Below are 143,572 nucleotides of genomic sequence, written 5' to 3'. Positions count from 1 at the left end.
CAATCCACCCACATTAGAAAACCTTTACCAATGCTCCCCCCTCCCTCTGTCTGGCAGGTACCACTCACTGCCGAGGGGGTTATCCTATCCATCCACCGCAAATCTAGCCCTCGTTGTGGCAGAATTGCAGTGCATTGGACTGTACAGAGCAGGGTACCATCCAAGCTGTTGTCTGTGAGGGGTGGGGTCCGGCTACACTCATACCACCAACCATAAGCTGACAGAGGGACACCAGAGAGGCAGAAAAAGACAGGGGAAAAAAGAGAGAGAAGAGGGGGGAAGACTGCACCTGAAGAGGAATATAATACGGGTAAGGAGAAAAGGGGGGTGGATGGAGGGAGAAGGAAAAAGACAATGAGGAAAGGTCCAGAATGGTTCAAATAGATTCGCTCCTTTGATGCTATGCTTTTTCCCCATTTCCTTCCTGCTGACAGTCCATTTAATTTCAGTCCTTTTTCCATCTGTGACACGTTTTTTTAACCATTAGTTATATTTGGGCATCATTTCGTGAATGGCTGCAGTGGTTATTTCATTCCACATTTGATATTTCTGTGCCTGTTCCCGTTCATAGTGGGAGAATCTGTGGGCTATAGTGAATGATGCTTACCATTTGGCCCAGTTTGTGTGTTGCCTTTGCATTTTTGAAAATATATGGGAATTTGATCCCATATCAGATATCAGATGACATAATGTGGCAGCTGTGCCGATTCGGTGACACAGTATTGACTGATATTTATAATATCTGGCTTCATGCTTGCGTTAAAGTCCAGCTTGCCTAAATACATAAATAATATAATGCAATTTTTGAGCACAGTTTTTTTTTGTCATATGCTACTTAAGAGCTCTATATAATGTATTTGTCTAAAAACTGGTTCTCATGTGTATTCCATTTGATTAAGCAGCTGTTATTTTAAATAATAATAATAATAATAATAATCCTCTTAATAAACCTGTAAAATGGCAATGAATAGTGCCACCATAGCTCACTGCAACATTTTTAATATTTTTCATGGCTCTAAAAATCCATTCAAAGTGAAGGATGCATGCAACACAAAAACAGTAAGATGATAAATTATTTTCTTTCATTTCAGTCAAACAAATGCACAAATCTACTGAATGCTTTTCCTGTCTCTTCTATACGTCGCCGTGTTTGCGGCTAGGATGAAAGGAGACACCCCAGTGAACAGCACCATGAGTGTCGGCCAAGCCAGGAAGCTGGTGGAGCAACTGAAGATCGAGGCTAGTTTCTGCAGGATAAAGGTGAGGCGCACGTATTTATCGTGAAGTTTGGTCCAAAACAGCACAAACAAAAGCTTTCTGCTTTAAAAAAAAATCAAGGAATTCTTTGATATGTTGTGATAAGTCAGTTCTGTCAGTCAGATGCTAATAATTGTGCCACACAAACTAAATGCAAGTTTGGTTTGAAGATTTTGTTGTAAGCGATGATGGGTAGGCAGTGAGGACCTTCTCAGATATACTTTAAGTGAAGGGTTCCCACTGGATGGTGTTTGGCTTGCATGATGTACCTAATTGCATCAAAGCCACCTTGCAGAGACACATTGCCTCTTTGTAAGAAATAATCCACGAGCGTTAAAATGAGCAGGAGGCAAACTTGTCTCATGCTACCATGAAAGTTTTAGAGATAAGCTTTATCTGCTGGCACCTCTGGCCAATAATTAGAACCTGAAGCAGAATGTTTGTCTTCGCAGAGGTCCAGCACTCTTTCAAAACCTTTGAAACATCTGGCTGTTCAATGTAAAGGTTGAAATTGTTGTTAGAGAGAGATCCACATAAGGAGCACAAGAGCTAAATAGTAATTCAGTTAACGTTCAGTTACTTTTATGTTTGCACATTTCATGCTCATATTTAGATTTTATTAAGAAAACTATCCATTCATACATACAAACATCAATCCACGGTCAATCAAAGCAATTTTGAGTCAAGTAAGTACATATTGAATTTTAATTGTTGTTGATGTGTTTGTGGTGTTACTATGTTTTATCCTCTTTACATAATCTACAGTAGTATGTCCATACAGACATATTCAAAATTTTATCCAGCTAATTTTGACCCAGTTCAGTTTTAGGTTCTGGCTACTGTGTGTGTGTGTGTGTGTGTGTGTGTGTGTGTGTGTGTGTGTGTGTGTGTGTGTGTGTGTGTGTGTGTGTGTGTGTGTTTTGGGTAAATGGGGGTAAATATTACAAGTTGTCTCAAGGTGCTTTATCTCGTGAGACAAAGGACCTACAGTACAGAATTAGAGAGAGAAACCAAACATCAGATGATTCCCTAAGAGTAAAAACTTAGTGACAGTTGAGAGAAGGAACTCAGTTTAAGCAGGAAGAGACAGAAACTGTCTCAGAAATGCACAGCCATCTGCTGAGGCTACTTGGAGCATGGGGGATAAAGAGATATCCAAAAAAACAACAACAACAACACACATTTCCACAGTGACATGGATGGACCTGGATGGAATGAGGAACACCGATAAACAGATTCTTTAAACTGGGAAAAGGATAAAGAACAGATCTTAGAAAAGAAAAGAAAAGGAAAAAAAGAGTGAGACAAGTGGGAAATACCAGCCATTGTTAAAACTATAAGCCAGTACAGTAGCGGGGTTTGTGAGGGTCCTACAAAGATTTCATGTTCTGATTGTTCCACAGTGTACCTGTGAAAATGCAAATGAGAAAGAGCAGAGGCCAAAATAATGCTCATACATATAAACGATCACAGCAAAGATAACCCAGACATACCTCAAAACAACAAGGATGAGGGTCTGAAACATCCATTGATCCTCCCATCCGTTTACTTATGTTTATCCACTTCAGGCTCATGGTGAGGCTGGAGTCTGTCCCAGCTACCATGGAGCAAAAGGTGAAGTGGACCCCGCACAGGTCACCAGTCTGTCGCATCTCTAACACAGACAACCATTCCCAGCCACTCCTATGGCCATTTTAGAATAACCAATCTAACACACACATCATGCAAACTCCACGCAGAAGGGCTGGCTGATGGATTCAAATCGAGGATTTTCTGTCTGCAATGCCACTATACCACCCGGGTTAAAAGCAGCATGCAAAAAAATCAATAACTGTCGCTATTAAAGCACCTTGAGATGACTCCTATAACAACAAGAGGCATCTCAAGGTGCTTTAAATTCATTTAATATTAATCACACAGTATTATAAGCAAGGATTTGGCGACTGTGGGGAGGAAGTCACTAAGTTCCTGATTTTACAGGGAAATTACCTGCAAATCACCAGGATCAGGGAGGGGCAGCCAGCTCCCTACTGTGACCACTCGGAGGCGGGATGAGGGGAAAGTGTAAAGGGGAAAAATGTAATTAAATGCTCTAAACCCCATCGTCTCCACCTCCAGGTATCAAAGGCAGCAGCCGACCTGATGGCGTACTGCGACGCACACGCCTGCGACGACCCCCTCATCACCCCCGTGCCCACCTCAGAGAACCCCTTCAGGGAGAAGAAGTTCTTCTGCGCTTTGCTTTGAGATAAATCAGGGATTGTTGTGATGAAAAAGTACAACTGTACAGTATGTACATCTATGTACAGTGTGTACATGTACTTCCAATCTGAATAAGACATTAATGTACTATAGTAACGTTGCATAAAAGCTGCCGATGTACAGTACATAACCAACTACAAAATGTCTTGAACTAAATTCTTATACTGCGAACATCTGTCTCAATGTTAGAGGAGGGCAAACAAGAATAATTTAACATTTAATCAATAAAGAGTTAGAAAAGTTGCTAAAAGTCTCAAGGGAAGGGGAAAAACAAAGAGCGTTCATCTGAAAGGAAACACATGCATCTCATGCTCAAATAGGTTACAAGTAACTGCCAGAAGGGACAACATGATCACCAAGTATCTTAATTCTCCACCAGTCACAGGCAACAGATTCATATTGAAACTGGGAACCTAAATTACATTAGGTCTCGGTATTATGGAGGACATGTCTCAGCTCTCCCCATTTAAATTCCCCATAAATGAGAAGACTAATGCCGCGTAATCAAACACCTTTTCATTCTTAGTCTACTCGTAGGCAGAGGTCATAACACGTATGCTCCTCTCACAAGTAGCAGCATTTTTCTTCTAATCTAATCTATTGTTGACCTTCGTCATTCACTGTTTAGCCCTGTGTTGGCAGTTACTTGTTTACAACTGGACACATGCAATTGATTTGGGGGGTTTTGGGGGTGGGGCAGGGTATTGAGATTTTAGCCTCTTCTTTTTTTTGCTCATTTCTATACTATTGCCGTAGTGTGGATGTGGACATGTGTGTATGCATAGGTGCTACTGTGAAACTTGAGCAACAATTCTGTGCATCGGATCACTGTCAAATTGAGATTTTGTAGTTAAATAGCACACACACACACACACACACACACACACACACACACAAACAAACCCAAACACATTCCAGGAGTTAAGGACTTTCAACATCTAATCTAAGCCACTAAAGTAAGACCATCTAATCGGTTATTCTGAGCCTGTCATAATAATAATTTTCTAATTCTTTAAGACATGAAAATAAAAACAAGTAAATGAAGCAGTCTTAATGTACTTTTAAGGACAAGTGTGCATCATTGTTATTTTAAATGACCAGAGGATCTCCAGAGCAGGGGTTCTTAGTGGTTTCCAGAAAAGTCATGGATCAACCAGTGTCACTTTCTCCATCTAAAGTACTGTCAGCTGTTAAGTTTCAACACCACTTTCATAAAAGGAAACGAAAAACTGCTCTTCTTCTCGTGTCCGTGACCTGGAACTTTTGGAAACGCCTCCCCCCTGCTTTGGAGCATTCAAAAAGAAAAAAAAATGAGTGACATATTTTCATCATGTTGCAAATATCAAATCTGGAGCTTTGGCAGAAAAAAGGGTAACCATGGAAACGAAGCACTGAAATAAAGCCTCCTGTCATCAAACATTTTCTGTCTCTTGGGGTGTTCTCTGATAAAATGCACAGGAAAAAAAAAACATGTTCAAATGTCATACTTGCTTTTTATTGTTTTATAATAAAAGCAATAGAAAAGCTGAAACCTTTTCACAGTCAAATGCAAACACGTGGTCCTGCGTTATAACAAAGAGCTGCTACACACTGGTTACATCTTCATACAGCTTGATAACTGGTGGTGGGTTTCAGCATTTGAACGGAAGATTAGGGAATACAGTGTGAACATGCAGTGTTGTGGACATTATACTTCTTTAGACCAAGTTAAATGTTTAAAGTAACATGCATTAAGGCATCTCATGTCTAGAAATTCAAAGACAATACATCTAGCTCTGCTATGAAGACCTGACCTAAATATCAGGCTCACTGTTGTAACAAAATGCACACAGTGTAGGATTTTCATTTAAAGCCACTCAAACCAATAAAGGATATTTTATTTGTAAGTCACATGACAGTGGATTAAGAGGGTTTCTCCGCTCTTACTCAGCTTGTAAGTTGCAGAAAGAAAAGAAAGCCTACTACTTTTAACCTACTTTAATTAGCTGCTAACATGGTTTTGCTAGATCTATCACTGTGGGTTTGGATCAGGATGATGCTGTCTGACGCTCACCAACTCGTAACTTTGCTTTCACGACCTCCACAGAAGGTTTGCATTTTTTTTTACTAGCAGCACAACTAGCTGTGATATCGAGCTTTCTAACAAACACAATATCTAAGTTACCAGCAATAGAGACACTTTTATTATTGAAAGTATTGTTTTGTTACATTGGCATCTTTATTTATATACATTTCAATCTTCAAGTCCAAACAAGCTTAGAATAGACTAGATGTAGGACTGTGGTGTGTCTTCATTTGCAAGACACAAAGTTAAAACACTTCACATACATATATATATATATATATAAAAATCTCTAAATACCAGTGTCAGTTGAATCTTCTTTTTTAGGTTTAGTTTTCAGGTTTCACATTAAATTAGCCAAATCTTCTGCCAAACAGACAATCCTTATCAAGAAATCATTGAAGCATTGTTGATGGAATTGCAGTACATGAAACTGTGATATGATGTGCTACTTAAAAAAAATGGACAACTCATATGAAACCTTCCAGTGGCATTTAAAAACAAGCAAATGGTGCAAGCAGCCCAAGAGCATCGGGTGACTACAGGTGTTAGTGTAGATTGTACAGGTAAACCATCACATTAAATAGAAAGAAATGTGCTGAAAAAGATGAAAACAAATCTTGAAGGTAAAAAGAGTTTCCCTTTAAAACTGCCATAATGAGCTTAAAGTGATAACTTCTTAACGCACTGCCAACAATGAACACACTAGAAATTTACATTTTTTAAATTTTGAACAGAAAGTACACATAGTATTCCAATAGTTGGGCCACATGGATATTATAAGCAGGGGCTGAATTAAAAGAAAATCAGAAGAGGTAATGTACAGCTTGGACTTCAGAAGTACAAAAACAAATGACTGAATGTTTATAGGAAGGCATCGCACCATTCCTTAAGACAGCCATAGCAGTCACCTTGTTGTTTGACATTTGCTCCGCAAGTGTCCTTCAGCCAATCTCGGAAAAGCTCCTCGTCTTTCTTTAGCACTAGAAACTGTCCGAGGACGACATATGCCTGTGGAAGTGGATGTGAAGACACAACACAAGAATGTAATTAAGACCGATGTGCGAGTATCTAAGAATGAGCCACATCATCTGTTCTGATAACGAGCAGATGCGGTTTTTAACTGAACCTGAAAAACTGCATAGATGAGTATTTGTTTGGGTGTGTTTGATCCAATTCATAGCTGATTTGACAAGAGAACAACTCTTCTGCGACAGCAAACGTTTACAGATGCCCAGAAGAAAAACTGCAGCTTGTTTTTCTTTACATCACAACTTCAGTTGTGCTAGTTTTCCAAAAATAAGAACTAATCTGTTAAGTTTGTGTCAGCTGTGATATACTGCTGCTGGAAGTTAAGATTATTTCATTATTATTCAAAGTAATCAATACCTACTAGGTAAAATAACTTAAAATTACTGTGTGAATAAACACACTTCAGAAGCTAATCAAAAACCAAGTCACCTTGTCAAAACCCTTATCCTCCAGTCTTTTGCCAAGGACTTCTCCGATGCCTGCCAGAGCCATCACTGGCTTCTCTCCCATGGGCTCGGCCACAAAATCTTTATGTTTTTGGGAGGTCGATGACATGGTCTCTTTGGAGTCTGTCAAATAATAGCAGGTGCTAAACTGTAATATAAACTGTAATATAAACAGATTTGACAAGTGAAAACAACACTTACCTAATTTCGTGAAAAGAGAATATTTCGTAAAATTGCAAATCTAATTTTACTTATTTTTATCAGTGACTGATAGACTGCACAGAAACTTCTTTAGACAGTAGTTGAACATGGTATGGTTTAATGTTTGGCTACTCATGTCAACTCTAGTTATGAACCAAGCCTACAGTGCGAACATATCAACAAGTGCCGTATCTTTCTCTACAGCAATGATTTAGTTTATGGAGCTCTGAGTGCTAATGATAATATATTTAACATCTGGGATTACCAACTGATCTTCATTACCGAGTAGCATCTAGTCAGACTTACCAAACACAACTACACCCGTGAAATATTTCGGCTGATGGCTTAACGTAAGTGCGGTACAAGCAGAGTTGAATTGCGCGCGCAACACATTTCAATGCTAAGCGTTTTAGCACACCGAGCTAAAGTTCACTAGCTCCAGTTTATAATACTGCCTATTTTCCTACATATCCGCAGCTTCTTGGCGGGAGATATGTCTATCTTAAAACCAGGGCTTGCTCCTAAAATAATCACAGACTATCAAGTTAATGCTGTAAAGCTAGAAATCAGGGGCTCATATTTTAGGCGCCTACAAATTAGCCTTACTTGAGCTAATGAAGCTTTAACGCTACTAATCTAATTTTTATTTTTCCTATGAAGCTCATTTACAAATAACCTCTTCCTTTGGTGCACGGTTGCGTTTATCACAACAAAAACCCACAGCTGCGTATCAACTTACCCGTTAGTGTCCCGTCCAAGCTTGATATTAACGTAGTTAGCTGAAAAGCTACGTGCTTTCGATTCGTATAAGCACCGGCGACCACAATGCAATGCGCAGGCTCTCTGCGGCTTCACGTCAAAAACCGCGTGACGTCACACGTCATTTCCTCCTGATTTTGATCTCGCAGGATAAACAGACAAACCTCTAGGGCATAACCAACTTTTAATGAGGTATTTCGATAATCTTAAATTATTATTTATCTTATTTATCTTAAATTATAATAAGCACGTCTTCATTTTTGCTTGTCACACGTTGCTGAGGTGGCAGACACTTTGTAATAAACAAGCAAAGAAAACAGTGTATATTGCTTTCAGTGTGCATTTTATTAGCTAGGGAGTAACAGTATACACAGACTGATGCACCGTCCTTAGGATTGGCTTTCATGTCGTGGTTGTGCGCATTAATCATCTTCTAAGTCAGTTTCTGACACCAACATGGCATTTGCATCAGTCTTTGGGTTGAGGAGGCGAAAGCTTAAGTGGGTTTATAACTGCAACTTTCACAGTAGCTCGGGGTGTGCGGCTTCTTTTATTCAGCTGACAAAATGCTGGAAGCCAGGCTGCAGGTCAGCCCGGTGCCATCTGGCTCCACATTGAGCTTCTTTACAACTCCGTCTTCCACCAACATAGAATATCTGAAACAACATGAAATACACACTCCAATCTACTTTAGTTAAGACAAACAAAACAAATAACAGTTATGTGGTGTGCAGTTTGTCTTTAATCAGTATGGACAGAACTAAGTTTGAAAAATCAGTAGAAACTTCAAACACTGCAGTTATCTGAAACATTTGCACAATGAATCAATTGCAGTGGTAGAGGTGCAAAAGCAGGTAATGTGCAAAAGGCTGTATGTAAAAGCATTCATTTCCACTCACTCGCTCGCTGCTCCACTCTTAAGTGAGCAGTAAAGTGATTCTGGACAGCTATAAAGTCAAAATACTGTGTCATCATAAGTGTACTGTTGTGTAGTGACAGTGTTAGCACACAGAACTGCACAGAAAGTACTTATTATGTTCAAGGCAGGAATGATTGTGGGAACGATTGTGGGGCTATAGTGCATAAACTTTCTTACTGTGCAAACTTGTTATTAATAAAATTCAGGCATTTAAGACAAACAAAAAAGGTTACCTCTTGGATCGCTTATTCCCAAGTACCTGCACGATTTGATCAATGTCAAGTAACAGGTCAACTGCCTAAGGCAAAGAAAGATGAATTAATAGTCAGTCACTAAAGCTTCAAGTAGAGCTGGAATATAAAGCAGATATTGTTTTTTACCTTTGTGAATGCTCCAGTGGGATCAGCCAGCATCCGCACCTGCAGAGGAAAAGTGGCCATAAGCTCAGCATTACTGCATCCTTAAAGTTCATTTTGGCCATTTCCCAGGTCTTTGTCCAAGACTAACATGTCACAGAGCTCTCTAATTGTTCAGAAAAGCCATCTAAATGCAGGTTGTTCAGTTGTACTCTACCTTTCCATCAGCTCCATGCTCTTTTCCCCATGCAGCCATGACAAACGCATCGTTGACAGAGATACATGCTATTTCCTGTATACCTTTATTCTTCAGTTCTGCAGCCTGCTCCACAAAACCTGGGAGGTGAGTCTGAAAACAAAAAAATAAATAAATAATAAGGTCAGCTGATTATCAATGTGCAAAGGCACTGTTAACAGTGTGGACTCACTTTGGAACAGCCAGGTGTAAATGCTCCAGGTACAGCGAAGAGGACTCCTTTCTTCCCCTTAAACAGTTGATCCATAGCCACCTTATTCCCTGGCTCCCCCTCCTGGACCTCCACTGCAGGAAGATGTTCACCCACCTGATGAGAGGCAAGATGACAATACAGAACAATGGTGACCTACATTTCACATTACTGAAGTGAGTGATACTAATGTGCATGTCCCTGGAGGACATTGCATGCACTGCTATTTGTGTTACGTTTAGCCTGCACTTACACAGAGGTGCTGCAGGATGACACAGTGGAGGTAGAGGGTTTTTTCTCTATGTACGTACGAATGATAGATACAAAAACACACCCATCTAATATTCAGCTTCTTATTTTTTAATAAACAAGGCTTGTAGGATCTTGCACGACCACTGGGAGGCGACAAATCATACAATTAGAACCCATCTGTTCTCTGATTGGATTGTTAAATTTGTGATTGACATGACATTGACCAAATAGGTTCAAAATTCGTACTTGTAACTTGAAACTTGAGTGCAGAGTTTCACACGTATTTTTTGGTTAAGTCCACAAACAAATCTTTTTTACGCACACACAAATTCTTGTTACACATACAAATCCTGATTTTCGAGTACAAAACTGATTTACAAGTACAAAATATTTATGACCACAATTTGAGCCCATAAAAAAACCAAACATAAAAGCCATAACAAGAGACAATAATCTGAACTGCAATGCACTTGAGTAACGTTATCCTACAAAAGATGGGTTAAATAACCCAATGTTGCAACGATTTGCATGGCCGTGAAGTGAATTCAGAAAAGCTGCAAGTGACCCAAATACAACATATATACTTATACTTAGGTGCACATATACTGGCCGTGATTTTGGCTGTATTTAAAACAAACAAACAAACGAAAATAGCGGAATACTGCCTTGACGGGCCTTAAAAAGTACCATGAGTGTGCATCTATAAAATAAACAAGCCCAGTCGACTAAAGAGAAGGTGAGATTGATTTACACGCAAGCTACGCACAAAACGAGTTTAACAGGTGGGGGAGGAAGGTGCGGAGACAAGCACCGACAGGACGGCTGTTATTAACAACCGATAATGATGAAGATAATGGCTGTCACGGGGACGGAATTCAAACGGATAGTTAGCATCGTGAGCTACAAATAAACAACGTCACCGCTTTATTTAACAAGTTACAGTAAAACGCACTGACACAGTCGCATTTGGCTCGTGCATGTAGAGCATACCAGCGAAACGCTCGCAAGCCTTACCTGAATCGGCATTTTGGATGTCGGAGTAATGTGCAGTAGTCTAGCGCGCTGGAGCACACGGGAACTTCTGAGTACAGCGGATGTCACGGGGAGCATTGTAGCTGTTTAGCAAGCTAGTTAGCAAGGTATTAGGAAAGCGGTTTGTGGGTTGGAGGGGTTTTATCATGCAGTGCCCGCTGCCTTAATTTCCGCTTGGACACGCCCAAAGCTCACTTGTCACTCTTACCTCGGGTTCAGTTACCTACACTGCTGTCCCACATTAGGTCTGGCTGTAGGTACGTAGTTGCCAGATTTGGGCCCGCTAAGCCTTTATTTACTGCGCCATCTGCTAGCAAACCCACATGTCTACAGTTTGGGCTAGAGACGGAAAGTAGCCCGTGGAGCTATAGCAGTTCCGATAAAGAAAAATAACTTTGCACAATGCAAGGGAAGACTTCACCAAAGTCTGGACAATGTTATATATGTGTGTCCTATAATTAAATATATCAATATTCATTAAAGGTGGGCAGATGGTCCACATATTGATTGTATCAATACCAGTGACGGTATGGGTATCGGATGGATGTTTTGTTTCTATCCTCCTAAATTCCCACTGAATTGTGTTAGTAATTTTTTGGAGGGGGTAAATGACAAAAATATACCTTATATGCTGGCTTTATGGGTTGAAAGTGTCAGCATTGGTATTGGCAATACTGGCCCTGCATTTACTTGGCATTGAGTCAGATTCCAAATTTGCAGTATCACACAGAGCGAATATTCATACTTTTATACTATTGGGCCTTTTTCACAGAAAAAAAGGATGGTTTGGTTCCATGAAGCCTGTTAGTGAGCCACAGCAGCGAAGTAGGCACACATTGTATGAAGCCAACCCTCCCAAATTGATCACAGCCCTTGGTTATACACCTGTGTTTCCATTGCTGTGACAAATTAAAAGCAGGCTCTAAAAGGGCTCTTCAGGGACACAAACGCCTTCATTACTCACATCACATTTTCCCTGCGTGTATAAAATATGCTACAGCACATTTAGCCCATCATTAAGCTGCTCCTGCTATTTTGGCATCTGTTAAAACATCCTCTATGTGTTTTTTTAAACTTTAAAGGCAGCCTTGTGTGTGCGAATGGAATTAACCAGGGCTAAATGTAGTTAACCATACTAAATGATTAAAGACTGAATTATTATTTCATTGTTTGGGTCAACCACAAACATGTATTCAAAAATGTGAGCGAGCTTCTGTTGTAACACTGGGCCAAACTATTGATTCACTGTTTGAAAATTAAATTGTGTGGCTGTGATCAATGACTGTAAAAAAAAACATGCACCTGACAGAATATCTCTATTGGTCCCTGGGGTCTGGCTGCAGTATAAGTCATAAACCCTGCCCTGTCCATGTTAGCAGATGATACTGGGATCAAACTAAAACAAAACAGCTCTCCTCTTAAAACTTTTTTCAAAGAGATTCTTTCTACCATCATTATTATTAATTTTCATCGTGTTGATTTGGGTACTGGGGGCCTCTGTTAAAATAAGTTTGATTTTAATTACTAAATGCTGTAATACTGGGGAGAAATCTCTATTTGGGAATTACAGACAGAGTAGTGATGTTGATAGGAGATCCAGCATTTCCACAACAACTTTTATATAGTGACTTTTATATTGTGAGTCAGCAGCATGTGTCCTGGGGCCAAATCTGGCCCTTTCCAAATTTTAATCTGGTCGCTAGCCTGTTCAGGTTCTTGGTAAATTTTTTGCTTTGTAGTAATTAAATGTAAAGGCACACCTACGTTGCAACTACAAGATTAGCTTACAATTTGCCAGTTAGGCTATATGACACATGTAAACAACATGATAAAAGGTAGTTGATCATATGATGACTGGCTATGGGAGACTTTTATAAAGATGTGCAGACAATATTAACAATTATTCTTTTACTTATTTTACATTTCTGTTTCGTTATGCTCCATATTACCAGGAGCTGGTATATATTTTATAAAGGAAGGGGGCAAATATACGACCTAGAGGCCAAAAAACCTTCCAATCCAAGCCACTAGGTGGCGTTGGAGAATGGAAAAATTACAGAGGAGAGGGGCAAGAATTTTGCACTTCATATTACCATAAATACCATAAACCATTAAATATGTCCCTGTTGCTCACTATTTACTTTAAAAAAAGTGGCTACAATGAAATATATATTTATACACACACATTTTTTTATATATATATAGTTGATCTTGCAAAGTTCTAGGCATTGAACCTGCGGCATTGAGTCATAGGCTTTCTTATGGGGGGGGGGGGGGATCACATTAATATTAGCTTGATGAAATTTATAGTGTTCATATATCTTAACTTCATTTTTAACTTTACTTGTATCAGTTTTGTACATGTAGAACATGTTACCTCACTTCTCTATTTTAGCATTTAAGTATGTCAATAAACTTCATTTAGGCCGCCCCAATCCTGAAAACTGACTGCAAAACCTCAGCAAATCTACTCCTTTTCTATTAGTACCAATCTAAATAACTACACTGCTAAATAAAGCTTGTTAAAAATTACTGTATCCAGTCCAGTGAATCAATATTAGGGCATGTAGGTCAGTCAAAGGGGGTGTAGAGACACTGGTGCTAAAGAGAAAAACCTGGGGGCAAAGCAAGGTCCAACTGATCAACAGTTAAGAGCATGTCCAAAGGTGATATAGTCAAAAATCAAACGACACTTACAGCTTCAACAGTGGTCTTCATCACAGTACCCTCATAACCCCCCCACAGGAATACACATGCATACACATCCACAGGGAGAGATGAGACCAATGGTATGCGGTGGTGGTGTGTCCATTTATTACACAACACAAAGCACCTACAATAATCCACTCCCTTTTTGCGTCAGACAGTGGAAGATCTCACTTTTTTTCACAGTGATTTTTATGTGGACATGTTTAGACACGGACATCACACTTTGATCTAAATGGGGGAAAAAAAATAGCCTACACACAGAAATTCACAGCCAGTATCACACAAAAAAAAGAAAGCAGTGTCAACAAACAACAGTAAATTGAGTAAAAAATAGAATTTAATCATTTAAATAGTCTTTCAAAATACAAACATTGATTTGAATTTCTAAATAATATACCGTTTAGTAGCTATTCTTAATTATAACTGGCAATGCTTATATGTACACCGTGGCTATACAGGGAAAGGTGTGAGGTTTGGTAAATTTATTGTATTGCTTATTTATATTAATGCGCACGTATGCAAGCAGACTCACAAATGACTGTATGACGTCAACAGTGACACTGCAAATGGCCCTCCACCCTAACCCCCGCCGTACCCAAAATGCTAGTGAAAAAAGAAAAAAAAAATCTACCTTTGCATATATGACCCGTTAATATGGAGAAACTTAGCGGCATCTATGTTTTTGCTATCTTTAAAAAGGTTTGAGAAACATGGCTAGAACACAAGTTTTTCTTTTTAAAAAGACAGACGTATATAAGCTCAAACTTATGAAAACAAGACCAAACAGATCCATCAGTGTCACATTTTGCCAGATTTCCCATTCCACAGTGCCAGCTGTTGCTTATGTAGCACCCATGGATTAGCAGTTGCACTGTTTTAGCTTTACCACCACATCAACTGTGCCACACACACACACTTTCTCTCACGAGGCATTTATGAGCCATACACTCCGTAAAGAAAACAGAAACAAATGAACTGCGGGACATTCACTATGCCCACTACCCACTTTTTAAAACTGACAACAGATCACGAGTTACATTTGTCTCCACAGTTTGTTTGTTTTTTGGCCATCTGGCTTACTCTGCCTCCTGAGGTAGCCTTCTGTAGCCTCACCATGCCACCGGACCTATAGAGCCAAGTAAATTGATCCCTAAAATCACAATCAGCCTCAGACGACACACACCTGTTTACATTAAAAACACAATCAGCATTCACTTTATCCAACCCCACAACAGTGTGTTTACAATGTAAATAAAATACCCTTAAATCCTAAAAAGGAAATTGTATGAACAAAGAAGAAGAAGCAAGTTTCAAGTCTTTACAAATTTCAGTACACTGTGAGCTGCACAAATAAAATTATAATTGGGGGTGGGTGGTTTTCTCACATTTGCTGGCTTTTTTTTTGTATTTTTTGATAGTTTTTTTTTTGTTAAATTGTCCGCTATAAATTGCATGTTTCTGTTTATTTCAATGGAATTGTACATGGCTAAAAGATTAATGGCCCTTTTGGCCACTAAATATTATTTTTAGGGATCTGATTTTATTATCAGATACTGTAGCTTTGCATCGCATGGAAAGCTTACTACAGTGATCATTTATGCTGTAAATATACAAACCTGCTGAACAGTAAGCAGGACTTCCAAACATCCAAAAGGGAAGATGTTGCATTTCTTGTTGCCCTAAGCCCATAATCGGGCACTTGCAAAAGTTCAACAGATCAGCTGATCTCATATAAAAGCATCTGAGATCTATGCAACATTCTTCACCACTGCAGAAAAATGCAGCAATGTCTCAACGTACACGTATCAATCATACAAATTAGTGTTACACATCACAGCCCACAAATCAAACAGGACAGACCTTTTTTCTTTTTTTTCTTCAAAAACACACCTGCTGAAGTCAAAAACTGTGATTCTAGTGGAGTAGAGAGGGCAGTATACATATATATATATTTTAAAAAAAGCAGATGAGGCATTTCTTTTCTAATCGCTCGTTGCCACACTAGCTTTAATGTCCAAGAGCCGTGTTCGTCCCTGATCTCAGTGTAGCTCATTGGTTTCGACTGCATATGAACAAACACACATGCTTGCTTGGATGGAAGCCATTTTTTTTGTGTGCCAGTAGGATTTACATACAACACTTTACATATAAATTAACTTCCAAGCTGAGCATTTTATGTGCATACAGTCTTCATATACACTTCTCCTGGACTGTGAATCCATTGCACAAACTTGTAAAAAGACAGCTGCACTCACACCAGCGGCTTCCACTTCACAATTTAATCCCCAAAGTGCTGCAGTTTTTTCTCAAATGTTTTTTTTTTTTAAAATGTACTCATTTGGCTTCCCTGACCAAACCGGTTTCTACTAGAAGCTCGATTTTTTTGTTGTTTTTTTCTAAAAAGCAGCGCTTGGGGTCCCAAGAGTGAAGTACTACTAATCGAGGCATACAAATAGATGTCTCACCATTTGATCCACATTTTGAATGTGACAGACAATATTCGAGTCGTTATATTGCTTTTAACATATTGCAAGAAATTCCTATGACTTGCCTACAACGGCACACTAAACTATAGTAAATACAAGCACTTAGTGTGCACTTTATTCTGACCCCTTGTTGGATTCTCAAGCATTTTGCCGGGTATGTTATTATGGCTTTTCATGAGCAGATGTAGTACTATTTTTAAGTTCAAAAGCCACATGGTTGCAGTCTGTTATTCGGTACCTACATGTTGTTCTTCAGTGGTTAAGTAACTGCAGGTCGATGCTGTGAAGAAACATGCCGTGAAACGGTTAGAACTAAGAAATATTCTGGCATTTGTGTTAAATGTTCTCACGTGAAGAGCTTTTTACTGAACTCTGGCAGTTACATCATTCTGTAAATGGCCAATTTCCACTTCACATTATTTTCCTTTCTTCCTGTGGCCTAAAGGAGATAATGATCGTTTCCTCATTATTAATTCTGAAATGAAAGCAGTCCTTTTCCATAAAACACACATCCACTCTTGAAGAGTAGCTCTCTGTTTGGGGCTTTCTCTGAATTCGCTCTACTCCTGCTCCTGCGTTTCTCTCTAGGGGGAGTCCATCATGGCTTCCAGCATCTCCAGGAATAGTTTGTGCATGGGCACCCCACCCCGGGTCTTGATGCTGTAGAAAGTGGTCAGAGCACGGCCAGCAGTCTGTCGGAGGAGAGGCAACGTTAAAAGAAGACGTCCTGCCCGCTGGGGGTCGTCTGGGCGCCGCTGACATTCCATCTCCAGCAGGGCCTGGTGGAGGAGGTCCCGCAGCTTCTGCACGGCCTCCATGTCCTCGATGTAAACAGAGTCTGACAGAACAACAGGGAGGACATGGTGAGGGAGTGTGGAGGGTGTTGAAATGTTCTCAGCTATTGTCACAGAAAGAGAGGCTGCCTTGCCCGGTAATTGACTACAAACAAACTAATGTCAGCTGTTATTTATTCAACACACAGGGCCTATAGTTAGCACTCATCATAGGTGGACCTCTGAGGGACAACTACATAAAGGTAAACAAATCGCATCATATTTACACTACAGAGAGATCATTTGTGAGTTATTCAGCTACAGTGAGGATACCTGCAAGAAAGCAGAAGACTAGCCTTTAAAACTGGGAATATACAGTGTTACAGTGCACGTACCACTACAAGCTACAACAAAACGCTTCATAAGATGCGAGAAGTAAAGGATGTGTCAAAATACTGAATTCTGATTTATATGTTCCCATAGCTGCTCGGCTGCAGCTGCAGTAAAAGTACCTGAGTTGGTGAGTGCGATGGCTTTTAGCATGACAAATTCCTCCCGGTCCACGTTAAGCGCACGGAATCGGCGAGCGAGCTGACTAATAGCTGCATTAAGCTCTGTCAGTCCGGCCGCACGTGACATCTCCTCGTCAAGGACAAAGTCCTCTGCGAACACCACCTCGTCCTCACAGCCGAGCGAGCGGTACGCTACGCCCAGCACGAGCACCTCGAGCCACACTGACTGCAGCACTGACATCTGGTCTGCCAGAGACAGAGACAAGAAGCCTGCAGGAGAAAGCACAAAGAAAGGGACACATTTAAATGGAGGATGATGGGTTTACTGGTACCAAGTTCCAAATAATGGTTTAGATATTTTAACCAGCTTCATATGGGAATAAATTATTTCATCTGAGCTCTTAGAATAAGGTCATCCTCTTCTGACATTAAATGCACACTGATTTGTTTTGACTGTACATTTTCCTTAAATTTATTCAGCCTTCAGAGCCACGCTCATGCAGGCCATTCATAACAACAACAATCAATATTCTAGTCGTGGTGTGACTGATGCTCTTCAGCGAGCCTGGAAGTCTCTTCCGCTGTTGCCATGCTATTGCTGCCTCTCCTCCCCTCCTTTATTCTCTCTGCATCTCTTACCAGGAATGTGTTTGGCCCAGCCGATGATCACAACCAGCTCACGGTCAGCCAGGTCACAAAGGGTGGTGAGCGTACGCTGGGCCGTGTCCGGCTGCAGAGGGTCGGGCATGGCAAATAACTTTTCTGGCTCTGCTACTAGAAGGTGGGACACGATGATGTTGGAGGAATCTATGTCACAAAAACAAACAAAAAATGATGCATTAATTACTGTATACGTTCAGACATGTTGATACCCACAACATCAGCACTGTCATTATCTAAACAAACGCATTCAGCTATATTTTGAACATGATGATCTCCATTACTCTTCACTGTATTATACACAGCGCTTTATGTACAGTATATAAATATGGATTTTAAAAATAGGCTTAGGATCTGCCAGCTTTGCCTGCTGCTTATGATCATTATTCTATGTTTATACCACAGCCAGATTCATGTAGCTTGAACAATCCAGGTCAAATTACATTCAATTAAAATCACTACAGAGCCAAAACTACAGCATTTCCTGAACTGCTGATTTAAAGAGTGAAGACTAACAATGAACCACATCAGGCACTAGGGGGAGCTGTTTTCTAGCTAATTCCAGTTTATTTGAAATGTTTTGTGTGTTGCTTTTATTTTCTGAGGAGCTTTTCTTTAAAACTTTACATTTTTAAGGAGAAAAATGTTCATTTCCAAGGACATAAATCCACATTTTAACGTTAACTCAGTGCAAAGGGAAAAAAATCTCCCAAATTAACCGTTAACAAGGCTTATGCTACTGTTAAAAAACAAAAGAATGTGGATAATGGATGAAGAGGTGTTTTTGAAGACCTTTTAGGATCTCACAGTGGATACCCTTTGATCTGTTGGTTAAATACAGTCATTGCTTCACCATTTAACCCAGTAGACCACCCAGCAGACCACAGCCCTTTCTTGATGCAAAGGTTTGATCACACAGCATACAACTGAGCATATATGCATGACTGCTGAATATACTCATCTGTATTTCTCCCTTTTTTCTACATCACTATCTTTCATCTTCTTTCAACTTCTTGTCATGAGTAACTTACTCCTGGCCCGGGCTGCACTCTGCCGTGATATGCAGTAGACATTTCTGTGAAATTTAGTCACCATCAGTGTAAGAATTCACGAGTTATAGCCAAAAAAGTGTTTCATGTTGCCACGGTGACCTATGACCGACTTCTAATCAGTGCATCCTTGACTCGAAGGGAACGCTTGTGCCACATTTGCAGAAACTCCTTGAAGGCTATTTCATGACACACAAAAAAAGCATAATACAATTTATCAAAGCTCACTTTTTTCGCTCTCCTTTGTCAGCGGTAGAGGAGCACTCTGGTATGTTGCATTTTCCACTTCTGGACGTCTTTTGTACTTCTGCCTTCCACCCCTGACCCTGTCCAGACGAACTCCTACATAGTGCAAGAAACAGCAGTTCTCGTTTAGGTCAGCAATAAACTAAGCAACTGCACAATAATGAACATATTGGAATAATAATCAAAGTCTGGTCACACATGGCTTTTAACACTCACCCTCTTTAAGCATGCCTACTTTCAGGCACTTGGTGAAGCGGCATGCCTGGCAAGCCTTTCTGCGCCTTTTAGTGATTTCACACTCATTTGATGCTGGACAGCTGTATTCAATGTTACCTGTATGAAGAAGCAGAAAATGTTAATCTCAACGAATGTACAAATAAATTTGTGAAGAAGCAAGTGCCTATACTCTTTCAACCACACACACATTCTGCTATTTCTCTTTTTTTATGTCCTACACTCCGACTATACCAATCCTCATACAGAGGTGTGACAGTGATTCTGTTACACTCTCTGGAAAGTTACAGAAATAATGTCAGGAGTTCATGAAGGTCACAGAAACAAGCAACAATATGAAAGATTTTAAAAACTGCATACATTTCTTGTTTTTTGGAACAAAATAGCTTCTTTTTTTGGAAAATCAATGAGAAGTTTTAGCGGTATTCTAGAAAACAAATACGTGTTTTATACTCTGTGTTTTGTTGTGAAAACATTTAAACACATTTAAAGTGCTTTACCTGTCACTAAAACAAACTTCACCACAACACACCTTGAATGGTTCTCTTGAAGAATGCTTTGCAGGCCTCACACGATGCAACACCATAATGGTAACCTGAAGCCACATCCCCGCAAACTAGACACAGCCTCTTGGGAAGCGTGCTCAGGCCGTACTTGCATCGACCTGCCCCATTTCCAGCGGAGCCCTCCTCTGCCCCATCGCCACCCTCGTCCTTGAAATGGCAGCGCAGAGCTGGTGTGTACAGTGGCGGGGAGTAACGTTTAACATTGTCTCCTCGGGTCACTCCGCCTCCACTATGAGAAGAATCTGAGGAGGCCCCGCCAGGGCTGGTCCGACCTCCCCCGCCTCCCTCTGGACTACTTGGTTCTGCCTTTATGTAGACATCTGACCGACGCTCACGGGAAGACATGATGTCTGCAGGGCAAAAGGAAAAAAGAAATGTCAAAGTAAATAATAGCACAGAGACTTAACTCACATCTATATCTCTGAGAAAATCATCAGTCACAGATTTTCATGATAACAAACAAAAGGAATAAAATGATAAAGCAAAGAAAAAAAGGATGTAAATAAACATCTCAGTAGTGTACTGCCCCTTCATGGGCTACAACACTTCCCATCAGCAATACCATATTCCCACCGCAGTCTTTAGTCCTTCTTAAAGCTTTTTAAACCATCAAACTGTTTGCACTACTGTGTGGGATTTGTGATGGTTTGAGCATAAACACTGTAATCAGAAGGAAACAGGCAGCAGAGAGAAAAATATTCAAGTTGCAGTGATGCAAATGCTGCTTTAATCTACTATAAAATTAACCTCAACTAACCTTCCCTAAACTAAATGGTAAATGGACTGACTCATATATAGCACTTTTCTACTCTGAGCACTCAAAGCACTTTTCACAAATTGCCTAATTCACACATTCTCACAAGCAGTTTTTTCTATGCTCTTTCTATCCAACATTTACACTCTGATGGATGCATCTTGCCCAAAGATGTTTGACCTACACCACCAACCTTCTGATTAGTAGGAGACCTGCTCTACCACCTGAGCTATATATGTATATGTGCTTAAAAGTACAGTGTGTAAAATCTTACAGCAGATTGTAGATCACAGTCTACAATCTGCTGTGATCAGACTTTTGCATAATCCTAGCCACTGTAGGACAAACACATTAAAACACATTAAGTTTAGACTGTACCCCATAACAGCAGCCATTATGGGGAAACGCAGAGCATCTGGGAACATGTTTCTTCTACTGTTGGTGCATAAAAACATTTTTGTACAGACTAAATTTGAATATATTTAAATAATATTGACACATGGAAAGAACTCAGGAATGAAAAACTGATAAGTGTCAATGAAATATTTTCCAGAATTTTACATTTTTAACCTCCAGTCATCTCAAACACTCTTGTCGCCGTTTATCTGTAGGGAGTACAGGGTGTCACTTTGTTGTTTAACCAGATGTCAATATGTGCCCATGTCTATTTATTCTGAATGATTAAAACTTTGTGAAAGGAATCTATAAGTCATTGAAATGTACTTCTGCCCAATAAAAGCAACACCGAGTAACGCCGTTAAGAATGTCCTGAACTTTTCTGTCAGTACGCGCTGCTGTTTTTATTTGTCTGTTAGCTGGCATAAGTGAATGTTTCTTTGAAGTGGATCAAATATTTCTGAACTCATACATGACATGAGAATGTACTCAAACCATTTATCAGAGAGAAAGTGCAATCTTTAGGACACTCAAGCCTAACATTAGCTGACACAGCGTTAGCTTTTAACCAGTTGTTGTTGTTGTTGTTGTTGTTGTTTAGCGAGCTCGTCGTCAGCTATCCGGAGATGAGAGGGTCATGTGTCTAATCTGCTGACAGATTAGACCCCTGACTTCAGCTCAGGAGATGAGGCTTGAATAAGAAGCAAGGGGATATTTTACCCAGATGCCAGTGGTGTTGTCTCTTTCATTTGTGTTTTCACTTCTTTGGTCAAGGGGACCCCCTCTCAGATGATGAAACATAAGTATGAACCTTCCTATTTGGAGTCTGAGGGTGCAAACATAAAATAAACTGTCCCTCCAAATGCTTATGAGTTCTCCTCCACCTTTGACATACTACATTCAATTCAATTCAATTCAATTTTATTTATATAGCGCCAAATCACAACAAATGTCGCCTCAAGGCGCTTCATCCACATATGTGGCTGGTCCTCTACATACATACAAGAAAATGCCATTTGGCTTCTCACACGATTTAAAATACATCCTCCACCAATTAAAACAATTAATTAATTCAAGCACTCCGCAAATCAATGCCTGAACATGTGGCTGCATGAGCCAACTGCAGCTGCACCTGGCAGCTCGAAGTTTCCTGGACCAGTCTGGATGTGTAACACTTCATTAAATGGCTGATGCACAACAAATATTTAAATGTCTGGCACAGCAGAAAGCAGATAATCATCTAGTGACTAGAATTACTTCCTACTTTAGAGAGGTTAATCAAAAACAAATCATATTCAGCAACACAACTTATTCAACCACAAACTGCAGTATGCACAGACATGAAGGCCAAAAATAAATGAATAAATAGTGCAATGGTTGCTGCAGTGAACTGTCCAACATCAACTCAGCCATCCTTAAAAGCGAGCCTGTACCGAGCCTCAGCAAATCCATCCGCACACTGAAATCATCAAAGCAATCACGTTCCATTTGGCTAAAGGCGTGTGTCCACCAAAAACTGTGAGTAAGCAAGACTTCAGGAAAACGGTCACCATAATGGACAAAAGAGCGATTCTTGAAGTAGTAATACCTGACGAGTATGTGAAACGTTGCAGGGGGAAAAGAGAGGGTGTATCTAGTTATTTGAGTTTTATTCGCATCCATCATGCAGGTGCAATGAATTAAGTAAAAAACTTCATACTATTTGTCATCAAAGACTGATTTGTGAACATTAATAAACAGGAATGTGGTGCAACACAAAAGTCAAATCAGTGGCCTGTTCATTTAGTACAGTTTTTTAATGTTTCTTCTAAAAAACACTGAATTTAGATAAATAAGTAGGTCCAATTTTATTTTGACGCAAAGATTTGTACAAATGTGAAATGAAATGCATGAAAGTGCAACAAAAATATTGTCAACGATCTTAATGAATAATTATGACAAATAATCATGACCTTAATGCTGAACAAAATAATCATGATCATCATATTGGCCATAATCTTACCTTCTAAAGCTATCAATGAAAGCTATCAAAAACACGTGGCAGCTAATAGAACTACACCTCTGTCATATTTCAAGTCATTAAGATGTCTAAGGTGAGTGAATGAAGGCCACTGTGCTATAAAGAAGTCACTCAATCGCATAACTTGTATTCAAATAACTAAGCAAAAGTAGTAGTCTGTAGTTCTAACTTAAATTATGCTAGCAAAAATAGTAAATACATTATACTTGGGATGTTTATGAATCCCAATTCAAGCGTATAAAAAAGTTAATGAGTCTCAGTACACAGTCGAGATGGCATACTGTGCACTGCACCTTGAAATGCACTCCAGCGAAGGAGAGAAGTACGCAGAAGATGTTGTTTGACATAAAAAAATGAAAGAGAAGATTCAATTACCCAAGTGAACACGCACTTCTAATACCAAAATCTGCATCTCTGTGAGTAATTCTGTGTAATGCTTTTAAGCTCAACTTAGTTTTAAAGCCAAATGTCACGGTTCTTAATGTCAACCATCCATATAAAATAAGACAATCAGCTTAAGAGCAGTCTGATCTCTGACACATAATGTAATAATATCAATGGGGCATCTGAGGTTTCTCGTGTTTACGTAACTTAACAAACTGGTGGGCGAGTGTTTGCATGCACAAACTGACCACCGCTTTGCCCAACCCAAGCGAGGGTCATCAATTCAGAAGAGAGCGGATCACGCCTGTATTTAATCACTATAAAGACAGACAGTTGATAAATAGCCACCAAAACGCTCTTGACATATTTTATTATTCTACCTGAAACTAACTTTGTTTTCTTGATTTGAATTGTGAAATTGAGAAAGTAACCGTAACGTGAGCATGAACTGTCTCTTAGCTTCACCTTTTAAGCATTAATGCAGACCCTTACTTGAATGACTGTGCTAATAGATCACTGCGTGAGGACAATGAGGAGGATTTCTGCAGTCTAAATAGCCTCAATCCAGTTAAGTCCTCAGTTTCTCTTGCACACGTAGTAGCAATCTACTGCAATTATCCAACATTTTCTATTTGTTTATCAGGTGGGCTGATAATCCACTCAAGTCTCGTATAATTAAAAAACACTGCAATACTTGAGAGGAATGTATTCTCTTCATTTAAGCCTCTCTGACTGTGACAACAAAAACAGTGACGATTCTGAGGCTTTTTGTGATATAATCAATAAACATCAGTCCTGGGCTGGTCAGCTTTGGGTGGTTTATATCTGTCAGTTTAAAAAATTACTACTAATTACTACTATGTCAATAATAAACAGCCTCTTGTTCAGACATATTTAACATCAAACTGCACTTCTAAGACATGACCATCAGAAAAGAGCTTTCTGTCTTTGCTGATGGGAACCACTGAGAACGTTCTGTTCTGTCTGAGAGAGCCTCAGACTGAAAGCACACTATGAGAAAAACTCAGTCAGTCAGTCAGTCCTACTAACAGTGTCAGTAGGTACTTCCCAAGCAAGTAAGCCTTTATCATACTTATTGCTGCAGCAGATAACCCAATCCTATGGTTGCTGGCATACAATTTTCTTTGGAGTTTGCCCTCTCTGTATATGAGAGCTGTTTGGCAAGCCTCGGACACGTCAAAGAAACTTATCCTGTTTAAAGTTTAGCCTACCTGGACTCACTCTGAAAGCTCAGTAAATCGCTCAACCAGACAGTACCTGTAGTAGCACATAAACACAGATTCTGAACAGTGTCATTTGGCTTTGCTCGGACTTGAGTCAGATCATCAGGTCACCATGTGCACCGCTGGCCAATTCGACTAATGCTTTGGGAAATGTCGGTTTCTTCATAGAAAATGTTAACAAGCATGCGATGATAGCTCTCTGGTTACTCATTGATTCGACTAAAGCAGCGCGTAAAACCTAAAGAGGTCTGCTAAATAGCTCTGTTATCTACTTTATCAGCCATAGAAACGCGTGGTGTTTGCTGTAAACTAATTCCAGCGTGTTTGGTGTAACGTTAGCATGAGCTAGCTTCAAGAGTAGCGAATACATAAATGATAACTGTATGTTAGCTAACTAGGCTAGCTAGCCTACGCTAATCCTGACTATCCAGCTCTCTCCCCCTAGGGCCGAGGTTTATTTTGGTCACTCTAACACGGACTTGGCTGCATCTTACCTGAGCGGTGACTAGAGCAGCACTGAACGTTAAGTCTCCCCACGGTGTGCTATCATGGCACAGATCCAGCAGAAAAATCAGTATCCAGACCACCAAATCCTGCTAGCTCGTGCTGGCTGTGTGCGGAGATGGGCCGGCCTACAATCGGCTTTTCCTAACAGCTGGGAGGCGATGCAGGCTAAGCACATAGTAACACTTTCACACTGTCATCTGACTAAAGCGTGTTTTTAAATGTCTCGTTTTAAAAGTTAAGCGTCATATATTTACTATATTTTTTGAATGGAGTAAAGGAAGATCCCAAATTATACTGATCAATTATAATTATAAGATGCTTCATTACCAGCTGGAAATCTGATTGGCATTGTCAGAATTATAAGTTAGCATTGTTAATGAAGAATGCAATTAAACTTCTAAACTGTAATATATATTATTTTTGATCAAATGTTTCAGCTTGCTTAAACTGACAGCATAGAATAATCTAGGGGAAGACAGCTAAACTTTTAGCTCCTGGTGTTACACACAAATGTATACTGCTGAAGATGTGTTTCCCCTCACACAGTATCAAAAAAGAAATTTAAAGTGTCACTGAAGAGCCACAGGCTGTTCTTTCTTTCTGTCATCTATCCGCCTCTTGCCCCTCCCTAACCCATATTTTCTGTTTGCAGAGCAATCACGGCCTGTCGTTTCAAGTTTGTGCCCTCATGATATAATTTTGACAACAGACCAAGAGAAGTATCTGTGTTTAGCTGATGAGCCTGCTTTTCTCAAACAGGAACATGTCCTGGAAAGTGTATGACTGCAACAAAACCATCATAATATACGGGTAACATATATAAGTAATGAAACATAAGGTTGTGGCACTGTAACATTATTCTCTGTTGTTTTTGCTCAGCCTGAATCCTTCTACAAACTTGCTCATATCTGTGTATGTCCTAAAGGCGTCAGCTGAAAGTCTACCACAAAGTCTACCTTTATAATGACTGAATTGTGAGGAAAAAGAGGCACTTGTTAACACATAATCCCAATTGAAGCACGGCGTAACGGTGTAACATTTCATCAACATAAAAGGTGACGTGGAAACAGCTTACCTGTTTGGTGACCTGGAGCTTGAAGCCTGTGTATGTCTCACTCCAGAAGACAGCTCAGTAAAATGATATTGCTGTGGGTTGAAGTCTGCAGTTACCGGGACACCTGCGAAGCAAGCAAAGGCTTCTGAGAGTATTCCCAAAACTTGCAGCCAAGACAAAGAGTTTGCTTTTCATGTTTGCCCTTTGTGCTTTGAATGGTCAAATCCCCACAAGGACACCGCGTCCGGCCTCATAATGACCATAATGTATGCAAACTCGCAGCAAATGATTGGCAGGCTCCTAACAATAACTGCGGAGCTAATCTTCACATGATCCAGAGGAAGCATGTGCTCTGCCAACAGTTTTTGTTTCTTCTCTAATGAGGCGTGTGGATACACCTAAAACCAACTGTCTTTCCGAAAATACATAACCCAGCCTATCTATCCAGATTTTTACACACACTGCTCATACCCTCCCCCTTTACACTGCGTGACACACTCCAAAGGTCACAGTCACAGGAATGCTTGAAGGGCAGACAGAGAAAAGCCAACACCTTGTCTTTCAGTCATACAAAGTTATAAGCTTAAGTTTGGTGATAAAGCTATGTAAATAATTAAATTACTTAGGCTTAAAAACAAACACAAAACCCCCAAATGGAATAGTATTCCAGCTAGTTGTTAAAGTAAAAAAAAAAGGCATATCCCAAAAAAGGACACCTATTTTAAGCAACTTTAAAAGTGTGCAAGGCTCTTATATATGAAAACAAACTAAGATGCTTTTCCCATTTTGTTTGGAGGTTAAAACAGCTGACAATTTCATTTTTATAAGTCGTTTTAGTTTCAGACTCTAATCCCAGTAGACTGTTGCACCCAAACAGCTCAGTATAGAAAGTACACTTTCTATTACATAAGCAAAAAGTCAAATATCACACCTCGACAAGCTCCTTATGTCTTCAACGGTTTAAAGCTTTCTTATCGTGGTTTTGTCAGGGGCAAGGTCTCCGTCAGTGACAAGGCATCACATTCACAAACGCGACACTAAACTCAGTTTAAGGGTTTTAAATGCGGCGCACTGTGGAGACAGGGAGAACAACACCCAGGGGTGACCTTGCCTTACTGATCTCGGACCGGTGAAAGGTTAATTGCCGAAGTGGATTATGCCTTAAGATCAGTGATCTCAATCCTGGCCCAGGAGGATCGACAACTTACATAGTTCGGTGTGTTAAAACCGAGAGAAGGATAACTCGGGAGATTAAAATACACAGAAGAGAAGTTAAAGTGTGAACAACTGAAGAAGAAGTGCCGGATGGGGCATTCTGCACATGAGAACTTGCTGTTTAAGTAACAACATGCAAGAAAGAAAAACAGAAGAAAACACTTATCATCTGCATGTTGCTCTTTATTTGCTACATTAACGAGTGTGGCTTACTGGTGACTAGAGCACTAACCACCAACGACTCCTCTAGCATTTATTGAAGCATGAATTAGTCCCAAGGTATACATGTGTTATAAGCTTGAAATATGGCGTGCACTGCAAATTATCCCACAGTGTAGGCTATTAACTATTTTCCGGCTCGTGCCCCATATCCCCATTAACGTGGTCAGGCGAACTTAGAGCTCTTTCGGACAAATCGTGCATGCACATCAGGCTGTCGTCAAGACAGCTGCCACGTCCAAAAAACACTAATAATGGGCAAAACACCCCATGTGTGCTCAACCTTGGAAGTGTAGGCTAAGACAAGATACTTACTAGGAAATGTAAAAACATCACGGGGTCGTTTTTGTTCTTAAATTTTCGAGGTCAGTCATGTCTTTGCGGAATGCAAGTCCACTGGCAGTTGAACTGGATTAATGGCGCCGTAAGAGCCTCGCGACGTTTCTCACATCGCATCACGATGTTAGCATGTAAAAAAGGAGATAACAACAACCGGCGACACAATGTCTTCGCCCGGCTGTTCGGCTCCGTCCACTGCTGTTAAAAAAATTCCCGTCTTCGCCTTCCACAACTGAGGTTGTAGCTGAACCTTAGCGTCAAGTCTCCAACAAAAAAGCATCCACATCCGGTAAGAGTATTTCACAGCAAAATTCCGTCGACATATTAAACCTTTCAAACATTTACCAAGCGGGAAGATGACCAAAAATAAAAAAATAATCCATGACAAAAGTCTCCCTCCTTTCCGTCAAAATCCGAAACACATTTTAAAAAAGATAGAGACGCTGATATTCTTAAAACGAACTCTAAATGCTGCTTTTATTTTAACAGTTCAACTTCCGGCACACCTCTCGCTTTCTTCCGCTCATTTGACGGAACTCAGTGACGTAGCCTGGATCTCGTGCCTGCTCTCCTCCCTCTGCCACAATTTGCGTCCACTGGGTCTCCGTTACGTCTGCACGCACCTACAACCCGCGTCATCCGCATTTTAATAAGGGCCTGCAACTCGTGAAAAAAATATGACCCACTCCACGTTAATTCCCGTACAGTCAAGGTGTATTCATTCGTTTAGACGAGCTGCTTCAAAGTGTTGATTTCAGACCATTGAGTGCTTTTTATAGCAGTGAACCCTTCCACACTAAAGAAAAAAAAACCCACGGCTTTCATATTTGCTGTGAGATTAAAAACACGGGTCGGTTGTATTATTATACGTTTTGTGGCCTACATTCAGAAAGCCTTTATGCTCAAAACACCATAACGAAAATGGCTTTCTGTAACATGCTTTATTATTATAATTATCACATTAGCTATAGGGCACAGAATGAGGCTGCATGTCCTTTCCAGGAGACCTCTGTGGAAAATGCAGTCATGCTTTTGGTCTTGTGACGCTGACCGGTCTCACTCCGCCGCTGCACAGCATCTGGACATGAGCCAAGGAAGAAGAGATGAGGAGAGCTGTGCCAAGGGTTGAGAAAGTACAATAATTAAGGGATAGCAGTCTGAATTTAAAAAAAAAAAAAAAGGAAAGAAAAGAAAAATACTTGCTTGGAATACAAAGTTCGCCCCCTGTGTTATCCTGTATGGGCTTCTGTGTAAGTCTGCTCTACCAAGGTTCACTTTATTTGGCTATTTTATTATACAGCAAAGAAAACAAACGATTTTCTTTTGTCAAACTTAGAAGCCTCCTGCTTCTAGAAATAGTCTGCTGCCCCCTGCGCTCCCCAACACGCCTGGCAACAGCTGGCATTAAGAAAGCAGAGGAGTTGTCACGAAAGAGTTGAAAAGCTTTTCTACTGGTGTGGTGAAAGTGGAGAGGAGGGGGAGGAAATCAAGAAAGACAAAGAAATCGGAGTAACCATAGTAGCCTATTATTTAGATATCTCCACCCAAAGCTGCCCGGCGTGATCCGGCTCTAATTATAGCCCAGTATACGTTGGTTTCAACTGAAGCAGTGAGCGCTGTGTCCGAGGTGCGGGACAGCAGGCTCGCTGTGGTTACATAGATGCTGCGCGCTCGCGGCAGGATTTTCGTGGCGCGCGCCTCACAGGGAAAACTGACGGCGGTGTCACTGCGACCTTGAAGCAAGGTCATTCAGCCTGTGCTGCAGAGACTGCAATTCTTCTGCGGGACTGCATCACACTGCTGCAGACTCTGCATTACCCGGTTGGAGGCGAAACCCGTCATGCTATGTTCGTTAGATTTGCGCACAAATCTGTTTAAAGCGGTTTGTACGATCGTGTTTAGCGTAATAATATAGGTCTAAACACGTGATTGACATTGAGTGTGGATGTGCGGGGATCAGAAACCTAAAAAAGAAATAGAAAAAAATGCCAGATGGGGTCCCTGCGGGTGCTCCTCATAGGGGGTCATGACCTGAGACAGGTGTCAGCTGATAGGCTACATAAATTCTAACAAGAAGCTCTTTTTTTTCTTTCTGTATCCACAAAAGGCACTGGGCACTGCATTAGTGAGTCATAGCTAGCACGACTGACTGAAAACAGTCTCCACCTATACTACAGACGCTTATTATTAGACTACAGGCTGTAGCAGGCTGATTCCAGAGTGGGGCTGAACTCATTTAGTGCACATAGATCCACCTTAAAACTTAAAAAAAAAAAAAGAAAAGAAAAGCTGATCATACAGATTCAGCCATCACCAAAAAAAATGCGAGAGAGCACAGGGGGAACATTCTCTTCACAGATGTTTTATGCTGCTCTGCTGTGCACATGCCATCTCTGAGATCTTCTCTGAGATCAGAGAAGGCTGATTTGATTATATGTTCAGGATGGTCATGTGAATGCTGACTAACTCTGTCAGTTTTGTTTGAAATGACCTGTATCGGACCGTGACTGGAGCTTCAGTGTGTCCTCGTTATGGGGCAGCTTTGGGGATATGTCTCTAACTGACACTACACTACAGTCTGTGTCTCTTCTTTTTTTTTTTAAACCTGAATACAGAAGAGCTTACATATTTACAATCCTATAAAATATATATTTATTTCGATTTTAATTTAGAGTGGAATTACTCTTTAAATCCAGGCCAGTAGCGTGCTTTAGCCCACCCATGTGGCCACCACTCGACCCCTGGTGGCAGCTCGGGGAAACTGCAGCAGCGGTGCTGATGACGTTATAGCAGCTGAGCAAGTGTCCTCCAGTTAAAGGTCACCCACTGCCACTGCACATCATCGCTGTCTCCTGACTTCCTGATTGCAATGCCAGAACAGTGCCTTTTCTTTTTAGACATCCTGCGGGGAAAGTGTCAGATTTCCAGAGGCCGGTCGACCACTCCGTTGTTTTCTGCGCTCTGCTTGCTCACCACGCAGACATGACTGCAGGCTGCAAGTGTGGCATCTAGGTGGTCACAAACAAGCGCACACAGAGGGAGAAATTTCAGTTTTCAGTCACAGATTAGATGTGTTGAAGTACAGTTGCATCTTTGACATTGAAGGTTTGCGCCACCTGCTGGCCGTGTTTAGAGAGAAACAAGCTAAAGAGGAGGGGTGTGTATCTACATTAGTGACAGTCTCAACTTTTGTCTATCTGATATTTTGTAACATTAAGGTACACCGGCTTTTCTTAAAAAAAAAAAAAAAATAGAACAAAAGAGCAGCAGTCACACTGTACTGCTGCACTGTGTTTGTCCTTGGTGCCATTTTCAGGTTGAAACAAGCTAGAATTTCAAACAGAGTATCATTTACACGAGTCAGATGAGCAGCTACACAGCACATTCTTAAAAGGATAGACTGACAACTCAAAGGTCCATGCTATAATGCTATTTATATAATGCTGTGAGATATGCAAGTCTGACAGCGTATGCCTGCTTTTGTCTCCACCAGCCTAACCTAGCCTATAGAATGTATTAAAGTCAATGCTCGGGTTACTTTATTGTGCTTAGAGTGATACTTTTTCTTCTTATTGCTGTTTGTAGCTATATGCCATGTTTTCTGCCAATATGGCTGCACGCTAAATATAAACTTTTACTTCAAATGTGATTATTTTTGACTCTAAACTAAGCATCTGTTCAGTTGAGGAAGTCAAGTCAAAGTCAAATCATCCCCTCAAATTAGAAAGTGATTTTTAAAAGCATCTTCATTTTACCAGTGTTTTTTTTTTTTAAACCGTTGTTCCTCGATTACCAAACATAAACATTAGCCTGTTCTTGCATCATTGTGATGTCATAAATAAATAATGATGAATGATGAATAAATAAAAAGTGTTTTGTACAGTAATCTCTATGTCCTTTTATATGATATATTACTTAATATGTTTATTGAATTACTTTATTTCAAGGTCAACTATGACCTTGGGCGCCAACCATGAAGGTCAAGGTCAAATGCTTAGCCAGCCTAGTTACTCGTATCCTTCATACAAGGCCTTGTATATTGTGGAGAAGGTTGAAGATGATCCGTAAAAATCGTGGGTATTATAAAGTTTTTACTGAATTTGACATTGACTGAATTTTCACCAAAATGAAATCACCTTGAGCTGTTTCCTGTATCTACCATCACACAGAAATTGGAAATGATATCTGGTAAACTGTGGACACTAGACTGCTAACAAACAGGTAAACAGCCAGACAAACAAACTAAACTGTTTACATACTCCCTGCGTTTCCAGGGAGAATAAACTGAAATGAACCCATTCATCCAGTTTCTTAGCTGCTTATCCAGTTTAGGGTTGCAGGGGGGCTGGAGCCTACCCCAGCTGTCATAGGGCAAAAGGTAAGGTACACCCTGGACAGGTCACTAGTTTGTCATAGAGCTAACACGAGGATACACACAAGCATTCACACCTACAGCATCAACAGTAAACCTAAGTTGGGGAAGTTGGAATACCCGAAGACAGAACTCATACAAATTCTACACAAAACGGTCAAAGTAGCTCAATGGATTTAAATTCAGAAACAGCAATGAACAGAAGTGTGAGAGATGGGGGATGATGCTGGAAATCTTTGAAAAATGTGAAGAAGAAAGAAAACTGAACTCTTAAATTTATTTCCATGTGTTGCACCTTTTCCTGTTGGTAAATACTCCACCCCTCCTTGCCATTCCTACTACAAAAAGGAATTAAGTAAGAGATAAACAAACTAATGACAGAAAAGTCTCTGTTTGTCACTATCTACTATAGAGATTTGGGATTTTATTATAGTGGGCCCACAGTTAAAATGAAAATATATTTTTTTATATAAATAAGATGATTACTATATTTGCCTATTGGTAATAAAATGCTAATTTCATTTCTTGTTTTATTAAAAACAACTTTATTAGGCAGATGTATGTAGTGCAATAGAATTCAATGCATTTGGCCATGAAAATCTAAATATAATGCAGTTTACAGGATTTAAAAAAGATTTCAATACATACCAAAAATGTACAAGAGGATCTCGAGTACCTGTTTATTTGTTGGAGGGATTCAGTAGTTACTGTCACAGATCAGAGAAGCCTCTCTTCAGCACACTTGTGTATAGAGTTTATCGTGACTACTATAAAGCATGTTCACAGAGTCGTACTGCACTTCAGTCCTGGCCCACTAGAGAGCAGTAACTCCTCAGCAAGTAAAGGGAACACTGGCATGAAAATCTCTTCATCACCTTTAAGGGAGGCATAAACACTCACATGCTAAGAACATTAAATGCAAAACCACACGTGGCTAAGGCTTCAACATCTTGTTTTTATCTTGAATGTATGTATGCAGGCACTATATATTCTACAATTAAAACTCCTATGTCAAACGAGACTCAATACATTTGCTATCATTCACAAGGCTTGGGTGGCAAATCTGGAACGGATCTGGGGTTTCCATTGGGTTCCTTCTTGTTAGTGCTGTTGGGGCTGTTGTTTTTGTGGTTCCTCTGAGGAACTGGCTTTCTGTGGCGTCTCCTTTTTGGCTGACGGGGATTGGGCTTTGTTGGATTTAGCAGGGGATCCAAATGTAGTTTGCCGCTCTGAGTATCCGAGGACTCGTCAATAAATGCAAGGTTTTCACCAAAGTAGTCCAGAGGCTGGGACATGTGGGGGTCAGGAGGAGCCTCCTCCTGTTTGGGTTCTGCAGGCTTTTCTTCTGGGACTCGCTCCGTCTGAGTGGCCTGAGAATCTGTCTCCGATCCAGACCCTGACTCATTAGAGGAGGATGATGATGAAGAAGAATATGACCCAGACTCTTCCTGACTCTCACGCTGCTCTTCTTGCCCCTCAGGCACCCCGTTAGCTGATACACTGTGACCATGGCTTCGAGGGCCGTGGCGGCGCTTTCTCCTACGCCGTTTAAAGGGGTCATCGATTTTTCCTGGCATGCGAAAGTCCACAGACATATTTTGGATGTTCTGAGTCCAGTCAGTGGCGTGTGCTCGCAACTCCTCCATCTGAAAGGAAAAGGATGAAAGCAGAGATGATGGAGAGGAAGTAGTGGAGACAGCTAGTGATAAAACAGGCACAAAAGAACAGGAGTACCTCAGCCCTGGTCTTCTTTGAAAGAACCCGGAGCCAGTTACCAATCATTGTGAGGATAGATGCAAAGTATGCAAGCCCCAACAAGATCCAGAACCACACCAAGGGTTTGTACCAGTGGTCGCTGCCTTCCTTTCCCGAATCCCCTTTGACACAAAGACACATTATACAGAAGCAGGAGGTAAAAAGGGGCCAGCGCATTCACACATCCGCCCATGAAACCATCCATTTCCATGGAGTAAATAAACTGTTAAGATAGCAGACTAGATAATCAATAATTCATCTGTGAAGAAAATCATCATAAATAATTTACGACATTGTCCGCGCTAAGTGAACTTAATGCACCACGACTGACAGCTATATTTATGGATGACTAATTAAGTCATAGCTCCTACTTATCAACAGATCAATACCTTCAACGAAAAAGAAAACTACGAAAAAGTAAATGATATAAGCTATACTGACCTGGAAGCTATGATTGTGTTTCAGCTGCATTACTTTTATAGAGCTTAATAAAGCAGGATGTACACTAGTGGCAGGCTATGGGCATCGGTGGTGGTGCACAGGGTGTGGAGAGTGGAAAGGATCTCATCTTAATAAAAATAAAAACAAGCAGAAAAAATCCGGCAGACTAATTATTGGGGAGATAGTGGTGGTCTGATGTGACCTCAGGGGTGAAATAAACCTGTCCTCTCTGCATGAAGTAAGGGTGAGCACTGACTGTCTGAAGACAAACCTGACACCAGATCCACCCACCCACTTATCCAGTTTAGGGTCATGGAGGGGCTGGAGCCTATCCCTACTGCTGCCTCTCTCATGCTGTATTTTTTGTTGTGTTGTTCCTCCAGCTGTCGAAAGCCTTACTTACATATTATTGCACAATTTACACGATTATCACAGCTGATTATCCGGTACTGAAATAAAGCCAGCCTCTAAAAGCATCAAAGTTTCAAATGTCAGCTTATCAGTAATAAAGTTTTATAATAATCAAATATGTCAGAACAAGCAGAAGGAGCCATTTAAAAACTTTGACAGTATCAAAACACATGGATTGGGTGGGGGTGAGGGGGTGGTGGGGATCACCTCCCATCAAGCTGTTATAAAGGGAGGAACTATCAACAGGGACCAAAGCCATTTCTTGTAACTGGCTAGAATGATAAAGGGCCGCCGCTTGAACTAAAATAATACTGAGACAGATGGCCTTTTTCCATTTCCACCTTCCTATTCAGTGTGCACCCCTGCAAGCCAGCGTGGGTGGTTGATTATATACCTGCAACATAGTCTCCAAACCCCACTGTGGTCAAGGTGATAACGACGAAGTAGGCTGATTCCAGCAGGGTCCACTCCTCCACCTCTTGAAAAATGAAGATTGGCAGCGCAACAAAGAGCACGCAACCCAACAGGATGGACAGGACAGCTGAGATCACACGCACGATGGTGGGACTAACTCGCCATTTCTGTCAGAAAAGGACAACCAATTAGTGCCATGAATATATAGCCTGTATATAAAAGATGGACGTGGTGACGTGATGTCACTCATTTGTTTGTGAAGTCATTTTTTAAGCCTTGAGTTCAGTCTTTTCGCCATCTCCTCCCTAGCGTTTTGAAACCAGACGTCATGAACGAGGTTTGGGTCTGACTGAGAAACCAGCCTGCCAAGCTATGCCGACTCTGAATCTTCTCCTATTTTATCGCATTTCTGACACTGATCGGACCCCAAATATACAAAATAAAAATCTTGTTATGTCTGAGAAGACTTGATACCATCAACTGAGGCCATAAATGTTTTGGATGAAGGGAACCAAACGCTTCTATGCAATTGAGACCAATTTCTTCTTTTCAAATACAGGTGTCAATCCCTGATAGGCTTTAGATCAGGGGTAGGCAACTCCAGGCCTCGAGTGCCGGTGTCCTGGAGGTTTTAGATGTGTCCATGATCCATCACAGCTGATTTAAAGGGCTAAATGACTCCTCAGCATTTCTTGAAGTTCTCCAGAGGTCTGGTAATGAACTAATCATTTGATTCAGGTGTGTTAACCCTGGGTGGGATCTAAAACCTGCAGGACACCAGCACTTGAGGCCTGGAGTTGCCTACCCCTGCTTTAGATGATGTAAGGCATTGGCTTCACTCTTCAGACCCAAATGTTAGATCCATCTATTATTTATAAAATCTATGGATAAGTATGTTTACAGTGGCAGTAAAGAAGACATTTTAAATATTTTTTGAAGCTCTGACCAGGAAGAGCTTCTCTATCTTGGCGACAGTTTTTCTCAGCCCAGTACCCAGATGGTCTCCCACTCCAGCGAGCAGGATACCAAACATTGGGATTCCCACCAGGGCATAGAAGATGCAGAACAGCTGCCCTCCTTCTGTTTTGGGAGAAATGTTTCCAAAACCTGCACATGTGGGATCAGAGGTAGAAGAGCAGTTGTTTAAAGACTTCAGATGTAATTAATGAGTCCCATCATCCAATTAAATTTAGTGAACAAGGACTTTTAGCTGGACACCAACCGATGGTTGTGATGATGGTCCCTGAGAAAAAAAAGGCACTGGCCAGATCCCATTTGCTGACATATGTAGCGTTGCTTATGGGATCCACACCTGCTCCAGTGGCCTCCACCACCTCCTGGGAAGGGACAGTGGGGGGAAGGTTAGTACTTAGTTGATGAAACACTCCAATAATTAATGTTTCACTGGAAAAGAGGCATTAACAAACACATGAATGAATGAGCCCATCCCTGCTACGGGGTACAAAATGCACTGTCATGATCAAAAACAGGAAGTTAGCGGCAATGAACAGCTGTGACGGCTCCATTCTGTCCCGGGCATATCGAACCGCTTACAGCACAGAATCAAATTCCCTGATTCAATTATCGGAACATAAACCTAAGCATGATGAGGTTAGGAATTAACTTGGCCTCTCCAGAAATCATTAAAACCAATCAATTAAAAGTTTAGATTGACGATTGTAGAAATGTCTACTGCCAAGTACGTCTGTCCCAACAGATTAGCAGAAACTGGCTGAACTTCTCACCCTTTCAAATTCTATTTGTGCAGTGACAACTGACTAAAAGAGAAGGTTTGAAGTAGGAATCAAATCAGTGACACTGTAAGTACAAGATATGTGCTGTTCGGGTATCAGTGAGCTCTGACTTTGCATGAATTTACCTGCATTCTAGTGGATACAGGAAGACACTGCAGTGAGGTTTTGTGTCCAGAGGGTTTGGCATACGATAATTAGGTTACTTTTACTCCTCAAGTTACATTAAAAGCGAGAGGCAAATTATGAGGTTAGTCATGCGCACCTCAGTCTCAGTCTGTGTACTCTGTGCACCGCAGAAAGGGATGATTTGGAGCCAGAAATATAATCCTTAGTAACTGTGTTCAAGAAACTTCCTGGGAATGCTAACCATAAGTGAGAGGTTCAGGTTTTCATCACACAATTCCCTCACAGATGTAGTGAAATACACAACAGACATGCAAACGGCAACTATGAAAACACAATGGTGTTCATACTTTACATGCTATCAAATGTATGTGATATAGAAGCATTAATTAATCTGCTTATTATTGACAATCATTTGTCAATGTCACATGATTGTTTAGATAACCAGCAAAACTTTATAAAGAAGGAAATTGAGCCAGGGGATGTTGTCACACTGACTTCATGAATTGCTTGAAAGATTTAATATTTATCTACATTCTTATATTTATTTAATTTCAGCGTACAAACTGGCAACTGTAAAAGTTGTAATTTCGCTTATCTAAGCTCAGCTTATACTGATATACAAAAGGAGACCCTGCACTGATAGCCAGACCATGTGAAAAAAAAGTCACGTGGAGAAAGTTCACCAAGCACACCTCATTATTTATTAGCCTTTCAAATCCATAAATTTAGAATCTGGGGTTGGCAGTGATAAGAACGTCTATATGGAGGGACAGCTGAAGCTGTCTTATTTAAATCTGACATCTCGAGTCTGCTGCTTTATCTGGTACGGTGGTGTCATCTTGCCAAGATCTGAAGAGCTCCCTAAGGTTTTCAGATAAACATTTACAGTGACGAATCAGAAAGTAGCTGCACAAATTTTGCCTGAATGGAAGACCTCCGGAAAATTCTTTCAGTGTCCAAAAATAACATTAGACAATTACACAACATGCCTACATCAAGGCAATGATACTTTTGTTTAATAAATTCTTCAATAAAATAAATGTCACATGATCAACCACATCAATATCTGCTGGTAGAAAATATAGCATGATCTTTGATAAAGTATGGTGTGCTATGTGACAGATGCTTGAGGAGGAAACTGTAACTAGAAGACCTCATGAAACATCTGAATGTAACATCAGTTCGGTGACACATGATCCACAGTGGCTCAATAGCAGTTTTCGTGTAAGCCGACATTAAGTGCATTGTGTCCCCACTTCTATAAGTGCACTGAGGTGCAAAGTTCACCCAAACCATCCCAATCCTTTCTTTCTTTTTCTGATGGAACCAAACAGGAGCTATCATCACATCACTGCACAATATATTAGAATCTACATGATTTTAATCAAGCAAATTGTCAAATGCTCTTTTTACAAGTAGAGAAACAAGAAAGTGTTTCAGCTTGGACTTCTTACTGTGTTCACCTATTCATTTGGATATTTTAAAAAAACACACCTAATCGCTCACGTGCTTCCTCTAAATAAACACAAAATACAACAAGACCTGCTTGCGTGCTTCAGTGTCCTTTGATCCCTTTAACCTTTTCCCAGATGTCGCCAAGTTCATGCATCACTTTGCAAGCGTAAACAGTAATTTACAATGTTCATTCTAGAGTGAGGACAAGCGTCTCAGGATCACAGCTAGGTTGCCAACGCTCGACCCATCTGTGGATCAGCTGTCACGCAGTTACGCTCATGAAAGGAACCTTGCATAGCTGCTCTGACCACACCTGTTATCTGGCTCATAGTCGTCGTGCTGTGCTGCTGCACTGTGTCACCAGCAAAGCTCCACTGAACACGTTACACATCTGAATGATCATCCTAAGGATCCACAAACTCAGCCAGTGCGTATAAAACATGAAGCAGGTATGTGTCACGCACTCAGCAAAAGTGTATTTTTAGCTAGAGAGGCAGTCGGCATCAGAGGTCATCATGACACTTGTTTGGAGTTTGCTAATATATGATTAACAGAAAGCAGCAGCTGGGCTAAGCTAGAGTCACTTTTTGAATGCAAAATGTGTAGTTTCAGTAACTCAAAGTTTGCTGTATGCTGTTCAATTTAGTTAGAAGCAACAAGAGAAGTCGCTACAATAAAGCAGCAACACACAGAATTTGTCAGGATTACTGACAAAATGACACGAACGTGTCATATTTAAAGGGATCACAGCTTTTAGTCTTTCTGATATTTTCATGCCCATTTCCCTTAAAGTCTGAGAACTGAAGGTTCAATAAGTTTGCACTTTATCGAAGCCAATACTTTCTATGCATTTTTTATTGCAATATATTCTTATTGATTGGTAGTATCCTATCATGTCGTGACATCCATGTCATATCTTGCAGTATCATATCAGGTAATATCGTGTCATGTAGTATCGTATCGTATCGTATCGTATCGTATCGTATTGTTTTGTGTCTTATTGTTTAGTATTGTATTGTAGCAATCAATATGACGCTGTACCTGATGGAGATTGTAAAAGAGAAACAGAAACAATTTTTAAATTTTCAAAATAAAAGCCAGATAGTGAATGGCTCCTCTCTGTACCTCTATAAGAACCTCCAGCTTGTCTGAGTCGACACAGGAGAAGTTCAGCAGGAAGTCCCGGCGTGTGTCCTGCAGCTTCATGTGCACGCCCTCCTCCTGCGGAGCCTCCAGGGCACGGAACACCACAGCTCCCAGCACCAAGTAAAGAAGAACCCCCGTCAAGATGGCGAGCAGGGTGGAGCAGCGCATGGCTGCACCTCCACTCAGTCCAAACGTTGGCTGCTGCTTCTCTCTGCCAGCCTCAGCGCTGGAGTTGCTGCAGCTGAAATATCAGCAACCACACAAGTAGACTGGTTACACACTGACTACGGAGCTGCCCACACGCCTGCAGCAGCCAGACTATTAGGTCCACAGCAGGCATTAAATGGACTCAGTCATCACCACTCTGCTGACACACATTGAATGCAACATCCAGCACATAAAGCCTGCTCTGTGACCTGCCTTTAACTGAACAGATGTTGCATGAGTATCTATAAAAGATAAGCAATCCATGTCATGAATAGCTAAAACAGATGCGATCATAACAGTGGTGCTCACCTGTTAAGCCGCCTTAGTTGCCCCCGTTTTCGTCTTTTCCAGTCCCTCTCTGTGCTGGCTCTAAGGATGGAGTCCCTAGAGCTGTAACCACTGGGGAGCCCGTCCCCCTCACACTCTGAAGGAGGGGACACTACACGGGACCACAGACAGATTTTTATGTGTAATTCAGCAGTTAGTTTCAAATGAGTAAAGAGGAGCAAAGGGCTCACTTCCTTTAAAAAAATAGCTGTCAGCGCCAAGGATCAATGACAAAGAAACAAAGCCCTGAGGTGTGGCAGTGCAGTTGTTGTTGTTTCATACATCATCATCAGAAGCCTTTAGTTAGTGATGACCCCCAAGAAAGGGGGGTTTCCAGCACTGGATGGAAAGTTAGAGAATTATGATTTGGTTTATTCCCTTTAGGTGATGTTGATCAAAAGTTACAGTGCTGGTGTGGAACAGCAGTGGAACTAAAAAACCAACAGATATGTCAGACACTTTCTGGGAAGTTTAGGAAATTATTTAAGAAGGTAGTATTTTATCAGTGGGTTCGATAAGTCTGTCACTTGCTATTCATTTTGCATTACTGGTCTGTAAGCCAGAAAAGGAAAACAAAAGAAGCTCTCCTCCCCTGAAGTTCGTTGACTGTGGTTCGTTGACCAGTCAGCAGGTCCGCTGGATTGGATCCAAAATTAGAGCAATAAATTGTCACACTATGACTGCAAAAAGCACTTGGGCTCCGAAGACTTTTACAGCTGCTAGGACTACACAAAGGGGCAGTCCATTTACTGAATTAAACGCATTCCAATCAGGAGTATTTATAAAGCACATCATTTAACAGCATAAAATTACCTTAAATATTTGGTTTGTATATACAATCTCATAGATTTGTAAAACAGTCAGTAAAATAAAACAAATATCCAAAGGTGCATGTGAGTAACAGTGTAACTGTAGTTCTTTAAAGAACATACTTATCTACACTACTCCAAAGAACATCTAAACACTGATCACAGCAAAGCAGTTATTCAACGTAAACATATATACGACTATAGCACAGACTGATTATGGACCAGCTGACAGAAGGAAGTTGTTCTATCCTGTGCATTAAGTCCCAACAGTGCTTCTGCAGCAGCTAAGCTTTATCCATCCACAGTGATACCATTTTATTACCACTTAGAGTCCCTCTGGGTCCATAAAATTCATGGTACTGACCAGCCCCTGTGTGCTTACCTCAATATGTAGGATCATAAGATTCCAGAGAAACGGCCACCTCATGCAAAGCGTTTCAGGAGTTCGGGCAGCTGCATACTGGGAGTTTGTGTGTGTGAGAGTGAGTGTGTGTGAGAATGGTGGCTGGTGCTGAGTGCACACACAGCAGAAGATACTCAATCAAACTGACTTTATATAGATAGTGAGGGAGTGAACTGAAGTGAGACAGAGAGAGAGAGAGAGAGAAGGCGGAGATGGTGGTGAAGCTAGACTCAGCTTGTTCAGTGTCTTTTTTAAAGATTTCAGATGTGCCGCATACACATGATGCAGTTTGGATTGTTTGCTTTATTTTGTCATTTTAATGTTTCTCCTGTGCATGAGCACGTTGCAGAAGAACCCCCGCTGAAGTCCCACGTTTTGCAAAACTACCTCTGTATCTCTGTGGGATCAATGTTTAAGGTTTATTGGCATCTAATTGGTGTTACTCTGCAAACTCTGCAGCGGGAAGCCAGCTCAGCCACCCTTCACCCAACCCTCAATAACCTGTCTTCCTCACAAGCAAGAACTGCTGCTGTTCCCTCTGTGTGTGTGTTTACAGGGTTGGGGATATGGTTTCTTTCTAAGAAAACTAAGTGAACTTTCAGACAATCAGAGTAACATTCAGCTCAACACATTGCTGTTGCAGATTTACGAGTCCTGGAGTTATATTATACATCGCCCCAAATCAGGAAGATGGGTGTTATAGGTGATTTATTACGCTCATTTCCAGTTCTATACTTTCATTCTTGGTATATGAAAGAGTAGCTTTGGATGATTTACTAATACCGGGTCTTGGTGTAGCTTCTCAGTTTGCCAGTTTGGACAGTGGCTAACTTTCTTCTGATTGGCTGCCCCTCGCAAACAGAAGGCTTAAGTGGCAGATGGGTGTGGCTAAGATGACCATATTAGGGGTGATAACCATTCTCACTGACATCATATGCATAGAAATGGGGAAAAAAATATTGGAGCGCTTACTTGCACCTTGTAGTTTGAAAAACAGAGCATGTTCATTATGAGCTTCTGTCTCTGAAATATTATTATTATTATTATTATTAATGACAGAAAGTTCCAGCAAAGCATAATAAGTTCAGTTTAAATTTGAATACATCTGCAGAAAGTTTTGTTTGCCTCTGTTTCAGCTTTTCACTTTGCCATCTTCCCAGATTTAGACAGTACTCATCAAAGGCTTGGAGAGATCTACTCATTCGAGTGTATTTCCTTTATGTTTTTGTAATTTTTTACAGAACAATACTGAAGACATCAAGACACAAAAAGCACCCCTGGAAACACACAAAACAATAAATAAATCTTCACAGTGCCTTACCCTGGAACGGTTTTCCATTAGCTGGAGTCTTTTGTAGGGTCCACATGTGTATTAACTACATGCTAAACAAGCATATTTTTGCTCACTTCAACATGTCACTTAATGTCAATTAAGTCTTGTGCGTTCATCAGAATCGACCTGGCAAAGACTCCAGTCTGGGCCACTGGCCCATTCTTAGGAAAACATTAAGGAGGGCATTTATTTTGGACGTTTTACTGTATTTTTACAGGTTTTACAGCTATTGCTACTGATACTGATAAAGACCACTCCCCTGGGAATTACCACACTATACCAACCAGAACTACAGATGTATTGCTTACCATTTAAGCTCAGAGAGTCATGATGACAGATTTCTTTCATTGAGTCAAGCAGAATGTGTAAACTGAGACATACCATTGCACTTATTTGTCTTACATTAAGATATCTGAAGGATTAAATGTGTAGTTAAACTTGATTACACTGACAGAAAAGAAAGTTTCAATGTTCAGGCCCACTTAAGATAAGGGCTCCCATGACGCTTTGCTAATGACACTTTTATGATTTATTCAGAACTCAAGGCCATTGAAAGCAATTTCCTGAATGTAACATCCCACAAAGTTTGTAGAAAAAAAAATGCTTTGTGGGAACATTATTCTTCAACAGTGCACAAGTTTGAGTTGAGTTTCTGGAAGAGCTATTTTACCAAGAAGCAGAGTGCTGGAGAGCTGGCAATCCCAAATTACATGGTTAGGATGGGTTGGGCCACAGATTGCAGGAAAAGCAGCCAACTTGTGCTCAGGGTGTGTGGGAAACCACGTGAAGTAACAATCTGTTGTAAAAAGAGTGAACAGGTATTTGAAGAATCAAATACCTTAAACATTTTTGTTTTAACGTGATCTTTATGCAGTCTAAGCAGTTTTATGTATTTTTAAAAAACTATATTTCAACTAATAGTTTTGATGTTGACACCGCTTTGAAATGTGGAAAATGTCCAGAAAATTATATGACAGCATAAAGTGTCTTAATGAAGCGCTGAGCTATCAGAACAGCTTCAGTGTGTTTTGAGAAGGATTATTTGGAATTGTGCTGGAGAAATTTATCACCGTTCATTCAAAAGATTTTTTTGGCGTCTTAATGAATCGGTGGGGAGAACTGTTTAACTGGATGTTAATTATTTTTAAAATATTTCCCATAAGTGTTAAAGTGGGTTGAGATTTGTTAACAGACCATTTCATGCTCTGTAAATAACTCAGTAAACACTCTTACCTAACGCTTGGAGGCACTGCCATCCTGGAAACGATCGCTCTCATCTGGGTAAAAGTGTCAAAGTGACCAGAACCTTATTTAATCATCTAACACTAAATCTGATGAACGGTTTTGCAGTTTTTCACACAGGAGGACATGAAGATTGTTTTCACCGGTTGGGCAGTTAAGATTACCACTCAACAATTAATCCAACACATCTAATCCTACACTTCTAATTCATTTTAACCAGAAGTCTAAAGTACGTTTAATAAGAAATTTAGGGACAGATTCACTGCGATCTTTCCACCTCCATTTTCCAGGGTTAGGTTGAGGGTTCCTTTGAAATAGTAATTCAGCTGATCCTACACAGGTTGAGATACTGCCCTGGCAAAAATTGCCAATTCACCACAGTAGCCATGCTGATAGTCTGCTGAAGTCCCCGACAGCTACAGGTGCAAAAAGCCAAACTTCAGGACAGTTGAACGATACTGAAGATCCAACCAGACAACAGATACCTGTGCTGCTGTGTGCTAAAGCTGAATTAGGGAAAGAGATTTGAAAAGCTGAGGGTGGGGTGGTGGTGGTGGCGGCAAAACATTTTGGGATTGAGAAGATTGGGACTGACCACCTAAGCCAACTGCCGTGGTGGTCAGTGGTGATTGTGTGTACTGTTGTTTCATGCCAACTATTTTTTAGCAAACCTGCTTTTAGTTAGTTTGTTTAAATCAATAAAAGAACAGCTGAGTGAAATGCCTCTCCATTTCTCCTTTTGGTGTGGGCTGATTTTATCAATACTTCTTCAAAGAACTCTGTGACTCATGTTTGTCTTATTTAAATAGCCTTTATTTACTCGCTTATTTACACTGTGTGATTCACAGCAAACAACTGAGGGATGCACTGCAAAAAACATTTGACACATCCAGGATTTCTTGGTGTTAGAGTCAAAAACCCCAGTCAGAGTTATGGGTATCAACATGGTGGCATGTTAATCTGAATTTATAAGGTCATTATAGCACTACGTGTGAAAATGTGAAACTTTTAAACGTCAAAGGATAATCGGTTCATTCAGGTTTACCGTAACTTAATGGGAATGGCTTTAGATTTTTGCCAAACACACAGAGAATCTGGCGCCTTCACAGATGTGCAGGTTACTCCTGCCATGTATGCAAATGCACGCAATTATGGCTCTTAAACAGTGCAGTAGATGCAGAAAAACTTAATTCCAATGATATTACAGTTGCCTAAAACTAAACTAAAAACTACAACTAGATGTAAAAAAAAAAAATCTTAGCTCACAGATATAACAATAAAAACCAGACTTTTGAAAACTTTTAAATTCAAATGATTTTCAAATACTTGGAAAACGGAAATAAAATAAAAATGTAGAAGAATGTATCATTAGTTTTTGTTTTTGTAAAAAAAATGTTATTACATGTTATTACATGCTATTACATCTATAATAATACCTGTGTCTAATGAGCAAACCAACCCAGAAGATGAACTGTCACTTAAACAAACACTATTCAGAAAATATTAAACAAAAATAATTGCAAGGCAACATTTTAGAGTATCTTTAATGTGCAATTTTTAAAAGAAAAGTCCCTGCATTCATTTACATTTTACACTGCACACCACCTTTTTACTAGTTTTGTACGATGTACATGTTACTGATAATAAAGTTCGGTGTAATATATGAATCCATGTTAATCAGTGATTACTAAAAGCACACTAAGTAACACCTTAGTCCAGCTGGGTTATCAGTTTAAGCGACAAAAGGATGTGAGTATATATTACAGCATGATAGCAATTCCTTAGACAAGTGCATTATGTTGTAATGTATTCAGATGCATTTGTCAAAGGAGTTTATGCGAAGTGAGATAAGCTTGACAAGTCTGTCTCCATCTTTTCCTGCAGATACTTTGTACTCGATCTGTGCGTGCTGAGCAACAGCACTGGGATTTATTGCGCACTCGCCAAATAAACTGTTAAATGCATTTAGCTTCTCAATTCAATCTGCGTGAGAGCTGCTGTCTCTCCGTTCTTTCAAAATCTGAACACAGTCCAACTGCAGTGAAACAGGTGTCTTATTACTCCAACTGCATAAATCATGACAGCACGGAGTAAGAAAAGGGTTTACAGGAAAGGGGAAAGAAATGCAGATGCAGAATTCAGTGGTAAACAGAGTTCTGCAAAAATCGTGAGTTGCTCCCCTAAAATGTACCTCCTGCATAAATCATACCTGGAAAAGCTTTTTTTTTTTTTTACTTTTGGGAGTGACGGAAAAAGCACTCCCAAAATATACTCCTCTGAGAGGTTATGCAGGAATCAAAAATTCATAACGATTCATGTTACTTCTCATAGTTAAAGTCATCATGCGAATAAGTTACTTACTTCTCGCTGACCAGTGCTTATAAGTGTCCTTTCAGTTATACGTGTGATCTGGTAATCTGAAGGTGAATTCATTAAAGGTCCATCCAGCGGGAGAAGTGGAAACGGGAACCAGGGACAAACATTGGAGGCAACAAACGCTCAAACTGACTAACCTGATGTAAAATGTGCTCCCAATTACATGTAAAAGAAAGGTGGTGGTAAACAAAAGAGAGGGAGGGGAAGGGGGCAGAAAGGAGGAGGACTACGCTGCTATTATGAGCACTTTATTTTCAATTAAGCCTCCTTGCATCTACTGCAAGCTCACTTTCTGGCATTTTTGATGATGCAGGGACTTCTTAGACTGGAAATTGACTGATTAGCAGACGTTTGCAATTTTAGTAATTTAAGGGAAGATGCACTTCCAACGCGCAGAAGTAGGACAAACATCAGCAACAGACTGATGTTTTTCATTTTTTACAGCAGTATCAAGAAATCAAGTCTTTGTGTAGTTTTATTTACCGATTGTAAACTGTGGTTCAGGAATTCATCCTTTACCAGCAAGTTAAGTATTTAACATATTGTTATGGGTTTAAGTATAATAGAAAACAAAGCAGTGAAATCTGAAACAATCACTCCAACAAATTCATAATTAACTGCATGAATTTATAATTAATTGTTGAGCCAATAGGAGCACAAGACTACACTGAATTCAAAACTATTTTGTGGTGTTCGGTAGGGCTGCCACAAATGATTATTTTGATAGTCGACTAGTCACCGATTATTTTTGCGTTTAGTCAACTAATCAGATCATCATCCATTGGACGTAAAATGTACAGCTTATTGCACCAGCACGCATCTGCTCTTTAACTATCATTAGCTTACAGCTTTAAGTGTTTAAGGTATGTGCTAACTAAAAATAAAGGCAAGATGATAGTTTATTAAATTTTAATTCTGCAGATTGTTTCTGTGAAGTTTAATAAACTCAGTCTCGTCTGCTCCTTGCTATCTAAAATATAACAGGACACCGGAATATATTCTTGAGCATCTCACACTTCTGATAATCAGTTGTCTGCTTGACGTTTATTCAGCTGTGTAAAAACTATAACTTTAATCTCAGCCAAACCGATTTACTAAATAAAATACTAAAAAAAAGCCAAACAATAAAATTTTTAAGTTATCTAAGTGACTTATATATGTTTAACCTGAGTAGCGAAAGACAGCGGTGGGTTTGAAAACGATTTGCCTGGAGTCCGGGGTTTTCACGGGCTCTAGTGAGCCTTGCCCCCAGCTAGCTATCAAGCTAGTGGGTAACGCTTTTCAAAATATGTGGTGTCTTGATCAACTGAGCAGATATTTGAGGTTTAAACAGTTACATTCTCGTCTGAAAATATGTTAAACGTTTATTTTGTGACCCAGAAAGAATAATAAGAGTATATTAAAACTAACTAGCTGCTGCCATTGTTGGAAACTGAGCTGGGCTGCGCTATGAATTCTGGGACACAGCTTCTTCTTCTTTGGGGTTTAACGGCAGCTGGCATCCTTGTACATGCATTGCTGCCATCTTCTGTTTCAGTCCGTTATTACCCTCTTAAATCCTACTACTTATTCCTGCGTCTTTTCTGATCTTACAAAGCTTCAAACGACGTGTCGACTATTAAATCAGTCGTCGACGATTTTGATAGTCGACGTAATCGTGACTAGTCGACTAATCGTGGCAGCCCTAGTGTTCGGTAGGACAAATTTGTGATTTGGTGAATTTATTTTTGCCCCTCCCAAAGGCATGGATCACAGTGTGACCAGTGTGTCCAACTTTGAACCAGATAATTTTGTGGTGCCATATGAAGATATAGGCAATGCTATGCAATGCAGCTGACATGCAGACTGAGTCTAACACCACACCCTGGCACTGGACTGGTAGGGAAACATATGGTGGGTTTCTCTTATAGCTGCATCCACACAGGTAGTGATCCACAGTGCCATGGTGACCAGAGGCCATAGAAAGGAAATGACATTTAGCTATTTAAAAAGAAAACAAAAAAATAGTTGAGATTACTATTGGTCGTCACTGAAATGACGACCAATGAGAGAACAGAATCCCACTGACATATGACCTGGTAGTTCATTGGTTAGAGGATTAGGTAGGCAACCAGAGCCTTCAATGTCCACAGTGTTTTCAACGAGCAAATCACTTCTTGTGTGGAGGCACCTTTAGGGTTGGGCGGGGCATGGCCCGATGGTTCAGCAGTAAACCCAACCAAAAAAGAAAATATTTTGTAATTTTAAAGTTTAAAGTTACAACAAGACTTTAAAAAAAGAAATAAACACAAACATCAGAAACTGGTGGTTCAGTATTTAAAGTTAAGCTGCTCTTAATGGTTGTTGCATCTCCCCATCCGTCTTACTAGTTTTGACAAGATATTAAGTTTACACACTTTAATCATTTAATTTCCCACCAACAAACACCCCATCATCATCCTGAGATGTCCAATGAGTAGCAGAGAACACCTGTGTGCCTGTTCAGGGCCTTTAACCCATTAGAAAGTCTGAATATCTGGGAAGCCCCAGTACGGTTACACCTCTTATCGATTGGCAAAAGAATCCACTTTACACTCTAATCTAATACCTCCATGTTCTGAAAAGCTTTTAAACTCTAGAGGAAGTCAACTTAAAGAGGGTGCAAACTAAGAAAGATTGAGAGAAAAAATATTTCAGGGTGACAGCCGACTGAAAAATGCATGAAACTGCTGAAAGACTGAGCCTCCTTTCTTCTCTCAGTCTGCTAAAACAGCGGTCCCCAACCTTTTTTGCGCCACGGACCAGTTTATGCCCGACAATATTTTCACGGACCGGCCTTTAAGGTGTCGCGGATAAATACAACAGAATAAAACTAGTACCGGTACCGAAAAAAAGAAGATTTATTCATAACACACGTGAAAAGACCCAGGAAAACCGAGTTAACGATAAAAACGATAACAAAATAACGCTGAAAACCAATAAAAACCCTGAAAACTATACATTTCACACCTGAGCCTCAACTCTCGCGGCCTGGTACTAAACGACTCACGGACCGGTACCGGTCCGAGGCCCGGGGGTTGGGGACCGCTGTGCTAAAACCACCAGGAGTACTGAGATCTGTACAGAGCAGGTTTTTGGAATAAAACATGCTTCCAGAAAACAATTCACTGCATTAGAAAAGAAGAAGACTCTCTAAATATCAGGGTTTCCTTTTGTTGACTTTTATTTAATAGCAAGTTGAGTAAGCATCATACAAGATGGACCAAATACATAAAATGATCAACTAACGTAGCAAATCTGTGTGTGGATGTGAAAATGTCTTCAACTAAAGTTGCTTAGTGTCAATTTATGCTTTTTTTTTTCTTTTATTAACAATTGTTTCAAAGCAATACGTCCATTCCAACAACCACCATAGAGCATGTTACAAACTTAATAAATGAGACTGATTCATGTCTTGTCTTGTAAAGTGATCTAAAATTGCTCAATAGAAAAGTTCACAACCACAACATGGCTCACCCTCTAATAACAAAGTCGGAAAATAACCTTTTAAATACAAACGGCTTCCACACCTGTTCATCAGTGGCTCTACAGGTAAAAAAATAACTGCATGGTGAACAGATGTCAAATGAGCTAAATTAGCCTCCAATGTTAAAAATATACTGAGGAACGGCTTCAAGAATAATTGACTTTTTTGTACAAGCTTTTTAAAAATCAAGACCCTCATTAATATGCAGAATCGGTGGAATGCATAAATTATATCTGGATTACTGTGGATGTGTTGGACAAGCAGCAACTAAAAGGCTTCACGGGTACCTTTGCTGGTAAAGTATTCCTACCGGGTAGAGTGTGCATTTTAAACTCTTCTGGTAAACCTATGAAAACCTCAAGGTATCATCTGAGCTGGTGTCGAGCACTGCAGGGGGGAGGCGGGGGAAGCAGAAGACGGAGAGATCAAAACAGTTTGATGATGCTCTCCCTGGACTTGCCCACTCCGACCCACTTCACTGAAATGAGAAGACGCAGGGACCAAAATTCGATTGGCAGGTTTTGGCAAAGCGAACAAAGACGTTGGCTGCAGTTTCCATCCCCATTAAACTAAAGTATCTCTTTACAAACCTGGCACTTGCAGGAAGTCCTCGATGAACCGAATGTAATTTTGAGCCTGCACCGGAAGCTCCTCGAAACTCCGAGCCGTCTCTGTGCTGCAGCACCAGCCGGGCAACGTTTCGTATTCCACTTTCACTTGTGTCAAAACGTCCATGTTTGCTGCAAAAGAAAAGTTCAGAGAAAAAGCGGTCCTGGGAAATCCAGCGCACCGGCCCACAAAAACCCACTGAGCACAAAGAAATGATAACGTGCTGTTTTTGTGCAGCTCTGGTGCCATTTTAAACAGAGGAGACCCTTCTGATTCATTAACTTCTTCTATTTGGCAGTACAAACAGAGAGATGAAGACGATAAAGCTGCATCTGAACAGATTTTGACAAACTCAGGATGTTGCACTTCCTGCTGGAAAAAAAAAAAAAAAGCTGACCCATGTGAAATAAAGACCCCCCCCCCCCATTTACATGAAACCAGATTCTTTTCAGTAATTATATTTCTGTCAATAAAGCTGGAGTAGGCAACATGTTTCTAGGCATCTCTAACAAAAAGAAGAAGAAAAGAAAAATCTATAATAACTTTTCAGCATATTGTTGTTTAAGTGGTCTGAGTAGGAAATGTGCAAACGTAGCCTGCTAAGGGCCACAGCAGCAGATCAGGTGAATAACAAGTGAGATGTGAGATACGGGCACGATGGATGTAAGCAGAGAGCACTGTTCAAATCCCGTGTGAAGTCAGGAATCAATCTCAACTTCCTTTTATGGAGCACAGTTGTGTTCGTGATTGTCTGGGTGGAGGGGTTTTCTGTCCCAGCGGTCTGGATAACTGACCAGCCATAAACAATCAAAGACTTGAAAATGTCACGCGATCAACTGTTAGACTCAAATGTATAAGGATAGCACTATTCTGAAGAATGTGTACATCCTCATATCTTTTTACATTGTTGTGACACTTGTTTCAGAATTTACTGAGTCACAGAAACACTAAATCCTGACTTTAAGCTCCAAACTGGCCTCAAACTGTTCTTTCGAACCGTTGCATTTATACCATTTTTCTACAGATCTAGAAAACCTGGGAACATCCTACCTGGAAAACTTGGCAGAGGTTGTCCATTAACCTTATATGCCACGGCCACTTTAATCTCAGGCAGCGTGTCCAAAATGTCCAGCTTCGTCAGAGCAATTCTGCAGAAAGAATATGTGTTCAGCTCTGATCACAACACAAAGAGCACATGGTGAAACTTGCTTCTAAACATAGCAACGATGCCAGTAATTACATCAGCCAGCGAGGGAAATATTCTGAAATCGTTTGAATGTTCCTTACGCAGAGAAGCCATTGACCATGTGGGCATATCTGACCAAAATCAGGTCCAGCCAACCACAACGCCTTCTTCTGCCCGTGGTCACACCGAACTCTCTGCCTCTACTCTGTAACAGATTCCCGGTCTCCTGCGGAGCAAGAAAGAGACACACAAAGTCAGAGTTTAAAGAGGGGAAAAAAACAATAAATAAATGGGAAGCATATTCCTGCCTGCTCTAATAACTTTATTTTGTACAGAAAGTCAGATAAGCATATATTCATCTCTAGTAACACCTGCATGCACACTCCACTGTCATGCTCTCTACAGTACCGGGTATTTGCTGTAATCTGGGGGATCTGAATTGACGTAAGTTTGGCCACAATCATGCGTCTGTAACATCAGGTTGGCAGCTGACCACAGAGGCTGAGCAACTGATGATGGAAGTAACTAGGATTTTTTTTTAAACACGAAAAAACCCCAATTTGTGTCTTTTTACTCACGTTATCCTGTTCTGTTGGAAACGCACCAACACCCACACGGGTGGTGTATGCTTTGACAACGCCGTACACTCGGCCAACATAGGACGGAGGCACCCCGAGTCCAGTGCATACGCCTCCAACGGTGCAGTTAGAAGATGTCACGAAAGGATACGTGCCTGAACAGAAAAACACCTGTTAATGTGAGGAAGCAACAAAACACAACACGTCCATCATCTCAATTCAAATATTTAAAAACCTGTAGATGCTCACCAAAGTCAATATCCAGGAGAGCAGCGTTGGCTCCCTCCACCAGGATTTTCTTACTGGGTCCAGTAAGAGCTTTGTGCATGAAGTACACCCCGTCAGTTACCAGAGGACGCAGTCTCTCTGTGTATTCCTGAGAACACACACAAAAATATTACTTGATGAAAATCTATAAGACTTACCTATACTACTAAGTAAATAATCCGTTTATAGTGCTGTCATTAGAAATCATTTTTCTCAGATACACGAAAGTCCAGCAAACATGGCTGAAACCCTGACATCCCCTCCCTGATCAAAACAGGCCACAGCAGGACTGCAAAAAACTTAACTGTGGATAGATGAAAGTTTACACTTCCACATAGAACAGAGGTCGGGTCAGATGGTCTCTGAAAGCTGATTTTCTTTGAATAAGCTGACCCTCATAACAAAAGGTTTAAACAGCAGAGGAGTGGGGCTACTCTGCTCACAGCTAGAGCTGTACTCAGGGTAAACCATGCACAAAGATGTTATGCAGCTATCACACTAATCAAACAAACTGGACGGGACTCAGGCACGGTACATGCTAAGATAGTCAGACTACAGATAGGTCCACTATCTTAGCCTTACCACAGTTAACATCACCTGTGTTTTTCCTGCTATGAATACAGTGAATATAAGAACTCCCAGTAACACAGGCAGCAAAATGAAATTCAGCCATCATTAACCTTTACACCTGTGATTTTTCCTCTTGTGATGTGGGCCCAACACCTGAGCCATATAATACCATGAAATACCTCTATGTGATAAGCAGATCTCACCTTCAACTGTTGCAGTTCGCTGTCGATGTCGACATTAAGGTTTGGGTACATCGTGCGAAAATGTTCCGCCAGCATGCGAAACCTGCAAAACATGATGAGCAGGACAGATTATTAGTTAGACACATTAATGCAAATTTATTTATGTCTTCATGCAGCTGTGCTTCTACTCAGAGTTTTAACCTGACACACAGGAGAGAAGGACTAAGTTACATAAGGTTTCCATAAAAGCTTTTTCAGCTGTTTTCCATAGATGGGTGCTGCCACCTGCTGGTAGGAGATTATATAAACTGACAATAACTGGACTAATGTTTTGTCTGTGAGATGTTCCATTTTATTAAAATCCTTAAAATGTATGCCTAAATTTGCCATCTGACCAATCTATGATTCAAAGTCACTTAAACAGCGTTCCTGTCGGCGGCCACGTTATCACGTTATAGTGAGGTGATAAGACTGTGTGCAAAATGAGGTAGAGGAAAAACAAAGCGCTTACTTCTCCTCAAAAACTTTGAAATCTGAGACGAGGTCACAGACTCGCAGACCGTTCCGGGCGGCTTTCGAGGAGTAGGCAGGACCGATGCCCTTCTTAGTGGTCCCCAAACTGGAGCACGAATAAACACAACAAAGTCTATTAGGAAGTATAAACTAAACACAAATTCAGCCCCAGTCTTTAATGCTGTTATACTGCATGCTATTATTAAAAGTCATAAAATATTTGATTTACTTTTTCCCTTCTTGCTGCTGCCTCTGCTGCTCCTGGATTCCATCAACAGCTTGATGGAAGTTGAACACTACAGGAGGACAAACGGGACTGTCAATAAGAACACGCGTGTTACTCAAAACTTTGAGGAGAAAAACTCTTACTCACCGATGTGGGCGCGATCTGAAATCTTTAATCTTTCCTCCCATCCTTGTAATCCTGCACAGGAAACAACAATTCACGTGGTGCAATGTTTTTACTGCAGGAAGCATCTTTTTTCTCTTCTTCTGCATTATTATTGATGCGTGCGCACACACACACAGACTAATAAACATTTGCTTCATGAAAAGCATAAAACCACTAAACTAGTGAGATGTTAAATGTTGAGAGTGAGAAGTGAGACAAGAGCATGGTTACCACTTTGCTGTCTCACATCTTCATTTAACACTCAGTAAACTTTATAGGCCTTTTCCACTAGAACCTACTCGGGTCAGATCTGTTTTCAGGGTTTTCCATTAGGTGCCAGGTACTTTTTTAGTATCTGCTTGGCCAGAGTTTCCAAGCAATCTGAGACAATCTGAAATTGTGGAATCAGAGTCATGAGAGTGTCTCCTTAATGAAAATCAAAACTGTCATTTTTGAAACCTGACAACAAGTGAAATGGTTACACAGAAGAACACTGTGATCACAGAGCGTGACAAAAAACCACAGACTGAGCAGCAGGTATACCATCGCCTGCACGTGCTCCTTTGTTGTGGCATTCGTGTCACATATAAATGACATCACGAGACTCTCGGTTACGTTGCTATAACGACTCCCCGCACATTAAGTGGTACTCAATTGTAATGGAAAATGAGTGAAACAGAGTTGAGATGAGCCACGTCAAGTCGAGCTGAGAAGGTACTAGTGGAAAAGGGGTATTGGTGAACTGAGGACACCCACTGCACTATTTCTTTCTTTTTTACTTTTTAAATACTTTTGTTCTTCCTTGCAGTGTAACTAAAGAAGAACTGGCATATATGTTGCTGCCCTTTTATGCATCTTCATATTGCAGCACACCTCTTCTCCCCTTCCTCTGAAGTGGGCAGACTGCAGTCCCTGTAAAATAAATATCTGAGATGATTTATATAATGAAACAATGCTTGTTTACAATTTGACCGGATTTTGGACAGCCGTTCTTCCTCATTTGCCTTAGAGCATTTCCAAATATTAAGGAAGGGTGAAAATGACTCAGTCTGGTGTGACAAACTGTTTTGAAGGATTTCACACATTCCTTGAGCCTTTTGAACACCTGAGTATTTATCGTAATAGCACACAAACCCAAATTTGTGGCTGTCATGACAGATTTATGGTTCCAAACATTGTTCAGTTTTATCCAGTTTAATCATCATAGAGATGAAAAGGAAAAGACTATTTGCTGGAGCTGGAGTTAGTCGAGAAACTGTTTTACTCTTGTTTTATAGTTGTGGTGCAAACACTCTTTCAATACAGTCAGAAGACATTCAACACACATGGTCACTGCACTATTTCTGAATCGCTGTCAGCTAGTTTGGAGCCTCCTAATTTCAATAAGCTCTAAATGTTTTCAGATCTGTTAGGAAGGCCAGTTTTATCTCCCAGCCTCTTGCTACAAAAGCCATGCTGCTGGAATACATGCAGCATGTGCTTTTGCAGCATCTTGCTTCAACATCCAAGGCCTTTCCTGAGAAATCTCATTTAATGCTGATCTTATTCAGCATTAAATAGGGAGAGATACTCATACCATCACAGATACCAGCTTATTATCTAAATGATGGCATTCCTTGTGTATCTGCAATTTTGAAAACTGGCAAATGTTACAACAAAAAAAAAAAATCACTCTGGGAAGCTGTTTTTATAGCCAGAAATGTTACTAATTAACATAGCTGGTTGTGAAATAAGCAAGTTAATTAGTATAATGTTGTTTTTAATATTACACAACACCATCTCACCGTTTCAAATCCAAATAAGGATATATATTTTTCCAAATACAAAAGATATATAAGGGGTCGGTCTCACTCTTATTTATTTTTTAAATATTATGTAATGCCATTTTATAATACGTCCCAGTATGTTTTTTTTTTTGTTTTTTTTTGGGGGGGGGGGGTTTAAATCTACCCTGAAATGATGCTTTATGCTGTGACACTGTACCTTTGCCTTTACGCAGATTCTTTTCGGCCTCCTCAAACAGTCCCGGCAGGTGTATCACCACTCCGTTACCTGTAAGGTGAAACTAAACTTTTAACAAGCCTCGTATAACTCATCTTATACACTTTAGCATCAAGTGTTCCAGTGTGGGAAACAAACTGCTCATGTTTTCCCTCAGCTTTTGTTTGGATGACATCTCAGTGCACCCCCTCTCCCAGTTTCCTGTTTTTACAGTAAGCCTACTGGAAACAAAAGCTATTAAAAGCATGACATCCAAACAAAACATACAATAAAGAGATGAGGAATGTTTTTAAGCACAACAGCACACTGTACATGGTTTAATTCCTGTGGCTGTAAAACTGCACTGACTAGGAGGTCTTTTTATTATCTAGACGAGCCTTAATAACACAGGATCTGGGTCATGTCCTTAACAGCGCGAAACAGACCGACTGATAAGACTGTCTGCATATGACGTTCACTCTGATAAAGGTGGTTATTAATGCGTTATGGCATCTTCATCACGCTTCACCATCAGCAAGACTTTCAAAACTCATGGCTCGTCCTTACCAATGAATGAGGTGGCCTTCTTGTTGAGCACCCCACTGGGCAGCAGATGGAAGTCGTACTCCACAGAATCCACAACCACGGTGTGACCTGCATTGTTTCCTCCCTGTGAACACAACATAACATCCATAACCTGCTCACAGTATAAGACCGATACAATGTTGTGTTGTGGTAAAACATGTTCAATGTGAACAAAGGGTTAAAAGCTCCTGTTTCTGTAGGGGCTGTGTGGCTTTAACAAAGTAAACAATAGCACTTTTTTTCGTAGGTGCGTCATTCCATTATATAATGTCATGTTCACGGTCATTTGTCTAACTCTGTAAAACTGTATGGATTTCGAAGCACCACATTAGATTACAAACGACAGAACTTAGGTAGCAGTGCTCGTTAGCGCCATAGCAGCTCTACATCCGGGGAGGTCAGCCAAGGTTGTTGACGTCGGTCATGAATATTTAACTGCAGCTAAACGGTGACGAGGCCCCGCGTTATATTCACAACAAGTGTAAGAAGTGGTGTGTTTAAGGGTAAAAGGTGACAAAAGATCGACAGCGTAGCTTGGTACCTGGCACCTGCACACAATATCCGCATCCATGGCGAGTAAGTCCACTACTTTGCCTTTTCCTTCGTCTCCCCACTGCGCTCCGAGCACGACGGTCACTTTGTTCTGCGGCTCCTTCGGAGTCCTGAGTGGGTGCTCCTGCGGGACACCCTCCCGCGGTCGCTTAACGACCGGCTCCCCGTTCAGGGACGTGGTCTCCCGACCGTTAACGTTAGCCATGCTGCTTTCGGATGCCATGCTGCTGCCCCTCTTCCCGCAAACCGGAAAATCGTATTGGCGCGTTCTCTCGTCTACGGGAAGTGCTCGACTTCCGCTTTACGGGACATCCTCTTTTAGCTTTACTTTTTCTTCCCCCTGAATATAAAACATACGTGTTCACACATAATTATTATCACTATCTATCATGTCAATTTATGCTGACTAACTACTATATAAACGCATTGTCGGTCTGTTAAATTAATTTTTGTCTAATTTAAAAGTAACACACTCACTGATCTCCACTTCCGCTATCAAAGGTTTTTATCAAAGGTTTTCAACATTCGCGATTTTTTTTTAGTGTATTCTGTTTTTAAACTTTCATTTTATTGTATTTAACTCGTCAGTTGGTAATTTGAGTAATAAATTAAAGTTCCCTTTTAAAAACTGCAATGAGAGCAATTCAGTCAGAGGCACAGCAGAGGGCACCAGTGAGCAAGTCATCTGAGAATACCGAAAGACTAAATTTATTATTTACGTCGTTGCACTGTCAGTATCTATGAAGCTGTGTTTTTAAAAGAAGAAAAACGCAATAATTAATCTAAAAAATACAGCAAACCTAGGTTCCTATTTTTGTTCTATAAAGACAGTACATGCATGTGTCTGATCTGCCACAGGGAAACTTACATTGTTGAAATAATAAATAAATAAAATCGCGCCAACGTTGGTTTAATGTCAGGAAGGATAGCTGGACGTTATCCACAATAAAATCTTACACATATGTTTAAGAGATAGCATATTGTGTTGGCTCAGTGTGACTGCTGTCAGAAAATATTGGAAATTACGTGCGCTGCTTACTTCATTCCTTAAGTCAAAATGGCGGATGTTGTAAAGTGGCTCGTTGTGCTGTGAATTCCCAAAGACTAATATAGAGGAGTTCACTGATCAACCACCACATTCAGACTCTAATATTGTAAAGACCCCCCCACACCTGCCGTTTGCTGTGGTGCTTGGCACAGACCCTTTGGATCCTTATGTTGTGGGGTGGGGACTGTGTGGACTGAGCTAGTTCCAGCAGGTCTCACAAAAGCTCGCTCAGAATCTGGAGAGTTTGTAGGTCGTGAGTCGATTTCTTTTTGCGCCCTGCTACTGGGGGATGGCTCTGTTGGGGAGTGCATGATTGTCAGGATAGTCTGCAACACTGTGGTAGTAGGCACTCCAGCTCATGTCACTGTTAGTTTCTAGCTGCACATATCAGTTCAACTATCAACAAAAACAAACAGGTGCACTGAAGTTTATTTTCTGGAGTACAAGTTTAAATACTTCCATATATTTTAAATATATATATTCATTTTGCACAGTTTGTCCAATATTGCAGATGTAGCCATTTTCATTTTATTGATGTAAGTGAAGTATTTAAAAAGAAAAAACTATAATATATGCTTTTTGGAATGTATACGTGTCCGTATTTATCTCTTGCTGAAGTGTTAGGCACAATGTGAGGTTAGTATAACTGTAATTTGCTGGCAATATGCTTGCATAACGGCAATAAAGATCATTAATCTTCCCACATCTGTCATATCTGTGCAACACTGTGCAGCACAGGGACAACAACATTTCTTTTAAGCAGGAATTTCTCTGATCATCACTACATCATAACCCCCTGATAAAAACAGGCAGAGCTGATGGTAGCTTACCTTTTTACCTCAGTTAAAGTCAAACAAGACTCCTCCTGCACTGCCTCACACTGTATTATGAGGAGCAGTTGAAGATGGCTGAATGTCATGAACACACAAACTCTCTTATAAGAATTCATTGTGTTTTATTTATTAACAATATCCATTACAACATTCAAGAGTTCCACAAACATGCAACATATTTAAAATAGTGAATTACTGATGCAACTGTGCATTCAAAAAAGGAACATCCTTTGTTTAAGGATGATTATTATAATAATGCATTTGCCTGGAGGTTGTATTTTAATTAAGAGGACATTATATAGCTCCCTGCCACATTATATATTATGAAGACATTCATTATATAATTTCCAATATGGAAATCACTGATTTATGACAGGTTTAATTTACAGGCATGCAGACACATCAGGTTCTGCACTGGTCCAGTGTCACATCAGCACTTTTGCACTGAGCTTACTTCCTCTTTGCAGTTAGTATCATTGTCCTGTAATGATAAGTAGATCATAAATATATTCGTGCAATATGCTGGCGCACTGTCAGGGTGAGCTCGTCATTTACAATTTCACTGTTTGAGGTTACAGGTGGTTATTTGAATAGACCATCAGTGCAAAATGACAGACTCGCTGAGCAACACAATAAGGCTTTATTCACCGTATATGCTTTTCTTCAGCAATGTCATCTTTAAAAAAAAATCACAAAAAAGTCACAGTTTATTTATTAGTGAAGACACGTGGGAGATAAAACCCGTACCTGTACACGCTCAGCAGGACGAACGCGGCAGTGGCCTACAGAACTGACAGGCAGAGGCTGGAAATCACTGGCTGTCAATTCATAGGTCATCACCTTGTGCCCCATCTCTCTTTAGCTACATACCAATCTTTCAAAGATGCAGTAACACAAACTCACAAAAAAAGCAGAATGGAAAGTAAAAGCAATTGCGTGCTGGCTTCTTGTCGTCTTTGGTAGATCTCTGCAAGTAACAGCACCTCCACTGGAACTGACACAGCTTCCACATGGAGTTGCTGTTACATCCAGCAAGCACCAGAAGGCTCGTCGCCGATGATAAACAGCACAAGGCACGCCGCTCGGACTGATGAACAAACCTGTCTTTGGATCAGGGTCCAGTTTATTGAAGAGGAGAGGAGCACCAAAAGAGAGCCCAGAGGTGGACTCAGCATTTGGACTCGGAGGCAGCTGCTTTAGTAAGAGAGGAGTCTCCTCTTGCAAGTGACTTTGACCTGGCAATTTCCTCCTCCCAGTTTTTATAACCTGAAGTAAACGGCATCATTGCTCACGCTGCTCCAACAGCATGTCCAAAGGGCCAAGGCCTGTAGAGATAACACAGATTTTATGGCAGCTGTCAACATGAGGGCTTTCAATGTGTGAGTAAAAGGGTGTGTCTGACCTGTGTACCTGCTATCCTAGCATTTCCTGCTTACGCCTAAATGAGTCTTCTAATAACCATCAAGTTCTTACTAAGTAATTATGAGGATAAATCTCAAACGTCAAATTACCCAGTTTGACTTTAATCAAGTTGATTTTAGGTCTTGTAGTAAACGTAAGTAAAAGTAAGTTTCTTTTTCACCCTGCTTTGTTCAGCTTGCAGGGTTATGTCTGTGTAGACTTTGCCTTGTAGTAAAACTGCACAGAAGAAAGAAAAGAAAAGAAAAACAGAACAATAGAGCAATTCAAAGACCAGCAGTTACACTTAGACCAGCTGCTGTTCTTGTACTTGGTTTGTTTTAATTGTTTTGAACGAATCAATCAGACTGCACTAAATTGCTTTCAAGCAGACACATTAGCATTCATTTGAAAACAGCACGTGTCTCTTCTGATCACTGATCCAAACAACGATCCAGTGCTTACACTACATTTATGTTCTGAATGTCTAAACGTAGGAAGGATGAAGCTGGGTCTTGCCTGGTCATCGCTTGGTTCTGTTTTGTTATTGTGACTGAAAAAACAAACAAAAAATAAGTCGTACTCACCTTCTCGCTCAACGGGGCGCAGTGGATTTCGCAGAGGAGGCCAAAGGTTTGAGCAGCAGGGTGTCATGACACACAGAGCCAGCGCTGGGAGCAGCAGAAAGCGGGTTACAGCCAAGACGAGTAGACACTCACCACACGGGACCGACACAGGTGAAGTCACACCTTCGTGGATACTGACAGTGCGTGGTTTGTTTTTTTAAGACGTAAATGTCAGCAGTGACAGCGGAGAAATGGCAACGAAGCAGAGCGGCCAGTTTATGAGATCAGGAGTTGGTGCAAAGTTAATTATTATACTCGCAGTCAATATTTAACAGGCCCAGCGCCCAGCCCCTCTGTCCAACATCCTGATTCCATGCTGAGTGGCACAGAGGGTAGGGCCAGTGTCAAGCACATCTCTTTTGTCGCCCTGCACAAAATATGTATTCACTGCCTCAAATGGCCTGCGAAACAAAATAAAAAACAAAACCCTCAGAGAACTGGGCTTTCTTTGAGTTATTGTGAGCCTCTGTCTTAAAGGATTGTTTTAACAATAGCAGTAGTAACAATAATAGGATGGGGTGCAATGTACATTTACTGTTTTTCTCATACATGCATACAAAAACACACACACCTAAGCACACTTAGTGGGATAAGCAGTTATGTAGCTGAGAAGTATGAAGCAATAGCAAGAGGAATCAAAATACTGTGGAGTGTAGCAACAGAGCCAGGCTGAACAACAGGACAATAAAAGGCTGATTAAGCGGTGCATTAAAGATTGGAAGAGGGCACTTTGATGCATTGGAGAAAAACAGCACGACATGTGACACAAAGCGCTGATACTAAAAGTAGCACACAGTAACACAGTGTTTAGCGATGCTTTAAAGTAGCTGCTCAACACGTGCCAGTACAACCACATCTCTGAATGAGGTTGAGGTATTGTGTAAAAGTGGTACTGCATTCAACGTAAAAACAGCACAAAGACAATTGAATTTGGTTCAGTTTAATTCAACTCAGATGTTGTTCCTGGGATCTGCTGAGCGAGGCGAGTGGCCTTCAGCAGATCCCAGAAGAGCGCAGTGCCCTCAAGCTCCCAGGCCTCTGGTGGAGGACCTGAGCTTGAAAGGATAAAGACCGGCTGCAGGGCCGAGAGGGGAAATCTTTTTTCATAAAATATATATAGCACCAAACCAGTGCCTCGGATTACTTTAATTTGTAAAGTAAGGATCTTACCCCGACAATCAAACGATCCTCAGTGAGTAAGCACTTGGCGACAGCGGGAAGGAAAAACTCCCTTTTAACAGGAAGAAACCTCTGTTTGTAGTGGCTGTCCTGAAATGCCACGTTTTTCTGAAAAACAAAGAAGCTGTTCATCCGTTCAGCTCAGACATACACGTCTATATCTTGATAAATATATGTATACAAAAATATTAATAACTAAAAAATACATTTGCTGAAATTAAGAGGCTTGAGCCGTGTGCGACATGGTTAACTGTCAATATCTAATGCTTTCCCAGTGTCTCGTTGCCCTCGTCACAACGTTTCTCAAATGTGATGCTTGAATGAAAGTCAAAATGACCTTTTATACTTTTCCCTCAGCAGTTAAATGTTGCACTTTATGGTCTAAATACAGAGTTTTTACTTCAGTTACACACTGTCCCAGATCTTTTCAAAGACAGGCTTGTAATTCACACTCACGTCCCCTGCAGTCTTGCATGCATCTTTACTTGATTAATACCTTTTATGACATCTAACAAGGGAAAACAATCTTGTTATGGTTACCAATCAGATTCATATTAACGCCCAGTGATGATCAGCAGGAAAAGCAGCTGGTGCTCTGCTGTTTTTCTCCTCCTTTCACAGGAGCCACTGTTTTAATGTTCCCACTATGCAAAACACAGCGCAAACTCCTTGAAAAAAGTAAAAGTAAAAGTGTATCAATCATTTTTTATTTTAAGTAATGGCATTTTGTGCCTCTTTTATTCATGCACTTGGCCTATCTTATCTCAGACGTTCAAGAGATTGCTCCACCTGAGTGCAGAGTCCAGTGTCTTTAAGAGGGAGAATATGTGCACAGCATTAATCTTCCACATTGATAAGTCGTTTCTTGTTCCTCTGAATCGACTTTGGTCATAATTGTTTGAGGTGCAATTTAAAGCAGATAGCGACATCAGTTTACTGAGCATAAATGATCTCACGTACAAGGTCACATGCAGAATCTTAGCTGAGATTGGTGTGGTGAGGACAGTGATCTCACTTCAGAAATGATTGACTCCATTATTGATGTTCTTTCAAATGTGCCGGTTTTTCTTAGGAATATGTCAGATCTTAAAAGAAAATACGTAGCTCTGGGTTCGAATGTCTCCTTTTGATTTGTTTTCTCTATGTTAAATCTGGACTAGGTTTTACAGTTTGATATCTTGCTTTAGGTTAATTACCCTCAGAGTTTTGCTGGACTTTGGTCAACTTGTGCCAAACATGTGACAATCCCCGGAACAGCCGGAGAACTGCACGAAAAGGTTCTGAAAACCTATTGCTCATTTATCTCCCTACTATGACTCACAGTTTCTCTTATGTTCCAGAGTTTAGCTTATTTCTGCTTCTTATCTGTGTACTTCCTGCTCCTTTGGAAAGTGGCAAAGCTCAGTTGGACAAAGGCGACATCTGCTACTTCAGTGGCCCAATCAGGGTTTGAAACAGCATTCAAATGAAATCAGATTAGCGTTTATGGCCTGTTTGAACATTGTCCACCAAATCTGATCAAATCTCGCCACACAGATCTAGATTAGTGGTACACTCCTAAAACAGAACACCCAGTGCACACTATATACTATATGTTTTTAAATGCTGACTGATGCTCATTAATATTTAATGATACTTTAAGTGGCTTCAAAAGTGTTGAAGGTCTTGAATGAACTTGGATTATTTGATAACAGATTTTTAAACCTAAAGAATGCACATGTAAAGAATAATGTATTCTAATTATTTTTATTATATTTATTTGTTGATTCAGTGTATGCTATATCTAGACTGCATATGAAGATGGTGACCACTTCTTGGTCTAAAAAATGAAGCCATTAGCTTTGAATTGCCTCAAACCTGCATTTTTGTAAATGGCCAGGAGGGGGCGACTCTTCTGGTTGCGACATTTGTGACCTCAGTAAACTCTATGTTGACTTCATGGACTCAGTCCATCCATCCATCTATCCATCCATTCATCCATCCGTTTTCCTCTGCTTATCTGGGGTTGGGTCATGGAGACAGCAGCCTAAGCAAACCTAACCTCCCTCTCCCTGGCCAACACCTCCAGCTTGTCCAGAGGAATACCAAGACATTCCCAGGCCAGCCGAAATATATAACCTCTTTCCAGTGTAGCCTGGGTCTGCCCTCGGTACAGCGTCTACATCACTGCAGCCGCAGCACCAATCCATCTGTCGATCTCCCGCTCACCTCACTTGTGAAAAAGACCCTGAGATATTTAAGCTCCTCCACTCGGGGCAGAAACTTGTCTCGACGCAGAGTGGGCTTAGAACCCAGATTTGCAGGTGCTGATATTTATTCCCACCACTTCACAGTTGGCTGTGAACCACTCCAGTGTGAGTTGGAGGCCACCACCCGATAAAGCCAACAGAACAACATCATCTGCAAAAGGCAGAGATTAGATTCTGAGACCACCCAAGTGGAAGCCTTCCACTACTTGGCTTGGCTACACCTAGTAATTCTGTCCCTGGTGAAGTCCAACACCCACCGAGAACGAGTCTGACTTATTGCCGGCTATGTTGACCATGCTCTTGCAACAGTTGTGTAAGGATCAAATGGCTCATAGCAACTTCCACACCAGGCAGCAACCACCTTGTGGCCGCAGCTCAGTGCAGCAGATTAAGCAATTTAACGTAGTCCATTAAGACTCAATGTCCCTTTGAAATGCTTTGACAGCTTTTCAAAGGGACATTGAAGGAAAGAGTTGCCAGGGGAAAGAGCTGAAGATCTTGCAGACTGGGGCGTCTAGCGTTCTCAGCACACCCTCACTATACATTTAGCTGCCACAGATCTGTTGAACAGAACATCAGAAATGAATCTATTTTAACAGTAGAGCAATACAGCTCTCCTGACATCTCATGAAAACAATCAGACAATTCTGAAATAATAATGTATAATTTTATTTAATTATAGTTATAATCATTTATGCTACCGTGCTTGCAGAGGTATTTCCATTCAGACAGACTGCAGAGAGCAGTTTTTTGCTCCTGCCCAGTCTTCCAAAATCCCAACTGCACAGTGCCAAATGTAGACGATGCTATGTGTTGGTCGAATGCTGCGGGCCAGATGAGGAAAGGGAGTGACGGCTGTACTACACACTTTTGACTGTGCACCCATCTGACAGTAGACGCTCTCTGCAGGTAGACAGGTGCACACTTCCACCCCTGAACCATGATTACCCCATGAGAAGTAACCTTAATTACAAGAAGTTGTATTCTGACATTTAGTGCCCTCTATTGGTGGCCAGCATGCTGTGCACAAGAAAAAACAAAGAAAGAATGAAAGGCCTCTGGCTCAGATTACCTTCCTGAGCTGAAACCATTATGTTTTCATGAGAGCAGGGAGCCATTACACTGAATGACACACTTCAACTTGTGCATTTTACTTGGACGTGTGATAAATTTTCCATTCATAAACGTGACGCCCGCTGCACACTAAGGACGCTGCCTTTAAAACTCATCGCCTCTTGTTTCTCAAAGTACTTCTCAACAAAGCCTCGGTGTCCTCGACCCTCACGTCTGAATCTAATCAAATGGGAGAGACCTCTCATTTCCTTTTCATCCTGCTGTGTTATTGAGACAAAACATCTTCTGTATTCATGAAGGGAGCCTTCATAACCCATCTCCCTGAGGCTTGATGGAATCTTTCTCCTCTTAAACTAGATGCGCCTCTTCGTGCTCATCCCCGTCTATTTATTTTCTTGCGTAAATCTGTAATTTAGTCCTCCGCCTCCGTGGCCTTTTCTGGTGAAGTGTTTTTGCACTAGCCTGAATGCTTTTTATCTGGGGGCGGGTAAAAAAAAGTCAAGCAGACTTTTCTATTTAACAGTGATGCTTTGTCTTGTAATTCATTTGGTCTGGGAAGAAGCTGTCATGGCCAATAACATCCCATAAGAGCTTCTAGATCGGAAAATGTTCCAAGAGGAGAACTTTGGAGCACCTTATGAGACCTTTAACTGTTAAATCAGTGATCTCCATGAAAAATTGTGGTGAACTTGGTTTTGTGCTGAAATTGGCTTTGGGACCAGTGGATATTCTCTTTGCAATTTGTTGCTTCTTTCCGTTCAGCTTGTGACAGTTTGCTTTTGGCATGTTCGTTTTACCCACTTTATAATCTTTACCAAGGAACATCCAGTTATCCAGACTTTTTGTTCACCGCAGTTTCATCATCTGCCAGCTCATACTCAGATCCTCCACTGATGCTGTCATCGGGACTTTGTGTGTGCCCAAAGTAAAAACTACTATAAGTACCTAAAGATCTTTGATTAGTGTGATGTCATACTGAACGTGATTCAATATGACATTGTAGCCAGAAGCTGTTTTCACAAATCTTAAAATATGACTAGATTATTCAATTATTTTGGCTCAGAAAAAATGCAACAAGAAGATGAGTGTGGTGTCTACATGTAGGTCAGATGGATCCTTTTATGATATCCGGATCATCAAGTTACAGACCCCTGCGACAAATGTTTGCTAGTCCCTGCCCAGCTTGTTTTGATGATCAGACTTCTTTTCTGTCTTCAATAATCAGACATAACATGCAGGATTGTGGACACACGTCCTCAGAATAGCTCCAAATTGAGAGCATTGCACTTTAATGAGTCAATAAAAGCTCTAAAGTACCAGAGTCAGAGCCTCTTTTTTAATATAACAATTATATTCTAATGTATGTTTTTGTGCTTGCACATGCACCTGTTGCTTTCATGTCTTCTTTTGTTTCCCCCCTTTCAGTGCTTCTTGACAGCTCCACAGCAAGTGCTGAAAAGATAATGAAACAGAGCTCAGAGAGGTGAGTTATTGAGGATATCCTGAACTTCTCTGTCTGTAAGTGCTCCTGTTTTTGCCACTGTTAGCTGCTATTAGTGAAACATTCTTTGAAGTAGCTCAAATAATGTTGGATTTAGACACTTAGTGAATAAACTCTCAAAACTGATCTGAGAATTTAATCAAACCGTTAATCCCAGGGGAAGTGTTGGTATATAACCAGTTGTTGTTGTTTAGCTGTTGTCAGCTGTCCGGAGAGGGAGGGTCAATTGTTTAATCTGCTGGAAAAAAATAAATAAAAAATGCCTACTGTGTATCACAGTACATAGCGTTTTTGTACAATCCCCCATGACCATATGAGATCTGACCAGTAGTTGCTTTGATGAACCAGTTAATTAAACAAACAAACCTAAGATTGCCCTCAGCTGAGGCACTCGGATGTGTGGACTGGAGAAAAGCAACAACAAAGCCTGACATCACAATGTTTTCATGTAATACAGGACTTGGCATCTTGATAAGTGCTTATTTTCCACCTGAGAATTTGATTTGGAAGAATTTAATACATTCAGTACTCACACTGCTCAGCTGGGACATGATGTACATTTTCCAAAAGCATCATGAACTGAATACTGTTTTCCTGGTGAAAAATTTATTTCATCTATCATTTACACTAATTTAACCTACACAATAACAAAACGAATCAGAAGTTCCACATTAATCCTACCAGGATTCAAATAAATTATCTTTCAGTTACAAAAGAAAAAACATCAATTTGCTTAAAAAAAAAAGAAAGAAAGAAAGAATAGACTTCAAAACTTTATTCAGCAGATAGTACGCAGTAAAAAGGACTCAAATTTAATCCCCAAGAAGATGTTATGCACCTGTAGTGACAACCGGTTTAATGTGTTAGAAAAGTGAGTTTATTATCATTTGGGGGGATAAATGAGTTATGTACAGTTTGATCGTGTCATTGTGAATCATTGAGTGCTATTCACAGTTCTCTGATCAGCATCTACTGAAACTGAAGTGTCAATAGCTACTTTCAAGTAACACGTTAGTCACATATAAACAGAAAGACTTAAACGCACGGACAACATTCATCTAAAAAACATTGACAGCTAATGTCCAGATTAGGACTCCTCTCTGATTGGAGTGCATCCCGAGAAAAAACTGTTCTGGAAACTCGTCAGGAGTCGTTTCTTCTTCTTGAGGAAGCTGACTGTTGTTTTGTCCTCTTCATCATCGTTGTCCTCCTGCTCTTCCTCTGCCACCTTCAAGTCTGCGGTGGTGTGTCCCATATCTCCGATTTCTTTTAGCACCTAAAATAGAAAATGAGCACAACACTGTTAGCTGGTTATGCAACATGCAAGACATAAACAGTTTACTCTCAATTTTAAGATTTTAAGTGTCAGGATGTTTAAAAAAAATGTCTTCTTACTTAAATACAACCTCAGATGAACAACACCCAGTCATTTAACAAAGACAAAGAAAACCCAGAAGCCGTTTGTGGAAACTGCAAAAATGCATCCCATGATTCAACAGTTTATAGAACCACCTTCATTCCTGAATGACCTTATTAGCCTCTCACATCGTAGGTCCCCTCCTTTTTTGCTGATATGCTGTGGTTGGTTTTCTCCAAACGTGGTGCTGTGTATCATCAAACATCTCCACTTTGGTCTTGTCTGACCACAGGACATTGTTGCAGAAGTCCTGTGGTTTATTCAGACAAAACTCTGTAAAGCTAAACTGTGCTGCTGTGCTCTATTTAGAGAGAAGACACAAACAAGCCACACTGTTTTTTTCTTCCTTTTCATTTAGCTGAAGCTGGTAGAGTATGAAGTAGCTCTGGGGTTTTTTAGTAGTTCCTCTGAGCACTGCACAGTCTTACTGTGGGATGGATTTGCTGGCACGTCCACTCCTGAGAAGACTGGCAACTGCCTTGAATATTTTCCAGGACTTCAGGTTGACCTTATGACCCTTTCCAGATTGATGGGCAGCAACAATTGTTCTCTAAGATCATTGATGTCTCTCCTGCGTGTGCTAGCACACACCTGAATGACCAGAGCTGCAAACTGCCTAAACGTCTGCTTTCACAGAGGAGCTCTCACCTACTGATAATCCAATAATCAACTCAATTTGATTATCAGCACCTGGATGCTACTTACACTCTTAATTCCTCTGGAAATTGTACAGGTGCACTTTTCACAAAAAACTTTGGCATTTTGACTTTGCTAAAAAACAAAACAAAACAACAATCACAGGGTGCAGTATCTCATGTGTTCATCTCTCGTTGTACTTAAATCATTTAGACCCTCTCAAGGATCAGATCCCCCCCTTATCTTGATACTTAAAATCTTAGAACTGATGATTTATACAACTGCAGCAGGTTTTTCTCACTGCAATTCTATACTTCTACATAGCAGAGTTGCCTCATTGAATGAGAAAACTAATGTTAACTAATGTAACTGAGAAATATGTTCACATTCACTCATACGCAGCATTAGTACAAAGTCCTCTGCATGCCAGTCAACTCTTGTTCTTACCTTTTTTGTGGGAGTGCAAGACGGCGGCTTGAAGAACGTATTGTTGCCTGGACTGGAATCCTGAAGAGATAGAGAGTCTCGGGAAGTGCTTTCTGTGGAGCTTGCATCCTGAAATGATGAACAGTCCCAAATTCAGAACAATGCTCACCGATCTCACCGATAAAAATATGCTGGGCAGTGAAAGCCAGATCTGACTACACAGAAACACACCTCTTAGGCTAACATTCACTTCAGTTCTGAGTCTTATTTTCACTTCTTAGGTTTTCAATCATTTTCATTATGAAACAACATGTTTATCGTATAATACTAGGGATGGGTATCGAAAACCGGTTCTTGTTGAGAACCGGTTCCCACTGTTTCAATTCCTTGGAATTGTTTGCCATTTTTGCAAACGATTCCCTTATCGAGTCCAGTCGCCCCGAATGACGTCACCATGTTGCGGAGCGTCATTTACCTGGCAGGAAACACGGTGCATAAGCGGCTCAAACGCTCAAAACTTTGATTATACTTTACGAGAACGGATGACAACAGGGCAACTTGCAATACTTGCAAAGTAGATATTTCATTTAAGGAAGGAAACACTACGAATATGCAAAAGCATTTGCTCACAAAACACACGATAACCTTAAATGAATGTCGTGTTTTTAATTCCGCTCCGGACTCGTGAATCTCAACCCAGCAGCAGCGGTAACGTTTGCACGTCCTTTCCCGTTAATGCGGCAGGTAAATAATCAACTAACAGTGCATATTATGTTAGCGCGATCTGCCTTATTACAAAACCTGCCATTACTGTGCATTTAGATGACCATGATGAGAGAGACAGACAGAGTCTGGCTCAGATGCTGGCAGTTCTCGCTGCAGTCTACCGGTAGCGTCTCCTTTCAGGCTAGGATAGACGAATGTCACCGAGCAGTGACTAAGTTTGTGGTCAAAGCCTTGCACCCATTTGCCACAGCAGATGATTTTCAGTAAGTGAATGTGTTTAATTGTAGGCAGGGACATTACTGGATATTCTTGTGTAATTGCTACAGAAGAATATTTATTTTATTATTTTACATTTACAATTTTTTTTTCCTGGGGACCCTGTGACACCCCATTGAAGAGCTGTAGGCTGTGGATCTCTTAAGATCTCACTGTTGGGTTTGTAAGGCCATGTTACTCCTAAATTTCTATCTTGTTCAAAGAGAAGATATAAAACAAAGTTCTAAGCTAATCGAACTTAATGTTCTCCTTTTTTTTAAAAAAGAATCGATAAGAGAATCGATAAAGAATCGAATCGTTAAACAGAATCGAAAATGGAATCGGAATCGTGAAAATCTTATCAATACCCATCCCTATATAATACACACTATAAAAATCCATCCCAGAAGGGTGCATGAAATGGCCTGAAATTAAACTGACAACCAAACACTGTGGGGATCCAGTTTTACTCTTTCACTGCATTAAAAAAATACATTTTGTTTCTAGTACATCAGGCCAGACTTCGGTGGCTGAGCTCTAAACTCTTTGTGATGCAATTAACGAGTAAAACTGGAGCCCTGCAGCATATGAGCTGTTATTCTCTTCTAAAGCAGTTAGTAAAAGTTCATTTTAAGCACATTTTTCACACATGAAACTGGTGTGAAATCTGATTCTTATATATTTCTACCCCAAAAGCTAAGAGTGACTGCTGTGCTTGTGCAGCTCTAAATCTGCACGGAAATCTTACATCTACACCAACAACCCATTATTTATCCCAAATTAAGAACGGAGGAAGAATGAGGAAACCTACCTCAGCGGGCACCTGGTTATCCATATTTCGACACTTTTCGTGATCACACTGGCAGTTCTCCCCACATGTCATCTTCCCTTTGCGGCACCTGCACTGCTTGTTGCTGCAGCGACCTTTACACGCACACTAAAGGAAGAGAAACCAGGTTCATAGGCCTTCTATCCTGATGCAAACAGTTTCATTTCTGTTTTGGTCTGAAATATGTGACATTTTCAAAGAAATGACATGATGATAAGGTGCACATGATTTGTTTTTACTGTGGACACTCTGTTTTTCTAAGATCAAGGAGTTCAATTCAAAAAGAAAAAGTGCCAGACTCTAGGGCTGCTCGATTATGGCAAAAATGATAATCACGATTATTTTCACTGAAATTGAGATCTTGATTATTTGACGATATTTATTTAACAATAACAATGTATTGAATAATGACTTTAAAGATTGTCAAAAAAGAATATAAAATAGTGTGCAAATACTGATAACAGTGGAAATGTTTGCAATATAAAAAATAAATGAAAAATGTAAACATCTATGTTTAGTGAACTTTGCAGTGTTGCTCTGTGGTGCAGCTACGACACTGTAGTTTACACACTATGTCTACTTGATCCACGTCTGACTCCGCAAACCCATAATGTTTCCACACCACTGAAGTTTTTTTTACCTCTCTTTTCAACCAACGGCAGTCACTCTCCTCTCCAAATAACTTCTGCTTAGCTTTCCGAGCTTCCCTCGGGTCCTCTTAATCAGCGGTCCCCAACCCCCGGGCCTCGGACCGGTACCGGTCTGTGAGTCGTTTGGTACCGGGCCGCGAGAGTTGAGGCTCAGGTGTGAAATGTCTAGTTTTCAGGTTTTTATCGGTTTTCAGCGTTATTTTGTTATCGTTTTTATCGTTTACTCGGTTTTCCTTGGTCTTTTCAGTTGTGTTATGAATAAATTTTCTTTTTTTCGGTACCTGTACTAGTTTTATTTTGTTGTATTTATCCGCGACACCTTAAAGGCCGGTCAATGAAAATATTGTCGGGCATAAACCGGTCCGTGGCGCAAAAAAGGTTGGAGACCGCTGCTCTTAATTGTTGTGACACGCGTTCGAAATGCAGAGAGGTGCGCTCGATTTGCAACACGGAGCAGCACGAGAGTAAAGCACGAGGGAGGGGCTAATAATCGGCTCAGTCATTTTTAATGATCGTTGAAAGCCCAGATCGTAATCGTGATTAAAATTCGATTCATTGAGCAGCCCTACCAGACTCCTCTTCCCGTCTTACCCCGGTTTGTTTCGCTTTCTTTGAGACTCTGCGTCCTCTCTCCTGTTTCTCAGGTCGCCACTCTTCTGTTTCCTCCTCGTTTTCGTCCTCACTGGGTGACATCAGCTCTTCGATGTTGATGGTTGTATTCAGCTGCGCTTTAGCTGTGGTAAAGCGCCTTGATTTAGGCTACAGAGAAAGCACCATGTTATGTTCAAATAATCATAAATTGAAGCTACTTCAAGTAAATCTGCAAGAAAAACTTACCTTTGGAGGGACGTACTCAAATGAGTCATCTGGGTTGTTTTCTTTGTTGGTTTTAGGCACAAGGATTTTCTTCTCACTTGCCAGGTGCACCATTGAGAGTTTCTGCAGACACGGGTAGATTTACGTCAGTCATATAACTTAGGTGAAGAGAATTGCAATGCTTTTTTTTTGGCTTTTCACTATTCAAACCTGCACTGCAGAACTTTTATGCCTTTTGGCAATGAGTGAAATTACACAAATACTTTCTTTATGACAGGGTTTCTTTTCATCTAGGTAAACACTTTTTTCAAAATTTCCAGCATACAGGTATTAACTGTAGTCTACTCTGTCTCCACTGCAGCACTTAGCTCCCTCGTCAATAACAATCAAAGACTAGTATGATGCAAAATATGTAGAGATGGTGCGTAAGGACATAATCAGGATTGCATGAATGTCTTTAGAGGGGCCTTAAATAATTCAACTTAATTTTATTTATAAAACACCAAAACGACAGTCACCTCAATGCGCTTTATATTGTAAGGAAAAACCCAACCATAGTAGAGGGAAAACCCAAGCAATCAGAAATTTCCCTTTTGAGCAAGCACTTGGCAACAGTGGGAAAGAAAAACTCCCTTTTTAATAGAAAGAAACCTCCGGCAGAGCCAGGCTCAGGGAGGGACTGCCCTCTGCTGCGATTGATTGCTTTAAAAAATTAATAAGAGAAAACACTCAGACTGCCATACTTAACTGGCTGAACAACTGGCTAGTCATGACAACAGAAATATAATGACATTGGAGGGAAAAAAAGAACAACAACAAAAAAAACACCATTACCCGTCTGTACTCTTCATTCTGCTCCACCAGTTTCTGGTTCTGCTCGCTTAATTCCCGTAGCTTTTCAAGCTCTTCCTCCTATAATGATATTACAACATAAGCTCTGGGCACAATTCTGCATTAATTAATTAAAACAAAGAAAGCTAAGGTTAATTAAATCACAAACGGCTGTAAAATCTGTCCAGACAAACCTGAACATTGAGGCGCTGCAGGAGCTCCTTCTCCTTTGAACTCTCCTTGATGGTTTGGTTTGTTTCGTCTGAATCTTCACCGATAGGTTTGTTCTGAAGCTGGTTAAGGAGGTAAAGAACCTGAAGAAACAAGGTAGAAAGGTAAATATATGGAGCTGCGACAGGTCAATATTTTTGAGTCTAAAGCGAGCCCATGTATGAAGCACCTTCTCTTGATGCCTCTGCTCGAGTTCAACCAGCTGCTGCTGGTGCTCCATGTCCATGGTGGACATGACATTTCTCTCTTCAGCCAGCATCTTCCTTAAATCTTGTGCATTTGCCTTTTCCTGTGTCACCTCGCTCTCCAGCTTGGCATGGGCTGTTTTAGCAGAAACCAACTTAAAAAAGAAAAAAATATTAGATTTTCTTTAAAACCAAACACCATTAAGTGATTTGACTATTGTACAATTAAACAATTCAGTTATGGTCATGGAATATATGCATGCATTCTCATTTCATTTTATCTACCTCTGACATCAGGACCTTGAGGGCACACTTGGCCTCAACTATACTGGTGATGTTGTCTATGCGTTGCTTAAAACGTCCCTCGCTGTCTGCAGCAAGAACTTTCTGCTGCAGGTCTGCTATTTGGGCATTCCTGTGAAGGTGCAAATCACTCTGCAGAGCTTATAAAACCTTTAACGTGTAGCATATACGCACAAAACAAATGCAAACAGCATTTTAGTCCAAATAAAACAAGCTTGTACATAGTTTCGTTAGCAGGATTTTGCTAATACAGCGGACCTTTTAGCTTGAGTACAGAACCTTTGGCCACAACTGCAACATGTGCGATGGTTTGTTCTGGGAAAGCAGCCTAAAAGAAAAATGAAGATACCGACTGTGGCTGAGAAACCAGAGAGAACCAAGTTGGTTGTTGACAACATTTACATGACTGACCTTCGCTATTTGCATGAACCAAGAAAAAGAAGTATATTAAACGTTTGCAAATTTATTGCAACATTAAAATGATAAAGTGACAGCTCACACATGTTGCATTTAAGTACAGTTATTACTAAAATTGAAACAACTGTACTTAAATGCAACATCAGATGTTTACTTGCAGCTCTGAACCCTTGGTTTGGTGTAAGTTCGGCATAAACTGGACTTCAAACTCATCATTTGCTAAAAGTTTGAGAGGCTACTAAAGTAATAATAAATGCTTCAAGGAAAATTGAAAAACAAAAAAAAACACCCCTGAAATAATCAGTGAACAAATTCAGGGTTTTTTTTTTTTTTTAAAAATTTCAACCGCTATTACTTATTACAGAGAGCATCTTAGAAATAGACAATAAAGTTATTTTACATATAAAGGGGAAAAAAGGCTGCTCGAAATAGTCATTAAATCACACAAACAGTTTGGACCACAGACAGTAAAAAATATGGATGTACTTTCAGGTTGGAAAAATTCAGCCAATGGGCAAGTGCCTAAAACCTGTATTCTTTGTGAAGGCCATCAGATGGCAGTAGTTGCAATTAGGCACATAGGCTTTTGGTCCTATAGAAGTCTATGAGAAATCAGCTTTCTGGCCTCACCTTTGTAAACACTTTCCTGCGAGGTTTATGGCCTCAGTTACTAACGACTTCTCAATCACAGGTCATTAGCCACTACAATGCTTTCAGACCCACCCCTCCTCGTCACTTTTGTAACCAAGATGACAGCAGCAGAGACGCTCATCTAAGAGGCCTCGAAATAGAATGAAACCAATGGAACTTATTAAACCAATAGGAAATGTCATGGCAGCTAGGTATTATACTGTCTGGTTTTGACAGACTGAGGTGTCTTGTTTGGCTGGTTTTCATGACTCACCTGAGGCCAATTTCTGTCTCCAGGTTCTCCACCTGTTTCGTCAGAGGGGCTTCCAGCGCCCCCTGGCTTTCCAGTTCAGATATGATCAGTGTCCGACGCTGCATGGAGAGATGACATAAAGTAAATGATTTAACCACACTCTGCATCCATGTCACTTTAACTATTTTATTTAAAAAAGAAAACACTTAATTAGATTTATGGACAAACTCTGCTTTAATGGTCCCCAGAGGAATGTTTATAATTATAGCCAATCAGAGTTCACTGATAGATGATAGCTGTCTCTGCTGTAGCAGAGATGTTTACAGAGTTGCTATTAAAACTAAGAGTTAAGTAAGTTGGTTTTGCATTTAACTCATGTAAATACGTCACTGTGAATGGATCCGAAATAGACACGGTGAGCTGGAAAATAACCACATCTAAATTGGATCTGGTCCTCATCCGGTTTGAATCTGTGGTTCTCATCTGTTCAGATGAGTTCAGTCTTTGGATTTCACACATTGTACCTTTCAAAATATTGTTTAACATCATTTAAAGGCAGATTTATTGAATGCTGCCTGCTGCAGTCTGCATTTAAAAGGTCACAAACATATTTAAGAATCATTCAGCCTCATCTGGAAGATCTCAATTGTGACAGACATTTTTCCATCATTGTGAGTGATTATAACACAACAAATGGTTGATTATTGATCAGCGTGTTACATGTTTAAACACTTACACAGCTCTGTTTCTATCTAGAGAAACAGAGTTAGACACTAAAGATTTTATCCTGAGCTGATTATAAATATACAGTGTAATGACAACTGTCTCTGTCCTATCACTCATTTATTATTCAACTGCTCGTGTTACTTTAAAAACTTTAGCAAACAAACGGCAAGCTAACGTATTCTTGAGATTTCAGCGTGTGTAAAAATGTAAACTTCTGTAGATTAATTGGCTCCACTCTGATCTTTGATAGCCACTTTGTGAATGAGGATATTAAACAGTGTCAGACAGCTGGTTCAGGTGTAGCCAGAGGGCAGAGTCAGAGAGAAACACCAAAGTTTGCAAAAGAAAGCCCGTTTCCACAGTAACCAGCTCAGAGCTTAAACCCAGCTAATCCCAGGGTTATCAAACTCAGTGTTATTAGCCAAACCTGGCACTGAAACAGGGCCCTGCTGCATGTTTCATTTTGTGTAACAACTGTACAGATGTGTCAGCTCACCCTGATTTTGGGAGCCGGCCTCTCCCCAGCCTCCAGCTGCTGTTTGAGGTGGTTGATCTCCTGAGCCAAAACCTTCCTGTCCTCCAGAAGATCATTGAGATGGCGCCGGGCCTCCTCCGTGCTAACCATCACCTCCACCTCGTTGAGAAACCATGTCTGATGACAGAAAAGGAAAACGGTTCATATTGTGAAACTTTAAGTCCGAGTTATCTCCAACACAAAATATTTGACCATTTCTCAAGAATCCTGTATTTCTACCTTCACTCTCGCAGCTGCTCCCTCCATGCCTTTGTTCTGGGCATCTTTGCGCTTCTCTGCTACCTCACTTCTCTTCTGTAGAGCATCTTTTAATCTCTTGTTTGCAGCTGCAGCCTTGAAGCAAAAAAAAAAAGAAAAAAAAAGAGCACCTCATAAACAGCTACAAACCTTTTCCAGTGATTCTTCAACCCTATGAACACAAAAATTTCAAATGGTAAAAAACAAACAAACTGTGCAACAGTGAATGGCCACACCTCTTCGGTTTTACGACGCAGGACGTTGGCTTGTTTCTGAAAATCTCTCTCCAGTTTAAGCAGCTCATACTGCCGTTTACGATCCTGCAAAAAATACAAAATAAACGGATTACAGAAGTCAAAGAACCTCCAGAATAAACAGGTTTTTGACAAGAAAAGGCTAGAGAGTGCAACAACTGAAGTCATCCCTCTTATGTCTCCATAAGAGTTTTATCTCTACTCACCTTCTCCTTCAGCTGCAGTACCTCCCTGTCCTTTTTGTTCTTCCACTGCCTGAATTTCTCAGAGTCCTCTCTCATCTGCCGCATTAGCTGTGTACGTTGGGACTTCATAGCCTGTGAGAACACAGCAACATTTGAAACTTGCATCTGTAGTTACTCAAACGCTTTAAAGCAGCGGTCCCCAACCTTTTTTACGCCACGGACAGGTTTATGCCCGACAATATTTTCATGGACCGGCCTTTAAGGTGTCGCGGATAAATACAACAAAATAAAACTAGCACCGGTACCGAAAAAAAGAAAATGTATTCATAACACACGTGAAAAGACCCAGGAAAACCGAGTAAACGATAACAAAATAAAGCTGAAAACCGCTAAAAACCCTGAAAACTATACATTTCACACCTGAGCCTAAACTCTCGCGGCCCGGTACCAAACGACTCACGGACCGGTACCGGTCCGAGGCCCGGGGGTTGGGGACCGCTGCTTTAAAGAAAAATAAAGCTCAGAGTACACATGATGACGCCATGTGACAAAAGGTTTCTGTACTGCATGCTCACAAAGTGCCATATAATGCAGAAGAGAAATATGTTACTGAACAAATATAATAGATAAACTATTACATCTATTACTGAGGCTGCTTGATGATCCAAAAGTGACTCATCAGTTACATGGTGGCTCTCATCACATTGACTTAATTAGTTTGGACATAGTTTGATATGGAGATATAACCACAGGCTCTCGTGTGTGATCTGCAGACAAATCAGCTGCAGGCAGCAGTTAACGATCCTTCCAAAAGGTTCACAACTTGTGATCTTGTTACAATTTTAGCTTTCACTAGACAGAAAGAGCCTTTGTTCATCAAGACTTGTCATCATGGCTGAAGCCAAATAAACTGTTTGTTAGTTTGCAATTTTATGGAGGAAAAAGTAATTTAAAAAAACAAAAAAAAAACTAAAATAAAAGCATGTATTGTATAAAAGGCCAGTTGAGTTGGATTGGTATCACAAGATAACAAGAGCTTTGTAATGAAAACGAATCTAAAGAGATTTAAAAAAAAAAAAAAAAAAATCAACCGTCTTGTTTTTATAATCCCTTAAAGCACAATTAGAAATAGGATTTAACTAATAGCCCAGCCCTACACCCTGCTTTTACAGGACTCAGTGTTAGATTAAGCATCTCAGCTGTGGTTTATATCACAATTCCCAACTGTGTTGTTTTGTCTCGTACTTCAATTTAAAGATCAGTTTAAAAAACAAAACAAAAGCCACACAAAATATTCAACACACCATTAAAGGAAAATAAACCGTTACCTGTATTTCCTCCATGAGCTTGCTAACTTTCTGAACAGACGACTCTTTGAGTTTCAACAGTTTGGACTGCTCGAGAAGTTTCTTCTTCATGTCTACCAGCTGGCTCTCAAGCTCCTGCAGTCTCTTCCTCCGTTGCTCGCTGAGCCTGGACGAGGATGGCGGAGGTCAACTATAAGAGCCTGCACATATATTATAACAAGCACCAAAACAAAGAAAGGGTTTTCCTACTTAGCCTGGTTGGTGTCTTTCTTTGCAGACTGAAGTGCCAAAACGAGTTCCTCTTTCTCCTTCTGCAGTGAATCCACAGCAGACTGTAGAGTTTGTACATTTTTCTGGAAGAGAGTCCGAAAGATTAAAATGTGTCTACCGTTTCATGATATTTTGAAATATGGCTTACACGTATTTGCACTACACTTTGAGATCTGTGACAGCCTCTACTAATAAAACCATTTAGAGTTTGTTATTCAAGTGGAAACGTCTGCAAAGTTTAAAAATGCCAATAATAAACTGTGACTAGGCAGTCAATAACTCTTAAACTTGTCTACTGTAGTGAGATGACAGTTAAGTGACTCTGTAATGCTGACCTGGTGCTCAGATTGCATCGGCTCCAGCTGGCTGTCATTTTGGCACATTTTTTTAACAAATGCTTCTTTCAGGCTTAAGACTTTGTTAAGCTCAATCAGCTCCTTGGAGAGCTGGGCTTGCCGCAATGCATGATGGGCTGTGAAGGCTTCTGGGGAGTCCTTTAGGGCAGTGGCATCCTATTTGGAGAGTATTAGAGTTGGAAAACATCTAAAATTACATCTGGTTCAGTCTTCAGGCAAGTTAGTTTGGGCAAAATAAGAGAAATGTGATGCTCCGCTACTCGTGGAAGATACGTTAAGAAAACAAAACTGAAAACATACTGATGGGGATCCCTCTGGTGAACATTTATTGCCATTCCCAGACACTTCAGGTAAATCCTCTCCTGCAGCCACTGCATCAATTGAGGCGGCGATGCCCGCACTCTCATTCTGACAAAGCAAACAAGGAGTAAACCATAACATTCAAGAAGAATATTCAAATTTAATAGTGGAAAAATTGCAAAATAGTTTAATAACACAGCAGCAAAAGAAAGTTGTCATCACCTTTATTTAACCCATTTCTTTCTATATTTAACATCAGGCAAATCTCTCTATTTAAAAAAGAAGCACCAATTTACTCTATTATTACTTGACTTATATTTCTTGGACTGGATTGTAATGTAAGAAGACATCCATACTTTGAGCTCCAAGATGATGTTTTGCAGATTCTTCATCACTTCAACATTCTCCTTGAGCTCCTGGTCCTCCAGCGTTTTCATCACTTTCTCCAGATCTACAGTACATCTGAAAAACCATCGGACATCAATGTGACTCAGTGGATTTGTCGACAACAAGCTGAAATCCTGAGTCAAATTAAAAAATGAAACAGCTTTTTGTAGGAACAGATTTCAGCACAGCTACTGTTAAAGCTTTTTGAGACCTCTTCTAAAGCTTTGCTGGCTTTTTGCTTTTGCAAACTCACGCTGCATGGTGCCGCAGTTGCTCCAGCTTGCTTTGTAGTTTCTCATTTGCTTGCTCCGTCTACAAAATAAAACAAACGGCATATAAAAACTATGATGATGCAAAACAGTGGAAATGTAAGAAAGAAACTAAGGTCAAAAGATCAACTGTAAATAATTTGCAACTGTTTTTGTTCGTGTCCAATCCAATCCTTTTTTCATCAGCAGTAATAATTTCCTCTTTAGACAGGATGCTGCTGTGACCAGGCTCACCATAATGATCTTCTCAAACATGTGTGCCGTCTGTCCAGCTGCCTCACTCAGCTCTCTGCTCAGTTTATTGTTCTCATCCCGCAGAGCGCGGTTTCGTTCCAGCAGTTTAGTCACGTTCTCTGCACTCTCTGACCTGCAACAGGGGCAACTATTATGGCCTTTTGCTTTATGGGTGATGTTTATCCTGGCTGCATTTATTTGGCGTCCTCTTTGAACCCTGAGGTTTACTGAGAAAGTTGTCTTACCCAGAGAGCACCGGAGCTACTCCTCCACGTGCATGAAGTAGCATCACCTGCAGCTCTTGGACCTACACCAGGGTACCATTGAAAACATTTGGAACATGCTTTAATCTTTTTCAAACTAAACCACTCAATGAAAAACTGCAACACTAGTAATTTGAGTGCTGATGATACTGAGGGCCAACACCCATTTTTGCACCTGTTGTTTCAAGCGGTTCATTTCTGCAGCTCTGGGGTCGATGTTGACAACTGGTTTATTTTTAATCTTGCGAGCTCTGTCAGCATATCGCAGCGTGTTGATGGTTTCCTCCATGTTGGAGTCTGCAGGACTGATGCAAGCAATCATCAAAGTGTGGCTGTTGCCTCCCAGAGAATCTGAGGACAAACACACATATACATGTATACGTTTACAGGGGTGCAGTTAAGTTCTACAATGCATTGTTACCACTTTGAACACCCGCAACTTTTCTCCCTCAAATAAATAAAAACCTAAGCTTAATGCGAATCCTGTTCAAGGAGTCTGAAGATGTTTCAGATTTTCATGGTAATGGAAGTGAAACAAGCAGGAAAAAAGAAAACACCACATACTACAAGCCCTACCATAGAAAGGCATGTTTGTGTCTGCTGAAAGAAAGCGGACCTATGTGACAACATCTTATGATCATCTCAGTCATACGGGTCTTTCTGGAAGTAGAATGGCAGCCTCCACTTGCTGTTCAAACCTTGTTTGCAGAATGCAGCCATTCAGAACATAGCTGGCTTAAAGGCCTCATAGGAAAGGGACCTTAAAAGTCTTGTTTCAGACAGTGGAAGAATCGAGGAGTCACACCAAAGTCTGGTATAAGCTAAATAAGAATGATTTACAACAGAATTATCTACTCCAGCAGAGTCCACAAATACAACTTTAAAGGAATCAGGTCAAAATATATGATAAATTTAAAATGTTTTTAACAAAATTGGTTTTGCTAGAGAATATAATGAGCAAAACAAACAAAGATACACTTAAAAAAAGAAAAAGAAAAGGGCAGCACATATCCAATTTAACTCAAATTAAATTCATGTTGTGAATTATGAGTTCTATTTCTTGCATTTTTCTTCAAATGCAAGATTAAAGGTAAATAAAAGCACCACCAATCCTGGAGACCAGGCATCTAAGCCTTCTGAAAACCTAAATAAAACCCTGACTGACTTTGAAAATCCTCACAGTGAGAATGTATCCATGTCTGACCTAATGACCATAATGTAACATCTGGCCATCTACATCAAAGCTTACCTTGCAGCAGGCGGGTGAGCTTAGAGTCTCTGTAAGGAACAAAGGTGTTTTTCTTGCTTTCATCCCCCAAAGCACTGATCACATTTCCCAAAGACAAAAGGCCACGATTGATGCTGATACCTGCACATAAATATGGACGGCATGACCAGAAGTACTGTTATTAAACACAGAAATGTAGCTTAATACACCTTACATAGCAACACATGTCGCCGTGATAATCGCACATTAAAGGCTTACAACTTTTAACTGATCTTGGTTACCTTCCTTTAAACGATCTCCTTCTGCTTTGGTTTTCTTTTGTCTCTCGGATCCAGCCAGATCCACAAGATGCAACTTTGAAACAACTGAATCGGCCCTGAAACAAAGGATTGTACAGATATTCAGACTGCAGTAGGCAATATTTTGGAAATACCTGTTGGGTGTTGTAGAATGGGGACGTACACAAACACACTAACCCAGTTTAAGGGAAAATATTATAGTAGCTTACAAAAGAAAAACACTGAAATTCTGGACCCACCCTCTGTGTAAATCAACAATTTAGCTGATACAATGTATCTAAAAAGTATTCACAGCGCTTCACTTGTTCCACATTTGTCATGTTACAGTCTTATTCGAACATGGATTCATTTTTTACCTCAAAATTCAACAAACAAACACCTTATAATGACATTAAAAAACAAGAATATTTGCTGTTAGTTTTAGGTTGTGCCTTCTGTGGTCCTTTTGGTGTTGCTGAGCTGGTGAGTGGATTAGTTTGTTTTTTGTTTTTTTTTAAAGAATGGACTAGATTGTTGATTCAGCAACTTCATACATTTTCTCTCTTTGTCTGATGTATTCATTATGTTTTTATCAGGCTAATGGTGGCCTCCCTTACTTGCACCAGCCTCTCATTGGACCTCTATTCAGAGTTTCAGTGAAAAACCAACAAATGCAAGTTCAACAATTGGAATCAACTCCAGATCTTTTATCTGCCTAATCTCTTAATGAGGCAACAAGCAACACCCGGTCATGAAGCAGCTTGTCCAGTTTCTTTTGACACTTTGACAGTGGGGCATTATGTACAAAAACAACTTTAATTCCTAAGCAGTTCATACAGTTCTTTCATAATACCCCTTGAAATAAAACCAAATGCCTCATGTTGAGGATTACATTTAAAAAAATAAAAATAAAAAAAAAAACCCGCTGTGGTGACGTACAAAGGCAAAATAACAAAACAGTGTCCAAAGCCGGTTCCAGTAAATCAAAAATTGACAATATAATAACAAACCAAGGCAAACAGGTTTTACTGGACAAATGTTAAAGCTGGAGGAGGTGGCTGGGGAGAGGGAGGTCTGGGCCTCTTTGCTTAGGCTGCTGCCCCCGCGATCCGGCCTCGGATAAAGCGGATGAAGATGGATGGATGGATGGATGTTAAATTAAAACTGTAACATTTAGAGCAATTCTATAACAAATACCCATAACAGGAATATGAAAATGTACAGAATTCAAATGACTGTCACCTTATATCTGAGCACTGTGAGCAGGTATTCTGTGTCTATATCAGAAAAAAAATGTTTGGACAATAAGATGAAACATGTTTTATCAAGGAAAAAAGCAGCCAAACTGACTTATCTGTCCCTCTGCGCTGTTCCAGTGTGATGGTGAAGATAGCATGGGAACGTGAAGAGGCAGCGTTCATGGCTGTGGAGCCCACGGTACGAGCAGAGTTTCCAAGCTCCAGACAGCTCACCATCTCAGGGGCAGAAAATACCTGCTTCTCAGTTAAGCCGACAATCTGGAAAGCAGGACATTTTTAATAAAAGTTCAACTAAAGACGGAGAAAAATGCACATATGTGGTTCAGGTGGGCTGTCAAAAAAATTTGAATTTGCTTTTAACATACGAGTCACTCACCTTGATGCCTTCTTTAGGATCTTCCCGAATGCTGATAGCAGGTTTGTCTTTGGATGAACACAGCAAGTCCAATATTTCTTCATTATAAATCTACAATCAAAAGAAAACCTTAACTACTTTACTTTAAAGGGCTATTGTACATACACACCACAGATCAAAAACATTCACCAACCTCCAGGTAAGACACTGCCAGACAGAATTCACAGTCTGTCCTTTGCTCCTTTTCTGCAAAGATGCACCTGATAACTCGAGGAATAACTCCAACAGATGGCTCGTTTTCTTGAGCCGTTGTATAGGTTCCTCCCATCGAAAAGGTCTTTCCAGATCCCGTCTGTCCATAGGCAAGAACTGTGGCATGGTAGCCTACAGTAACAATAACATCACATGATGGATGGAGCATTATTAGCTGCAAAATTATTCAATAGATTTAAAGGAATACAAAAAATAAACACAGCTATTTTATTTTTCGAGCCCACATAATCACGTCTCAGGAAGAAGATTAAATCTTAGACATTCACTTAAAAAGCATCAAGTTAAAAGCTACCTTTGAAAAGCCCAGACAATAAAGGGGAAACCGCTGTACTGAAGACTTCTTCTTGTTCAGCAGTGGGCTCAAATACATAATCATAAGTGAATGCCTTCTCTGTGCCAACAATCACCTGAAACCAAACAAACATGCAGCAGTTTTTACACACAACATGCAATGTAAGTACAAAACGAAAACACCTGACAAACAAACACACACACACACACACACAGACACACACACACACACAGTGTAGTTTGATTTTGATATATTGTGAGGCATGCCTGTGAAAGAAAAGCAGTTGAGCACCTGTGGCTCCCCAGGGACGAAAGTGAGGCAGGACTGACATCCCTCGTTGATTTCTTTTGGTACTAGTGGGCGACATCGTAAGGCAACTCGCACCGGAATGACCTTCTCATCCTCGTTTGTCATGATGCAATATTCCAATGAATAACTGCAAAACAACAAAATGAAGGAATTACCAAAAAAAAGCTGGGCACTGATGTGATTAAAAGGCATGTTACTATATATTTGCAGAACAAAGATGTTTAAAAAAAAAACAACTATAATTTATACAAAATAAAAAAGTGCTGAGTACTCAATATTAAGGCAGGTGGTGTAATAGGGACTCCCTGTATGTTCAAATATAAGACTTTACTTTTGCTAAACAATTTGACAGACAAAAAAAAACGTCCTAGAAATAAAATAGAAATCTCTTCTGATAGTTTACGGTTACACACTTTATATGGCTGAGTGTCAAACATTTATGCGGTTGTTTTTTTGTTTTTTTTTACAGAAGTGCTTATTTGTGAAAATGACTTAATAAAACAATGGGTGGTGTCAGTATCTAAAGAATTGCTCCATTATTAACTTCCTATGTTGCGACTCCGTGATCCGTCTCTGTGCACCACAGCTTTAAGCCCTTCTGGAGATGAATCGGAACAAAACAGAGCTGTGCAATGAGTCATGACTCCCTGTCCTGGTGGAAATCTACCATTTTCCACAGAGGGGGTTATATCGTTGACGATAAATTTTAACTGTTTGTCTGGAGGACACAAACAGCAGCCATACTTTACGTCCACTCGAGCAATTCACATTTCATAGTTAGCGGTGCTACTTTTCCAGAACAGAAAGCACTACCAAAAATGCACCAAGATGACTGTTAATTAGCTCAGCTGAAACCAGCGACAGCTTAACCGTAGCTAACTAGCGGGAGTTATCAGCAAACATTGACATTAACGTTACCTTCACACGTTTCCTCCAGAGCCAGTGTTTAAGTATCGCGAAAACTACATTCGTTGGTTCTGCCTGACAGACGCTCTCAAAAAAACATTAAGCCTTAAATATATCAAATTATTAAAGCTAACTTGCTCGACTTTTTAAAATTTTGCTCAAGTACTACTTAGTCAGGTCCCTAAGAGGAGTTGTTACTGCCCGCCACTTTCAAACATCCAGCTCCGCCTCCTGTTTCTTCTTCTACTTGTAATTTTACTGCAGAGTCAATGCAGAAACGCAACGCTACCGACCTCTACAGGATAAACGGAAGAGTACAGCGTTAGTACGTTGTTCTGTGTTATCCGTTTCACCCTTTCTCCTCAATGTTTTTGAACTTCGAAATATACTTGAAAGTGCGATTAGTAAATGAAATCCCTATTTAATATTTAAATAGCCATACTTAAAAGTAATTAACTACAGACACAGTGAGGAGAGCACTAGAGTTTTACTGTCCAGGCAACAACACGAAACTCAGTAGCTAAGGTAGAGATGCCAGGATTAATAAACACAAATAAATAAATGAACGAAAGAATGAAAGCGCAAGAGGGGACTATTTGTTTTTTCAAAAAGACAGGAAGAATATAAGGAGAGATGGGTGAGTGACATAACGCCCCACTCGATGAGATGAGTTTTTCAGCCTACAATGGATAAATGGGGGAGTGACTCTTGTCTTCTAGCTGGAAGAGAAAGGTCATTACGCTGGGAGCCAGAGGGGGAAAACAGCTGAGTCCAGATAAAACGATGATGACAAGGTTTCTGCAGGGAAGACAGAGCTAAGCTGACAATAAGAGCAGCAGAAACTGGGGCACAGATTCACATTGCATTTATGTGTTTCTGATAATATGCAGTAACGTATCATTTTATGACAGTAACCAGTCCAACCAAACACATCAAGGAAATGTATTGAATGAATGGGACAAGTGAGCACATAATTGGACCATATGCAAACTTTGACCTCTGTCAATACTTGGAACTCCTTGGGAGAAGCATAAGCGCCAATAGAGCTTGTCCTCACCAGCCAACACAGATGTCTGACTCAGCCCCACCCCTCCTCTGACTGAAGCTCTTGACCTCATATTACATTTTTGCAGTGTGATTAAATGAAATATGATAACACATAGCAACCACGGGCATGTCCTATATTCATCCTAAGAATTAGCCACTATCCTGCCATTTCTAAAACCCTACAGTTACGACACACTGACAGTGGTATGAAATAGAGGTATTTTGCAATTGCTTACCATTAAGTGATTGTTTTGCTATTGAGTCGTTTGTCACAATATGTTGAAGGAGATTTGAGAACCAATAAATCCTTACTATTGATTAAAAAAAAAAAAAACAGAAAACCTTGGTGGTGCCCCTATACCTAACTCCATGTTTATGTGAATCATGTTCATCATCATGTCTCCTCTCAGCTGTGATCTCAGAGGCAAGTGAGTCCTGCTGCTGTGGGAAATTCCACCACAAGGCGTAATAACAACATGCCAGACAGTCCCAGCTCCCAGGAATAGAGCAGACAGTAAATGAATGGAACAAAACAGCCTAATCTTTCCATTTATATTCACATAATGATTAGTGCAGATACATGTATTTTTCTTAAAAATGTAAAACTGCAGAGCCAGTGATAAATTCTCTCAGTGTGGGGGTTACTTAAAGCCATCTCGACCTTGACAACAGTGCACGCACTTAGACTGCAGCTAGAAGGGGAGGAAATTCAGCCTGCTTCCCCCTTTCCTGTTGCAGCTTCAAAGATAATCTGGACGTGGTGGATTGCATTGCAATGACATCACCCGTGCCTCAGTTCCAATGGTTACACGAACAGGGTTTCAAAGAGAATACAGTCTGCTCAGCTGCACTAAGCTATGTGTACATACCAGCTTCATGCTCTACTGAGCTAAAAGCCCCATAATGGTGTTTGCCATTAACCACGGAAAGTTTAACATATGATCAAACTCATTTCTGTTTCATAAAAATGTATTAATAATTAAAATTATGCTAAATATCTGTTGAGTTGAGTGAACTTGAACAATTGCCTACAGAAATGAATCACTGAGATGTCAGCGAGATTAACTGACTGTGTAGATGTGCATGTGACAATAAGTGAAATTATGTGTTGCCACATAAGAAAACACAAGACAAATTTCCCTTGCTTCATTTATTGTGTAATACAATAAATGCAGGCATCTGCATTTTTTTACTATTATTTTTCTTTTAAAACAATTTTTTACAACTGTTTTGTCTGCGCACTTCACATCATTTTTGAGTGCTTTCAGGAACCTGCATAGCTACAAAATGTGAGTATATAATATGACTACATTTACATCCAATGTTAGGGTTACATGTTTTTCCCCATAAAAGGGACAACAGAAAAAAAAACCCAATTCAGCCAAGCAGGAAAATGGAAGCTTAGAACACTTTAAACCTGCAGTGCTCTGCATAAGAAAGCCTGTTTGGAGGCGAAAGCTGGAAAGGGATCAGTCAGCACAGCCAACAATAATTAGTTGTACATTTTCAAAGAGGCTTGAAGCCTTATGCTGAGTCAGTCATGAGGCACTTTATGGGAGCAGTGTCTGTAGGTTACTGCTCTGATAAACAGAAATATGTCTGAACTTGACAGCCAAGGAGGTGAAGCCAAATCAAGGAAAATACTGTCAATGATAATATAAGTATAAGCATACTAATACTTTGGGCATAGGCAGCATTACAGTAATTGACATCAATTTTTTGGCTCTGGAAGAACCGAGGATACTGTTGGGTTGCTACACTAGCATTGAACTGATGCTGACAGTAATATTTAAGGATGATATACTGATCTTTAATTTAAGCACATATGAAAATATTGTACTGTGTAATTATTCTTTTTCAGTGCTTTTGTTGTTACAGTTGGACTCTAAGGAACTTGACTGAATTTTGAGATTTATTTGCCTTTCTGTAGATACTATAATAATATTGTTTTCATTGTTTTTCTTTTTTTGTTGACCATGGTTACAATAAAGTTCCTTAGAGTTTACTGATAACACAGCAACAGCAATTGATATTGGGGAATATGCCAGTGGAGTACTTTTAGATTAAAAAACAGCCTTTGACACTGTTGAACATAAATGATTATTTTAAAACATACAGATGTATGGACATAAAAAAAACTGTGAGACAATGTGAAATGTCAAACAGTCGTGGGTTAAGGCATGACACCCGGTTAAGAGAGTGTCAGTACCCGTAGCCATGTTTTGTAAAATGTCAATGTTGTCGTTAGCTCTGAATAAAGCAAAAGTAGTTATCATTATAGTCATAGTATTATCATAGTGTTATTATAGTATTATGTGTTTAATAGCACAAAAAAGGAACAAAGACTGAGTAACTTTAGTTTGACGTCGCCCCTCTGCCGTCTGTTCTCATATTTAGTAGACGACAGTTAGCTGTGTTGAACCTGCAAAACATCATCTTGGAGCTCAAAGTATGGATGTCATCTTATATCACAATCCTGCACAAAAAATATAAGTCAAGTAATAATGTCACCAAATGACTATATAATGTTAAGGATAGCAAATGTCAAACTAGATGTTGCTGCTTATGTAAGTGAAAAAACCACAGAAAAACACCTTAATCTGTAAGAAACTCTGCTTTCAGCAGCACCGTTTCCAGCAAAAAAAAAAAAAATGCTTTGGTAAACTCACTGTAACACAGAACAAACAGCTGACAGAAAAAAAGTCATTGGCTGCTGGAAAGTTAATCAGCTAAAAAGCCTAATATTGTTCTCGGGGTCTGATGGGACCCAAATCAGAGCTAAATTTAGCTCTGATGTGGCACAGATGTATCCAAGTAAATATGTTTTTCTGCTTTCATTCAACTGCACGTTTGTTGAATATTGACATTTGGTAAAGATGACAACTGTTACCTTTTTTAAAAAATTGCATTGTCTGGATATGGTTATTTTAGAATATAATTGATAATTAATTGCACTATTTCTGGGTTTTTGTGGGTTCTTTGTACATTTTAACTATTCCGAGTTAGAAAGTTGGTCAGATATTAATTTTGTTTGAGTCCCTCAAATAGAAATTGTTTTGCCATATAAATTTAGTAATTCAGCTTTGGTTAAAACTGAAATTGATACACTTAAATTAAAAAAAAAAAAAACCCTGAAAACTGTTGTTTATTCTGTTTGGGTTAATGATAATATACCACATATAAAATGGAATTAAATAAATTTATACTGACAAACATACATCTTTTTCTCCTTTTATTAAACACATCTTTTGTTCAAATTAATAACATTAACAAACAACTTAAAACTGGGGGGTTCCTCATGGATCTGTATTAGGACCATTCTTGTTCATTTTATGCATTAATGACATTGTGTCATTTCCAGATCACTACAAACAATATTATTTGCAGATGACACCAAACTTCTATGTTGTGATAACAATTTGGAACACCTTCTGACTGCATTGGGAAAAGAGTTAAGTAAATGAAAGATGAACATTTTAATTTAATGACCTGGTTGAGCTTAAAACTGTCCAAATGCACAAATATAAAGAATTTGTTTCAAGTTAGAAAAAAACATCCCGTAGTATCATAAAACTATAGATTTAATAAACAGGCTGTAAGAACCTATGGTAAATATTTCAGTATTACAGTCAAGAGACTAAAATATAAAAATAACTGCACAGAGGAAACAAAAACTTGCATGTCACTGCCTATGTTCACACAGCTGTATAAAAACAAAAAACAATGAATATGAGGAAGAGCTGGCTTGGTAAATATGTGGTTTGACTTCTCTGTTTTGCTGAGTTCTCACTGTAATCTCATAATGATATTACTGTCGCCTGTTATTATTGTTATGTTCACATATCTATGAGAATGTTATATTTTTGTTCATTTTTGCATTATGGAGTAGGTGTTGATAAGACCTACACACAGGCAAAGGCCAAAAATGCTGACTTTAATTAATTTGATTACATTTAAATTTTGCATGTAATTTCTTTACAAAGTACATTGTAAAACAAATGTAATGGAATCTGGTCAAAGCATCTAGTTAAAAACTAGGTTTTTTGACTCTGGTTCAAAGCAGCAAATGGTCTAAATAATACTTGTCTTAAATATGACAGACATCAGTGATCCCCCTTCAAATGAAAGTGAACCTAATGGCAGGTGTATTTGTGTAGCTGACTGCAAGTCTTTTGAATATACGGGAGAGAAGGAGCCTTAAGTGTGCTAATTTCACAGTCTACATCCTTTATCAGAGTCCGTAGAAAAGAAGATGTCCTTTCCCAACTGCATCTAAGCATTATTTCCCTCTGCTGTACATGCAGTGTTTAATGTCTACCCACTCCGTTCTTTATTGATATATTAATTCCTGACTGAAGGGCAGAATGGGAAGGAGGTGGGGTAAGAGAACGATTCAGGAGACACAGAACTCGACATTAGACGTGTGTGGATGTATTTATTTGTTTACTCTTCCAGGGTCCTGGATGACATGAAGCCACGACATTTCTAGCAGCAGCAGCCCCGAGAGCGGCCATATGATATGTCTGTGTGCCACATTTTATATCGGCCACTCGGAATAGATTACATTAGAGGCAGTTTCTCAAAAGAACGTGCGTAACTTTATCTGAACTCACAGCGCTGTGAAATCCAGACACTGTCAAATCAGTTTACAGCAGTCAGTCGGCTCCTATGCCTTTTATAACTTGGGGGGGGGGGGGGGGGGGGGCGTCGGCACCGATACTTTACCATGCACGCACGCATATACACATACACACGCATGGACGTCAAGAGCGCGCATGCTTCCGCGGCCCCGTGCACTTCTTCTGAATTGCAAATCTGATACCCCAGAAGCTACGCATTATGTGTAGCAAGTGGGCGCAACACGTTTTCTGAATCCGGTTCCGGTGTGCCGACGACACCGATGCCCGTGCCCACAGACTGATCACAGGGCTTTTACCCGAACAGCACCGAATTGTAGCAGCTGAGAGACGGATGCGGGGCTCGTCAAATCCAGAGGATTTCTCACGGCTCACGGACTAGAATGCTCTTCTCTGTGTATCCCCATGAACGGATGACAACCTCCAAACAAACCTATACTGAAAACTTTCAGCTGTCCGTTTGACGCGGGGGTGTTATTGAGATTTCTTCCCCCTCCTTCTCACCAGATTCAAGAAAGAGGCATCATGCAGGTGCAAACTGTGGGCTAACGTTACTGATATGACTTGCTGGGCGCTGACGCGTTTCATTGTGCCATGACAACCCTGCATTGTCAGATGCCATTTTACTCTGCGCTATCCCAGCGTCTGGAATTCCAACATACTGGGCCTGTTGTGTAATTAGAAGTTCGTGAGGCAGTAACAAACAAGCTGGTGCAATGAGGGGCTACGCTGTCCAAGACACTGTGCGCAATTTGTGCTGAATCTTATGGGTCCTGCGTACTCAAGCTCCCGGCTTCCACTTGGAGAGGTGTGCAGCGGGGCTACAGCGCACTGGCTGTCGGCTTCACATCTGGACCGCTTGGCTACTGTCATCTGCGGCCTGTTCGGACCGTGCACACCCTGAACTTGTGTGTTTTAAGGGGTACTGGCTGTGATCGCCTCGGATGCGGATGGTGTCGTGTTAGGGAGAACGAGGGGCTATTAGGCTGGGAGTTGACGTTATAGGTGATCCACTGGAACACCGAGATCCAAAGCTGGACTGGCTGACTACTCGAGAAAAAAACTGCTTATCCCAGCTATGGATTTTCCGTAGCAAAGTCACGCATTTTTAAAGGCAACGCTAGGGTGACACTGCAGTCTTCTCGCCACATCGGTTATTTCGTCGTCCGACAAAAAATAAAAGAGTGAAAGTGGAGTATTGTCCGTCGTACGTATCAACGCAGTGGGATTTCTACGTCTGGTCGGCGTTCCCCCCCACCCTTCCCGCGGTGACGGTTATGGGTCGGAAGCGGTGTGTCGGTGCAGATTGTTCCAAGATGGCGGCCGGGTGCTGCGGGGTGAAGAAGCAGAAACTGTCGGGATCGCCCGGATCAGGGGGTCCCGGCGGGGTGGGGGCGGGAAGCGGGGTGGCAGGAACCGGACATTGTGGCTCGGAGCTGGGGATTGGCTCCTCCGCGACAGTTGCAGCGGCGGCGAACGTGAGCCGAGCCAACGGCCTGGGGGGACCCGGGGGTAACGTTAGCGGCAGCAGTAGTAGTAGTGGTAGCAGCGGCACAAACGCTCTGTCCCCAGCCCCGGCCGGATATAATACATCCGGCCTCTCCCCGAATCTCAGCCCAGGACCTGGTTCGGGAAGTGGAGGCAGAAAAATGGTCGTTTCGGCGGAGATGTGCTGCTTCTGTTTTGACGTGCTTTATTGCCATCTGTACGGATACCAACCTCCGAGAACACCCAGGTTTACAAATGATCCCTAGTGAGTATTTTCTTGTCTGCTGTTGTTTGCTGCATGTCAAAGGCTCACTGTCCTATTCTCCCAGAAAATGTATGTGGCAGCACGCTTCGTGGCTTCAGCTCCGGTTTCTGTTCAGTTTTGAGAACACAAACTGTCACTTCGAAACACCCTTTTGCTTCTCGTGAATTTACACCGAAAAGCTCGCGAATACAGCTTGAATTGGCCAAGTTGGAATATCGGGCCTTGTCGAAGAGACTGTCTACACTGGCCTGTCGCTAAACTAGCTGACCACTAACGCTACAGCGAATTTGATATAGTGCTTATAAAATAATCTTTTATGTCACTGGATAGAGTGAAAGGTCATTCTTATATTTCCTGTTGGCACTTTGCGAAAGAGACCGTTTACAGTGCTGTCAGACCAACTCTTAATAACACTGCTAACGTAAGCTAAGGGTGTTTGCTACTAGCTTTAGCTGTTACCAGCTAGCCACTTAGTCTAAAATCATAGAGGTTTGAACGAAGATAACGTCGTTGACTTTTTTTTAGTTTAACACCGATAGCTTCGTTAGGTGAAACATACGACTCAACGTGTTAACTTTTAATATTTTGTATGTTAATATCAAGAATATTTTAACTCGCCCTGAATGAACTCTGCTTTGCCACATACTAGGCTTAGCTTTGTTAGCTTCGAGCTACATTAGCTTAGTAACGAAGTATTAACAAGCTTTTAGGAATTAAATTAATGGTAAATATGCTGAGAACCTCGGCTATCATGACTACGAAACCAGCCGGCGGGTTTTACAGTAAGTTTTTGTGTGGTGTGGACAAGACCAGTGTAGAAACACATAAAAATACCCGATTTTTGGCACCAAACAACAAAGAAAAGGTGGTGCTTGCTAAGTACTTAGCAGCACTAATCTTTGCTGAATTTAACCGGCGATAAAAGAAGAGCAGTGGCGGCGTTAGATAAAGCTAAAAAATAGTTTAACTGTTTCGCTGTTTAACCATGCGAAGCATTCGTTGAGCGAGGTGTTTTTTGTATTAACTGTTTAAAAAAAATCAATAAATGTATGTTTTCTGCTCCTAAATGCATTCCTGCGCCCTCAACCGAGACATTTGTCTCCACCTCATGTTATAGCGTCTGGCTTGCGGTTGTTTAACCCAACATATAAGCCTGTAAGACGGTTATTTACATTGGCAGCCGTACCCAACAATTTCATTAACCATTATAAATATAATAGGCCAGATGACTTTGAAATAACTTTTTGATCTTGTGTGATCATTAAAAGAATGAGAAATCTTGTCTTTCCATTGTACTGTCACGTGACACAGAGACATACTTATCCCTTTAGACAGACAATAAATTACATTGCTGTATACATGTTGGGTGTATGCATGCTGTGGGTTGTTTGTATCTACCAGCTCAAACATTCCAGTGTTTATGGAAATCATTACCTACCATGGCAAACGGTCCCCTGTGTACACTGTAATACATATGTAACACACACACTGCTTTTTGCATGTGTTTATTTGCATTTATTGTGTTGAATATGCAGAGATGCTGATTTTGACATCTTGACCTCTGAAAGGAAATCCAGCTTGCAGGAATCTTTAATGATAAAAGGGCATCCTCAAAGTCTGTCAGACAATTCCAAGTCTCTCTCAACTGCATGTCAGAAAACTGTAGGCAGAAATGCTTACACATTCAAATATACAGATTGCTCAAAACTCAGTGGTGGGTGTCACCTGACATGTCTCTGACAAAATAGAGCTTGTTAGGCCAGAGTTTGTGTTGCTAGACTTACCTAATGCACAATAAGCTAAATAAGAAATGCATTCTTGATGGTAAAACTAAAAAATGTTTATTTTTCATATTTGAGTTGTAGTAATATTTTTGCTCATTAATTCCAGGACTGCACTGACAAATGCAAAAATCCTTAAAGAGAATTCTCCTCATGTTGGCCCCCATACTGGTCTTGCAGCCTATATGGGTGTTTCCAGTGATAATACACTCACGCCCACATTTTCTGTTGTACCTCCCAATAAGAGACTATGGAGAAGGAAAAACTGTGAAAAACAAAAAAATTAGTGCAAATTACTCCAGTCCCTTGTCCACTCTTAGCAAAAAAGCCTCAAACATTAAGTGACATTGCGTTGGTAATCAGGATAAGTGCATCACTGCAGGGAGAGTATGAGTATTTGAAATGCCAGCAATGGGGCACAGACCTTGGTAAATCTCATATTTACTGAATATTTCTGTGTCCAGCAAAGTGTCATGCAGTTTAATAAATGGCAAGTATTTGGTGCTGACTTTCTAAATATTGCAGTAAGGGTATATTCTCCACAGCAGAACAAATTTACTGAAGTGATCATGCAATATTTACATTTGGGAGCCTCTCTTAAAGGCACAAATCTTGTCCATTTTTAACTCTGGCTGGCCAGTCTTTAAGGCTGAGCATTGGGCTTGTGCTTAACCTTCAGATTAAACCCAGACATGTACTCGTGTCTAGGAATGTAGTATGCTAATGGCCACACAGAAAAACTCCCACAGGTTTGAGCAACTCATGGTCTTGGGTGCCCTTGACATGCCCTTCTCTTGGGGCCATTGTCAGTTTGAATTATTTAAATGCTGCAACAATGCTGCTGTATTTGACATAGATGCACTGCTCTGCGCAGTTAGTTGATCAGCTCTGCAAAATCACATTAGTTGTGATGATATCAAAATTTTGAGCGATTAAAAATGTGTGTTCTGAAGACATAAACATGAGTTTGTTGTGTTTCCCGTGCATCCATTTCAATGATCAAACAACATTAAACATTGTCTGCATTTTTTTTTCTGTTTATCTAGTTTTGGACTTACAGCTATTTAGCATCCGCTTTAAATATAATGAAATATTTGAGTGTATTTAAAATACATTTGCTGTATTTTTACTGCAAGGAGACTAATAAATTATGCCGTCCACCAGCTGCTGCCACAGTCATGTTAGCAAGGCTAGTCAGCTAATTTAGACTAGCTAGCTGACACAGCAGGAATATGGCGTGCTCGTGCCTGTGACCGTTTTGTTCAGTTCTTTCAAATCATGCCAGACCCTTTAGTCTGGGTGAGGTTAATTTGAAACTCCAGACCGGATGCTCTGTGCCGTTCCTGCATCTGACTTCCTGCCCTCACCATCTGGTTTGTGCAGCTTGACCCGGCTCCCATTAAAAATAGACTCGGCGTGTGTTGTTAGTAAAGCAGAGAGCTGGTTTTGAGATGCATCCATATGCGCTTTGGGAACTACACGCATAGTGGACCCCTAGTAGGAATGAGCAATGTTGAATGGGTAGGCATTGCTTAATGAAATGTTATGTTGGATACAAATTTTGTAAAAGTGAATCAGCCACTGAAATTTAAGGTTCGCAATTTGAAAAAAAATTAAAATGTAGAAATCATGCTAAGTTTCTGAGTGTACTGATCCACTGTGTTACCAGAATAAATGAATAATGGCTCCTTTTTTGACTACATTACCATCTAACGGAAGAAAATCATTCACTTCTCTTGCCAGCTGAAGCCACTTTTAGTTAAGTTTTAGTTTTTTAAATGTATTTTATTTTTTTAGATAAATGAAACTTCATTGAACCAGGAGTCATTTTGATTTGTATAAATTATCATTTAAATGTCGTCAGATAAAACACACCCTTTTTTTCTTAGGCTTTACACATGTCCAATATTTTAGGAGTGAACTCAGAGATGCTGGAAAAGACTGTTCTGTCACTGAATAATTTGTCAGGGATATAATAATACTGTGAAACCTTTGTAGCTAAACTGTAAAAGTGTCATGCTGAATTTTGAATTGAATGCTGAATTATTTTTATCTGTACTTAGAATCTGACTGGTGGTTTTAATCTGGAAAGAGATCATTTGGAGCCCTACAGTGGCATGTGAGAATAAAACTTTACATAATCAAATGACTGTACATGATGCAATATACATATATAGTGTGTGTATATAAAATTTATGTATTTATTATTATTTTCTTTTCTTTCTTTTTTTACAATGTGAAGCTATAGATGACAAAAACAAAACCTTTAAGTATAGTGTTTCAGACACACATTGGACAGATGACAAAAAGGTATGCAGGGTAGATGGGGTGTGTGTTCTTATTTCCATAATTCCATGGGCCATACACCCTGTTTTGCATGGTTTTGCCATGGACATGCCATGATGCCTTCCAGCATTGACTGTTGTACTCAGCAATGCTTGATGAATGTATGCAAACCAAAAGGAGGTGTGTACCTTTTATTGTCCTGTTCTCTGCCTAATGCACTTTTGGCTCCAGTGAAACAGCATGTAACTAGGTAATTTGGTGTTTTTCACACAGTGAGTCCAATGAGGAATTTAAAAATAAACAAAAAACCTTGTGTAGTTGGTTTCTTTTTTCCAATATGTTTTTTTTTTTTTTTTTACCCGCTACCATAAAAGCTGGAAAATGTAGTAAGTGTAGAAAATCATTGTTTCAAAAAGAGATTTGGGTTATTCTGTTGTGGCTGGACAGATGGCCCAGTGCTATGGGCTAAAGTCTTTGATGACAATTAATCCGTAATAATGTGAGACACTTGTCCCATTTCAGTCCAATGTGAAAAGGTCTGTCTTACTAGCTGCAAAAAACTCGGCAATGTGTACTTCCAATGAGCATTTCTCATCTTGTGTAAACACATTAATGTTCAACTACTTTAACACGGTATCTTGTTCGTCTGTTGTTTTTCAGCCCGCTGTTTGTCACATGGAAAATAGGCAGAGACAAGCGGTTGAGGGGTTGTATAGGTACATTTTCTGCCATGAATCTGCACTCAGGACTCAGGGAGTACACCCTTACCAGGTAAGCAAATATGGGGACTCACTACTTTGTGCTTCAGAACTGCAGACCTCTGTCACAGAGAAGAAACATTCAGAAACGGCACAAAATGTTATTAGTGGGGGAAAAAGAGTAAATTGAAGTCATATTGAAGGTTATTTTTTTAAATTCATTTATTTTTTAAATTTCATTTGTGTTGCGTTTTGAGTGGAACTGATGTTTGTCTTTGATTCCTGATCCTGGAGCTTGGAAAATATTCCACAATAATGTTCTTTAGTTTTCTGTAAAGGTTTGAATTAATTACATCTATTTGGGGGGGAAAAAGTAGTGGGATTAAAGGACAAACGTGAACCCTTGAATTCCAGGAATGCAGATCACTGAAGGGTGTAATAAGGAGAAGTCATCGTAGGCTTTTTGGAAAGATGTTAGTTCTTCACCTCGGTTATCAGATGCCGAACACTGTGGACAGTGTTTTTGCTCCTATAGTAGACTTCCAAACACTGAGAGAATCAATGCCAACATGGACTGAAGCTGTTCTGGAGACACATGGAGGTCTCCTATCTTGTGACCACCTTTTCTTTTGGTGGTCAAAGGAGCTTGCAAAGAAAAGCGTCTGGACTTCTTTAAGTTACTTGAAGACGTTTCACCTCTCATCCGAGAAGCTTCTTCAGTTCTAAGGTCAAATGGTGGAGAGTCCCAGATATAAACCTAGTGGGAGTATCCCCCCACAGAGGGACAAAATGACCCCCTGATGATCCTCTAATTGCCTGAGCCAAGGTGTGAAACTGGGTATTAAAAACAAGCGGCATAAAGATTTACCTTTGTCTAAAGAAGACAAATAAAAATACTGTTTAGGTTCTGAATGTGCACGATTGTGTTTGTCATTTGTCAAGCAGAATGCTACATAACCATTTATGCTCATGCAAAAATGCAGTTGTCTTGTCTCAGTGCAGGTGCCATAACGCTGTCCATGCGACAAGGCCAAACAACACGAAAGTGCACCCTTCACTAGCAGTTGTTAGGACATTTGTGCCACGCATCACTGTTCTTGAACTACACTGCCTGTGTGTGGTATGTGTTGGCATGTAATTTATCTCCATTAGTACCTTGGATAAGTTTCAACAGCTGGTCTTAACTGCTGTGTTGGTCTTTGCTAAGACGTGTCTGTAGAATCACCAAGTCTTAACTACCCCTGTTTGTGATGATTATGAATGACCAAAGCAAAAAAAAAAAGAAAAAAAAAAAAAGGCAAAATCACTGGAAAAAGGCCTAAGAAAATTTAAAAAGTGTGCAATCTGCACAAACACTTGTCTGAGTGGCAAAAGATCAAGAAACAGTAGTGGATTAGGAAATAAATAGATAGAAAGTTGTTGGGAATGGAGCATCTTATGCTAAGCAAACAATCATGGGAAAAGCTTTAGATCCTCCCAATCAATTCAAGAAAGCTGGGGTAATCAGACATATGGATCCTCCACTAGTGTTATCAGTAAACAGTGACAATTCATGTTTTTGGTGAGGACAAACCACCTTTTACTGGTTTTTGCCACAGTGGAAAGCAGCAGTGCTGACCTGCTTCTTTTCCTTTGACATCCTTGTAGTATATACAGATAAATAGCTCATATAGAATTAAAACCTGTCAGTTAGCTCGTAAATGTTAAATATGTTCAGAAGATGGCTTTTCCTCTTCCTCAAATAGTCTGGTTTCATAAAAGGCAGCATCCGACATTCAACATGGCTACAAGTATGCTTTGTTACAAGCTTGTGCACCTGTATCCCCACTCCTAAATAGGCTTGGTTTGTTTATGGCCAGTCGTAGAAGAGAAGTTGGGTCACAACTAAACGGTGCGAGTGGTGTAACTGACACTGCCTCGATTATACTCTGTTGTGGATGCGGACAGCTGGAGACCCGATGGCTAAATAGTCGTTCCTGTCATACTCCTTTGAAGTCCGCCACCTGAGGTGCATGTGCAGTTGATACATTGTAATGTTAATTCTCTGTGGACAAGTCAACAAAAACAAAACAGGCCGGCTGGCCATCCGAATGGGTCTTCACATTCACTGTCTGATGAGGAAATTTATATCACACAGACTTGTGGACATGGAAAGTATATATATAACCACTAGTCCCCCCCAAAAAAAAAGAAAAAAAAAAAGACAAAAACCCCTCCCAAAACAAACAAAACATATTTCATTCTGTTGCAAAGTGTGCTACTATATTTGTTACATACCAGCACCAGGACGGTGATCCCTGTGCTGAGTCACCTCTTGTAATGCTGATTTGCTTTTGTACTTTGATGTCTCCAGTGCCCTTAAAGACAGCCGCTTCCCCCCTATGACAAGGGATGAGCTGCCTCGCCTCTTCTGCTCAGTGTCTCTTCTCACCAACTTTGAAGACGTCGGTGATTACCTTGACTGGGAGGTAAAAGATGTTATTTGCTTGAACATGGCTGAGCAGAGGGATTTGCCCCTGCACTTTTGTGGTGCTTTGCAGCTTTGATGCAGACTAACGTGCATCTCATTCTTCAAGCTATTATTGTACACGAATGTGTCCACATGTTATTTCTGGGTTTGTCACTTGAAGGCATACCCAGCATTCTTGAAGTGGCAGCATAGTTTTAAAACATTGTATTTATAAAAGAAAAAAAGTTTGCTTTAAATTAAAATTTTCTGGCTTTCAAAATTGGATTAGTTTGATTGGGTGCTGTATACTTTTCCAAAACATCAGTAGATGTCTTTACCAGCTGTTATCTGTGAAAATAAATATGATTTGGAGCTACAGTTTGATCAATAGTACCTTTTTTTAATTGTAGTTTTAATTTCCAGCAGAGGACTGAAAATTAAGAATAATACGTGAACAGAAATGAGAATATCCTGTAATAAACTGGAGCTTCAACCATGCAGTACATTGCATTTAGATAAAAAATGTAAAACATTCCATCATTAACTTGGAAGTGCATTTTGAATGGAATAACCTGTTTCTCCACAGCTCTGTCTTCATTGGATGAAGAGATTTATAGGGATTTATTTTTGTGCCTGTCTTGAATTCTAGGTGGGTGTTCACGGTATTAGGATAGAATTTTTCAATGAAAAAGGATCAAAACGCACCGCCACCTACCTACCAGAGGTTGCAAAGGAGCAAGGTAAGATCTTGTTGTGCCTCTAACAATCTAGCTTCCTCTGCTTTTAATAAAGACTGAGTGGTATTGAACCGAGTGGGGAATATGTGGAATTGCTTTAAGAGATTTCACTCCTTTTACTTTAACTAGGTTGGGACCACATTCAAACCATAGATTCCTTACTACGAAAGGGAGGTTACAAAGCTCCCATCACAAATGACTTCAGGAAGACCATTAAGTTAACCAGGTAAGATTACATTTAATTGATTCAATTATCTAATGCTGAAACATTAATGCGTCACTGCTGTACTCTGTTCTTGCAGCACACTTTCATTTAGATCCTTTTACCTGACGTGCACAAGGCTTAACAGAACCAGCACAAATAGAGTTGTATACGTCTGTCTGGATGTACCTATGTGCATATGGGAAAAGGCATATATTGAGTCTGTTGATTAAACCTTTTGTGGCTCTTGAGGAAACTGTGTAAATGTTCCATGAACTGCCATGCCACTTTTCTTGGGGCTGAAGTGAGACAGTGGCAGGCAAAAGAAGAAAACCCAGGATGTAAGAGATGGGTGTAACCACAGTGACATCACCCTTTTGTTATGTGAAGTAATGTTTTAAAACCTTAGCTCAAGGGGTTTTGTCCAAGGGTTTTTTGTTTTTTGGACAAAGTTTCAGCTAACACTATCAAGCTGCATCCAGTTACTGTGGCTAGCTGCTATTTACTCTTCAGTAATATAAAAATCAGTTTGCAGTGACTCATTTGCTTTTAGAGCTCCCATTAACCTCCTAAAACCCGAACTCTTTCATGACATGCATTTTGAATTTTTCTTTGCTATTTGGGTTGATTGGGACCTGATGCATGTAAAAACAAAGAATTAGCAGATTTATTTATTTTTTAACCTAATTTTTGTTTCTGAGACTAATGAGATCCACATATGAGGACATTCGTTTTAAATTTTGATAGAACAGTGGCAGTATAATGTCCTCGTAAGTTGATATCAGGCCCTTGTAGAGAAAAATGTAGTAATTTTGGTCTAGACATCCCAAAATGTGATGTCCACATATGCGGACACCAGGTCCTAGGAGGTTAAGTGAAATTGAAAGCGTTTTCGTTGCCACTTGGTGGACACTAAAAAGACTCTCCTCTGCTTGAATATCCCTTCTTGAGGCCACATTAGCCCTTATTAGCATAACACAGCTAAAGTCCATATGGTAGACTGTATTAGCAGACTGTATTAACAGAAGTGCTAGAAATCTGTAATCTTTTAATGGCCAGCAAGGGTTGACCCCTGGTGGCAAACAAGATGCCCAGTTGTACTGAAATATATGGAAAGATGTCCCTGACCTTCCTCAATCTATATCCTCAGTAGATATCTTCCTGTTTGGTCTCAGTTTCTAGTTAAAAGCCTTGCTGAATATAACAGGATGGTCATTTAGTAACTTATGGTCCCCTTTAGTAAAAAAAAAAAAAAAAAAAAAGTAAGTTAATGTATGGTATACTGCAGTGTGTGCACTGTCTGTCACTTTGAGAGTCAGAGCTGCCCCATACTACTGATGTCTGGTTTCAAAAAGCTAAGATGGCACACAATGCTGAGCTTGAAGTCTAGAAAATGTTCACTTTGCTAGACAACGTGTGATGCACGCTGCCTACATCCATCTTTTATGTAAATTGTTTTCAATTCAATTTCAATTCAATTTTATTTATATAGCGCCAAATCACAACAAATGTCGCCTCAAGGCGCTTCATAGATACAGAGAAAAGCCCAACAATCATATGACCCCCTATGAGCAAGCACTTTGGCGACAGTGGGAAGGAAAAACTCCCTTTTAACAGGAAGAAACCTCCGGCAGAACCAGGCTCAGGGAGGGGCGGCCATCTGCTGCGACCGGTTGGGGTGAGAGAAGGAAGACAGGATAAAAGACATGCTGTGGAAGAGAGACAGAGATTAATAACAGATACGATTCAATACAGAGAGGTCTGTTAACACATAGTGAGTGAGAAAGGTGACTGGAAAGGAAAAACTCAATGCATCATGGGAATCCCCCGGCAGCCTACATCTATTGCAGCATAACTAAGGGAGGATTCAGGGTCACCTGGTCCAGCCCTAACTATATGCTTTAGCAAAAAGGAAAGTTTTAAGCCTAATCTTAAAAGTAGAGATAGTGTCTGTCTCCCGAATCCAAACTGGAAGCTGGTTCCACAGAAGAGGGGCCTGAAAACTGAAGGCTCTCCCTCCCATTCTACTTTTAAATACTCTAGGAACAACAAGTAGGCCTACAGAGCGGGAGCGAAGTGCTCTAATAGGGTGATATGGTACTACAAGGTCATTAAGATAAGATGGGGCCTGATTATTTAAGACCTTGTATGTGAGGAGCAAGATTTTGAATTCAATTCTGGATTTAACAGGAAGCCAATGAAGGGAAGCCAAAACAGGAGAAATATGCTCTCTCTTTCTAGTCCCTGTCAGTACTCTTGCTGCAGCATTTTGGATTAACTGAAGGCTTTTCAGTGAGTTTTTTGGACATCCTGATAATAATGAATTGCAGTAGTCCAGCCTGGAAGTAATAAATGCATGAACTAGTTTTTTCAGCGTCACTCTGAGACAGGATATTTCTAATTTTAGAGATGTTGCGCAAATGGAAGAACGCAGTCTTACATATTTGTTTAATATGTGCGTTGAAGGACATATCCTGGTCAAAAATGACTCCAAGGTTCCTCACAGTGTTACTGGAGGCCAAGGTAATGCCATCCAGAGTAAGAATCTGGTTAGATACCATATTTCTAAGCTTTTCAGCGCCGAGTACAATGACCTCAGTTTTATCTGAGTTAAGAAGCAGAAAGTTAGTGGCCATCCAAGTCTTTATGTCTTTAAGACATTCCTGCAATTTAACTAATTGGTGTGTGTTATCTGGCTTCATGGACAGATAGAGCTGGGTGTCATCTGCATAGCAGTGAAAATGTATGCTATGTCTTCTAATGATGCTGCCTAGGGGAAGCATGTATAATGTAAACAGAATTGGTCCTAGCACTGAACCCTGTGGAACTCCATAATTAACCTCAGTGTGTGAAGAGGACTCTCCATTTACATGCACAAATTGGAGTCTATTAGATAGATATGATACAAACCACTGCAGTGCAATACCTGTAATACCTACAGCATGTTCTAATCGCTCTAATAGGATATTATGGTCAACAGTATCGAATGCTGCACTAAGGTCAAGAAGGACAAGCACAGAGATGAGTCCACTGTCAGAGGCCATAAGAAGATCATTTGTAACCTTCACTAAAGCTGTTTCTGTGCTGTGATGAACTCTGAAACCTGACTGAAACTCTTCAAATAAACCATTCCTCTGCAGATGATCTGTTAGCTGTTTGACAACTACTCTTTCAAGGATTTTTGATATGAAAGGAAGGTTGGAGATTGGCCTATAATTAGCTAAGACTGCTGGGTCTAGAGATGGCTTTTTGAGTAAAGGTTTAACTGCAGCCACCTTGAAGGCCTGTGGTACATAGCCGATTATTAGAGATAGGTTGATCATATATAAGATCGAAGAATTAATCAATGGCAGGACTTCTTTGAGCAGTTTTGTAGGAATGGGGTCTAAAAGACACGTTGATGGTTTGGAGGAAGTAATTATTGAAGTTAACTCAGAAAGATCGATTGGAAAAAAAGAGTCTAACTTAACATCAATGGAACTAAGAGTAGCTGTAGATAATATTACATCTGTGGGATGATTATTGGTAATTTTTTCTCTAATGATAAAAATTTTATTTGTGAAGAAGTTCATGAAGTCATCACTAGTTAACGTTAAAGGGATGGTTGGCTCAAAAGAGCTCTGACTTTTTGTCAGCCTGGCTACAGTGCTGAAGAGAAACCTGGGTTGTTCTTATTTTCTTCAATCAGTGATGAGTAGTAAGCTGTTCTGGCTTTGCGGAGGGCTTTCTTATAAAGCAACAAACTATTTCTCCAGGCTAAATGATGATCCTCTAAATTTGTGACACGCCATTTCCTCTCCAGATTACGAGTCATCTGCTTTAGGGTACGTGTTTGAGAATTATACCACGGGGTCAGGTACATCTGATTAGAGACCTTAGTTTTCATTGGAGCTACAGTATCCAGAGTCGTACGTAGTGAGGAGGTGAAATTATTAACAAGATAATCGACCTCTGTTGGGGTAGCGTTCAGATAGCTGCTCTGCTCTGTGTTGGTACAGGGCATTGACGATGATAACAGTGGCTGGATTATATTCTTAAACTTAGTTACAGCGCTTTCAGAAAGACATCTACTTTGATAAAGTCCACTCTCCACTGCTGCGTAATCAATTATTGTAAATGTAAATGTTATCAAGAAATGATCAGACAGGAGAGGGTTTTCAGGAAACACTGTTAAATGTTCAGTTTCTATGCCATATGTTAAAACAAGATCTAGAGTGTGATTAAAGTGGTGGGTGGGTTCTTTTACATTTTGAGAGAAACCAATTGAGTCTAACAACAGATTAAATGCCATGTTGAGGCTGTCATTTTTAGCATCAACATGGATGTTAAAATCACCCACAATAATTATTTTATCTGAGCTCAGAACTAAATTAGATATAAAGTCTGAGAAATCAGACAGAAACTCTGTGTAAGGCCCAGGTGGACGATAGATGATAACAAGTAAGACTGGTTTCTGAGTTTCACAGCTGGGGTGGACAATGCTAAGCATCAGGTTTTAAACGCAACTCTTTCCAGGAAGTTGCATCATGGTTATTGTATGAGTCAGGTTTAGTAAAAGAAATCACACATACAAGTAAAGTATCATCTGTGGGCCTGCTGCTTTAGTTTTGATAGCTACTGAACATGGAGCCTATTTTAGTACTGACACTGGACTGTATATGAAGAGCAAAGTGAGAGTGATCATGACTCTCCTAACACTGGATTAGAGCAGTTAGCCATCACAACACATCTCTTTTTGTCCCCAGGTACCGTAGCGAGAAGATGACGATGGGCTATGCAGAGTACATCGCCCACCGCCAGCACCATCACTACCAGAATGGCATTGGGCACCCTCTACCACCCTACAACCATTATTCCTGACAGCGAGCCGCATGACCAATCATTGGACCTCTCCGCGGACCTTTTCCCAGGAGAGCCCGCCCCCTCCTGGTCTAGCTATTTCTACTACTGTACCATTTTATGATGATAGTTTCCGTTGCCATGCTGGCCGTCTCCCAGACGTTGACATGGCAACGGGTGGCAACGAAGCGTTATTTGATTCTGACAAGAAATCCACACGTTTCCTTTTCTTTGCCTGTGGTTACGTTTTTGCAGCATATGTATTCCTATATCTGAAACCCCCCGTTCATTCATATTTTTTGAAATTTAATCAAACGTTAGATTTTATTAATCTTTTCAGCGAACCTAATCAGGTGTTTAAGTCTGTGGATGGAAAGAAGTCTCTTCGAGTGGATTAGTCTCGCGCTTCTGTTGTTTAAGCTTTGCTACAATTTTTACATTTACTAAGAATTTTCCTTTTTTCTTAATCTTTACGTTAACCTACTCTTAAACATGTAACACCATGTAGCAAGGCAACTGCAGTTTTCAAAGGCTGTCGTCTCTTCTTGATTCCTCTCAAAAAAAACAAAAACAAAAAAAAAGACTGAGGTTTGTTTTAGCTTGTAAACTCTTGTAGTGTTGTAGTTGGAACTATGTATTGGAATATGTATACTCCAAAGTATAGATGGTAGGATTGTGGTGCCTCTTGACCAGCTTTTGCTGGCAATATTTATTGATTGAGCTCACAATCGTGTGTGTGATTTCTGTGTGTGGATATAGACATTGGTCTGGCACAAGACAAAAAACTAGTAGAAATTGGATGATACTTAAAGATTCCCCTACAAAAGAGTTTGGAAACCTCCCCCTCTGAGTATTTGTAGTGTTTTGGTGTGGAAGCTCTAAACCATGAGCAGCTGTGTCCCTTATCGGTTTTTGTTTTAATAATTTTTTTTAACTTCTTTCAAATTTAAAGTAACTGCTGGAGGAAGCCATTTTGTCCAGGGATAATCGTGTCACCGTGATTTATTAATAAACAGTGTAAAATTCTCTGCATTGGAGAGGGGGAGCGGGCACAACTACAGGTCCCTACAGAAGGGAGGAAAAACACCCCAAAAAAGCATGGCTGAGTAATACTTAGATTTAAGTTGAACGTATGTGTTTGTTTCTGAGTTTACTGGCAGGGAGTCACTTGACAGGGACATGCTATAACTACTCAAAGCCATAATCTCTTCTCTCTATTCCACACTTTTGTAGTCCGTTGTTTGGTTTTGCATTCTTTAACTTCTGGTAGATGTATCAAGTCTCCAGCTTCTGAATGCAAAACCAGTTTCGAGACAGACCGCATCACTTGATATACTTGTCAAAGCAGGTGGGTTTAGTCATTTGCTGAATGTGCTGTATGTTGCCCACGCTAATGGGGAAAGATTGTCTCATCTCTTTACATGATAGCTAACAATGGTCACTCGTCCACAAAGTATTATGTATCAAAGCTGTCATTTTGATCCATTGAAGACGCACAAAGGAAGTGATCTCATTACCATGTTTGTGTCATGTAGAAGTTCATGTCATTGTGTTTAGAAGTGCAGCCAGTCAACGTAGTTGTTGAAACTGCACTACTGCCATTCTGCTCCGGTACTTCACTCTTTAGTGAGATCCCATTGATCCTGTTTGTGTGTCCACGGCGCTAGTAACGTTTTTGTCAGCTTGTATGGGCAGTCAGGTTGAAGCAAACACAGTTGAATTAGTTGGAACAGATTCTCTGCACGGGGCTCAGTGGCTCGCAGTCGAGGTCTACGTATATATGAAAAAGCCTACACATAAAGACTCAACAAGCCATCTTCCATCCAGATATTTACTTGCTGTGAGTCTCATCCGCACACACACTGGGATAGTTGGCTTTACTTGTCAGAACGTTTGAGCCTTGGAGGATCGTCGTGCGGGTCGCTTGTTTCGGGTTTTAGTTCACTAACTGGAATTTTTGAGAGGTTCTTGTTACTTGACCAACATCTTTCTTTGTAACAGCCTTTACTAACTGACAGGTATTTTTTTCTTTATGCAAAAATGTCAAGGGCTTTTGGCACTCCATCCACAGTAACCCGAAATGACCCAGATTTCAGTTGTGTTGCCTTAAATGAATGATTTAAAGAAAGGAAAAAAAAAACAATGGACCAGTAGATGATGCCCTGAGTGTCCCTCTGTCGCTCTTCTCTTTTCCATCATCACACCACAGCGTAGGAAAGAGCTACATAACGTTTTCCTGCTTTAGAATGCCAGTGCTCTCTCTAAGAGGGCAGCTGGATGCCCGCAGCCTTCAGTTTTTTCACCCAGCTGGCGAAAAAAACAAACAAAAACCCAACCCCTGCTCTTAAAGGTGACGTCAGCCGCTGTGGTGTTCAAACTGCGTCTCCTTGTACACTACATGACGAGGAGGAACAGCCAGGTGGTCATTTCCTGGTCCATTAAACACAGCACAACCTGAATTTTTCTGCTGCAAAACCAAATTGACCATGCTCTTTTACATATGTCTTTGTATACACATGCAATGTATTTTGTTGCATGTATGTATGAGTATGAGACCTATGGTTTTATCCATGATATGCTTGATCTATGGCTTACACACTCTTATTAACCATTAAGAGATTTAAGACAAATATGGTGCTATCTGACCTCATATTGGGGTGGTCACAGCTCGTGACTGGTCATGCGGACTCATTGATCATATCATACTTAAAGATGATACATGTAAGATTTTCTCTTTAGTACATTCCTGTGAAATGAGTCATGACGGCACATTTTAATACCGAAGTATGATAGTCACCAATTCATACAGTAGCCCCCAGCAACCTCTGCTTTCACGAAGTTCACTGTGGGTTATTTTGGGATCAATTCCCTATGGGAAATACGGAATATAGTGAAGAAGGAAAAGTCCCAGAAGCAACATGTTACAGGGGCTATGGAATGTACTGTCAGCGGTCGTTATTACAATTTACCAGTGATATATTAAGAGAAAATCTTACATGTTTTACCTTTACTATCCTTGATATATGCAGATCTGTTCAACAGGTGTTTTTATTTTGTTTGTATTTTGTTTGTTTTTGTTTAGTTTATTTCCTACCAGTGCAAGTCAACACCCCTTGCAGGTTTGAAAGGACAAGAAGTCACAAGTTAACCTCATTCCCCTTGATTGCTCCCTACACTGTGGCCCAGCCTCATGGCCTAGTTTGTCAAGGTGTGTGATGTATGTCGTTCGGTAGATGGTGACAGTAGTCGTGGTCGTCTTTAGCCTCCTCCTGCAAAATTTGATGCTGTTTTTTTTCTTTTCTTCCTTTTCTTTTTTTTAAAAAACAACAAATCCTCAGTTTTTCTTCTAGCTGCTGAATCGTTTGAGCTCCTCAAAGAGTAAAGTTTGAGTTGTTGACTAGTGAACGATCCTGTTTATTTTGTTTTTGTTTTTTAGCCACGTTGAAGGAAAGCATCTCCTAAAATGGGACGGAGAGTTAATATTTTACGTAAGGACACAGAAAACAGTCCTGCTTCTGTACTGGTTTAACTGTTTAAAGCATTAATACCTCATGGGATCTTATGGAACGACATTTGTAGTTTGTCTGTAGCAGATTGTGTTTTGGTTCCATACCAGGGTTAGAGTTCAGCCTCAGCATTCCTTGCGTGGTCATTCTCATATTTCGTGGAATGCTCAAGCTCGTGTTACCTTCGTATGTTTGACTGAACCAAAGATGCCAGCGGCCATGCCCAAATGCTGCTCTTCAGGCCTGGCTTCCTGTCCTTCCAAAAAAACAAAAAACAAAAAACAAAAAAACCCTGCAATTGACAAAATGTTTTGTCTTTTTTTTCTTTCTTTCTTTTCTTTTCGTTTGTTTTAAATGTGCGATTTTTCTCAACTGTCTTGACTTAATAAGCAACCCAATTTTTCAATGATTTTTTTCATTGACTCTATCTCTGAAGCCGTAATTGGCCTCATGGATGGTTAAAAATGGTTGCAAGTTGTTGTTACTTGTTTTGTTTTATTAATATTATTATTATTATTATTATTATTGCTATAATTTTCAAAAATGAAAATCCCATGGTGTGCCTCCTAGCTTTATGGGTTTGTAAATGTTTTTTTTTCCCCTAAAGACCAGCAGTTATACTTTGTATGAACTATGGATTTATTCCTTATTTTTTATGCCATTAAAGATGAAAAAGCCTGTTTTCTTTACTCTGGATCCAGTAGCTGCACTGGTATACAATCGCACTGATAGATGAATTTAGAAAAAAAGAAGAAGAAATGAATCAATAATGATGATAATAATAATAATAATGATAATAATAATAATAATAATAATAATGACAAAAGAAATAGAACTACAATAAACTTGTGTTTGAAAGTTTTATTATAAAAAAAAAAACTAAGAAAAAGAGAAAAAAAAGGAAAATGACTGTTTTTGTACATCAAATAAATTCTTTTCAAAGGAATATTTTGGATCTAGTTTCAAAATTATTTTAGTGGTTTTCTATGTTCTGAATTTTTGAGACACTGACTTCTTAAGACGTGTCACTGTACAAAATGACTTTTTTTCTGTTGCAGTGGCCTGATGGGCTGGGAGGGTTACCTGGTGTAACTCCTCATACCAACTTTTATTTCATTTCTTTAAAAAAAAACAAAAAACATTTTGGATCCTTGTTTTTTTTCCTTCTGCTTTAGTAACTTGACAAATTGTTGATGGAATAATATGAACTGGGAACTTCAAATCCAACCCCTGTAGAGCTAGACCCTTCCTTTTTTCCTATTGAATTGCTGTTAGTGTGACAAGACTTGAAATGGGCATTTATTATGATAGTATGACTCAATAAAAAAAAAATGAACACAAAAAAATAAAAAAATAAATTAGCAAAAAATTGCAAAAGACAAGTGTGGGGAGGGTTGAAAGAATATATATAGATGGGTTATCTGAGTATGTAAGCAATGGCTGTGAAGATCATGTAGTTTTAAACATTGTTACCTTTTAAAATCATTTATTCAATAAAAAAAATTACAAAATCAACTTGAAAGAGAACGTGTCATTCTACTTTCTTGCAGCATGTACACTAAACTAGCTAAACTAACCTCCAGTATCTTCAGCTGACTGATGGTGGTCCAAACTTTATATTACACCTATGCATTATGCTTGGACAGTTACAGTTTGTCCTGCTTTAATTGTGTGTTGAACTAATGTATGCCTAAACATTTATTTTTCAGGTAACATGGTCCAGTTCAAAGGCAGCATGGGCAAGAGTCCGGTTAACTTGTATGGTCTTCAGTAATGGAGCAGGATAATATTTGGTGTAATTGGCAGAACAATGTGATCCCCTGTGAGTGTTCTGGCATCTTATTTTCTTTTTAAACACCAAATTTGCCCTCAGCAATTCTCATTGTTTTGCATTGTACATGGAGGTTTCCCCTAATGAAAACTGTGAATGGTATGTTTACTAAGAGCACATTACATGTTTCCTTTACCCTTGCTGTGACGGGGTGGAGGGCAATTTCCAGGCAAATCCTCAAAAAAACAAAATCCATGAGATTCACCACAGTGCTGGAAACATTGCTCTGAGATTTTGGTCCATGTTGATACAGTTGTTGTACATCCATGATACAAATCTCCTAATGCTCCGGATCCCAACGCTGCTCTAGTGCAGGGGTGGGCAATCTCAGTCCACGAGGGCCGGTGTCCCTGCAGGTTTTAGATCTCACCTTGGGTCAACACACCTGAATCACATGATTAGTTCGTTACCAGGCCTCTGGAGAACTTCAGGACATGTTGAGGAGCTAATTTAGCCATTTAAATCAGCTGTGTTGGTTCGAGGACACATCTAAAACCTGCAGGGACACCGGCCCTCGTGGACTGAGATTGCCCACCCCTGCTCTAGTGGATTGAGATCTGGTGACTTTGGAGGCCACTGGAGTACAGTGAACTCACTGTCATGTTTAAGAAACCAGTTTAAGATTGGTTTAATTTTGTGCCATTGCACATTATCCTGGTTGAAGCAGCCATCAGAAGATGGGCACACTGTGGTCATATAGGGGTGGATATGGTGAGGAACAACACTCAGATAGGTTGTGGTGGTACTAACTGGCTTAATGTGTGCCAAGAAAACATCCCCTACACCAGGGCCGGTGTCCTGCAGGTTTTGGATATCACCCTGGGTCAACACACCTGAATCAAATGATTAGTTGATTACCAAGCCTCTGGAGAACTTCAAGACATGTTGAGGAAGTAATTTAGCCATTTAAATCAGCTGTGATGGATCAAGGACACATCTAAAACCTGCATGACACCGACTCTTGAGGCCTGAGTTACCCCATTAAGCCATGACTAATAGCCTGAACCCTTGATATAAGACATGATGGATCCATGCTTTCACTGTTAGCACCAAATTATTACCCTACCATCTGAATGTCGCAGAAGAAATCACGACTCACCTGAGTAGGCAACGTTTTTGCAGTCTTCTATTGTCTGCACTGTGAGATCTGTAGCTTCTGCTGTTGCTAGCTGACAGAGGAGTAGTGGCTCATCTGCTTCAAGGTTTGAGAGGCTGTGTGTTGATTCTCCTCTGACCTCTGGCAACAACAAGGACATTTTCACCCAGAGAACTTCTGCTCACTCTTTCAGGCCATTCTCTGTAAACCCTAGAGATTGTTATGTGGGAAAGTCCCAGCTAGATCAGCAATTTCTGAAATACTGACTTGCCAGCCGTACCATAAGCAATGTTCAATCCCACTTAAATCACCTTTCTTCATTCTAAAGCTCAGTTTGAACTTTGGCAGGTTCTCTGGTCCATGTCTACGTGCCTGTATGATTGGCTGTTAAGATTTTGTCATTAACAACCAGATGACAATGTATACCTAATAAAGTGGCTGTAAGCGCATGTGAATTGGCCCTTTAAATTTTGATCACATTTCAATCCCCCTGTAGCCTCATGTTAGTATGCACTGTTCTATCAGTGCTTTTCTATAATTATTCAAAATGACTTCAGGCAACACATACTTTTATGATGTTTGGATTAGCAATGGAGCATGCTGGGTACATGCTGAGACAATGGGCTAAAGGAAGATGTGATATTTCTGGCTCCAATAATTTAACGCAAAACTGGGCCATATTTGCATTTTGCAACCACTAGGCATCGTGAAATGATCCAAAGCTCAAATTATCAACACAATCATAACTGCTTTTTTAAAACGTAATTATTTCCCTGAAGTCCTGCTGTGTTGTACCAGGGTGTAAAGTTCCATCTTTTCTAGGAAAATGTGCGCCAGATCACACTTTAAAACCCAAGGTAATCATAAAATCATAGCCAATCATGAGGCAGATAGATTACATCAGAACGCCACTTCAGGTTTCACTCCCACCTGGCAAAAACAAAACTTTGGGGCTGCAGTAGGCATAGTCTCACTATAACTGGGCAGTTGAAGGCAGGAAAAGTGTAGTATGGTCTCATAAATCTCTATTTTCAATTCAGTCGTATTTATATAGCACCAAATTAAAACATCAGTCACCTCAAGATATATTACAAAAAAAAGAGAAAACCTCAGCAATAAACCCTGTATGAGTGAACACTTGACAACAGCGGGAAGGAAAAGCTCCCCTTAACAGGAAGAAACCTGTGGCAGAGTCAGGCTCAGGGAGGGGGAAGCTATCTGTTGTGAGGTGAGAAAGACAGGACAATAGACACACTGTAGAAGAGCCATAGATGAAAAACAACTAATGATTAAATGCAGTGCAAACTTTTTCAAAAGCCTAATTTTAAAAGCAGATAATTATTGTTGAAGCATCAAAATTTAGCTTCAACAGTGCAAATTCATTGACGGTGCCTTGTGCTAACAGTGTAGGCAGGTTATAGTGAAATGGTGCAGGGTTTTCCTGGCAGACTCTGGCCCCTCAATACCAATCAATCGTGGTTTGAACGTTATTACAGTCCACACATGCTGAATTACTACTCTGTAAGCTTTTATCTTTTAATGAATACCTAAAGCAAGTTAATACATCATGTTGTCTTCAAAAGGTCTCACGAACATACCAATGAATTCACTGGACTTTAATGGCCTCCCCACATGTCACAACATGTGAATCCCTTCAATATCTTTGGGATGTGGTATGAATATTGTACAATCTGCTCGAAGCTAAGGGTCCTTTGAGCAAAAGGAGCCTCTACCTAATATTAGCATTATGTTCCTAGAAAAGTGCTTAACAACGATTTAAAGATATCTATCTCAAAAATATGTGCCACCAACTTGATACGCAAGGTGTAAATTGAAACTGTGTCTTGTTCAAAGCCTGTAACAGCTGGTTGCTTCAACATTAAGAACGGAAAACTTGACAAACATGGCATTAATGTACTGTAAATACACAAGTATTATTTTCATAATACACTACTGTTGGCATCAGTTTGTCCAATCTGCATGTTTTCTTCATGCTAACAGCCAGTGATTCTCTGCATTCTCTGGGTTGCCACCTTTTCATGGGCAGGCAGCTTGCGTGCCATAGGGACACTAAGAGCTGCGCCTTTTATGGTCACCCATGATGGAGAAGGTTAAAGGGCAGGAGCTTAAAGCAAGGATTGATTCCAGGTCGGGACCCCTTTGAAACAGAAACATCAATGGTAGAAAACTCCAAGACTCTAAGATGGGCATCTGAAGAATATGATGTTGTGTAATGAAAGCCAGGAGTTCTTGGAAGCCACAGGACCAAACACTCTTTCTCTGACACCCTAATTCGTGGGATATGGAAGACTGTGTACCAGAGTGGGAAGACTACACCAACAGGAGTAGAAATGCAAAAGTACAACATGACCCTGCTTGGAATGAGTGAGAAGATGATGAGGTTGGATTGGGCACATGCTATGGAATCCAGAGCATTACCAGAGAGGCCCTGACATAGAACTCCTCAAGGGAAGAAAAAGAAAGAAAGGTCAAGCTACACCTCCAGGCAAACTCCCAGAAAGTGGGCCTTACTTGGAGCCAGCTAAAGGCTCTAAATAACACCCAACAACAGATCTTGTTGATGGCCTGCACCCTATTGGATGAAGGGCTGAAACATGCATAGCTAGTAACAATTTTGATCTATCTGACACTTCAACTTCAACTTGGACATGTAACTATTAAATTTTGTAGAAATAATTAATACTCCACTAGAATTTATTGAAATAGCATGGCAAAAATGTTCACTTTTCTCCATTTGTTCAATACATTATGATGAAATACCAACAAAATGATTGACATACACATTAGCTTTGGTTGCACTTGTATTGCTCTATAACAAGCTATCAGTTTACAATAAGTCAGAACGCACCTGTTTAGCAGTTAGGTCAGTACAGCTAGCATGACTAGCCTTTTAATGCAATTATTTTTAACAGGATCCAGTACAGTGCAAATGTCTGGAGCCCCTCTTATTTCTTTATATTTTGCTCCAAAGGACACACTTTCAATTTTTTTAAGTGGCCTAGAGCAGCAGTTCCCCTGGCTTTCTGAAGGTCTTTTTTTTGGACACGGCTTTTCTTTGTACCTGACCATTTCTAGAGGAATGTTTTGCTGACCTATGAATCCCTCAAGCATAATTATATAATTCGAGGGACGAACCAGTGTTGTGCCTAAACCTAACTGACAGCTTAGCAAAGAACCAGCTTTAATTTTATCTTTTAGGTGCTAGCAACCAGTCACAAAAACACTTTTGACAGGTACAAAATTGTATTTGTACACTAAGGTGATTCTGAGCATGGTGTGCAATGTCTCCCTAGAACCTGAGGAAACTGGACATTACAGGAAACAAGAAGAAGTGGTAGCATAAATTCTGTTCAATTAAATTTTATTTACATAGCACCAATTCAAAACAGCAGTCGCCTCTGGCACTTCATCTGATCCGTCTACGGTTTGTTGAAGCCACATGAGAGCTGGTCACATGTGCAGAGCAGCCATGGCAGTAGTTTGACTTGAAACGACAACTTTAAATTCTAAATTTTGACTCTGACTTTTTCTCAAAATGAACAATAATATTATTTTTCCTTAATCTGGCCATAATACTCCTTTGAATCTTTGAATGTCCTTCGAGAAGCCGGGAGAACTATTCCTGAAGGCCACCTAAAGAAATTACAAGAGAGCTTGTCTAAAAGAGTTCAGGTTGTGTTTAACAATAAAGGCAGTCACACTAGATATTGACTTTCAAACAAACTCAGTCTTTTGTATTTCCAAGTATGTTGGCACATTTCAATAAATCCCTGCACCAATATCCCATTTTCCTTGCAAACTGTAAAGAAATGTGTGTCAAGACTTTTGCATAGCACTGAATATGCTATAATTTATACTAATTATATATAGGAAATACAAGTCAAACTAAGCAATGATTGCTATTGTCATGCATCTCTGCAATGAGACATAAAAGCAGCGACTGTTGTAAAATGCATGTAGAATCTACACTATATTTAGAAACTGGATATTATTATTAATGCATCATCTGACAGATTTCTATATTTGTGTTCTCATGAAAAAAAAAAGCAAACATGTGTGTGTTAGGGGTTGTGTGGAGCTGTGAACATAATAAGAGTTTTCACATACTTGCTCTACCTTTCTGCTATTTCTCCCACCGAAATGTCTGAGCTCCACCCCCGTCACAGTCTGCAGGTGTATCTGAAAATACTTGTTACATGACACTTTGGGGCTAAGTGCTCAGAGACAGTTGAGTGGCTCAGTCTGCTGCCTGCATGTAAGCACACATGAACCCTGGCGTGAGGTCAAATCTGTCCGACACATCACATTCTCTCCTGTGTCTGCCTCCGGGCTTCCATCTGCCAGAATAAATGATATCGGTGAGTGAGGGAAATTAACGGTGGTGGTGTAAACGCAATAAACGCCACCTCTTTCAATTTCTCTTGGATTCATTTTCTATAATTCGGAGCAATTATTATACGTCATGCGCCAAGAGTTACAAAACGTGCCATCGAGTTCCGTAATCCACCGTAACAAATCAAGAAGTTCCCTCCTTGGCCGAGCAGTATTTTACTTTGCTTACAAGTATTTCAAGGAGAGCAACGTGTATTGTAATCCAGCGTCTCTTTGCAGCCACTGCGGTGGTTTTAGATCAACCTCCACTCTTGACTGTCTGGAATCATGAGGTGCTACAGTCCTGTGAAGACGCTCTGCAGCTCACTTCAGTCAATATGCTGCACTTAAAGCTTTTTACCCTGTCTGGCCTCAGAGAGAACAGCCAACCGTAACGTACAGTGCTGAGGCTTGAGTGCTCATGAGTCATGCTGCAACTTGGCAGCAAACGGATTTTGTAGTATATCTGAAGGTCTTATTATCTGAAGAACAGTTTGACAATTTGGGACAAATTCATTCCCTTCTTGCAGAGATGTAAAATGAGAAGAAATGAATTTTGTGGTCTCCCTATTTAATCTTAGCCTTCAGTTGGTTTGTGATGATGGCTTTTTAAAAAAAAGAAAAACATTTTTTACCCTAGTTTGTAGCTACATGAGTTGACTTTGTTAGTAACTCCTTGTAGCATAGCACCACCGTCTCTGACAAGCTCACTGTTTAGGATTCTCTCTCAACTTTGTTTGATATTTGGTTTGAATAATCCAGTTGGTTTTTGGCTGTGGTGTTCCCTTTAATACTGGCTATGTTACTACAGTTTGTGCTCAGTGTATGAAACGTGTGCGCGAACCTTATTAACAGGCGCAACAATAATAGGGGCAGGATGTTTGGTGGATGGCTGTCCAAATTTAATCTAGCATGTCACTGTTTGTTGTCGAGTTGTGCTTGCTGCCTGTCAAATATGCTCCTACGGATATCAAGGTTGCAGAGAGAGTAACAGACAATACCGGTGGGACTGGGAGAAAACCTGTTTTTAAATAGGCCTACGGTGGCTGTCAATCTTGAATTTAACAAGACGAGTAATTTGGTCTTTGCCACCTCCGTCGCTCATTTCTAGTGAGCTTAATTAGATCAGCTCTTAAACTTTGCGGTCTCTCTGTTCTGTCTGAGTTTTAAGTCAATTCATAAAAATAATGAACTTAGTATGTCATGCTGGGTAATTTTTTTCTAAAAATAAATAAATTCAAGATATTTGACAAGCATATTACATCCATTTTTATAGTCTCCCATTGTCAGACAAAAGCAATTGGATAATTGATGGGCAAATAGGGCAGGTTCAGACCGGTTCCCTTGTTATTCTATGAGAAATTAAGCAGATAATAGAGTTGATTCAGGTGATAAATGTGCAATTTGTAGCTTTTCATCAAAACTCTCAATATGAGGTCCGAAGAGATACGAGTACAATGAGGGAGGCCCTCATAAATTAAAAAAAAAAAAGTAGGAGTGGCCAAATCAATAATCTGGAACATTCTTGCAAAGAAGAAAAGCAGTGAGCAGCTCACTGTAAGGCCACAGAAGAAAAATAAAGTACACAACTGCAACATCAACCAAATCATGAACACCCAAGGACACTTTTTAGACTTTAAAATTGTCTCAGTGTGAAATCAACACATGCCTAATTCATTCACTTACGCGTCTCCTTTTTCAGGGGCGCTGGAGCCTATCCCAGCGGGGTACACCCTGCACAGGTCGCCTGGACACACACAACCATTCGCACTAACACCTAATTTAGAGTTTCCAATAACCTAACCCCACTAACTGAATGTCTTTGGACTGTGGGAGTAAGCCGGAGTACCCGGAGAGGACCCACACAAACACGGAAAGAACATGCAAACTCCACACAAAGGCCCTGGCGTGATGGTGGAATTGAACTCAGGACCTTCGTGCTGTGAGGCAACTGTGCTAACCACCGTCCTCCCCCATAAATGTAAAAACAAGGTGTAAACCGCTCCAAAATAAAGTCAGATTAGAATGTGGCAAATTTTGTGATAGCCAACTTTAAATTAAAGCTAAAAGTCTCTACTTCCATTACACTTGATTTAAAATCCACTGTGACTGTGCACAGAGGAAAAACGTTAAAAAAAAAAAAGTATTACAGTTCCAAAAAACCCCACAAAAAACCATGGACCTAATTATCAGCATGAGCGCTGTGGTGTGAAATCCTGAATTATAATTTACATTGTTTGAAGCAGGGCATTTTCTGCAGTGTAGAGCTTGGATACCTTTTTACTTCCATGCTGGCTGCATGGCAAATCCTCTTAATCTTCTCAGCTCTTTGTAACAATATGCACATTTCCCACAATGCCAGTCTATTTGGCGAGCTCCAATTCATGATCGCGGTATTAACGGAGACACAAAGTGGTAATATCTGTTGGTCGTCAGCAGAATAAAGTCAGATTTAATACTAACGCAAGCAACATGGTTAAAAGGCAAAAAATACATGCTTAAACATACACACAAGGAGAACTGTGATCAGCTACAATCACCTTTTATTTTCAATACAGCACATACACTCAAACTGATAGAAATACAAAAGTTCCTCTTATCCCTTCTTTGCAGTGAAGTTTAGAATATGCTACAGTAATATACACACATCCCTCATATTTGAAATGATACATACCATGACTGACATCTTCTAACTTATCAGTTAATACTTCCTTTCAAACGGGCCATGAATAAATGACCCACAGTGACCTCATGCAGAACATCAGATGCATTTCTTAAAATACAAACTGCAGTGTGGCTCGTTACAGTTGCGGTGGAGAGAATGGATGTTTTGTAAGATACATTAATCCAACCCAGAAAGACACTTTATCTTGGGAAACACCGAATTCCTCCCACTCGAGATTATACCTCACTTATTATGGTCTAACAGCACAATAAAACAAAGACTAAAAAACAAAAAAACTCCTTCACAGAGATAATATTAACATCCCACTGTGGATTTCTGGATCCTCTTTCACTGCTTTGAGTCGCAGCATGTAATACACCCTCCTGTCCCCTGATTATCACAACTGGAATGATCTGAACAAGTTGGAGACAGAAAGGCAAAAGAAACCTCCACGGCAATGCTTTCATAACCCCCACAGCCGTGGAGTCAAGTGAGAACAGAAGAACGCCAGAAAGCTTTCAGTCGTAACAACACTGAGAGGTGCTCATACAGAAATCCTCACGCTATACACAGGCAGTAACTTTTACAACAGCTCAGATTTTCATTCAGCTCCAAAGTTCAAGTTTGAAGCAAATAAACTCGCTAACATATGATCTAGTGCAACTTTAAAAAACCCCCCGACAACAATCAGAAAAGTGTAACAGCTGGAGATCAGTAGTGACATTTGGGTGACCCCTATTCTCTGTCCTCAAAGCTTAAAAAGAAGCAGCTGGAGTAATTGCCACAAATTCGCTGACATATTTCTGAAAATAAAAAACAACAAAAAAAAAACGAACGAGGGCTAAAATCTGGCCAACGCCACAATTCTAAGTGCCAGCTTTAAAATGCCCGGTACGTTTGTGCATGCAAGCCAACTACAACGCTAAAAGAATGACACGAAGATTCACTGGCCCTGAAATGCTCGCTTGTTTCTGTGAAACAAGTCTTAAAAGATGCATTAAAATGTTGATTTAAAAAGAAAGAAAAGGCTAGGTCTGAATGCACCTTTGTGGACATTCAGTCAACTTTCTTGCTGCGCAGTCTGAGTGTGTCCAGCAGGTATCTGCAGGCGGTGCCGCTGTGCTGCGAGAGGAGTGTGAGGAGCTTCCCGTGGATGAGCGTCAGCAAGGTCTGGTGGCCCGTCGCCCAAACCCGGTACCAAGGGCCGTAAAATGGATCGGACACAGCCGGGCAGAGCATGTTATTCAAGTTGACCTCAGTCGCCTGGAGGAGAGCAGAGACGACACAGAGTAAGACCTAATTTGATGGCAATATGAATCCAAATTTATCCAGTGGATAATTCATTATTTTAATTTTTTTAAGCAAACATTATGGTTGACTTTGCTGTACATATCTTTACAATCATTCTCTTCCAATAGATTTCAGCTCCAAAAAGCAGACACTTAATTGACTGATGTCAGACTTCATTGCCTGGAAATCCTCCATGACTTATTAACCGCCTGTTGAATGAGTCGTATCATTGTAATTACTAAAGATTTTCAAGGGTTTTACAACCATTTAGTCAGCACATGCTAGAAAGACAAACATCAGCACTGTGGTCCTTACAATCAGAATTCATTGATTACTCTGTACTATCATTTTTCAATCAAGCAGCTACTCTCTGCCCTCTTTGTGCCAGAAACACCCTGGAACTTAAAGCTGATGAATTGCTTTGCTGTTAGGGAATAATGCTGATTTGCATCCAGCAGAAAATAAACTGAATGTTGGTCCAAAATAGGAGATTGTCATGCATAACTTTGAGTATAAACTGTAAAGTTGTGAACAATCAAAACAGGGAGACTGAATACGGGGCAGTGGATCATCAATAATTAGGCGTTAATATCTCAGGATTTATGACTAACAATAACACACACACACACACACACACACACACACACACACACACACAATTTGTTAGGTACACCTGTTCAACTGCTCATTAATGCAAATATCTCAGCCAATCAGGTAGCAGCAGCTCAATACCATTTAGGCATGTAGACATGGTACAGACAATCTGAGTTCAAACATAGCATCAGAATGAGGAAGAAAGGTGATTTAAGTGGCTTTGAATGTGGTTGTTGGCGCCAGACTGGTTGGTCTGAGTATTTTATTAACTGCTGACCTAACTGGGAATTTTCCCAAGCAGCCATCTCTAGGGTTTACAGAGAATGGTCTGAAAAGAAGAAAATACCCAGTGAGCAGCAGCTCTGTTGGTGAAAATGTGTCATTGATGCCAGAGGTCAGAGGAGAATGGCTGGACTGTGGGTATTCAGCAGAGCATCTCTCAACGCACAGCATGTCAAACCTTTAACCGAATGGCTACCACTGCTGCCAGCTAAGAACAGGAAACTGAAGCTACAATTCTCACAGGCACAGCAAAATTGGACAGAAGATTAGAAAAACGCTGCCCGGTCTGATCTCTTGATTTTTGCTGTGTCATTCAGATGGTCGAGTCAGAGTCAGACTGTGGTTCAGGCTACATGAACGAGCCAAACATGGAGCTGACCGTGTCCATCCTTCTATAATCACAGCGTACCCCGTAATCTGCTTTCTTCAACAATGAGCTCACTGTACTCACTGGCCTCCAGTCACCAGCTCTCAGTTCAATAGAGAACCTTTGGGATTTGATACAACAGGATATTTGTATCATCTGCAGCAACTGTGTGATGCTATCCTGTCAATATGGACTAAACTCTCTGAGGAATGTTTCCAGCTCCTTTTTCAAGCTGTGCCATGAAAAATTAAGTCTGTTCTGAAGACAAAAGGGTGTCTGACCGTGTAATTAACAAAGTGACCAGTGAGCGCATACCTGTCTGTATGTGAGTGAAAATGAGTAATGTATATGGGAAGAGTTCGCACTACCCATGTTGCTCTTGTTGTCATGAAACTGTCTCGTACACAGGTTGTCCTTCCTTGAAGAATTTTGATAAGTATTACCAACAGCATCCTGACAACAGTCCACATGAAGCTCTGAGCCTGTGCTGTCACAGTTTGGCCCTCATCGCTCAGAAGCCTACACCTGCCAAATTTTCCTGCTTCTATTACAAATAAACCTCACTCTTCCCTTTCTACCCCAGTGACACCCTGTTTAGTTTATTTTTATTACTCACTTATTATTTTTAAGAGTAGCATCAAGGAAATGCACCTACAGTTTGCTTGTACAAGTTGGTATAAAATGATCCGAATCAGCTCTTTCGGTTTTAATATTTACTTATTGTAAATTATTTATGTCAAAATTTAAGTATTAACTTTGTAAAATGGGAAAAAGAGGTTGTTTGTTGGTTTTCATAAGCACATCACGTGTTCAGAAACAGGCCTAACATGTGTGCATCACTGTGCAGACCAGTTCAGGCATGCATTGATTAAAAACATGACAATGATTATACCTGCTGTCTCTGTTGAGCTGCCTGCTGCAGACCAATCCAAAAATGGACAGATGATTAACTATCCAGGACATATTGGGGGAAAAGAATGCATGTTTCTCAATGAGAAATCACCCAGAGTACTTAACTAAGCTCTATTTTATTAACTGCAGTGTGTAATGTTTTTCTAGCTCTAGATAAAGGCCATAATTTTAAATCCAAATATACATTTTCTTCATTTTTAAATTGACCAATAGCGCTGATTGGCAGAGGTATAAAGTTGTCAGCATTTCAGCTTTTATGCATGTTCTCCTCGTGTTCACCCATAGTTCAAAGTTATGCGTGTTGGTCATTTTAAGTTGGATATGAGAGTAAATGGTTGCGATAGTGTTGACCTGCTCAGGGTGAACCGTGCCTAATGTCAGCTGAGACAGGCTCCAACCCCTCCTATGACAGAGTGGATGGGTGAATGGATGAACAGCTCTAGCTACACTGTGAACTCTAAACAAAAATATCTAGTATTTTCACAAGGGCTTGCTCATTAAGCTTAGACCTTAACAGTCTAGACCAATGCTGAAATACTTTTTTCCCTCTGTACCTGTGTAACTACTACTTTTAGGTTTATGTTATTATTATTTTTTTTAAAGACAAAAACCTACAATTTCAGTTTGTTTGTTTTTTAAATCATAAAGCTTTACCACAACTTTATGTCTAAGGCAGTGATGGTGTAATAAAAATATAGTGAAATAGCACACAGTGTCCAGCAGAGGGCTCTATCTTACCAGGCCAAGGAGCTGCAGGAAGGTGAAGTGATAGAAGAACAGGATGCCTGTAGAGAGCACAGCCCACCACATATCTCCCAGAGGCTCAGGCTTGTACACACCTGCAAAAAGAAACACTTTGAGCTAAAGAGACAGCAAACACACAAAATGTGTCATATGTGCCAGTTCTGGCCACCTGTTTGATAACGACATGTAAACTAGAGAAGAACCAAAAGCTATTTCTATACACTTCCTCTTTTATGTGTCCTTAACACGTCAGCAGGGTTTATAGAGAGAAAGTGGAACCGCAGAAAAAACAAGAAACAGGATATGGTGTCAAACTGGTTTTTCCTGTTTGCTCATTGCTGGCATTCGGAGGACAAATGCCAGGAAGTCGTATCAAATGTGCTCTAATTGTACAACCTTAATTCTGAAGATATTGGCATGCTGTAAATGTAATGCAATTTAATGCTTTAAGCTGCATTTGTGAATGGGACAGAAATTACAGTCTGACAGGATCATTTTTGCTTTTAATGCAATGCACACTGAGGGAATGACGATCACAGGTTTCCAATATTGGTTTTCTTTGTTCTTTGCGCACAGAGATTTCTCCAGATTTTCTGAATTTTTGATGATAGAGATGCACTGTAGATGAGGAACATTACTCTGAAATTCTTCCACAATTTGTAAATGCAGTTTATCGCAGAATGGAGAACCACTGCCCATTTTCACTTTTTGTTGTTGCCATCAAAGTCAAAACTAGCTAATATTTTTCACATGTAAAATGTGTGAATTTAAAATGTGTTCTACTGTGAAGAAATTACAGCTTTGAGGTCTGCAAACCATTGCATTCTGCATTTATGTATATGCTAAACAGCATCCCAACTTTTCTGGAATTGGATTTGCATAGGCAAGAAAATAACCGCATCTGTCGAGCTCTGTTACATTACTAATAAACATGATCAGGCACTTCTATTCTATTACTGGGTTACAAGCTTGAAAATTTGCATCGATGTCAGTTTTACCAGTTAAACAAGATGCACTGTCATCTGTGCTTACAGATCAAGGTTTGAATAAAGTTGAATAAACGTTGCTCCCACTGATGTCCTGCTTTAGTCTCACTCATTTAGTTCCTTTTATCAACCCCTGGGCTTTAACAGCTCAGATGTCTTCAGTAAGAGCTGTGCTCATGTTCAAATCTGTCTGCATTCACAACACGTTGCATAAATAATTTTTAGGTACCATGTTAACTAGTTTACTGAGATTGGCAAAATCAAAAAGAGGCACACAACAAGAAAATAAGACTAGTTAACAAAGTAGAAGTGAAACTTCCAGAGAGTAAACATAACTGAGCGTTTCTGAATGTGGATCACCATGAGCTACAAAAAAAGGCATCACTCACCAAGTCCAGAATCAGAAACTATAACCTGGTAGCTTTTTTATACCCAAGTCCATATCCAGCTTTCAAAGGCTCTCTATTGTGCTTTATTGAGCTTTCAATAATGTCTAATGCATAATAGACCTACTGTTGCCAAATAATCACAAAATTAGTCCAATAATTCAGTTGAACTTTAACTAATACAGTATCATAACAATAGTGGCCTCAAGCTTTACGTTGTAAAGTAAAGACCCTACAATAATGCAGAGAAAAGCCTAATAATCAAAAACCATTACCCCCTATGGGCAAGCACTTGGCGACAGTGGGAAGGAAAAACTCTCCTTTAAACAGGAAGAAACTAATGGCACAAGGTGGCTCAGGGAGGAGTAGGCATCTGCCATGACGGGTTGGGGATTGGTGGTTAGGTTCAAGTGATGGTGTGTGAACAAAATAACTGTCAGTGAATTTTTTTCAAAGTTGTGCAGTCACATGGCTTGGACACACTGGTTTTTCCCTTAGTGGACAATTACAAGTAAGCACGAAGTTTTACCATAGACATTGTCAGTCGGGACACCACATGGACAAGGGGGACAAAGTCTCTTAATCTTTGAAATTCAGGTGTTTTGGTGCCCATTACCACATATACAAACACTAGCAGAAAAATAGGTTGTTTTAAAGAACTCTGTACTCGCTCTGTTGTAATAAGAAGCCACCGTTGCAACAAGTCAGTGTTTGAAATGTCTGGGAGGGATGAAATGTCACAGTTACCCGTAAAAGGTCTTATTGCATCTGGGAGCAACAGAAACTTCAGCCCATGCCAAGTTACAGAGTGGGGATCACAACTGTTGAAATGCACTATATGCAAAATTCACCAACGCTCTTCTGACACCACTGTTAATTTTGTTGACCAATGATTTTCATCATAGTTTTTGTCTATGACTTATATCATCGGGCGAAAATAAGAAGATAGCTAAATAAAAACAAATGTAGGAGGGCAAAAACTATGATGAAATGTACTGACACTTCAGTGATTAAACATTTTACGAAAATATTCTGGAGAGATGAAACCCAATCAGACATAATCAAGTTGTGTTGAAAGGAAGGACAAGTTTGGAAGTGATCTCCTTGTACTGTAAGGTTGGATGAGCACATATGATCTGTCCCTGTGTGTGTGTGTGTGTGTTTTTTTTAATGGTCCAAATAGGTCCTAACTAAATCAAAATTTGCTGTCAAAATTACTGCTGGCTGACATGATAACTGCAGAGTCCCAAACCACATCTGACATTATCGTCAGCACAGAAACTGCAGTTGGTGCTTCGTAGTATGGGTTTCTCTGACATTAAGCACCAATGGCAGTTCCTATAGATGTAACGTGTAAGAGGTGCAGTATTTTCAGCCATAAGCAGTATGAAATCTGCTATATGGAGATTGAGCAATTTAGTAGTGCTGTTTGAAAGTTAGCTGTATTAAAGGGTCTCCTGTATATTGTTGTATGGTAAATGGACTGGTTCTTATATAGCGCTTTTCTACTCATCTGAGCACTCAAAGCGCTTTACACAACTATGTATGAGACTCCTTTTATGTCATCCAGGTCATTGTAGTCTAAAGAGCTAGGCTTTTATAGCGGGTTCACCCGAAACCTTGGCTGATTGTGACCTACACCCATTTTCACATCTTGCCTCGTGTGATTAGGTGGAGGATCAACAGGGAATTCAAGACCCTCTTGGGGGGACACTCCCCTAGGACACATGTTAAATCTGGGATTCGACAACATTTGAACTTAGAACTGAAGAAGCTTCTCAGATGAGAGGTGAAACGTCTTCAAGCAACTTAAAGAAGTCCAGACGCTTTTCCTTCCAAGCTCTTTAGAGAACTTCTTTTAGTTAAACTGGTTTTATAGTTGCTCTTCAGTATCATCTATGTAAGTGGAAATGACCAAACAATCTTTCAGTAACAGACACTGAACAGACAAAACAAAAAGCTGGTATCCACAGCATCTCAAAAAGTGAATCCATCCATGGAGATATTATCACTTTGCTCGGCTGACATGTGAAAAGTCAGAATGAAGAAACACCTACCTCCTTTCCTGAAAAGATAAACAGGCACCAGGTACATCATGGAGTGCTGGATGTAATAGATCTCTTTCTCAAATGGCAGCTGAGAAAATGAAAAGCAAACAAACCATTTTAATTCTTTTACAGCACCCAGATACAGCAGAACAGCCCCCAACTTGCTCTGGGCCCTGAAATCTTAAAGACCACTGGCCTCACAGTCACCAGCTATGCTACTGCTTAACAAGCAACCATGACAGACAACATTACCCAAGTGAACAAAGAGATGGAAGGACAGCAGGTACACCGTCTGTCTATTTTAGCTGCCTTTATAAGGCACCTTTCTTCTAACAATGTATGGCCTCATTAATGATCACTGTCATCATACAAAATCTATAATAATAATAATAATAATGTATGAAATTTGAGTGTTTACGGCAGTTTGAAGTCAGAGCTTTCATTTCTCAGGGATTACGTGTACATATGTTGACCATGTTTTTTTTTTTTTTTTTTTTTTAAAACTTTGGGTGGAGTGGGTGGAGACGAGTGTCACGGTGATTTATGAAAGAAGAATGGCAGCAAAAGTGAAAGGGAAGATTTACAAGATTGCAGTCAGACTTGCTATGATGTCTGGTTTAGAAACAGTGGCACAACCAAAAAGACAGCAGGAAGAGCTGCAGAGCCCAAGACTTTAAAATTAATTTCACTGAGTGGATAGTTTAGAAACAAGTGAATCTCATGGACATTTTAAAGACAAAAGTTAGAGGGAAGGCTGAGATGGTTTGGATATGTGCAGAGGACAGATGCAGTGCAAATATTGAACAACAGATGTTGAATATGGCAACACCCTTTGTTTGTCCTGTTGTCAGGCAGCAGGAAAAGGCAACAGAGAAGATTTATGGATGTAAAGCAGGAGGACATGTAAAGGGTTGGTGTGACCGAGGAGAATGGTAGGAACAGGGTTAGACGGAGACAGATGATCCACAGTGTGGACCATGAAAGGGAGCAGGTGCTAGGTTTAATATGAGACATCAAATAAAGAAAAGCATAATATGGGTTCCCTTTAATGGTATAACTTAAGAAACACATGAGATCTTTGTCCACAGTGTTTTTTTTATTTACAAGTGACTGATGTAAACTGCCTCTTTTCCTGTTGGTTGGCAGGCACGTAATGTTCAGGGTGCAATCATAGTTTACTGTGCTCTGTAAGAAATACTGATATAAAGTTTATTGATGTTATAAAATGCAAAACAGCTGTGTAAGCCTTCATTCCCTGCTTGAGAAAAACAAGTTTATCTGATAGGGAATTGCGGATATGGCAGAACAGCTCAGCCTTATTTCTGTGAGAACTGTTATAAAAGGAAAAGCACTTAGTCTTAATGGCTATGCTGCGTGTTTTTAAGTTTAAAACTTACCAAAGTGACTTCATTCAAACAGATCAAGTTTAAATTTGTGAAATATCTCCTGCACGAGGTTTTCTTACTCACTCAAGCTGCGCCTTGAGTGAGTCAGAGCTTTCAATTTTAATTCAATTGTTTTATACGGCGCCAAATCATAACATAATCATCATCATAGGTCTCTTTACACAGCAAGTTCTAGAGCTTACGATATTATAGAGGAAACCAATGATACCTGCACAGACACAGTGTAGTCTTTTTCAACACAACATCGCCGTTCCAGAGGTAAGTGATAACATTCGTTTAGCTGCTCAATGAGTGCGACACTTAACCTTGTACACCTTGGAGACCTAACGAAGGCTAGAAGGGGCTTCTCATAAATGAGATCTGAAGATCACGGTCTACTTACCAGTCTGGTGTTGACTACAGGGAACATTAAAGCCAGTAATGCACCATTCAACATGTGGACCTGCAGCCTGAAAACAATAAAAATGACAGACATTAAAAATACCTACAAGGTCACTTGCTATTTACCTAATCTGTGTAAACCTTTGAGTCATGTTAGTTTCTCTCCTGCCCTTCTGGTGTCACTTTGCTCTCTTCCCTCTCCAGACACAGAGCAGCGCAGAGGAGAGAAGTTACCGGGGTTGAGCTATGGTTAAAACAATAAAGGCTTTCTAACAAGTGTGAGTCTGTCTAAAGCATCTCTTTCAGATTTATCATCAATGAAAGAAAAGAGGAAAAAACAGAATAGGAGAGGGGGAAAAAGGGCTGTTATTACTACACTCCCCTCTTGACTTCTGCAGGCCATTTGCCCTCCCCAAAGCATTCAACCCATAGAAAACTCTGCCACTACTGACATATGAACCAATTACAGCTGATATAAGGGACAGAGGAACAGGTGGAGGACAGTTTAGATTCTATCCCATGTTGCCGAAAACCAATCAGACTCCTCCCTGATGCTGTTAGCAGCAGCTGTATCTTACTCTTTGTCAGGGTCAGTTTCTTGTGGGAGCGCTTATTGTGTAAAGTCAGGTCAGTAAAGTTTCAGGCGATCACTCTCAAAATAAATGCTTTGATGTCACAATTTAACAAATCAGTGCATCCATCTACTCATTCAGACTAATTAGTATAATTTGGTTTGAAGCTTTTAGTTGCACCATCCAGCGCACACATATAGCCTATCTGCTCCTAGTGGGAGTTGCGATGCTTATTTAGTAAACCTGTATAAATAAACCCAGCATAAGGAAAAATGTGTCTTTTGCACTAACATTGATGTTAAGAGGCTCCAAATGCAGAACAGAAGCCAAGGAGCTTGTGTGTCAGAGTGTGGAGCTCCATCTATCTCCTGTGACTGCTCTTTTTGTCAAATGAGCCAAAATAACCGTTGTGACAGACGAGGTCGCCGGGAAAACAGCAGTGCCGAAGTAATGCCGCTTCAAATAAGTCCGGCTGTCACTCTTCTGAAAAGCGGTTCTCTCAAATTCAAAATTTACAAAGCGTAACGAGCATTAGCGACCTTATATTTTTCCACCACTGTAATTAATTGCATGTCACTCCATGTCAAATTAATACATAGGCCAAGACCTAAACCTCTGATACTGTTGTAGCGTAAACTTCGACTTTATGTAGTAACTATTACACCTGCTCCTGCTAATTTTACAATTTTTATTTGGCAAGTACAGTCCAGTGCTTGTTGAACTGCCTTCATACATAAAAGGGATAAAGACGTAATCTTAAACATAGATTTACCATTTGCTGCTGCAGGAGAATCTGCGCTTTACACGCAACAAGCAAACGTTTCCAGCAGCTACTACTTCACATTACAGAAAGGCACAGTGACTGTTATTGTGAAGCAGTCACAGGAAATGTAGCACATCAAAAATGTCAAATATAAAAACAATAAAAAAGGATCTATTTTAAACTTGTTATGTGCTGTGCTCATTGCAGGTAGAAGACCAAACCCTCTTTGGTGGGTAGCAGGATTAGTTCTACACGGCAGTCACTTTGAAACTGTAAATGTGGTGAAATAAACTTGAGGTTTGCATGTTTCAGTTAGTGGGCCTGGTTCCACACCACCATCACAGAGTAAAATGCCATGTTTACACAAACAAATGACAAGCGCCTCGAACAAAAGGTTATGACTCTATGTCTTACATAAATGAGACAAATGAAAACATGTTGTTACGACAACAAATGAACTAGCCTTCTATGTCAAAGAACATCTTGACCTGGTGGATAAATAATGTTGGAAGTTCAGTAATTCTTCAAACGATTGGATATTTATTGGGGAATGTTTCACATTTCTATCCCATGTAAGAACCAGCTTTTTGTGGTTTCATAAAGTTGCTATGACTCTGTACACTGTGTTCACTGTGAGGCTCCCGTGGGCTACTGGAACAGAAAGTGACCCTGCTTGTATTTATTTCTGAGTAAATCCCACATCGTGTTCCCACCGGCAAAACCAGAGTCATTTCTCCTGAATAATTAACTGCTCAGACCGGATGAGTTGTTAAAGAGGAGACTATAAACCCAAACAAATACATTACTATACAACTGCTTACTATGGTGGAAACCAATAAGTAATTACAATCAACGTCAACCACAATTTGGATTATATGAAAACAAAAACCATGAGCTTTGTCTGCCCAGTCATTAGACGTTACATTCAGCAGGACAAGCGGCTCATATGGCAGTCGTGGCCTTTCTACAGTCTGCACTAAAAACTCTATATTTTGCCAATTCAGACCTTTAAAGTTTAATTTAAATGTAGACGACAAGTTGAAAACACTAAACAGGAAGAACCCAGGAGTGCACGTATGCTCACCTGAACACAACCATAGCTGTCTTACATGGCGGGCAGGCCAGCAGGAAGATCTGTTGAGGAAAGCAGAGAGAAATGAGCAACGACATTATTGCATTAAGCTCATACGGTTGTTATGGAACAGCTCGAAGGCTTTTAAGAGCTTTCAGCTCCGAGTTCTGCAAGAGAAAATGAACTGCTTTAACAAGTTTGTGCTAACATAAGAGCAGAAGCATTGAACAGAACGTCCCAAAGGCAACTGTGAGGTCTCCTTAGTCCAAATCAAGAAAAAAAAATACATAGAAGAGGTTCAGACAAGAGGATAGGCCCACAATTAGGATGGAATTTGAGGCATTAGAGCTGCTGGGTGTTGGCATTAATAACCCGATTTCATGCTAAACAATCTCAGTTTACAGCTCACTACTTGGAAGTCAGATTTCACAAGAGAAGGTAGGCAGCATTTGAAAACAAAGGTGAAGCCAGGGAGAAGTGACTTCCTGATAGATTTCCATTGCCAAAAATGATTTCTACCACCAATCTGACTTTATTCTTGTAAAGGAGAGTGGATCAAAAGACAGCCTGCAATCTGTCCTTGGTGATTGGGCTACTGGGCCCCGAGAAGAGTTCAAACAGGAATTTGTTCAAAACACCATCTGACACAAGAAAACTTGGTTTGCCTGAAGGCTGGAAACACAATTACAGAAAAGAAACTGACCCGAGATTCATTCTCCAAACACGCGGTTGTTATATTTGGTTTGTTTTTTTGTTTTAAATGCGTCTCCAGGATTGATCTGCAGCATGCCTATCAACTTTGTTAATCTGCAATGTGTGGGACTATTAAAAAACACCCCGACTTTCACAGTTATATTTACATCTTCAGTCTTTTCTATATATTTTCCCCTCATTCTAACACGTGAGTCATGTTTCGCGTTTTAAAACACCACATTAAAGTCACGAGAAGGAAACAATGCGTGAAAATGTTTTGCCGTGGATAAAACGTGCTTGCCAAAGCTGACAGTTTGTTGGTTCCTGCAGACGTTATTACTGTCAGCCTCCATTGTAAACAGGGGTTGGCTGTACGTTGCTGGCAGTTAAACGTTGTCACTTTGATAATTTGTCTCATGTCTGAGCTATCAAAGCAATTAGACAACGTTCTGCAACTTGGAGCCCTCAAGTCTCATTTTAAATGAATAAGAAGTCGTTATAAAATAAACATACCATAGAGTTGCGAGCTATTATCAAATAAATGTTGCATATAATTGGTTGTACAGATTATGTAAGGTTTCTTTAGCTCATTTCAGCCTCATATGAACACTTCTGTGTCAATCAGCTTTGATATTATGTGACGATTTAATATTTTGCCTGAGCGTGGCAGTGATGCCGTCATTTTCTCCATCACCTTCCAGCCAATCACCAGTTTATGGCACCTGTTAATCGCTAGTGTAACGCTACCCTTTTGGCGTTAGTGTCACTTTACCCTCTGATCCTTTACTTATTTGTAACGGCTTGACCTTGTTCACTTTTTGCACCACAGAATCAGAGGAGAACATTAAATTTGCCTTTCTTATGTTTGTCACTCCTTGCTTGACTGTTAGCCAGAGCCTTAGGGTAGCCTTCACTGCAAAGTATTATTTTATTTGAACATTAATGCCGTGAAGGATAGAAGTATATGATTCACAACATTCACTGAAGCATTTTTCTTATAACGACAACTTCCATAGTTTTGCAGTACGAGGCAACTAAGAAAAAAACTGACAGTCAACATTCAGCAAATAACATTAACATAATATTATAAAATGTCAAATGTTATAAAGGGTTGTATTTGCACACATTTTTAAGAGAAGTAAGTGGATGCTTTTCTGTATGTGGCAGCAGTAAAGGTCTTGGCTCCAGCGGTGCCATTAGCTCTACTTTAACAGCACACAAGAGAATAGACTCAGAAATGGATTTCATGCAAATTACTGAGCAAGAAGATTTAGCCCATAAACACTTCTCATTGTTGACTTTATGCAAGCAAAAAGAAAAAAAAATCATGTGGTCATGCTGGCACTCCAACCTTGGACGGACACTAATATTCCTCAATCAAAATAAGTTGAGTTCATTTGAAACTATGCTAAGGTTGGGTCTGATCCAAGAAGTATTCAGGGAAAAATGTTCTGAGTTAATTCAATTCAAAATCCCACTTAAGCCTATAACTAGGATTGATCTCTGCGTGGGACACTGGCCCAAGAAGTCATGATCCTATTTATAGGTGAGAAGGACTACTTAAGTGTAATCCAGTGACTGCTGTATATTTTCAAAGAAGTCCTGGATTAAAAAACAAAGAAAGGAGAAAAAAAAAAAAAGTATAAAATCTGCTGTGATGCAAGTACAAAAATATGCAAATCAGGTATGCACAGTAAAAATTAGGTGTCAGTTAATGCCAGATCTGATGTTCATTTTTTCACTGAACAAACTAAAAGGTACAGAAATGAATCATATTTGCGCTTTCTGAGAAAGGCCATCAATTATTATGTAGGTACTAGATATTTTTATTTCCTGGTTCAGGTGTCTGACGGGTCCAAACGGGAAACGCAGTTCTCTCCCGTGCGTCATCACTGGCATGTTCTTCGATGCTCATTGAGTTAATTGGCATTGACAGGAAATGACTTCCTGATTGCTGTGAACATTGACAGAGCTGTGACCATGAACCTTCCAGGATGCGAGTTCAGTGACAAAAGACAGACTGGTATGCAGTGTGAATTTCGCTCTGCTGCTGAAAGGAAACAAACTGGGCTGGTTAACTATTTAGCGTGCTGACGGAATTGTGTGAAGCAAGTTTTTCATAATTAATATGAGAGCCTGTTTTGTTACCTGAGCTGTAGGATGGATTAACAAGGCTGGAACTGGGCCCACTCCTCACATACACTGAAGCTAAAGTTGGTGAAGCTAATCTGTAATAAGTCCAGTTTGTTCATTCTGGTCTATTACACAGTTTACAGCTGTAGGATTTCTCTGTAGGAAACACATCACACAGTGCGTCATGTGCTCAATAAGCAACGCATTGCAAGCGGTTGTTTTTGTAGTCGTCAACCACACTAAAACATGCAAACCTCAACCGCACAAGTGCATCAAAATGCTCCCATATCATAGAACCCTTGTAATTTTCAAACCCATGTAATTCTGTTAGAAATAAAAACACCAGCGTGTCAGATTTCACTCTAAAATGGGTTCATTCATCATATAGTGAATTTCAGGGTGTGCAAGAAACAAAGAATTGCTAAAAGAGTCATTTTGACACCCATAGAAATCAATGAAAAATGCTCATGGCATCCTTGGTTGCCTAGCAACAGGTTATTTGTTTAAACATATTTTGATATCAAGGCCCTAAAGTTAGCCAGAACTAGCTAGATGAAGCAATTGATAGGATTAACATACAACGAACTATAGTTAACTCCATATTTGATATTTTATATTTAAGTGGATGAGCAGAGAACCAGGCATGTTGCTGTTGGCTGTGAAACGGAGCAGAGTGTCCACAATGTGGAGAACTAATATGAGTAAATAAATATGACTATGTAAATAAATGCCAGAGAGAGGGTCTAGACTGCAAAGAAAGCTCGGAGCACCAATAATACACCCCCCCCCCCAAAAAAAAAAAAACCAACAACAACAAAAACAACAGTTAATAGAATTATCTCCACTTGTATAGTCACAGTAATGAGTCAAACCAGCCTTGATGCTCTTGTTGTACTAATAAAGACACTAATAAAGTCTAACTGCTGCTTCTCCCTATTAGTTTTACAGCTGAAATACAATTTTATCTCAAGGTACAGCTTGCTGGAACATTGTGCCCCAAATATTGTCAGGTTCCTGTTGCCCTTCTACTAGCAGTGGAGAAGGAAAAGGCCAGAAATAAATATAACAATAATTAAGTAGTGTTGACTCGAAGCATTTACTGGAATTACAGGGAGTAAAAGGGAAAGCAGTCATTCAACAAGACAAAATAAATAACATTTGAGAACATGACCTTGCAGACAAATATAGTTCAGCATGGGTGAATACGATGGGGAAATTTAAACTACCTTCACAGTGTGTACCAACTTGTGTCAAGGTAAGGGTACAGCTGAAAGTTGTTTGCATAGAAAGATAAAGGAGTTATTTATAGATTAAAAGACATCATTGCTGATAAGTCAGACTTCCTTTTAACGAGAGCAACCATAGAGTGATATGCTGCAGTGTTTCGAGTGTGATGCACGTGAGTAAACATACTGTGATGCTCAGGGTTATTGCGACAGCTGCTACATTAAATGTGGTTATACCTAACGGTGAGGCCAATGGTCTGTTATAATGGTGCTGATTATTTTTGCCATACACAGACTGTTAATACTGCGGTACATCAATTATCGGCAGCCTACGCGCATCCATTGAAAGCTGCTGCAGAAATGCAAGATACCTGCTTTGCAGACAGATGACTTGATGTTTCCTGCAGCCGACAGCAACATTTATCACGTGCCCACGTGATATCTGTTAGCTGCGAGTTCAGCTGTGCCTGGCAAGATCTACAAGGGAAGAAAGTTCACTTGATAAAATAAGGTCGTGTGCCTTTAAAAAAAAGAAGAAAAAGGGAGAATCCAGTGGCAGGCAATGCCTCATTTGGACAGCGTATAAACATTACACTGTATGGATGTAAATGCCTTTAACCTTTATCCCTGAACACTTATGATGACAAGCAAAGAGCTCAGACAGAATCCAAGGCTCTACGCCAGGGGTGTCAAACATAAGGCCCAGGGGCCAGAACTGGCCTGCCAAAGACTCCAATCTGGCCCACTAGAAAATGTGAAAGAGGGATTTTAGACTAACTGTATTTTTTAAATAGGATTTTTTTCCCACAGCTTTTCCTACTGATAAAGACCTGCATGGCCATTTATAGTGCACTGAAGTAACAAATAAACATTTAAATAACATAATGACTATTTAGTACAGAATTTTCCATTTTCAGAGCGAATCCACTGTCTGTGAATTAAGAAAAACTTGGATACCAACATTTTTTTGTAATTTTACACAGCTTAGAGCTACAGCTCAGAAATGCTGACAGATTTCTTTCATTTACAGCAGAATTTCTGTCATGTAGAAAACCAGAATTGTTATTAAAACTGCACTTTTTTATATGAAGATATTTGTGGGACTTGCTGTGTAAACACTTTCACTCTAAACGTTTCACTGGTTTGATCCACTTAAGGTGATAGAGGGCTGCAGGTGGCTCACATACAAACATATTTATGAGGGAGAGCCAATGAAAAAACTTCTTTATGTTGATAAAAACAGAATGGCTTGTTTCAGTTTCAGACCGCAGAGGGACTGCACCAGAGTTCAACACAGAATCTATGTAGAACATACAACGTAACCTACATAAGCGGTTACAAGCATAAATGTCAGTGCTGGCATTAACTACTACACTACCAGGCGGTCGTGTCCCGGTGTTTTATACGTGATGGAAACAAACAAAAATAAATGCTGGGACTTTTCTCCTCCTGGGTTCATGGTGTTTTTGATTCCCCATTGAAGTGTAAATCCCCAGTAAGGTCGAACTGATGAACAGTTTGCACAGAGGTCCATCATAAGCATCACACAGAACTATGAACCTGGAAATTTGTATAATAGGTCTTTTAATAGCTGTTATGTTCAAGCTCTTTGTTCTTCATCTTTGTGCAAGCTAGTTCTGAAATCTAGAAATCTAGGAAGTTCATACTGTCTTCGTATTAGCACCAATCGCAAGCCATAGAAGAATCATAAAGCGCGTGCCCCTCCATATATCGATTTCTCCAACTTGATATACCCATTATTTGATTTAGTTGTTTATGGAGCCCCACCCATTTCCGCTGGCCTCAAACGGAAATACACGACAATAAACTGATCAGTCGGGAGACCCTCAGCGTGCCACGATGACGGCTGCGGTACTATGTGGTGGAAAACGTACGAAAAACCCGTGCTGCTGGATGTGAAGCACTCAGTCATCACACTCTAAATTCCATCCCCTGTGGGGCTTTCTCACCTTGATATTTGCTCATACTTGCTGCTCTGTAAACGCTCCTACTGACACCGCCTCTATTCCTCCACCTACAGATACTATGACTTTGCCAACAAGCGCCACATTTTCCCAAAGTCGCATTGCTTTGTGCTCGGTGAAGGAAAATATCAAACTCACTAGCACACCAAATTGTGTTTTCAAGAATAATGCCAGTCCTCTTCAGAATGTGGATTTGGTTAACAGTCATGAAAACCAGCTGCTGCATAACAACACTGAAAGGCACGCAAACTGACGCAGTGTAGCAACGAGAGGGTGTTTTCTTTTCAACAGCACAGAGTTGGTGTTCGTTCCTCAATGAGTGTACTTAAGAGTGACCTGAAACTCACTATTGTTTCCAGATGCACAGCTTTAACAAGCTCAAATGAGACAGGAAATAAATGGGTGCTTGGAGAGCTCTGCATCGCTCTTTAGATGTTTTTATCTGAGGTTTCCATCAGGCCTAAAAGGGATTAAAACCACACCCATACGCTAGAGATGCAACATGAGGAATGTGTGATCATAGTAGGAGCTCATGCATGCATGAAACAAAACAAAAAACAATTAATAAGCCATGATTTCTTTAGAAGAGTGTTCAACAAAGACAGCCGAGCCCACAGGCACTACCTTTAATAAAGCAAGAATGCAGGAATGCACGACGCCTTCTCTTCTCCAGCTTTTTTTCTCCCCACATCAGATTCAAGCTCCAGCAAGCACGTGCTACAAATAATCAGTTGGTGCCGGTGCCAACACCCCCTCACCCACCCCTCCTCTGGATGGGAGAAAAAAAAAACTATACGTAGATGATTTTCACAAGTTGTGAAAGCTGTGCAACTTCCTTTTAAAACCCATTTCCTCATATGATCACGCCCCTTTTAACACCAACAACACATACACTGCTGTCCATCTCGCCCTTACATCAAGGACATTTTACTACAGTCAGTCAATTTTTCATCACAGCCAGCAATTCTTCAGTGTCCAGTGGTTGTCATGCTACCTCCCTGAAACCTGAAAAATCCATCATCATTGAGCACATCAGCTTTGCTCTACTCTTCAATTTTCATGATGAATAGTTCGCTGCGACCTGTTGCTGTGACTTGTCACATGGCAGTCATGCACCATGAAGATCAAGCAGTCTGCATGTGTAAACAAGCAGGTACTGCATATTTTGACTCATGATGGGGTGGCTGCTCAGGTGGTGGAGCAGGTCATCTACTGATCGGAAGGTTGGTGGTTCGATTCCTGGCTTCCCCTAGTCTGCATGCCAAATATCCTTGGGCAAGATACTAACCCCAAATTGCTCTCCGATGCATCCATCGGAGTATGAATGTGTGTGAATGTTAGCTTTAAAGCACTTAGAAAGATGTGCTTGTGCGAATGGGTGAATGCACAAGTTGTGTATAGCGCTTTGAGTGCTCAGATGAGTGGAAAAGCGCTATATAAGAACCAGTCCATTTACCATTTACCATGATCTAAGTGTTATCTAACACATAAAAGCAAAGACACAGCTCCCTAATGCTGATTAAAAAAATGTCAAAAAGCCATCTGAAGAGTTTAACATCGACCTCAGGCTGGAATGGACCTCACTGGCTTACAGGCTGTTGATACAACAGCTTCATAAAATAATATTTGGAGACAAAGAGGGGGGACAGCTCTGGTTTCACAGCCAAGGGCTGAACTTGAGATGTCTTCTTTCATGGCAGCACTGGACCAACTCCCTAACACACGGAACAATGATGTCCAAACAAGACTCTAAAACAAGGCTCAAACTTGTACTTTCCTACCGAATTTACTGTGGTTTTTAGAATCAATTTGCTTCTATTACTTTATTAAAAAGCTTTAAATGTGCTACAGTGGGGCAAAAAAGTATTTAGTCAGCCACCGATTGTGCAAGTTCCCCCACTTAAAATGATGACAGAGGTCAGTAATTTGCACCAGAGGTACACTTCAACTGTGAGAGACAGAATGTGAAAAAAAAATCCATGAATTCACATGGTAGGATTTGTAAAGAATTTATTCGTAAATCAGGGTGGAAAATAAGTATTTGGTCAATAACAAAAATACAACTCAATACTTTATAACATAACCTTTGTTGGCAATAACAGAGGTCAAACGTTTACTATAGGTCTTTACCAGGTTTGCACACACAGTAGCTGGTATTTTGGCCCATTCCTCCATGCAGATCTTCTCAAGAGCAGTGATGTTTTGGGGCTGTCGCCGAGCAACACGGACTTTCAACTCCCGCCACAGATTTTCTATGGGGTTGAGGTCTGGAGACTGGCTAGGCCACTCCAGGACTTTCAAATGCTTCTTACGGAGCCACTCCTTTGTTGCCCGGGCGGTGTGTTTTGGATCATTGTCATGTTGGAAGACCCAGCCTCATTTCATCTTCAAAGTTCTCACTGATGGAAGGAGGTTTTGGCTCAAAATCTCACCATACTTGGCCCCATTCATTCTGTCCTTAACACGGATCAGTCGTCCTGTCCCCTTGGCAGAAAAACAGCCCCATAGCATGATGTTTCCACCCCCATGCTTCACAGTAGGTATGGTGTTCTTGGGATGCAACTCAGTATTCTTCTTCCTCCAAACACGACGAGTTGAGTTTATACCAAAAAGTTCTACTTTGGTTTCATCTGACCACATGACATTCTCCCAATCCTCTGCTGTATCATCCATGTGCTCTCTGGCAAACTTCAGACGGGCCTGGACATGCACTGGCTTCAGCAGCGGAACACGTCTGGCACTGCGGGATTTGATTCCCTGCCGTTGTAGTGTGTTACTGATGGTGACCTTTGTTACTTTGGTCCCAGCTCTCTGCAGGTCATTCACCAGGTCCCCCCGTGTGGTTCTGGGATCTTTGCTCACCGTTCTCATGATCATTTTGACCCCACGGGATGAGATCTTGCGTGGAGCCCCAGATCGAGGGAGATTATCAGTGGTCTTGTATGTCTTCCATTTTCTGATGATTGCTCCCACAGTTGATTTTTTCACACCAAGCTGCTTGCCTATTGTAGATTCACTCTTCCCAGTCTGGTGCAGGTCTACAATTCTTTTCCTGGTGTCCTTCGAAAGCTCTTTGGTCTTGGCCATGGCGGAGTTTGGAGTCTGACTGGTTGAGGCTGTGGACAGGTGTCTTTTATACAGATGATGAGGTCAAACAGGTGCCATTCATACAGGTAACGAGTGGGGGATAGAAAAGCTTCTTACAGAAGACGTTACAGGTCTGTGAGAGCCAGGGATTTTCCTTGTTTGAGGTGACCAAATACTTATTTTCCACCCTGATTTACGAATAAATTCTTTACAAATCCTACCATGTGAATTCATGGATTTTTTTTTCACATTCTGTCTCTCACAGTTGAAGTGTACCTCTGGTGCAAATTACTGACCTCTGTCATCATTTTAAGTGGGGGAACTTGCACAATCGGTGGCTGACTAAATACTTTTTTGCCCCACTGTACATACACTAGTTCATAATTTCTTCCCCTGTTCTAAGCCTCGCATGGCTCAATAAAAAGCATGCTCATGTATCTCAAGGCGCCATAAACCCATTAGGAGACAGTGATTGCAAAATATCGATCAGGGTGCTCCACCAGAGCTGGAGATGGGTGAGATCAGGTCAACAACCAGTTAATGAAAACCAGGCCTTCGAAGTCCAGCCAGCACACTAAAATTTATACCCCATCAACCCATCAGCTTTGAGAAGACAGCTCGGAAGAGAAGATGACATCTTCTAATAAATCTCCACTAGTCATACTCGTAATCCTAACGGGCACACATCAGTTCTTTCCCTCCAGTGTCATGCTTACCTGCACCATGGTGACGACATGGCAAGGATTCAGCAGATATATCAAAGTCTTGGTTGCAAACTTGAAGCCAACCTCCACTCCGAAAGTCATGCACAGAGTAACCAGCAACAGGTTCTTGCCCAGACTATCCTCCTTTGCCCTTATGCAGTCTTTCCCGGCTACTCTGAGCTCTTTGGAGATGTTTATTTTCTTCAGTGCCACCAGAATCTCCACCAGGGAGATGAGGACGATGACCAGACTCTCGCTGATGCGCTGCTGTGGAGCGAGGAAGGCAGCACACTCGGGGCCCCCGTTGCCCTCAAACTTGGGGTCCACCCCGCCGTAGATCCAGTCCAGCAGGCTGTATATGTTATATCTGGACATATTCCTCTTGTCGTGTTGGAAAAGATACGAACAGGATGGAATAAAAGACGCCACACCGACCTCTTGGCGAAACATGAACTGCAAGATTTGCCTTTCGCAGCTCGCCTCGTGGTCGAGAGATAGACATGTATAGACTGCCGCCCCGGTTCGTTTGAGCTAGCTAAACTACCTCATCCACAAACGGAGGAGGAACTTCAGCTAGCGACAATAGACAGCCGTAGTCAAGATTACCAGTGGATGCTGCCGGTGGTGGTGGTGTTAGAGGGTGCTGCCAAGCCTCTCTTCTTTCACGTTCCTCACACACTTAGCTCGCTAGCATGGACAGTTAAACTGTAGTCGGCATCATACAAAGCAAGCCAGTGCGCTGGCTATCAGCTCTCAGACACATCAAGCTGGAGAGCTGGTATAGTTAGCATGTGTTAGCAACAGCGCCGAGCCGTTAGGTAGCTAGCTCATCTACCAAGCCTTACCGAAAGGAACAGGTATACATTATAGATTTGACCCCGAGTTTTGCCTTACAGGCTCATCACGACGCTCAAGGAAGCCGAAATATAAATAAATCTTACATCCAAAACGAAACAAAAGAATGCAGTTTTCCTCTTATGTGAATTTCCAAATTAATCGATACCATGTTCAATTATATGCTAATATTAAAGTTCGAGATATTGATGTCTGTATATCTAAGCTATGTTGTTACGTCTCATTAATCACTTGATATTCACAGGTGATATTGACGACTGTTTGAATGTGCAATTAAATTGTAAAAAACTCAAAAGAAACAAAAAAAGAAGTTTGAGTGACCCGAGGAATTAACTTGGTTCAATGAATATGCACACTGCCTGAGTCTCTCTTCTGAGGGCACATACAACAGTCGCGTCTTTGACACACGTGACACTTGCCGATGGGGCGTTCAGGGAAAATACGGAAACTTAACACTAAGCATCTCGTTGCATTTGGGAGGGGAAAAATTTAACAGCCAGTCAATACAGACATAGTAATGTTTCTGTTTAAGCCTCCGTTGCTTTATCAGT

General features: G+C 40.3%; 9 protein-coding genes across 11 annotated transcripts in view; 2 read left to right on the top strand and 7 right to left on the bottom strand.

Annotated features, from left to right (window-relative positions):
* gng3 (guanine nucleotide binding protein (G protein), gamma 3) overlaps positions 1-4,936 on the top strand; it is a 5,097-nt gene extending 161 nt beyond the window's left edge. The window contains exons 1-3 of the mRNA XM_085175369.1: positions 1-310; positions 1,161-1,260; positions 3,376-4,936. The exon at positions 1-310 is cut by the window's left edge and continues 161 nt beyond it. Coding sequence (XP_085031495.1) covers positions 1,162-1,260; positions 3,376-3,504 — 228 coding nt within the window. The 5' untranslated portion in view covers positions 1-310; position 1,161 and the 3' untranslated portion in view covers positions 3,505-4,936. The remainder of the gene's footprint in view (positions 311-1,160; positions 1,261-3,375) is intronic.
* Positions 4,937-4,992: 56 nt separating this feature from the next.
* banf1 (barrier to autointegration nuclear assembly factor 1) lies at positions 4,993-8,233 on the bottom strand. 2 transcript variants are annotated; one of them, XM_085175366.1, is made up of 3 exons: positions 8,000-8,233; positions 7,043-7,207; positions 4,993-6,592 (listed from the first exon to the last, which is right to left on the bottom strand). In XM_085175366.1, the coding sequence occupies exons 2-3, from the start codon at positions 7,166-7,168 to the stop codon at positions 6,446-6,448; spliced, it is 273 nt and encodes a 90-aa protein (XP_085031492.1). In that variant the 5' UTR covers positions 7,169-7,207; positions 8,000-8,233; the 3' UTR covers positions 4,993-6,445. The 2 variants fall into 2 exon arrangements, with proteins under 2 accessions (XP_085031492.1, XP_085031493.1); XM_085175367.1 differs by having other exon boundaries at positions 7,043-7,182.
* Positions 8,234-8,345: 112 nt separating this feature from the next.
* Positions 8,346-11,209, bottom strand: prdx5 (peroxiredoxin 5). The gene is made up of 6 exons (XM_085175364.1): positions 11,007-11,209; positions 9,723-9,857; positions 9,512-9,643; positions 9,319-9,357; positions 9,172-9,236; positions 8,346-8,675 (listed from the first exon to the last, which is right to left on the bottom strand). Exons 1-6 carry the CDS (start codon positions 11,100-11,102, stop codon positions 8,570-8,572), a joined length of 573 nt encoding a protein of 190 aa, XP_085031490.1. The 5' UTR covers positions 11,103-11,209; the 3' UTR covers positions 8,346-8,569.
* A 4,861-nt stretch (positions 11,210-16,070) lies between these two features.
* esrra (estrogen-related receptor alpha) lies at positions 16,071-28,662 on the bottom strand. 2 transcript variants are annotated; one of them, XM_085175358.1, is made up of 8 exons: positions 28,368-28,662; positions 25,552-26,742; positions 20,226-20,609; positions 19,676-19,792; positions 19,442-19,555; positions 18,144-18,311; positions 17,505-17,774; positions 16,071-17,057 (listed from the first exon to the last, which is right to left on the bottom strand). In XM_085175358.1, exons 3-8 carry the CDS (start codon positions 20,602-20,604, stop codon positions 16,804-16,806), a joined length of 1,302 nt encoding a protein of 433 aa, XP_085031484.1. In that variant the 5' UTR covers positions 20,605-20,609; positions 25,552-26,742; positions 28,368-28,662; the 3' UTR covers positions 16,071-16,803. The 2 variants fall into 2 exon arrangements, with proteins under 2 accessions (XP_085031484.1, XP_085031483.1); XM_085175357.1 differs by having other exon boundaries at positions 26,640-26,742.
* A 3,624-nt stretch (positions 28,663-32,286) lies between these two features.
* kcnk4b (potassium channel, subfamily K, member 4b) lies at positions 32,287-40,885 on the bottom strand. Its single transcript, XM_085175355.1, has 7 exons — positions 40,782-40,885; positions 40,245-40,506; positions 37,007-37,121; positions 36,731-36,891; positions 35,765-35,951; positions 34,498-34,640; positions 32,287-34,409 (listed from the first exon to the last, which is right to left on the bottom strand). The coding sequence occupies exons 2-7, from the start codon at positions 40,431-40,433 to the stop codon at positions 33,801-33,803; spliced, it is 1,404 nt and encodes a 467-aa protein (XP_085031481.1). The 5' UTR covers positions 40,434-40,506; positions 40,782-40,885; the 3' UTR covers positions 32,287-33,800.
* Positions 40,886-50,140: 9,255 nt separating this feature from the next.
* On the bottom strand, positions 50,141-58,170 carry adssl (adenylosuccinate synthase, like). Its single transcript, XM_085175353.1, has 13 exons — positions 57,870-58,170; positions 57,311-57,413; positions 56,747-56,815; positions 54,746-54,796; positions 54,602-54,668; positions 54,371-54,478; positions 53,881-53,962; positions 53,090-53,216; positions 52,841-52,995; positions 52,364-52,488; positions 52,127-52,224; positions 51,058-51,207; positions 50,141-50,945 (listed from the first exon to the last, which is right to left on the bottom strand). Exons 1-13 carry the CDS (start codon positions 58,101-58,103, stop codon positions 50,893-50,895), a joined length of 1,422 nt encoding a protein of 473 aa, XP_085031479.1. The 5' UTR covers positions 58,104-58,170; the 3' UTR covers positions 50,141-50,892.
* Positions 58,171-68,377: 10,207 nt separating this feature from the next.
* Positions 68,378-86,855, bottom strand: kif4 (kinesin family member 4). Its single transcript, XM_085175343.1, has 31 exons — positions 86,629-86,855; positions 85,693-85,837; positions 85,402-85,516; positions 85,030-85,220; positions 84,858-84,947; positions 84,573-84,739; positions 83,226-83,320; positions 82,966-83,085; positions 81,892-82,067; positions 81,699-81,760; positions 81,454-81,586; positions 81,204-81,262; positions 80,920-81,025; positions 80,564-80,671; positions 80,243-80,419; positions 79,887-79,990; positions 79,659-79,803; positions 78,352-78,462; positions 78,128-78,211; positions 77,874-77,987; positions 77,616-77,771; positions 76,415-76,512; positions 75,076-75,205; positions 74,775-74,945; positions 74,569-74,688; positions 74,378-74,455; positions 73,565-73,666; positions 73,319-73,486; positions 72,060-72,185; positions 70,289-70,396; positions 68,378-69,064 (listed from the first exon to the last, which is right to left on the bottom strand). The coding sequence occupies exons 2-31, from the start codon at positions 85,813-85,815 to the stop codon at positions 68,876-68,878; spliced, it is 3,726 nt and encodes a 1,241-aa protein (XP_085031469.1). The 5' UTR covers positions 85,816-85,837; positions 86,629-86,855; the 3' UTR covers positions 68,378-68,875.
* Positions 86,856-92,437: 5,582 nt separating this feature from the next.
* Positions 92,438-110,354, top strand: ammecr1 (AMMECR nuclear protein 1). The gene is made up of 6 exons (XM_085175359.1): positions 92,438-94,053; positions 98,781-98,891; positions 101,172-101,286; positions 101,917-102,007; positions 102,134-102,230; positions 106,952-110,354. The coding sequence occupies exons 1-6, from the start codon at positions 93,578-93,580 to the stop codon at positions 107,064-107,066; spliced, it is 1,005 nt and encodes a 334-aa protein (XP_085031485.1). The 5' UTR covers positions 92,438-93,577; the 3' UTR covers positions 107,067-110,354.
* A 108-nt stretch (positions 110,355-110,462) lies between these two features.
* On the bottom strand, positions 110,463-143,354 carry tmem164 (transmembrane protein 164). The gene is made up of 6 exons (XM_085175360.1): positions 142,179-143,354; positions 132,351-132,400; positions 129,933-129,999; positions 128,154-128,232; positions 124,719-124,819; positions 110,463-121,798 (listed from the first exon to the last, which is right to left on the bottom strand). Exons 1-6 carry the CDS (start codon positions 142,614-142,616, stop codon positions 121,592-121,594), a joined length of 942 nt encoding a protein of 313 aa, XP_085031486.1. The 5' UTR covers positions 142,617-143,354; the 3' UTR covers positions 110,463-121,591.
* Between the last annotated feature and the right edge of the window lie 218 nt (positions 143,355-143,572).

The sequence above is a fragment of the Neolamprologus multifasciatus genome, chromosome 10 (genome assembly GCF_963576455.1).
Source record: "Neolamprologus multifasciatus chromosome 10, fNeoMul1.2, whole genome shotgun sequence".
NCBI lineage: Eukaryota > Metazoa > Chordata > Actinopteri > Cichliformes > Cichlidae > Neolamprologus > Neolamprologus multifasciatus.
Note: the sequence above shows the minus strand (reverse complement) of the source record. Positions and strands in the feature narration are given on the sequence as shown.

Coding starts and splice junctions, on each gene's coding strand:
- banf1 (XM_085175366.1), bottom strand. CDS start 7,168: ATGTCATCGACCTCCCAAAAACATAAAGATTTTGTGGCCGAGCCCATG. Junction 6,593..7,042: donor AGGATAAGGGTTTTGACAAG/GTGACTTGGTTT, acceptor CCACTTCCACAG/GCATATGTCGTCCTCGGACA.
- prdx5 (XM_085175364.1), bottom strand. CDS start 11,102: ATGCTCCCCGTGACATCCGCTGTACTCAGAAGTTCCCGTGTGCTCCAG. Junction 9,644..9,722: donor TTACACCTGGCTGTTCCAAA/GTGAGTCCACAC, acceptor TTTTGTTTTCAG/ACTCACCTCCCAGGTTTTGT. Junction 9,237..9,318: donor CCACTGGAGCATTCACAAAG/GTAAAAAACAAT, acceptor TCTTTGCCTTAG/GCAGTTGACCTGTTACTTGA.
- esrra (XM_085175358.1), bottom strand. CDS start 20,604: ATGTCTTCCCGTGAGCGTCGGTCAGATGTCTACATAAAGGCAGAACCA. Junction 19,793..20,225: donor CTTCAAGAGAACCATTCAAG/GTGTGTTGTGGT, acceptor TTCTTCATACAG/GTAACATTGAATACAGCTGT. Junction 17,058..17,504: donor CATCGCACTCACCAACTCAG/GTACTTTTACTG, acceptor TTGTTCTGTCAG/ACTCTGTTTACATCGAGGAC.
- kcnk4b (XM_085175355.1), bottom strand. CDS start 40,433: ATGCGCTGCTCCACCCTGCTCGCCATCTTGACGGGGGTTCTTCTTTAC. Junction 37,122..40,244: donor AGCTGGAGGTTCTTATAGAG/GTACAGAGAGGA, acceptor GTCCCTTCCCAG/GAGGTGGTGGAGGCCACTGG. Junction 34,641..35,764: donor GTTTGGAGACTATGTTGCAG/GTATATAATCAA, acceptor TTTGTGTCAAAG/GGGATTCGGGAAAGGAAGGC.
- adssl (XM_085175353.1), bottom strand. CDS start 58,103: ATGGCATCCGAAAGCAGCATGGCTAACGTTAACGGTCGGGAGACCACG. Junction 53,963..54,370: donor TTCAAAGTTTTTGAGGAGAA/GTAAGCGCTTTG, acceptor CATGTTTTGCAG/GTTTCGCATGCTGGCGGAAC. Junction 52,225..52,363: donor ATGGTCAATGGCTTCTCTGC/GTAAGGAACATT, acceptor TTCTTTCTGCAG/AATTGCTCTGACGAAGCTGG.
- kif4 (XM_085175343.1), bottom strand. CDS start 85,815: ATGACAAACGAGGATGAGAAGGTCATTCCGGTGCGAGTTGCCTTACGA. Junction 75,206..76,414: donor GAGACAGAAATTGGCCTCAG/GTGAGTCATGAA, acceptor GCACCTTCACAG/GAATGCCCAAATAGCAGACC. Junction 70,397..72,059: donor ATAACCAGGTGCCCGCTGAG/GTAGGTTTCCTC, acceptor TCATCATTTCAG/GATGCAAGCTCCACAGAAAG.
- ammecr1 (XM_085175359.1), top strand. CDS start 93,578: ATGGGTCGGAAGCGGTGTGTCGGTGCAGATTGTTCCAAGATGGCGGCC. Junction 101,287..101,916: donor GTGATTACCTTGACTGGGAG/GTAAAAGATGTT, acceptor CTTGAATTCTAG/GTGGGTGTTCACGGTATTAG. Junction 102,231..106,951: donor AAGACCATTAAGTTAACCAG/GTAAGATTACAT, acceptor TTTTGTCCCCAG/GTACCGTAGCGAGAAGATGA.
- tmem164 (XM_085175360.1), bottom strand. CDS start 142,616: ATGTTTCGCCAAGAGGTCGGTGTGGCGTCTTTTATTCCATCCTGTTCG. Junction 128,233..129,932: donor CTGTAGTCAACACCAGACTG/GTAAGTAGACCG, acceptor TCATTTTCTCAG/CTGCCATTTGAGAAAGAGAT. Junction 121,799..124,718: donor TCCTGCAGCTCCTTGGCCTG/GTAAGATAGAGC, acceptor GCTCTCCTCCAG/GCGACTGAGGTCAACTTGAA.